The following is a 144,179-nucleotide window of genomic DNA, read 5'->3' as shown; positions in this document are numbered from 1 at the left end:
TCTAAAGGGGGAACACCCTAAACACGGATCCTGCCCTGGTCCTTGAGCAAGGTCACCTTTCAGAAGTCCTTCCACTAGACAGCATGGGAGTAAGCTGGCAAGGAATTTGTCATACCTACTTGGCTGATGGCTCCCAGCAGCCAATATTAAAGTGTTTCACAATTTTATATTTTCCATATTACATCATACTAGTATCAAAAATAGTACCTATCTTAGTGGGTCTGTATCTAAGAGATAAGTTTGTATGACTCATGGTTCTTGCATAAACAGATTATAGAATCTGTAACACATTAATTACAGAGTTCCTTTTTCTTAGATTTTGAGTGCATATAAAATATCATCCTATATTTAATAACATAAATACACACATAAACACACACAAATCTTTTTTGCACAGGATTATTCAAAAAGACACTATTTGCAGTTACATTAAACTTAAAAAGTCAACTACAACACATTGTAAACCATAGTAACAATTATGTTATATATTGTCCATTTGGGAAGGGAAGATTATGGCTTATACTGCTGTGTAATCTGCATAATGTAGTAGATGCTGGTTGCAGAGTTAACAATCAATAAATGCTAGCAAAAGGATGATCTCATAACTTTAGGTTTAAGTCTGTCAGAAACCTATTTACAGTCCACAAATCTTTGCCTTCTCAAACTATGCTTAGGTATAAATACAAACAAATGTAGATTTTAGGGGATAGACCTATATATGTTTGGCAAGATATGCAAATAAAACAGCCAAGTTTCCAATACAACTTATATACCCATATCAATTATTTATATCATTTATGACTATTTCCAAATCTTTTTCTGTTTTCACTATGCTTGAGCATAAAGGCCAACTTTGCAAACATGTGATTTCTGTTTATGTGATTGATAATCTCATTTCTTATTCATGTTCCAAATAGAACAAAAATGTCAACCCTCTGCTTTGAAAGTCATTTTTCAGGGAAATGGCCATTCAGTTTGAGTTTCTGACTTTATACAATCAAAAGTAAATCTTTAATGGCACATTTTCTATGTTATTTCAGATAAGAATTTAAATAGTATATTATGCCTACCTCCAAAGTGCTGCTTCAATTGCATAAGAGACTTTACTGCTTTGTATTATGTTCATTAATGTACTTCACTGACAACCCTTTCTTTCCCTAGACCAGTGCATTTTTCGCCAGCTTTTATCATTTTTATTTATGTTTTTAACTAAAACATGTAAATTTTGTATATTCATGGGGTGCCATGTGATGTTTCTGTACAAGTATACGTTATGCAAAGTTTAAATCAATTAAACATATCTACTTTCTCTGTTAATACTTCTTTATGGTGAAAACATTCAAATCCTCTCTTCTAGCTTTAAAAAATATATGTGTGTAAACAACACATTATTGTCATCTAGCGTCACTCTCCTATGCAGTAAAGCACCAGAAATTCTTTCCTCTAACTGTAACTTAGCACCCACTGATTAAGCTTAGCCTATCCTTCCCATCCTGTTAGTCACTACGGCTTAAGAAACAACCATTCTGCTCTCAACTTCTTTGAGATCACCTTTTTAAATTCCACTATGAATAATGTGGAATATTAATGTCTTTCTTTGCCTGGTATATTTAACTTAACATAATGACCACTACTACCATCCAAGTTGCTGCAAATGACCAGATTCCATTGTGCTCGGTACCCCATTTTCTTTATACACTCATCAGTTGACGGACAGCTGGTTGTTTCTATTTCTTGGGTACTTAGAACACTGCTACTAAGCATATAGGAGTGTAGATATCTCTTTGACAGACTTGTTTAATCTCCTGTGGGTATACTCCCAGGAGCAGGATTGTTGGATCATATAGTAGGTTCTTTTCTACTTTTTAGGGACTCCCTACACTCTTTTCCACAATCATTCTACTAACTCATATTCAAACCAACTGTGCATGGAGTTTTCTTTTTCTCTGCCGCAATCTGGCTAGGCACAAAATCACGAGCCACTCAAGCAGGAACAAACTTTATTTCTGAAACTCCCGCCAATGCCATGCACTCTCCTGGGAAATATGCGGAACCACACCCACGGCGTTCTCCCCAGACAGACTACCCCAACAGGCAAATCCCTCCTCCAGAAATCCCTCCTACCGCACTTCCCCAACCAATGGGAACTCTCTGGGAGTCCCGGTAGAGCTCCAAAGTAGCAGGCCCAGGCGGACAGCAGGGGTCTAATATCTATTTGAATGCAGATCTTAACATAATCATATCATCTCAATGGCTTGCTGGCGTCACCTTTCAACCAAAAATGCCATGCATCATTCCTACTTGGTTATGGCTCTCAGCATTTCTCCACATCGTTGCCAGTGCTTTCCATCTTTTATTTATTTATTTGGTAATAGTCATTTTTCCCAGGGTGAAGAAATTGTGGTTGTAATTTGCATTTTCCCGATGATTAGTGTTGTTAAGAATTTTTTAATGTATGAGTTGTCCAATTGTGTGTCTTTCTTTGAAAAATGTTTATTCTATCACTCAAATTCAATTTGGACTTTTTTTTCCCTATTGAGTTGTTTGATTCCCTTATATATTCTGGTTATTAGCCCTGTCTGATGAACAGTTTTCAAATATTTTCTACCATTCTTCTTTGTAGTGCAGGGGATTGAACCCAGGACTTTCTGCATGCTAGGCAAGCACTCTACCAACTGAACTATATGCCTATTACCTTTTTCTCTCTTTCTACAGGTTGTCTTTCCACTGTGACAATTGTTTCCTTTTCTGTGCAGAACTGTTTAGTTTGATGAAATCCCCTTTGTTTATTTTTGCCTTTGTTTCCTATGCTTTCGGGGTCTTGTTCAAAATATCTTTGTCTATGCTAATGCCCCAAAGAGTTCCCTTTAAGTTTTCTTTAAGTTTCAAGTCTTATATTTAGTCTTTAATCTATTTTGAGTGAATTTGTGTTATGTGGTGAGACAGAAGTTTAGTTTCATTGTTCTGCCTGCATTTACCCAATTTTCTCACCACTATTTATTGTTTCTCCAATGTGTGTTCCTAGCACCTTTGTCAAAGATCAGTTGGCTGTGAATGTTTTCTCTGGATTCTCTATTCTGGTCCATTGGTCCATGTGTCTGTTTATGTGCTCATCTCATGCGTTTTAATCAACATAGCTTTGTAGTATATCCTGAAATCAGCCAGTGAAATGCTTCTTACTCTTCTTCCTTTTACTCAAGATTGTTTTGGTTGTTCAGAGTTTCTTGGTGATTCCACACAAATTTTAGGAACTTTCTTTTTCTAAGTCTGTGAAGAATGTACCTGGTATTTTGATAGGAATTACACTGACTCTCTGGATTATTTTTGGGTGGTATGAACATTTTAACAATGTTGATTCTGCCAATGCCGTGAGCATTGGACATTTCCCATGTCCTCTTCAATTTCTTTCTTCAGCATTTTATAATTTTCATTATAGAGATTTTTCACCTTGGTTGAATTTATTGTTAGGCATTTTAACTTTTTTGTACCTATTGTAAATAGGATTGCTTTCTTGATTTCTATTTCAGATAGTTAAGTATTGATGTATAAAAATGCTATTGATGTTGGTATGTAATTTTACATAATAAAATTTTGCAGAATTCATTTATTAGTTCTAATAATTTGAGGTTTTTCTACATTTAAGATGTTGTCATCTGCAAACAGTGAAAATTTGACTTCTTCCTTTCCAATCTGGGTGTTCTTTATCTATTTTGCTTGCCTGGCTGAGATTTCCAATACATTGAGTGAAAGTGTGTAGCCATCTCTTGTTTAGTCTCCCCTAATTCAGTATGATTTTTGCTGTGGGCTTGTTGTACATGACCTTTATCATATTGAGGTATGTTTTTTCTATGTTTTATTTGCTTGGGGTTTTTATCATAAAGGAGAATTAAATTTTTATCATAAAGGGAATTTTTTATCATAAAGGGAAATTGAATAAATGACTTTTCTGCATTTATTACAATGATCATATGGTTTTTGTCCTTTATTCTGTTGACATGGTGCATCCACATTTATTAATTTGAGTATATAGAATCATCTTTGCACCAGTGGGATGAATCCCACTTGACCATGGTGAATAACCTTTTAAATAAGCTATATCTATATATTTGTATTTATACAGCTTATTTAAAAGGTTATTCACTGTGTGAGCAGTATTTTATTGAGAATTTTTGCATCTTTGTTCATCAAGGATATGGACCTGTAGCTTTCTCTCTCTCCGTGTGTGTGAGTGTGTGTGTGTGTGTGTGTGTGTGTGTGTGTGTGTGTGTCCTTGTCTGGTTTTGGCATCAGAGCAATGCTAGATTTTTAGAATGATTTTGGAAAAATTTCCTTCTCTTCAATTTTTTAAAATAACTTAAGAGGAATTGGTATTAGTTGTGACTCCATCTTGGATCTCAATAATTTTCTGGAAAATGCTTCACCAAGGAAATAGGGGACCCTCCAGAATACCAAGAGCCAGGTGGCAGCTTGAGGTCGTTCCAGACAGATACAGGAAAGAAGAAATTATTGGAAAGAGGAGGACCACTTTTCAGAGGTGGAGGGCATGGCCTGGTGTCAGGCTGGGATTTGTGAGGATATGGGTCTCCTTGTGGCAAGACTAGTCCCAGCCTCCTAGACAATAACTTAGTGACTACATCTCCTTTCTCCCCGCAACAGGTCAATTGTTTTCTCCATGTTATGCTGCTTGGGGTTGAGGAAAAATTGGTATGGGCTGTGGCCACCAACACCAGATCTTACCAGGAGCCCACAGCTTACAAAGACCAGTGGATGTGGTATTAGGACTGAGGCCTATTGTGCTGTGGGCTGTCTGCTGCTGGGGTAGAGTCAAGGAGGTAATGCTGGCTGGGATATGTCAGACCAACAGAGATGGATGGTATCTACCCAGCAGAGGGTCAGATCCAGAGGCTCCATCCTCAGGTACTGGACTAGGAATAAGGACTGTAAAGACTGGCCCAGTGTTAAGTTTGATTGACCTACCACTGAGTAGCAAGACACAGTCCTGTGCTCACTTTCTTGCTCCACTCCTCAGCAGCTAGAATCTTGCTCCTCATTTTGCTGCCTGAGGTCAGGGGTGGTGTTGGATGCAGTGCTTTGGCTGTCCAGGTTGATGTTAAACTGGATTACATGTGAGTCTCACAGCCACAGGAATTCTGCAGCTGAATTGATTAAATTGCATAATCGATGGGGGCACCCCAAGCACACAAAGAGCTGGTGATGATGCAGTCCAAAGCACAAGCCCATCCTATCAGGGCAGAGATCACTGCTTGATGCCAGAGTAGGTCCAGAGGCTCCATCTATGAGCACTGAGCTAGAGATTGGGGCCTTTGGGCTCTATCTGGTGCTGGGTTTTATCATGATGAGCCCACATTGATCTCAATCAAAGTCCTATGCTTTCTTTTCTGCATTATTCCCTATTGGAGTCTTATTCTTCACCTTTCTTCCCGAAGTTTAGGAAAGAGTGGCCCAGACACTCCCTTGGCCGCTTGACTAAGGAGGATCCAAATACTCAGGGGGCAGGAGACTTGGTGCTTTGTAATACACTGACTTTTGCTATGGTGGATCTGGTACTGGGCTTCAAGTCTAAGGTCTAGACTTAATCCCCTCTCCTTTCCCTCAGGTAGCATCTAGGAGTTGTGGGAAGGGTCATGCAGGCAACTCGCTCCTTCCAGCCTTCTTCCATATATTATTCTTTCTTTGCTGTGCTAAAACCGGACACTGTGTTCTCTTACCTGGCTTCCTTAGCTCTTGTGAAGGTGGATTGGTAAAAGAACAGCTGTCCATCTTAGCATCTTTTTGGAGAGACAAACACTGGAGCATCTTACTCACCATCTTGATCCCTCCATTGTTGGTTTTTGTTAGTCTGTATTGGGAGTAGTTTGGAACTCAATCATTTCTCCCCGCCCCCTCTCTCTCATTACAGGGGATTGAACCCAAGGACAATCAACCACTGACCTACATTTTCGTACCTTTATTTTTTATTTTGAGACAGGTCTTATTAAGTTGCTTAGGGCCTAACTAAGTTGCTGAGACTGGCTTTGAACTGGCGATCCTCCTGCTTCAGCCTCCTAAATCACTGATTCTAGGTATGCACCACTGTACCTGGCCTCATTATTGTCTCTTAATTGATCATTTATACTGATGGCTCTATCCTTCTTAAGACATCTGTCCTGGCTCCATTATTTGGATTTTTCATTATAATTGAATAATCTCCGTTTTCTGTCTTCCAGTTCTTCTCAAAACATAGTATAAATATAAGATGAGTTCCTTCATTGGAGTTTTAGGACTATGACCCCATCTTACCAAAATGTCTTAAAATGTATTAGGGTGAGTTAATTTTAAAATTTCAGATCCTCCAGTCAAATTTTATATGAAGAGTTCTTAATTTTAGCCAAAATTAATCAAGTTATACATACTTATAAGTAAGGGAATACTTAAGTTGTACTGTTATTTCAGAGTATTGTTTTACAATAATGTTTATTGCCATAGAGAATATTAATAATTCACAAGCATTAGATGTGTCATAGTGAAATGTAAACAAATGGAACACAGCACATTCTGTAGCAAAAATAATTATTCAACTGTTATGGCTCTTCTTCCTCAATTAGTATTGATAATAGAGTTTATTCCAAAATAAAATAATGTGTCTTCAATAGTACCTTGCAAGTTCATTTTCTGCACTACAAATTCTGTAAAAGGCTAATTGATGTTCTACTGTTAAATGATTCTTTGCTCAGTAAGTGTGAGAAACAAGTGAAACAGTACTAACCAGGAATTTTTTATGTCAGGACACTATAGAGTTTTCAATATATTGATATTAATTTTATAATTCAGAAAGAGAGGAAAAGGTATTATAATGAGGAAATCTAATTACATCCCTTTTCTTTCATGATTTATACTTTCTATGCCTTATCCAAGAAATATTTTTTTAAAGAGAGAGTGAGAGAGGGAGGGAGAGAGAGAGAGAGAGAGAATTTTTAATATTTATTTTTTAGTTATCGGCGGACACAACATCTTTGTTTGTATGTGGTGCTGAGGATCGAACCTGGGCCGCACGCATGCCAGGCAAGCACGCTGCCGGTTGAGCCACATCCCCAGCCCAACCAAGAAATCTTTGTGAAATTTTCTCCTATGCTTTTTTTTTTTTCAGGAACCTTACAATTTTCAGCTTTTACATTTAGGTCTATGAACCATTTTTTGTTAAATTTTATGTATATTAATGAGCTAAAGAATAGATAATACTTTTTCAAAATTCCCAGTTTTTCTATATAATTTGTTGAAAAGTTCAACTTTTCACTATCTTACCCAGACCCAATTGTCAAAATCAGTTGGCCATTAATTTGTGGATTTACACAGATTCTCTTCTCTGTTCCATTGTTTTACTAACCTCAGACCTCTAGCACATTGCTCTGATTATTATAGATTTATACTGTATCTTGAGATCTGGTAGTACAGATTCTCCATGTTTGATCTTTCTCCAAAGTATTTTGTCTCTTCTAGGACCTTTGCACCTGCATATCAATTTCTGAATCTTCTTATCAAGTTGTATAAGAAAATCTGCTGGGATTGCACTGAACCTATAGATAACTTTAGGTACATTTCAAATGTTACTAATGTTGAATTTCCAATTAGTGATATATCTCTCAGCATTTAGATGAAAGATTGGCAATCATTCTTTGTAAAGGGTAAGGCAGTAGTTTTGATGCTTTATTAAATTATATGGTCTCTATAGCAACACCTCAATGGCAAAAGCAGCTATATATATATATATATATATATATATATATATATATATATATATATATATATATATATATATATCTGTATTGCTTGGTGCAGTTGTGCATGCCTGTAATCTCAAAGGCTGGGGAAGATGAGGCAACTCTGAGAGGTGTTAAGAAAGTCAGCCAGACCCTGCCTCTAAATAAAAAATATATATGAAAGAGGGGGTAGGAAAGAGGCTTAGTGGCTAAGTGCCTCTGGATTCAATCATAAAAATTAAAAAATAAGCATAGCTACATTATAAAATCAAAAATAGACCACAGACTATAGACTGTAGTGTGCTAATTTCTGATATAGATCATCTTCAAATATTCCCAACAGTATTGTTAGTTAATTATTATTTTATGTTGGATCATTTTATAAATTATATTTTTAAAACATCATAATCATGAATAGCATACATATAAAATTATAATTTGTTTTTAAATATTTACTTTGTATCCCATGGCTCTGCTGAATTTTCTAGTAATTTTTTGGTAGATTTCTCAGTAACCTATTGCCTGCAAATAATGGCAGTTTACCTATCTATTTCCAATCTTTATGAGCTTTTTTCTTTTTACTCTTTTGTTGCATTCCTCAGGACTTCTGGTACCTGTTGAACAGGAGTGATAAGAGCAAACATCTGACAACATCAGCAAACATCAGCAAACAGCTGACTCCAGGGAAAAGACAGTCATCTTTCACTACAAAGTAACATATTAACTGGAGATTTTCTCATAGATTCCTATTATTAAGTGCAGGGAGGTTTTTTATTATTATTATTTGTTGTTGTTGTTGTTGTTTTTCTATTTCTAGTTTCCTAAGCGGTTTTATCATGACTCAATACTGAATTTTGTCAAATGTTTTTCTCCGCTCAATTAATATTGATAATCGATACAAAAAATTGTATCGATCAGCTTTTGAATGTTAAATCAGCCTTGCATTACATAGTTGTCCCTGTTTTTTTAAACTATATAAGTCAATTAGATTTGCTATTTGTCAGGAATTTTTATGCAATGTTCAAAAGAGGTATTCATATATGCACTTCTTTTTATGTAATATCTTTGTTTGGTTCTTGACAGGTAACTCAGACCTCTTAAGAAAAGTGGGAAAATATTTTCTATTCTACATTTCTTGAAGAATTTGTGTAAAATTGGCTGTATTTTCTCCTAATTATTTAGAGAATTTCCCAATTAAACCATCTGGACCTGGAGTTTTCTCTGTGGAAAGGATTTTAATTATGAATGTAATTTCTTTAAAAGATATTGATCAATGTAGACATTCTATTTCCTTTTGTGTCAGTTTTTGTAACTTGTGACTTTCAAGGAGTTTATCCCTTTCTTTGGAGATATCAAGCTTGTTGCCATGAAGTTGTTTTTTAATATCCCTCATTTCTTTGGATGTCTGTAATAATATTGCTTCATTGCTGTTATTGGTAATTTGTATTTCTTTCCTTTTTTAATCAATTCAACAAAAGATTTATTTTATCCAAGAATATTATTGATAATTTCCAATAAATAATTTGTTATCATTTTTTTCCCTTCCCATTTCAGTTCTCATTTTTATTGTTTATTTTTTGGTTTTCCTTTTTTCAGGTTCTTAAGATTAAATTTATTCCACTGACATTTATCACTTTTATTTCTAATATAAGTATTTATAGCTATAAATTCCTAAGCGCTCTGTTAACTGCATGACTCAAATTTGATATATTTTTCCATTATTATTCAGTGAAAAGTGTTTTATAATTCCTTTTGTGATTTCTTCTTTGATCCATGGTTTATTCAGAAACTTGTTTAATTCAGAAAATTGTCAGAACATGCCTTGGGAAATTGCAGAACACTCTTGTTATTTACACTTAGGATATAATGCAGTTTGGAATACAAAATATGGGGAGAAGATGGCCCCAGAGGTGATCCAAAGGAAAAAAGTATGTAAGCATCCTACCCATATAGGGATACAAGTTTACTCTAGGGAATTATCGAAGACTGAGGCTCATCTTAGGAAGGGGCACAGTGTGATCAAGATATTTTTAGAATCAGAGTAATCATGACACTAATTATCAGGAGACCTTTGTCTGGAGATATTTTGCTTGATGCGGAAAAAAAATAAATATTATAAACATTCTATTACAGAATACAAGTCTCAAATGAATAAAATTAATCATACAAAGAATAACTTTGCTGTATTATCAGACACCATTTAATTCTATAAAGGACAAGAAAAAAAGCAACTTGTATACAAGTATGAACCACAGTCATAGTAAGTAAGCTAGTGGCAAAATTCATAATGTATGTTAAATAGTAAGTTACTAACCTGGGAGACGTGCTAAAGGTAGATAAATGCAATAAATAAAATTTATGTGCATTAGTTATCTTTCCATCACTGTAATAATTGTCTGAGGCAATCAACTTGGCTTTGGCTCACAGTGGTGGAGGTTGTAGTTCATGGTCAGGTGAATCTATTGCTTTTAAGCTCTGGTGGAGGGTGCCAGGTGGCAGTGGCAGTATCATTTGGCAGAGGAAAAACCATTCACTTCATGCCTGGGAAGAGAAAGACAGGAATAGGAAGGGCCTGGGGTCCTGCTATCTCTTCAAGGGCATGCTCCCAGTGATTAGAAGACCTCCCACCTAGGCCCCACTCAAAATTTTCACCACCTTTCAATAGTTCCAAGATGGAAACTAAGACACTTGGATCTTTAAGATCTAAACTAGAGCAATCTGGCAAAACAAGTAAAAATACCACTTACAGAAACAGAGTCAGTTATGATAATCCTCTTCTCAGAATTTTTTTTCTGAGGAGAAATGGCTATTGCCTTCTTTTAATGGTTTTATTGGTGCATTAGAGTCACATATAATACTTGAATTCATTTCGAAATAATCATACAATTTGTCATTTTGAATTTGGTATTTAATTTGTTCCATTTCAGTCCTAGGTCTTTTCTTTCCCTCTCTTCCTCCTTCTCCTTACTCCTCTTCCTCTACTCTATTGTTATTTCTTCTATTTATTTACTTTAAATTGGTGTTTTATAGATATACATAAAGATAGATTTCACTGTTGTATATTTATACATGCACATAACATAAGCTTGTCAAATCCATTCTGTGTTTCCTCCCCTTTCCTACCCCTCCTCCCTCCACCTCGATCTCCTTCTACTCCACTGACCTTCCCTCTGTCCTTAGGTTATACGAAATCCTCTCCCTCCTTTCCCCTTTAATTTTCTGTAGCTTCTGCATATAAGAGAAAACGTTAACCCCTGTCTTTCTGATTCTGGCTTATTTCACTTCGCAAAATGTTCTCAAGTTCCTTCTATTTACCAGAAAATGCCGTGACTTCATTCTTCTCTATAACTAGTAAAACTCCAGTGTGTACATACACCACGTTTTCTTTATCCGTTCTTCTGTTGTCAGGCAAGCTGATTCCATACCTTGGTTACTGTGAATTGTATTTCTATAAACATTGTGGCTGCATTCCTATAGTGTGCTTATTTTAGATCTTTTGGAAATGAAGGAGAGGGATAGCTGGATCATGTGGTGGTTCCATTCCTAGTTTTTTGAGGGATCTCCATACTGCCTTCCAGGGTGATTGAACTATTTTGCAGTTCCACCAAAAATGTATGAGTATACCTTTTTCCCTATATCCTTACTAACATTTATTATTATTTGTATTCTTGATAATCACCATTATGCATGGAATGAGATGAAATATCAGTGTAGTTTTGATTTGCATTTTCATGATTGGCAGAGGTATTGAACACTTTTTTCATATCTGTTGTCCATTTGTGTCTTATTTTGAGAAATGTCTATTAACTTTTTTGCCCATTTATTAATTGGGTTATTTAGATTCTTCTTTTTCATTTTCTTTGTTGTTGTTGTTGTTGTTTTGGTGTTAAACTTTTTGAGTTCTTTATTTTTTTGCCCAGCCTGAGGAGCAGGTGACAAAGGTTTTCTCTCATTTTTAGGCTCTCTTTTTACACTCTTAATTATTTCCTTTATTGTGCAGAAACTGTTTAATATGATACCATCCAAATTGTTTGTTCTTGGCTTATTTCTTGAGCTTTAGGAGTCTTGTGAAGAAAGTCAATGTCTGTGCCAATATGTTGGAGTTTGAGCCTACCTTTTGTCCTGGCAGTTGCAGAGTTTCTGGTCTAATTCCTAGGTCTTTGATCCACTTTTAGTTTATTGTTGTGCAGAATGAAAGACAGGGATCATGTTTCATTCTTGCACATGTCAATATCCAGTTTTCCCAGAACAATTTGTTAAAAAGTTTGTCTTTACTCCATCATATCTTTTTGGCATGTTTTCTGAGAATCAGATGATTATATCTATGTGGGTTGTCTCTGTGTCTTCTACTCTATTCCGTTGGTCTTCACGGCTGTTTCAATGCCAGTACCTCAGTTTTTGTTACCTTAGCTCTGGGGTATAATTCAATGTTCAGTATTGTGATGCCTCTGGGATTGCTCTTCTTGATCAGGATAGAAGTGTCTATTCTTGGCCTCTTACTTTTTCATATGAATTTTAGGACTGTGTTTTAGTCAGCTTTTTCACTGCAGTGACTAAAAGATCTGACCCAAACAATTATAGAGTTTCATTAGGAGGCTCATGGATTCAGAAGTCTAGGTTCATGGATAGCAGGCTCCACTCCACTGGACTTGAGATAATGGCAGAAGAGTGTAGCAGAGGGAAGCAGCTCACATAATAATCAGTAAGGAGAGAGAGAGAGAGAGAGAGAGAGAGAGAGAGAGAGAGAGAGACTGACTCAACTTGCCAGATACAAAATATATACCCTCCAGGCATAGCCCTCATGACCCACCTCCTCCAGCCACACCCTACCTGCCTTCAGTTACCACTCCGTAAATCCGCATCAGGGGATTAATTCACTGATTGGGTTAAGGCTATAGTAGTCCAATCATTTCTCCTCTAAACCTTCTTTCATTGTCTCACACATGAGCTTTTGGGGGACACATCACATCAAAGCCATAATAATTTTTTTTCTAGTTCTCTGAGGAATGTCCTTGGCATTTTGATGAGTTTGCATTGGATCTGTACACTGCTTTTAAAGAAAGCATTTTGATATAGTGCTTGTCCAAGAACATGGGAGGTCTTTCCCTCTTTTAATTTCTTTGTTTGGTGTTCTATAGTTTTTATTGGAGAGAGCTTTCACCTTCTAGGTCATTTTATGCCTAAGTATGTTATTTTATTTTATTTTTTTGAGGCTATTGTAAATGGAATCCTTTTCATACTCTCTTTTTCAACAGATTCTTTATTGGAGTACAGACATCAATTGATTTATGAGTGCTGATCTTATATCTATATCTCCCTGGAAGTCTTCTAGTGGAGTTTTATTGGGTCTTCTAAATGTAGGATCATGTCATCAGCAGAGATAATTTGAACTTTTCTTTTCCTATTTGTATCCCTTTAATTTCCTTTTCTTGTCTGATTGATGTGCTAGAGTTTCAAGGATCATGTTGAGTAGGAGTGTTGAAAGCTGGCTTCCTATGCTGTTTCTGTTTTTAGAGGAAATGCTTTCCGTTTTTCTCCATTAAGTATGATGTTGGTCTTGGGTTGGTCTAGTATGACTTAAGTTCCTTCTATCACTAGTTTATCTAGCATTTTAAATATGAAGCTCTACTGGACTTTGCCATTTGCTTTTTCTACATTCATTTAGATGATCCCTTGAGTCTTGTCCTTAATTCTATGTATTATTGATTTGTGTATGTTGAACAAACCTTACATCCCTGGGATGAAACCCACTTAATCATGGTGTATTATCTTCTTAATATGTTTTTGAATAACATTTGCTAATATTTTGTTATGAATTTGGTATCTATGTTCACCAATGGTATTGGTCTGAAGTTTTCCTCCCTGCCATGTTTTTGTCTAATTTTAGTATCAGGGTAATACTAGTTGTATAGAATGAATTTGACAGCATTCTCTCTTTTCTGTTTCATGCGATAATTAAGAATGATTGACATTAGTTTTTCTTTAAAGATTTGGTAGAACTTGGCTGAGAATCTATCTGGGCCTGGAACTTTCTTTGTTGGAAGGTTTTCTAATACCTGTTTCATTTTCATTACTTGATTTTGGTTTATTGAAGTTTTCTATATCCTCTTGGTTCAATTTGGGATAGTCATATGTCTCCAGGAATCTGTCAATATCTTCAAATTTTTCTAGTTTATTGTAGTATCAATTTTCAAAATAGTTTCTAATGATCCTCTGGATTTCAGTAGAGTATGTGATGATATCTCCTTATTCATGTCTAATTTTATTAATTTGGGTCAGTCTTCTTCTTTTTTGGTTAGTTCAACTAAGGGTTTATCAATCTTGTTTATCTTTTAAGAGAACCAACTCTTTGTTCCATTCTTTGTATTTATTTTTAAATTTTCAATTTCATTAATTTTGACTCTAATTTTAATTATTTCCTGTTTTTTTCTCATTTACTAATTTTGGCTATTAGTTTTTCTACAGCTTTAAAGTATGAGATTAGAGTATTTATTTTTCACCTTTCAATTTTTTTAAAGATAGGAACTCAGTGCCATAAACTTTCCTCTTAGAGCTAGTTCATACTGTGCCAGAGATTTTGATGTGTTTTATCTACATTCTCATTTGCTTTTAAGATTTTTTTCTCCTCTGATTTCTTCTGTGATCAATTCCTTAAAAAATATATTATTTAGTCTCCAGGTATTATAATGTTTTCTGTTTTCTATCTTGTCACTGATTTCTAATTTTGTTCCATTATGATTTGATAGGCTGCAGGGAATTAACTCTATTTTTTTTTTTTTTTTGGTATTTCCTAAAATGTGCTTTGTGCTCTAGTATATGGTCTATTTTAGAGAATGTTCCACAAGCCATTGAGAAGAAAGTGAATTCTTAGTTGTTTGAGGATGAAATATTTTATAAATGTCAGTTAGTTCCATTTGATTAGTAGTATTTCTGAGTACTGAAGAGCCTTTACTTTGTTTATGTCTGAATGAAGCATCCAATGGTGAGAGAGGTATGTTGAAATCCCCCAGTTGTTGCTTTGGAGTCTATTTGATTCTTTATGATTGAGAAGGGTTTGTTTTATGAGGGTAGATTCACACAGTTTGGGGCGTAAATATTTACAATCCTCATATCTTTTTGTTAAGTATTCCCTTAACCAATACGAAGTGACCTTCTTTGTCTCTTTTGATCTGTTTTGGCTTGAAGTCTACTTTGTCTGATATGAGGGTAATTACCCTGCTTGATTTCAGTTTCCATTTGCGTGGTATATGTTTTCCATTTTTTTATCTTCGGTCTGGGACAATTTTTATCTGTAAGGTTAGTCTCTTTATAAACAACATGTTATGGGTCTTGTTTTTTAATCCCATATGCCAATATAAGCCTTTTTTAAAAAATTTCTTTTTGTTGTTGTTATTGATGGACCTTTATTTTTTATATTCAGTGCTGAGGATTAAACCTGGTGTCTCACACATATTAGGCCTGCGCTCTACCACTGAGCCACAACCCCAGCCCCAATATATGCCTTTTGATTGAAGAATTTAGACCATTTATATTCAGTGTTCTTATACAGAGATTATTTTAATTTTCTGCCATATTGATTAAATATCCTGATTAATTCAGAATTGATTCTTTTAATTGACTATTCTTGTGAGATTCACCCATATATTGGCTCAGATATTTATTTTTTGTTTCTTCTGCATGAAATATTTCATCATATATGTTTTGTGGTGCTGGGTTAGTGGTTATTAATTATTTTGATTTCTGCTCATATGGAAGGTTTTTATTTCATCTAAATTCTGAAAGTTAATTTTTCTACATACAACAATCTTGTTTGGCACCTGTTTTCTTTCAGTGTTTGGTATATATAATTCCAAGTTCTCCTGGGCTTGTAGGATCTGGGTTGAGAAATCAGTTGAAATTCAAATTGGCTTACCTTTAAATGTGACTTGCCTGGTTTATCTTGTGAATTCTAACCTTATTCTGTGTATTAAGATTTTCATTATAATGTGACTTGTAGAGGATCATTTTTATCTTGCTTTATTTGGAGGTTTATATGCCTCTTGTATTTCGATTTCCATCTCATTTCTAATACTTGGAAAGTTTGTTGTTGTTGTTGTTGTTATTGATTTTGGGTTTTTATGAGAAAAAGGAAAAAGAAGGTTTATTGCTTTGCTAGCAAAGAATAAAGACAGGGGATAACTTTCCCAGAGGCTGTGATTCTGCCCATCAGCAGGAACAGGGGGCTTTTAAAAAGGTGATTCAATGGCTACATTTCATGTGTTCTCTGTTGGAGTTGTAATTCACTTGTTAATTTAGGAGAGAGTCATTTCTGAGATATTCTGGTACCATCTCCAAAGTCTCCGATGACTTTGTTTCTATGGTGGGTGTGTGCTCAAGGACAGGAAAATATGCCTAAAATGGAGAAGATTTGTTTCCCCTGAGATTAGGGTAGAGGAGAGATTAAGGAGGAGCAGGGAGAGAGGAAGAGAAAGAAACATGTCCATTTTAAAAATAAGTTGCTGTGGAGGAGCAGCAAGGGCTATATTCAAAGCATAAAGTAGAGCACTGTTATATTTCCCCACTGTTAATTTCTACATTCCACTTCTATTTTTTAAAAAATGGGCAATGACATCTCCAAACTGCTTCTTGCTGAAAAGGGGTGAAGTTGGGGTAAGTAATCCGAAGTCCTTGTTCTCTATCAGGTGGGGTGTGGCATTCAACACTGGAGCAGTCCAGAGGTCTACAGTGGCTGATGGCAGGTGACTGGACAAGGCATACATAGGGCAGGGATCATGCTAAGCCAACAATAAACAATACAATAAAGCATTACTTTTTGTAAACAATTAGCACAAAGGCAAATAGTATTTCAGTCTCTGAAAACCATGAGGACAGTAACAAATCATCTTATCAGTGAAAACCAGGACTAGTTTATTGATGGAGGAGGTTAGGATGATTTGTAGGTCTATGAGATCATACTCCAATTAACTCAGGGCAAATTTTGCAACTGTAGAGTCCCTTGTGATCATTATTATTAGGCATGGAAAGTTTTATAATATTATTTCATTGAAGAGATTGTAGATTCCTTTAGTTTGTATTTTGGAGTTTTCTTCAATCCTGATGAGTCTAAATATGTCCTCTTGATGTTATTCCAGATTTATTGAATAGTCTGGTCATCCTAACATTTTTTCTTTATTTTCAAGATTATATACTTTATCTTTAATACTGGAAAAAAATGATCTTTGAAGTGGTCTAATTTATTGTGATGTGTTCGGATGTATTCTTAATTTGATTTATTGATTCTTTCATTTCCAGGATTTCCATTTGGTCTTTTTCAGAATCTATTTTTATTGAAATAATCTTTCACTTCCTATATTTTTAAGTTTATTTCTTATGTCATCTTTTAGATCATTGAACAATTTAATAAGAACTTTCTAAATTCTTTCTCCAATATTTTCTCTTCTGTGGTGACCATGGGGTCAGTTGTTGAAGTGTTGCAGGCTGTTTGGAATGGTTTGTACTTTTTGCTTTTTCATACTGCTTGTAGGTCTATTAGAATGATTATTCTTTCTTTTTTATGGAAGGGCCTATCTAGTGAACTTCTTTCTCTTAAGAGTCGCAGCCTGGTCAAATATCCAGGTAGTGATAACTCTTACTCAATGTGCATCCTATGTTGTTTCCAGTATCTGCACCACTTTGAAAGAAGACACTGAGTCTTATTCATTTATTATAATCATTTCAGAACAAAGTCATATAGTATTCAAACTTAGGAAAAAACCAAAACCTCATTAATAGTGTTGCCCAGAGTTCCTCTAATCAAGGTGTAAACTTGTAATAATGTTCATCTCCTGGTTTCAGGGTGTTCCTTTTCTCCCCGTGGATCTTCCTGCACCTGTACAGCAGAGAAAGCTGGGCCTCCTGGACATAAGAGATGGTGCCTAGAAAAATCTCAATGTAGTTTTCATTTGCATCTCTCTGATTTTAAATCAGGGAACAGTTTTTTCAAATTGTGTTGGACATTTTGAGAAATGTCTGTTCTTGTGCCTATTGATTGATTGATTGATATGTGTGTGTGTTTGTGTGTGTGTGTGTGTGTGTGTGTGTTAATCTTATTGAGTTCAGAAGACATTTTTATAAAACATTTTAAAATTGGCCTTTCATTGTTGATATCCATTATGGCCCTATTTTAACTTCACTTGTTGTGTGTCCATGAAATGAAGGTAACCCCATGACTGTTCAGGAGAATGATTGCTTGCAGCTATGTCTTTCTTACAGAGCAAGGACAGGTTTTGGCCACGGATAATCTCCATCTGTGCATTCCTTCCTTACTCAAACACCAACTTTAGTCTGAATCAACACAGAATCAGCAAAGAAGGTTGCCTTGGGACAGAGAAAGAGGAAGTATGAGGAAAGGAGAGGGAGAGAGGTAGAGTATCAACATTTTATAATCCAAAATTAGGGTAGTAAGATGCTTTCACATACTCATAACCTCACCTAATACCCCGTCTCTTTTATTTTGCCTCACATTATGAGCTTTTAATTGATTTAATAGACCATGTTATTTGAGAATCATCATTTGGTCTGTAAGCCGTTTTCTTCTGAGACTTCTAGGATAGAAATTGGAGGCTACTATTTCATCAAGATTATTTTCTACATAACCACTGCCATAATAACAAAACCAATGATATCTTAATCAGTGATGAGAGGCTTCTTTTGGTATTGTTGTTATATATCAGAGTATTTCAAAATCTGATTTTGATATTTTGAAGAAAGGTTAAAAACTCAATCAAGAGATCGTAGAATTAGATATAATATAATCCACAGAATAAAGCAATGTAAATTATCAAAATATCTCATGATATTTGCAAAGAGCTTATTTTCCATCACTGTGACCAAAAGAGCAGATAAGGACGATTTAGAAGAGGAAAAGTTTATTTTGGCTCACGGTTTCAGGGGTTCAGTTCTTGATCAGTCAACTCTGGAGTTCTGGGCCCAAGGTGAGTCAGAACACCCTGCAGAAGCTCCTGGCAGAGTAAAACAGCTCCACCAGGAAGCAGAGAGGAAGGTCTGCTCACCAGTGACCAAATTTAAACTCCAAAGGAATGCTCTCCGTGACCTACCTCTGAGATAGTGGACATGCCAGGCAGTTAGGCAGGGACCAGCTGGCCCAGGCAGGTCTCCCCTCTTCCTCCCTTATCCCAGGTTACCAACAGCCCTGATCTTAGGAATCCAGGACACAAACACCACCAACAAGTTGCCCAAGCAGCTTGGGGTTTCAAGGCTGGGCCAATCAACAAACCCCAGCAGCAGATTTCAATCACATGGCACCAAGACCCCCAGCCTCACATCCCAACAGGAATTTTAAAAACCAAGCAGCTCCCCTTTTCTGGCCATAAAAGCTAGATGGTCAGCCCTATCGGGGACACTCAAACAATGCACCAGAAGCTCTGAGCGTTCTCATTTTCTTTTCTTTTTGAATAAAATTCTTACTAGTTTGCTTACCTGTCATTTGTTGGTGGTGTTCATTCTTGGACTCTGTGGAATATAAATTCAACTTGGAACCGACCCCGACTTCAGCCACCCGCTACCTGCCTAAAGTTGCTACCCAGTGGATCCACTGTTTCACCTCTGAACATTCTTACATTGTGTCTCCTAGTTTTTACAGGACCCTTATGTGTAAACCTTCTCAGAGCCATTATATACACACACATATACCTATTTATCTATCTATATAAATGTATGCAAGATGTGTATAAATGTATGTATGTGCATACATACATACCTAGGTGCTCAGATTTTGCTTTTACCACACATTTAAAACTGTGAATTTAATTTTGACAAAATAAATTCAATAAACACTAATTGAGGGTCTACTATTTCCCAGTCACAGGGCCAAAATCAACATCATTTTAACTTCACCTGTTGACACAGACATATTATTGTCCTCGACTTTATCTTACATTCTTTGATTGTTAATGTTATGATACCTTGCCAAAAATACATAAATTTAGCTGGGTATGGTGACACATACCTGTTATCCAAGCCACTCGGTAGCTTGAGGCAGGAGGATCAAGAGTTTGCGACCACCCTTTACAACTTAGCCATACCTTAATAAGATAAAATGAAACGAAATAAAATAAACATGTTAATTTAAACCATAGAACTAATCCAAGATAAGTGTGGGCCATGTGTCCACAAGCATGTGATGAAAAGCAAAATTTATTTTTATAATTTGTCACTGAAATAAATGTCAACAAGATCATTCATATCATATACCTCTATGATATACTTCCTTATTATAAATCTAAATAGGGTAATTAATGTATTTTGAATTGGATTTTGACTGATAAGATAAATATTAAAGCACTGCTTAATGTTAGCACATTAACTCTTGACTCTAAACCTCTTCTCCATCCTCCAATGCATTTAATATTTAATGTATTTAAAATATAGAAAGAATTCAATGTATATTATTGGTTTTGAGGCATCTCCAGCTTGAGACCAATGTATTTTCCTTCTATGCCACTGGTGTATTTGGGCATATTAGGTTTTAAAAATTCACCCATGTTTATTAGGAACAGGCCAAAGTCTGTGAGTAACAAAACTCTGCCAACCTCGGTCAGTCACTTTGTTTAAATAGCCTATGTCTGTGGCAGGCCTGCAACCGCCAGGGCAGTTTCATTACAGAAACAGGAGATCAAGAGGAAACAATTCAAGGAAACTGATGAGTTTCCTTCCTGGTGGTGCCTAAAATTACCCTGTGCAAATAAATATCAGACAGAACAGCACTACCTGAGAGTCAGTGGGCTTCTTCCCTCATGTAGGCTCTGGTTTAGAAGCACTGGAGTATAGTTATCAATTCAGAAGCAGCAGAGGGAGGAGGTCTGTTATCAAGCCAGACTACCAGAGTGCAAGTCCTTGCTGGGGCAGTCACTTGCCCAGAGACTTGATACAAGTTGTCTAATTTCTCCAGGCCTTAGTTTCTCCATTTGTAAAGTAGAGATAATAATAGTTCATATTTCATTGTAGTGGTGTGAGGATTTAATTAATATATTGTACTTACGTTGCACACAGGTACTGAATGTGTCCCATAAATAATGTGCCCCATAAATAAGTACAATGAGATAAAAATAACAAAATTTTAGAAATTGTACTGAGCACAGTACTAGGTGCACACTTTAAGTACTGTAGAAGTAATTGCTAACATTGTTATACCTCTAAAAATGCAACAACTCTTGAAGTTCCTGAAAACTGAAGTCACCTTTAAAAGCATGAGTATTCCTTTAATGCTGAGACAATCAAAACAAAACAAAACAAAAAGAAGTGAGAGCTTCCCTGAGGTTTAATGCTGCATTTCAATCACACTTATGCAAGATGGAAACTTGAGGGATCTTGTGTAGCCCACACTTTCCAAAGACCAGATCAACTTGTTCTAGGCTTGTGATTTAATCTTAGGAGGACCATAAATAAAGAGTCTGTCATGGACTTTGAACACTAAATCTAAATGTTATGACCTAACATTTAGCTTAGTCCAAAAGCTACAGAAAACATATGTGATTGATTTATTTTAAACATAACTATTTAATTGGCAAATATTGTCTTTGGGGAAAAAAATCAGATATTGAAACATTATTTAAACTGTGGTTTTACTGTTCATTCTTTGAAGTCAGGAGATTACTATGGCCAATAGTGTAAGGTTTAGTAGATTCTTACTTCTTCCTACATTATGATTTTATCGTAAGGCAGCTTCAAATTATTTCATCAATCTTTGCCTTTGCTTTTAATTTATACAGGGGAATTTACTTGTTCATTGGCTTGAATAATTCTCAATATCTTGCCAAACAGCCTATGGCAACTGAACAGACAAGACACATACATTAGACTTTTCCATTTGAGTGCAATACAACAAAAACAAATTATGCAACAAACTCAACTTCATGAATTGTAGACACTCATAATTCAAAAATTTCCCTTTTGTGTCTGTAATTAAGAAAGCAAATTTGACACATATATTTGGGAGGCAAGTAGCAAAGCAAAGCATATCTTCGGCTATAATAACTTTTCATTCCATTTCTTTTTGTTATTTTATCTCCCTAATCTGACTGAATGCTTTGTATCATTCAGACCATCTTATTTCAGAACATGTATTAGTCATTGAATCAGTAACTCTAGAACTTCATTTTTCTTATATACTCAGATTGTTCTTTTAAGTATGAAGAAAGTTCCCATCCATTCATAGTGTCATAAAAACTCTCCAGTTGCTCAGAACATGTAACACATTGTGGTGGCTGCAATGGGTTAAAAATGTGCCATCAGACTGGACAGCCCCAAAAGACTAGTGATCCACAGCTGAAAGAAGCATCCTCTAGAGCACCTGGGCAGCCCAGTAGGGGCAGAATCTGGGATGCCATGTGTTCTCTGGCTCTGCTAGGTGGTGTTGGGTGTGGCCCATAAAGGGGATGGGAGAAGAATTCACTTGGCAGGAACACAAGAAGTTCAGCAGTGGTCCAAGTTGAGGCAGGGGTCACCTTGCATATTGTCCATCCCTGTTCCTTCTTCACACACATTCACATATCAGTTCTTTTGTAATTGCTATATAGTTCTGCAGTGGAAAACCAAGCCTTTCAGATGGGCATGCATTTTACAAATCAGAGCTTTCTGATATTGCTATGAGAAAGGCGGATTGGAGTTGAAATTCATGAGCATTATCACAAGAAAATTCAACATTACCTTGCTTGGACAGAGAAGAATGATTCTTTCACTTCCTTAAATATAATTTTCAACTATGAAAAAATTTAGAGAGGTTGTAAAAGAAGGTCTTACATATTTCCAGTAACTTGCTATTATTATAGCTATGTAAAGTTTGAAGTGATTATTACCAAAAAGTCTATCAGTTGTTTCAAACATAAAACTTTATATAGGAAAGGTAAGTTTATGGAAACAAACTCAAATTTTTTTCATAACAAGCAATAAATGATTTTATGTGGAATTTTATGCACAGTTAATAATCATTTTGAATATTTCCCCGCTTTTTTATCATATTAATTTAATACAAAAAAAAATAGTTAAAATTTTAACGGGGCTCCAAAGAGTCTTATCATTTTCTCGGTGCCTTGACTCTGAAAGGTTCTGGGAAGCACCTTCCAAAAGGGATTTTTAGTGATTCACGTGCATGCCAGATTCTCCCAAGAGCTGGGCATTCTGCCTTTGCTGCTAACTCAGATCCACATGCAGATCACTCATCCTGAAAAACATCGTTCCAATTTGAACATACAATAAAACATCTCAGGATTCCATCAAATGGGACCCCTGTGTAATGTTTTAAGCTCCACTACCTATTAGACTGAAAAAGGGATTCCAGAGAGGTACAGTTCCTGCAAAGTTCTCCGATCCTGACAACTGCCTGCAAGAAATGGGTCACTCAGGTGTCTTCAACAATTTCCTCTAATAATTCAGAAACTTTCTTCTTCCTACTTCTGCCACGGGGAAACTGGCTTGTCTGGAGTAACTATCCATCCCAATTCGAAATCCCTTTGCTTTCCTCGGAGCGCCCACCGCACCAGGGTCTTTAGGCTTTGCTGCATAAATTTCCCTAAGGCGTCAGTAGCTGTGACCTTGGCCTGTGGGCTCCACGCCACTGATTCAGACTTCTTTGTAGATGTCCCAGGAGGCAGATAAGGCCAGTGGCCAGGAGCGCAACAAGGCGGGTCCGGGCTCCTTCAGTATCCCGTTCCTGCTTCAGGTTCTGTGCCCCAGGACCTGCAGGTGATGGCGACTACACCTGTGGCTCCAGGAGCCGCCTGCCACCCGCCCCTCCCCCAACCTCCGCTGGTGGTGTTTATCTTTGCCTTTGCTTCTGGCTCTTTCTCTTTCACTTTTCTTTTTGCCAGAGTTGGGACTCCCCGATTGGAAGGCGGCGGGGGGAAATCACAGCTGACTCGCACGCTCGCTGCCGTCGAAGTCCCTAGCCCTGTCCTTGGTACGTGGCGCTGGCTGCAAGGAGACCACCCTGCATCCAGGTCTCCATGGAGGTATGAGCTCAGCTTCTCCGCTTTGGGAATGGAGATGGTGTTGCTTGAAAACGCGGTGGAATTTTCCCCGAAAGCCTACGCCCCGGGCCCCTCCCAGCTGCGGCTCAACTCACACTTCTCCTCCACCAGCCGCAGCCGGGCCGCCCCGCCCACTTGAGGGGGACTTCAGTTTTCGGTTGCACGACGTGCAGACGGTTTTTCCCCTCCTGACCCTTTATTTCTCCCGTGGGTTCGCCTGCCCGTAAGCCTGCTTCCGGAGGAGAGCATTTTCGCGTCCCTTTGCGCCTTGCGTGCGTCTCCCCGGTGCGCTCCACTCTTGCCATTCCCGGTGGCGGGCGAGCAGTGACAGCGCCAGCCCCCTGCGCGCCACCTACTCTGCGAAGGCTGGCGGAGGGTGTCTGGCTGTCCCAGCCACGCAGCGGGTTTCCAAGAAGACGCGCTCCCGCAGCACTGATTCTTCCTGAACCTACTCCACCACAGAAAGGTCAAGAAAGGTACCGCCGCTCTCCGCTTGCTCCCTGTCGCCCCAAGACCCTTGCTCTTCGTGCGTGCGCGCCTCTCTCACTACCTTTGCAAAATCAAATTACATTCGTCTTTGATCAGGATTTGTCTTCTAGGGAGAGAATTATGCAGGAATGATCATTGCTTGGCACTCAGGCCTGGCGCTGTGTTCGCGCCAAATCTGCACAAGCCGCTTGTCTCTCAGAAAAAGAGTATTTGGAATGAAGGGAAAAAAAGAAAAAGAAAGAAAGAAAAAGAAAAAAGAAAGGAAAAAGAAACTTTGCAAGAAATTTGGGAGAATGATATTGAAATAAAACCCTTATTCAAGAGGCTTTAAATGAATAGCTAATTAATTTTTTCAAGCTTTATTGAAGCTCCATTATTACAAGAATTTACAATTCACTTGAATTGAATTTTTGTGATTCTATGCATTTAAAATTTTCTAATTTCAAAGTATGTGTCAAGCAAAATAGTTCTTCATTGATGCTTATAAATGCAGCAGATTGTTAAACAGAATGAGTCACAAGTTAAAACTAGAAACAAAGTGGCTGTCACCAGCAATTTCCCATTAGGTATTTCTAAACTATTTTGTAATATTATGATACTGGATAATGGCCACTCTTGCAGTTGTGGTCACTCTCATCTTTCAGTGCATGGAATGAGACCCAACTGAGCTGGCTGAACTCTTGTGCTAGGATTATGGAATAAATAGATCAGGATGGTTATTACACATCTTACTATGCAGAGGCTGTAAGGTGGACCATTCTGTTGAAATCATCAACATAAAATACACATTAAAATTTAAACTTCTGTCATTTTCTTATAAAGTAGTGCATTGCACATGGTAGAGGGAGGAGGTGCAACAGAAGAAATATCAAGATATGTAAAGAACTGAACACAAAGCAATAGTCATTTTAGGGTTTTAAAGAAAAAGCTGAAGTTTTAGTGTCAGAAAATTCTTAGGGTTTATTAGGATTCTTTGTGTCATGTTCTTATATTTTTCTTTTTCTCCTTCTGAGGTTCATTCAGACTCATGATCTGCTTTGCAGCAGTGACTAAGAAGGGTTAGATTGGCCCTAGATACAGAATCTCAGATAGGTGGGGTGTTTCCATGATTTTGATGTCATTGCTCTCTGCTAATTTAAAGGAGCAACTCCAGTGTTTTATTTGATGTTCTCATTAGAATTTACCTGCAGATTACTGGTAAGCTTAAGAAAAATAATATGATACTTTTTGTTTAAATCCCTGAAATTAGTATAGCAGAAAGCCATCAACTAGTACTAGTAAGAATTAATATTGTCAATGAATGTATTTTTTTTAAAACTGCTTTGGAGGATGGAGAAAAATAATGGTTTTAAGTTTATTGGAAGTTTAACATCTAGAGCTTCCCCATCTCAGGTTTGCTGCCTCTGGTAGGTTACAGGAAGTCTGTAAAGAAGTGGCATGCTGTGTAGATGTAGATTTTCTTCAGGAGAATACCTCATAATTCTAATCAGCTTTTTAAATGGATCTTTGATACAAAAAGTTTACAAAACTTTTAGAACTTAGAAGATTGTCCTTCTACCCATTTCTCTGATTGTTTTCTTTCTTTCTTTTTCTTTTTTTGTTTATTGTGTAACTACTCTTCTGAAGGTTAGTTAGTGATAGATAATACAGAATACTGTCTTCAGATCCACAAGTTGCATTTTGGACAATAATAGGATTAACAGCCTACACCTGTTGAGCTCTTACTAATGTACCAAACATTGTTCTAAATAAGTATGTTTTGGTTTTTGTATTTTGGCAGTGCTGGAAAATTTAACCAGGGCATCCAGCATGGTAGGCAAGTCCTCTACCACTAAGCTACATGATCAGCCCCCTAAGTATGCATTTTAAATACCATCCTGATATATTTTCATGGTGCAAACTATATTTTGTAGCTTATGAAATTATAGAGTAAATAACTTTCCTAAGGGGATAGGCTTAGAAAGTGGAATTCTAATTCACATAGGTTTAACCCATTTTGTCTCATTATCCCACATGTGGAAAACCTATAAAAAACTTAAATATGATAATAATATGATTACAAAATGATAAAAATATAATTATAATAGTTATGATATAATAACATAAATTCATGTTAATTTATATATGAGCTCTAGGTTATGATTTCCAATTTATTTTAATATCTTGTTGAAATATTTGCAGGATTGAATACTTGAGACCTACTAGGTTAAGAAAGCATGTATTTACTCAAGGATACTATTATTTCCCACAATAATATTCCTCACTCAAATATTTCCTACAGTTTGACAGTGACAATCATATTTCATTTTGAGGAAATGTTATAGTGTTAGAATGTAGATTTTAAAGTAATGTTTGTATGACACTTATATAATTGACATCAATAAGTACATATTTAACAATTCTCTTTATCCAAGTAATATTCATATAAGTATCTGTATGTTTAGTTCCCTGGGGAAATATCTTTTATGTTCCCTGAATGAAAACACTTGTCCAATTCATATCAGTTTTAACTGATGAAAGAATAACAGTAGGCAAATTTGGATTGATCGATATATCTGTATCCACCTATTTACTTATCCATCGGTCCAGGAAGAAGGGCCAGGACTCATGAAGGGCTCAGGATGAAAGACCTTCCTATTGCATCACAGCTGGAAATAGTAACATTAACTATTTTGGAAACCCCCTTTTCAGAAGGCCTTATGATAGAAAAGCTGGGAAGAAGCCAACTTCTTTCTTTAGCTATACATTCATTTTTAGATTTACTTACCCAGTGATTACAGTAACTGCATGAGGCTTTAGAGATTGAACATTGCTTAAATGCTTGCTGCTATCCTTTTAAATTGATTGGATGGAAAAATTCTATAGGGCCTTTGAGAGAAAATGTGTGGTAGTAAGTACTGGAATATAATTAACTAAATAATTAATAACAATTTGATGGTGTATTTCACTAATGAACTATCATCAAGTGTACATACATATGTAAACATATGCATAACTGTGTATATTCTGTATGTGTGTGTGTGCATGTGTAAGTTTGTATGTATATATATATGCATGTACATATCACCTGTTAACATCTGGGGACAGATAAGGGCTATGTTTCACTCTGCTTCTGGAATGTATTGAACCAGGGATAGCCCAGAAATCTTGACAGAGAGTCTGAAGTACAAATTATTGTTATTAAGAGAATCATTCCAGTAGAAACCAATGTGAATCTGGAAGTAACACAAAGGGAGTTTCACGCACCACATTGATATTTCATCTGCGTGACCTCATGGACTTCTAATAATAACTGCATTTTTATCTTCATTGAACAAAAAAAATTGTACTGGTATGCAGAGTTTCACTTGGATTAGGACATAGCTAAGAAGACATTCTGCTAAGATTTTTTTTGGTTACAATATTAATACTTTTTTGTATATCACATGTTTTCTTTTCTGGGTTCCGGAAGTCAGTTGTTCAGTATAATGAAAATTAAAATGCTTGTATCCTTGCCATGAAATAGATGGTGATCATCACTGGGATAATCTAATGATATTTATTACTTAGCTTTATGTTAAAAGATGTTCTTTTTTAAAAAAAAAGTTATTCATTGCTGGGATTAGAAATAGTAAATAAGAGGTTCTTTGAGCTCAGTTCAGTTCAACAATATTATTTGGACACATTTTACATCTGAAGGCAAAGTATTTGTATACATCTATTTTATAGTGTTTTAGCCCATGGCAGAGATAGAGGGTTGCATATAGTCTGAATTAAAAAGGACCCAAAAGTTTGGATACAATATGTGGTTGTGTCCTCTCCAAATGTTAATGATTCTTTCAAGTCCTGAGAGGTATTGGGAAAGATCAGAGGGGAAAGAAATTATTTGTCAAATGAAGGAATCGCAACTGAAAATGGTCCTAGAAGAAGAAGAAATGATGATTATAAGATTGATGGGGGAGGAAGTTATCATAGTGACACATACAAAAATGCCCAGAGAAAGCCCAGATCTCTCATAGCACTGAATTATACTTCTCCTTAATGGGAATTTTACACACATGTTTTTTCATTGAAATTTGAGAGATGAAGTAGCCCTTGCACACTGTTAGTGATGATCTCTAAAATTTTCAAATAATTATTCTTAAATTGAACATTTTTTAAGTTATGGATTTTTAATATATTTTCCATTTTTTCTCCTTACTTCCCTACAACAAAAGTAAGTCTATAAGTCCAATCTTAATCCTTTTAACTAAGGGGTTCTATTGTTAAAATTTCTTCTTGGTTATGCTGTTTTACCTATTATGAACATACAATTAACCAAATAATCCTTTAACTTTTCGTAAGCAAAGATGAGGCATAAAATTAAAGCTATAGTGGAAATGTGAATGAAAGACATAGAGATGATTGATAACATTGGTTTGATTTAAGTTAAAAGCTCTCTCTTACGTCGTCAGTTTTTCAAGTTGCTCCTTTCTTTATGTGGCACCCTGGCAAGGCAAGCCAAAGGGTCAGATTCTGCATGGGGGAGGGATGTCTTTCATAAAGTGGGAAAAGAAGAAAGGGGAAGTAAGAAAGGAGAACTTGCTAGAAATCTGCTTGTCTCAGGTCCAGCAGGCATGGCATTGATAGTATGGGAGTCCCACTAAGCAGTGGGTATGGAATTTGGTTCCTTTAGTGCTCTGTACCCACACAGCCCTGGGAAAATGCAGGACACCCCAGGGGCATGTTTTGTTCAGTTGGGAGATCTCTGATCTAGTTCAGCCTTATCCCCTTGACATCTGGCTGGCCGTGGCTTACTGCACATAAAGCTAAGTACTCGGGGCCTGTGGGCAGAGGTAAAGGACCTAGTGGGACTGCTGTGGAGCCTCCTCCCTGGCTGGCAGTAGGAAATACTTTCAGCCAGGCTGTGATCACTTCTGCATCCCCCTCTCCTCTTCTAGCCTCAGCTCCAGGCACGCTGCTGCTGTCTTCTACACATACTTGCCCCTCAGTGCCAGTCTGCCGGGGTCCTGCACAAAGGGCTTATCATCTGTAGTGTTTGTGTCCTCATCCTCTGCCCGGGCAGAATTACTTTCTTCCTTTTATGTATTTATTTGGTGCTGTCTGTATTCCCTTATAATATTTTTTTATGTCTGTAAATTCATTTTGATATGAGTCTGACTCTGTACTTGCATTTTAAATAAAGAAAAGATCTGTGTGCCTTGCAGAGGATTGGTCACATACATGATTTGTGTTGATTTCAGTGAGAGTCAGTTGGATCATTCAAAAGTTGGACAGCTAAGCACATGAATGTGAAGGAGGGAAGAGGCATAGCAATGTAGCAAAGAACAGTGCTGGACCAATAAAATGCCGACAGTATTTTAGGAAAATTAGCTCAAGGCAGAATTTGTTGAAGAAAAAGGCAATTTAGAGATCAGAAACCCAGATAGAAATCCATCCAGTTAATTCAGGTGTGTGGTCTCATTCTCATTATCTAGTCAAGGGTTTAGAGCTCTAATAATTCTTTCTCTCCATCATTTTTTTTTCTCTGTCTAATGGGTCTTTCCCCTTACCATATCACCAAACTATAATTCCTCCTATTAAGCAAAAAATAGCCTTGTATTATTTTCCTCATCTCTTTCCCCTACCACCTGGGTGTTGTGCCCCCATTTTTCAGGAGAACTTTCAAGGTTCACCATATTCTTTACCTGAGATTTTTTTTTTTTTTTCTCACTCTGTCTTGAACCAGACAGATGACAGAGTGGTCATCCCATTGGTGCATTGAAATCCATTTGTCAAGGACACCAAGAACCTCTCTGTTTTTAAATCTCATGGTGAGTTCTTGGCTCTTTTCCCCCATGCTCTTTCAGCAGGTCCTGAGAGTTCTACGGTAGACCATCCCCTCTTCTTTCTTTATTTTCCTTTTTCCTCACCAGCAGCCATTTCAGTCTCTTTGACTGGTTTCTTATTTACCGAGTGTGGAAATATAGGAGAGTTTGAGGGCTCAGCCCTCAGGGCTTTCCTCTATGAATATACTCACTACTTTGGTGATTTCATCCGCCTTTAATGCCTTTATATACTGATGAGTCATAAATTTATGCCTCCAGCCATGACCTGTCCCTTGAACTCCAGACTCATATCCAAAGTCTCTCCAGAATCTCGATTAGATGTCGAATACTCATTGGATTCCTGAAGATCCTCCCTGTCTGCCTCTCCCACTGTCTTCTCCATCTTACTTGATGTTTCAGTCAGCTTTTTCACTACTGTGACTAAAAGATCTGATCAGAACAATTTTAGGGGAGGAAAAGTTTATGTTGAGCTCGTGGGTTTCAGAGGTCTCAATCCACAGACAGCAGGCTCCATTCCATTCCTTGGACTTGGGTGAGGCAGAACATCATGGCGGAAGAGTGTGGCAGAGGGAAGCAGCTCACAGGATGAACAGAAAGCAGAGAGAGAGACTCCCTTTGCAGCATACAAAATATATACCCCAAAGCCACACCCCGAGTGCCTACTTCCTCCAGCTACACCCTACTTGCCTTCAGCCACCACCCAGTCGATCCCATCAGGTACTAATTCACTTAAGTCTCTCACAACCCAATCATTTCTCCTCTGAACCTTGTTGCATTGTCTCACCCATGAGCTTTTGGGGAATACCTCCCATCCAAACCAAAAGGATTCATTCTTTAAAATGAATAGGCAATAAGTCAATCATCAATCAATGAATCAATCATGGAGTCATCTTGGACTTCTGTTTTTCTCATACCTACTTGAATCTGCCACCAAAGCATTTAGCTATGCTTTTGAAATATAGCCCACCCTTTGCCTCTTCTCACTACCGACATTGCTGCCACCTGGGCCCAAGCGAGTATCATTTCTCACAGTATAAATGCAAGAGTTGACCTCGCCACTGCCACACTTGCTTCCCTCTGCCAGACTCCAGCCTGTTCTCAATGCAGAAGCCATATTGTTTCAGTTAAATGGCAGTGCATTAAAAATGACTATCATAAGATAAAAATGGAATGTAATAACAATTGAGAACTCAGTGGCTTAAAAACCTCATTAATTTGTTATTTATCATGATTCAGCAGTCTGGGCTACCTTTAGCTAGTTGACTCTTCTTAGGTTGTTAGGGTCAAATATCCAAAAATGCTTCTTCATTCTCCTGTCACCTCAGCTACAACATCTGGAAAGCTAAAGACTGGCCAGCCATTAGCCTTCCTCTCTTTGGCCTCTCTAGATGCCTAATTTGCATTTGCATGAGTAGCCTGCTTTCTACCCTTAGAGAGTTAGAAATTTTTATACTTCTTTTAGTTTAGCTGTTGATGTATTGTTTCTTGTGTTTAAATTCGTATCTCTTTAAGACATGGGGGACTTCCTTTAAATTTGAGTTTAACTCCATTTGATTAAAAAATATATATTTTATGTATAATATATAATAAATATATATAATATATAATACATCAATAATATATAAAAATGTATATATACAATGAATACATATTATAAATAATAAAAAATATATAATGTATATATATATGTTTGGTTTTTTTTGTATCTGAAAAATGGAGTCTCTCTCTGCTTCTGATCATCATGTAAGCTGCTTCCACTCTTCCACCATGATGTTCTGCCTCACTTAAGCCCCAAGGAATGGAGCCTGCTATCTATGGATTAGACCTCTGAAACTGTGAGCCCCCAGATAAACTTTTCCTCCCCTAAAATTGTTCTGGTCAGATCTTTTAATCATAGCAGTGAAAAATCTGACTAAAACATTATATCTATATCTATCTCTATCCTGAAAACTCTAAACACTGGCTGCTGTTTACTTTCGCTGCAAGTGAGAATGCTATAGAAGAAGCCCTTAGGATTTTTAGCAGCCCAATCTGACAAGATCTAAGGCAGCACTTTAAAACTTTCTAAGGTCTTACTGAAGGATCTTTTTGCTACGTGCCTACGATATGATCTTCAACCTGGGAGCACATTGTTTTGGTAAACCTTGGATTTGACCTCTCTTCTATGACTACTTCTCTCTTTGAATATCTTTTGCTGCCTAGAAAAGCAAGAATTAGTTTTATTTTCTCAGCCAGCAAATCTTGGGTTGAGCTCTTTCCTCTAAATTTGGCTTGAACACCGAGTTATATTTCTCTTCCTGCACTTGCTCATGGTGCGCTGAATGAAACCTATTGTCACTTCAGAAGCACATTCTTTTCTTCTTCTCTATTATTATAGGCCACAGTGCTGCCAATGTCTTGTCACACCATGACATGAGTTGTTCTCTCTCCAGCCTCTAATGACAATTTCCCTGCTGACTTTCTAGCCCTTAGTGACAGTGTCCTTGATTCTCTTCAGATGTTCACCTGCCACCTAGTCTCATATCAGTTTCTGGTACAGTTATTAATTTTTAAGCTACCCCCCAAACCTACTGGTGTATGATAAGAACTATTTTATTTTCTCAAAGTAAAAATGTGGACAGGACGCAGTGGTGGTTTTGATGTACTCCACAATGTCTGTGGTCCCAGCAGTTAGGACTCAGTGGACCTTGGTTCACTTTTATGGGCTCCCAAGTCTGGTTGTTGACTGGGTTCCCTGGTTCTCCTCCATGGTTTTCCATGTGGCTGGCTTGAGCTTCCTCATAGCATGAACCTCTCATGACTGTCAGACTCCTTGCCTAACATTCATTTTCTATAAGAGAGAAAGTGGGAACTGCAGGCTCTTCAGGCCTGGGAGTTGAATTTCACAGACTCTCACGTTTATCTCATTCTTTTGGGAAAAACAAGTCAGAAGACCATCCTCTGTTCAAGAGGACAAAGACACAGATTCCACCTTTTAATGGGCAGCACGTCATGCAGGTTCATGATGGGAAGGCATTGACGTATGGTAGCTACTTTTGAGAGATAACCTGCCAAAAATGTGATCTTGTTAAAACATTAACCAGGTTTTACCGCCTCCCCTTTATTCAGAACTATCCATTGCCTTCTCATCTCATTCCAATAAAAGCCAAATTCTGTTATTTTTATATTTCTGTTATAAAAATAACTGATATGTGATCAATATGTCCCTAAGTGATTTGTAGCCACTGTTTTTCCCAGAGCACTAATTCAGTCACCCTGGTGGCTCTTCTATTCATCAGTCATAATGTTACGTTCTTGTGTACAAGTCTTTGAACTTGATCTTCCTTCTGCCTAGAATGTTCATTTCTCAGATATGACCCACTCTTCTTACCTCCTTAAAGGCCTGGCTTAAATATCTCCTTTGCAATGAAGCTTTTCCTGCTGGTGAACTTCAGATTGCCCTCCCTCAAGGCTCAGAGCTTCTGCAAACACCTGGCACTGTCTTGTTACCATGGTGAAAGGTCTTACCTCCTGGTGCTCTACAGAAATTTGGGAGAAAGGCTGGAAAGGAAGTAGCTTTATTTAAAACCAGGTTTGAAGAAGAGAGAGAACTTTCTGTCTCAAATTTCCACCTTTTGAGGGGAGATGAGGCTTTCAGAAGCTTTCAGAAGAGAAGGGGAGGCATCGTGGAACAAAAGTCAGGAAAAAGAGTTTAACTAGACTTGACTCAAAGTGAGTTACCTGTGATACGTGGCTGTTAGAAAATTCTCTCCAGCATATTCTGTATGGTCTGGACCTGGAAGGGAAATGAACTTTCCTGAGGGCCTAATTTGGCCCAGGCTATTGATAGAATCCTCACATTTATCATTAGGAGTAAGAGTTTTTAGCACTGAAACAAATATGCACAGAAAGCAATATCAGAGCTGTTTAATATTGCATGCCAGTTTTATTTAGAGTTGATAACTTTATTATCACAAAGTAAGTGCTTCAACAAATGAAAGGAAATTGAAACAAGGCACACCTATTTTCTCTAAATTCCTTCAAATGGAAGTCCTTTCGTTTTCTTAATTCCATTTACCAAGTATTTTGAAAAAAAAAACCACAATTATTTCAATAGTACAAAAATGATAAGGGAAATTTTATAAAGCTGGAAGTATTAATAGCACATAGATTAGTGTCTCTTCTCTTAAAAATGCAAGAAAAGGCTGGGGCTATAGTTCAGTGGTAGAGTACCTGCCTGCACATGTGAGGTACTGGATTCGATCCTCAGCACCACATAAAAGTAAATAAAGATATTGTGTCCAACTATAACTAAAAAAAAATTTAAAAAACGAATGCAAGATAACAAATATGTAGTCCTAACAGCATTATTATGTCACTTCAGAATTTACCATAACCCCGAATCAGAGTAAAAAAAATTCTGTATTTTGTATCTTTAGACTTTACTCCTGAAAAGCAAGATCCTAGTTTATTGTATGCCTAGGACCTCTAAACTTTGAGACACGATTTTGCTGGTGGCTTATTTGACTTAATAGTAAGGCATATATATCTTATAAAGCCTGAGCTCTCTTAATTCAAGCCATGCTATTCTCAGTCACTGTAGTTTATAAACACGGCTTCCAGGACATGTTTTTTTTTTTTTTTTTTTTTCAGTCCAGGAAGGCTGACAGTGGACAAAGTTCTACTATGTAATAGCAGACATACACTGATCATTTTCTCTGTACATGACTCTCTACTATGTGCTGGATGGGATACAAACAAGGAGCCATAATAATCTCCAGGAATTTATTATCTAGTAGAGCAATTCATATTTGTATGGAAAGAGATGCATAGTCCGTGTGTTGAAGGGCTGCCTGACCTTTAAGGACACCATGCTTGCTTGCATAGCTGGGTATCTGGGCATGCTGCCTTATAGGGAGTACACTATTTCATCCAATGCCTCTTCCTCCTGGCTCTTTTTAGCTGGTGCAAAGGTCTCCAGTAATACTTCCTCTGAAAATATTTCCCTAAACCTCTAAGCCTGGGTTAGGCATTTTCCATTCTTAACCTCATTGAGTAAATATTTGTGTAGTGAACATTTGTTGCCATCCAAAATGCTGAGCATTTTCACATGTTTAATCCTCCCAATTCTTGAGGCACTTTCTTCCTACTTTGCAGATGAGTAAACTGAAGCATCAAGAAGTGAGGTGACTTGCAGGGAGCTGATAGCTAGGAAGTAGTAGAACTGAATGTGCACTGGAATTTGTCTCTAGAGCCTGTGTTCTCCACAGGGAGGATACAACGAAAGATTAAATGAGAGGAGATCCAGTTACCATTATTTGTAGACTCAAGCCATATGAATAACCAAGGTTTTCAGACAGAGGATCGAGAAAATTAGTGACACTTTGCAATACTAGATGAAATATTAGGACTGGCAGTATAGTTCAGTGGTAGAGTGCTTACCTAGCCTATGTGAGAGGCCCTGGGTTTGATTCTCAGCACTGTCAGAAAAAATATTAGAATTCTAAATAAAATATTAGCTAGTATAACAACAGTAAAACAAATAAGCCATGTAACCTACCCCAGCAGGAACACACGCCCTACAGTAAAATACTTGAGGATTATATAGATAGCTCAATATCAGAAATTTATCAGTATAATCTTGTGATATGGAAAAAATAACATCAAACTGTTAGAAGAATAAGAATAGATGGGATCTTCCAAAAGTGGATACAGTATATCTATGAAAAGCCTATACTGAAAATCGAATGTAATTCAAAAACTTGAAAAACATTTCCTTTAATTTGAGAGAGAGGGAGGATACCAGTGTTGGTATGATATTCCCTTAGAGTACTGAAGACAGAAATAACCATAGCAGCACATTTTTATTGAGCACTTAACTATATGCCAAGCAGGACAGTAAACATGAATGTGGCTTAGCTATTGGTGAGAACAGCGTGAATGGTCCATCTTCCCACTCCTCCAGGGAAGAAGGATAGGAATTGAACCACAGTGAGTCAGGGTTGAAAAGAGTTGTTTGGAGCAATCGCAGGTGAAATGTTTGTTTTTCTGACCCAGAAAGCAGCTATTTGGAAATCAGTGGTGGGGAGCCACTTGAATTATAGACATGTTTTGCTGGTGGTAATGATGATGTTGATAGTTAGCTCTAAGATATGAAATGTAAAAAGCTCAAAATTCACTAATAACTGCCTTTTAAATATGGTCAATTTATGTGAATTTCAAGTACAAAACGTAATATGGGCTGTAGATTAGACTCAGATTATAATGTGTAGACTCTATCTATATATTAGACTCATCCTGAAATTGAAGTTAATATAGAGAAGTGGTATAATCCATATGTATTTTTGGTGTGTCTGTTAACTGAATGAATTCCTAGTGTAGAATTAAAATGGGAATCCAAAACACAAGTGGTGACCCGAAATGCATTGTTAAAATTTAACCCCTTTGTGTAAAAAATCCAGGCAAATAATTTATTTACTTTTTTTTTTCTTTCTTCTGAAAGTAAGATGATCAGAAAGGAGAAATTCCCCTTCTGGTGTTAAACCATCCTTGGTGGTTCTAAGGATTTGCATAACAATTCAATATCTTCTAAGATTATCAACTATACCTTTATAGGTGTTACTTAGGCACTGGATTGAACTTTAGTCACTTCCAATCTAATTTCATTTTAAAGATAAGATAACTGAGGTTTAGATATATGAGGTACTTCACTTATGGTGAATCTCTCTTTGGATGTGTTGTGGGAAAGTGATGTGCTTCATACAAGGGCCACCATTTTTTTCTATTCTGTTCATCTTTAAAATGTTACAGTTTCCAATACTGTAGTTCATGTAACCCTGAGACTGAAGAAGGCTCCCTGGCAGAATCTGAAATCTTGCTAATCTTAACCATGGAATAGACCTGGAGCTTAGAAGCTGCAAATGACAATCTCTTTAGAGCAATAGCTTGGAAACTATTAGTTAAATAATATTTAATTAAGGTCAGTGAGGAGGGATTAAAGTACTGTTTCCTATCATGGAAACAGGCATTCTTTGAGCTCTGTCTAGATGAGTATACATAGCCCTGGTGGAGAGGAAAGAACTACAGTGTGTGATCAGGGTGGACGAGTTCTCTGAACTAGCCATGTGAATCACACTAGAGGTCAGGAGTTCAAACTCTCTGCCAACTGTCAGATGAACTTTATTAACAGAGTCAGCCTATGCTGAGCAGTTTTGTGAGCACCACTGCTTTGCTAGGTAGACTTGGGAAGTTTGGTTTGCTTGTCAGGAAGGAGCCCGGGAAGCAGTGCTTTAGAAATAAGATACTTGGGACTACTGCAGCAAATGTGTGGCTGCTCTGTTGTTCCAGAGATCCCATGTTCAGTGTAAACGACTTGACAGATTTCATAAAAAGCCAAGTACTGGGAATGGGAAATGCCAGAGGTCTAATTGGCAAGAATAATTAAAGGTTAGAAGAATGGCTGCCAGTGTTAGTCAGACTGCCTGAGGACAGGGTAGGATTCTGTGGTCTCCGGTGCATCTGGGTTTAATACAAGATCAACCTTGCTCTAAATCATTTTACTTAATTGTAAATGTTATTCCTGACATTCGTGGTAATCGTGCTTCTTTGCTGCTGTAGGGAATTAGTGAGAAGCAATAGAAATGTTTGAATCCAGTTATTCGCCAGCAGGAGATGTGCTGTACCATTAAACTGTTGTTTTCATTGATAGGTTAGTATCAGCAGGTAATAGGAAATGTGCATCATTGCAAATTATCCTGTGGTATTTCCTGCTACAGCAGATGATGTACATCTTCCACTTCAGCAATGAGTGGTCCTGTAGAGATTGGTGTCATTAGGGTTGTTATAAATCACAGCGTGCATTTTAATAGTTAAACAATTATCTAGAGAGGCAGTACTGGAGTATTGTTCGGTAATGACTGGCTGATTTTAATGGTGAAGAAGAAGTTTTATATGGATCTTTTTATATAAGTGCCTAAAGAATCCAAAAGACATTTTAAATGCTTATCTGGGAACTTTTTTTTTCTTTTTTAGGCTCATTTATCTTTAACTGCAAATACATGAAGCTCAGAAGCCCATCAAAATAGCTTTCCATGTATATAGGTAGAGTTTAAGGTCATGATATATACGTATAATCATTTCTCTCATAAGCAGATAAGGTATAGAAGGAATAAGGAAGCCAAAACTGGCCACTTCTAAATTCAGGCATACCTAAGTAAACAAGGTCTGGCTTGGCCTTTGGAATGAGGGGAAGACACTTCTTTAGTCTTAAGGGGCTAAAGCTATAAGGCTTCTTTCCCCTCTCTTTCTCTTCTTTTCTTTTAGTCAGGGTTTTCTTTGCTGTGACAAAAAGACCCAATAAGAACAATTTTAGAGGAGGAAAAGTTCATTTGGGGACTCACAGTTTCAGAGGTCTCAGTCCATAGACAACCATCTCCATTCCTGGGGGCCCTAGGGGAGGCAGAAGATCATGGCAGAAGAGCGTGGAAGAGGGGAAACAGCTCAGGATATTACACCAGAAAGGAGAAAAAGAGAGAGAGAGAGAGAGAGGGAGAGAGAGAGAGAGAGAGAGAGAGAGAGAGAGAGAGAAGAGAAGAGAAGAGAAGAGAAGAGAAGAGAAGAGAAGAGAAAGGGGTGGGGAGAGGGAGGGAAAGAGATCCATTGAACAAGGACAAAATATAAATCCAAAAGGTATGTGCCAGGGACTCACCTTCTCCAGCCACAACCTACCTGCCTCCAGTGACCACCCCAATCAGTGGATTAATGTGCTGATTAGGTGAAGGGTCTCCTAACCCCATCATTTCACTTCTGGATGTCCTGGCATTGGCCCACACATGAGCTTTTGGAGAACACCCAATATCTAAACCATTCCATCTTGATATGATTCCTTTATCATAGTCCTCCTGCCATTGTGTGCTTGCACCATTATGGTCTTTATGTTCTTCAAAATCGAGCTCAAATTTACCAACTATAGACCCTTCATCTTGACTGCCTCAGGAAATCCATGCATTTCCCATTTTGCTGTATGAGTCTTGGCCTTTTTCATGGCACAATTGGACGCCCTTTATGTTTTAAAATCCTATCCAGTGGTGTGTTTTCCCAATGAGACTGAAACCATTGCAATTTTGAAAGTATAAAAATGTTCCTAGGCTTTCATTTGATAAAAAAAAATTTGCATCAGAATGTCAATCAACCACATCACTAACACACATTTAGTTTACTGATGTTTTCCTTATAGTGAGACTTTCCTGAGGAAGGAGTCAATGTGAGCTTTATTCATTACAAACTGATGCTTTAATAGCACTGAACTATGCAGATGTTAACAGCTACTTTTTCTCCTGGGTGGAATAGCCCAAGCTTGGGGGATGATGAGGCCGGTTTGTAGTGTGATGCTACGTTCACAATGGGGATAATTGCCCATAAAGAGTTGATTTTTTGAGTGCTCATGTGTATTAAGATTTGTTCTATGAAGTTTGCATGAATGAGCTCAGTTAAACTTCACAAAGATCCTGTGAGATGGGTAATGCCATGCTTCTCAATTAAAGATACAAGAACTGAGCTCCTGAAACAATAACTACCCTAAATGTTACTGGTAGTAAGTAGTTAAGTCAGATTTCAAACCCAGCTTTGTCTGAGACAAAGTTCTGTTCTACACCTCTCCAGAAGAACTTTCTGCAGGAATGAAAACGAAATATTCTATCCATCTCTGTCCCACATAGTGGGCACTAAGAGTATATGGCTTTTTACAACTTGAAGTGGCTGGACTGAGGACAGGATTTTCTACTTTTAGTTTACTTTAGTTAATGAGTTTCTACTTTTAGTTTATTTTAGTTAGTTCACTTTTAAATTTAAAAGCCACATGGGTTAGTAGCTACTGTACTTGTTAACACAGCTCTGGATACTTTTTAAATATTGACGAATATAAGCCAATAAAAGAGAAACCATATCAGAAAAATATGTTTATAGATATTATAAACATATAATATAAAATATGTTTATAGATATGTTTTATCCGTTTCTAGAATTTTCCTGTTTCAAAAAAAAAGAGTGTCTTAAATTTGTTGCTATATTAGAAGCACAGGATTTTATTTCTTTCAAAAATTACTTGCTGCCTCCTTTGGTTGAGACATTGCTAGACTTTGGGCATTCTAAATGAAATAAATTATGGTTTTGAATTTTATGGAACTCACCCATTTAGTAACTTCATAAATGATATAATTTCTTTCAGAGTCTTTTCATATGCAATTAATAAATTGTTTCACTCTCTAATGTCTAATATTTTGTCATGTTTTTCTGTTAATTTTTAATGTTGTATTTTGAATATATCAATTTATATAAATTCACATGTTCTAAACTTCAAAATGTATAAAGTGCTTTCCACTTCCCTTCTATAGATACAACCAGTGCTGTCATAATACTTTTGTATTTATTTCTTTCCTTTTCCAAAAGTATAAACTGTTGAAGAAACTTGCTATTTTCACTTAAAATATACCTTGGAGTTTTTCATATTAGTATTTAAATAACTTTTCATTCTTTTATATGACTGTATAATATTCCAATGCATCATAATTCACTTAGTAATGCCTTATTGATGAAAATTTAGAATGTTTCCATTATTTTTCTATTATAGGAAATATTGACATGAGTAACTTCAATGATTAGATTCAAAAGTCATGCCGAGTGGACTGCATTCATGTTTCCCAGAGCATATTTTAGAGACCATAAGTCTCATAAAATGTTGAATATAAAAAAAAATTCTATGATTAAGTAACTGTGTAACTTTAGCTATTTGTTGGTGGTTCATCATGCACATTGTCAAATTAAAAGAAGTTCTGTGATAATCTGTTTTGATTTGATACAGGTGCATTCCAATCTTACATTTTCTCAAAGACAGAATACACTATATTTGTAGGTTGGGATTTCTAGGGAGCAGATGCCGGGGTAGAGATGTGCATTTTATGTGCAGTCTGCATGCAGTGTGTGTTCTCAACTCCTAATGGAACTGGGGCAGATAGAAACAAGGTAGGCCGGGGGGACATTGTAATACAGTTGCAGTAGAGGATTCAGCAGATCCTGTGAGGAAGGCTGTGGAGCTGGGAAGCCCCATTGGAGGTGGTCCAACCCTGGGGAAGAAGGCCAGGCTCTTCCAGGGGAAGGTCATGACCTTGTGCTAGATACCTTCTTTGATGACAGCATTTCTGGGTAGGGACTCAGCTATGCGCTGTCAGCTGGCAAAATGAGTGCCTCCTTGTTTGCTACAACCCTGAATAGCATCTTCATATTTTTTAAGTAAATGTTTATTTGTTATTTACTACATGATCTTATTGATTAGAGCAAGTCACTAGGTCACTTTGGAAACCAGTTTCTTGCTCTCTGAAATATGGATGCTGAACTGAAAATTTTTTGAAACATCTAACATTCTCTTTTTCTGGTTCCATTGTATTGATTACATTCAAGGTCAGAGATAAATCTTCCTAAATACATGATTGGCCACATCAAGGTCAACTATGTGTGTGGGTCAACCTTAAGCTTTCATACGACTGCTGTGCAATTATGGAGAAAGTGCATTTTTATAGAGCTTTCAGGTGCATGCCACCTAACTTTGGGAAGTCTCTTAGGAGAAAAATATGGCCTAGGAGATGTGTATTAGTAATCTTTGGTCACTTGACACACACACACACACACAAAAAAAAACGTGGAGGAGGAAAGGTTTGTTTTAGTCATGGTTTCCAAAGTTTTTGTCTATGGTGTGCTGACTCCCAGGCAGAAACATCGTGGTGGAAAGAGGAAAGGTTCTCAGCTCATTGCAACAGAAAGGAGAGAGAGAGAGAGAGAGAGAGAGAGAGAGAGAGAGAGAGAGAGAGAGAGAGAGAGAGGAACACACAGGTGTGCACAAGGAAAGAGAATGAGAGAGTACACAGAAGGAAATGGGGAGAAGAAATACTAAAATGTCCACCACCTTTGATAATACCATCAAATTATTTCATCCTCACTGGATCAGTCCAACAATGAGGACGGGGTCCTCATGACTCAATCACTTTCCAAAAACCTCACCTGTGAGTATTGCAGCATTGGGGAAAAGGCCTTCAACACACAGGGAGACACTCCATATCCAAACCATACCAAGTTGAGTAGGAGGGGTGTTTTTGTTTTTTAAATCTGTTAGTCACAAGTTTTTAGGTATTCACTGAAGTAGCTGGCCCACGGTCTTCCTAGGAATATTACCTCATATTGGTAATAATTGAGTAATCAGATCACAGTCAGCAGAGAGATGACTGTGTGCCTGCCCCTTTGGTCTATATAAACAGTGCTTTAATATCACTGCATCAGTCTGGGAAATATTTATCCCATACACTGGTCTCCCTTATGTTGCAGCATGAACCCCACCCCCCAACCCTAAAAAAAATAAAACCCTGTTTGGGATGGTTTTGTTTTGCCTCTTCATTACTTCTATTTTGAACTGAACAGGCTGAGACGGTTGCGTTAAGAGCTGGCAACATGAAGGGCTGCTAGTGCTAAGAACACAGAGCAGCGGAGATCTGCTGAGTAGTTCCAAAGAATTGCCGAGAGCCTCTGACTTCTGAAGGCAAGTGAGAGAGCCGCTAACATGAGATGGAGAGCTGCAGCACTTAAAGCTCAGAGATACTAACACTAAGGTAGCTGCACTTCATCTTTTTGAATGAATTGAGCAAATGCAATCTCAGCTGGTTGGCAACAAGGCTAGCTGTGTTATCGTATGTCTGCTAATTGCAGACTTTCTGCACTGCTGTCCCTTGCATGGGTGCTCTTCAGATTGGAGTGGAGATAATGCATTTGACTACAGTGTGGGTAGAGGCGTCCAGAGAAGTACAGGGCAGAGGCATCTAGATCATTCCTGGCAAAAGTGAAGGTATTTGACAGCGATTGCGATAGCCATGGGCAGTTGTAATGGCAATCACAAAAGCAGTGGTGGCTAGAACAGGGCTTTTGGAACAGGCTCATGGAGACAGCCCAACTGGACTACTGAAGCAGTGGCAGTCTAATCAGCGACCTTTATGACAGCTGTAGGAGTAGTGATGGAATCAGTGATGTCTGTGGCAACTGCAGAAGTGTTGGCCCTGTAGCACCAGCCGAGGCTCCCAGTGGAGCTGCAGGAGTGGCAGCAAGAGTGATGGCTACTCAGCGGAACATGGGACTGCCAGGATGACAGCAGTGGTCCCCGTCCAGCCTGATGTCATCCTGGCTGTTGCTGTCACCCTGGCTAGACTGGCCATCTGGCTACAGTACCTGGGTATAGGGGAGGGGCATGATGGATATCAGTTGATCAACCAGACACAATGATGCCCAATTCCTACCACCCTCAAGCTGCTTTGGCTGTTTGAAATGAACAGAAAAGTAGAAAAGTATCCCTTTGAGAGAGTTGGGTCTTCCTATTGGTCTCGTCCTGAGCTGATGTGATGTCCAACTAGGAGATGAAATGCCAGTTTGTATTAGCTGGGGCTCCCGTAACAAATTACTACAGAATGGGTGGTTTATACAAGCAACCGGAATTTGTTTCTTAGCTCTGGATACTGGGAAGTCCAGCCATAAGATGCCAGCTGATTTGGTTTCTGGTGAGGGCTCTCTTTCCGGCTTTCAGATGGCTGCCTTCTTTCTATGTCTTCACATCAGAGACAGAGAAAGAGAGAGAAGAGAAGGAGGAGGAGGAGGGGAAGAGGGAGAAAGGAAGAGGAGAAGGAAGAGGGAGGGTAGGTGGAAGAGGAGGAGGAGAAGGGAGGAGGGAAAGAGAAGCAGTAGCAAACTAGCTCTTTGGTGTCTCTTCTCATAAGAGCACTAATCCCTAAGGGCCCACTTTTCTGACCTCATCTCAGCCTCATTATTTCCACAAGATTCCATCACAAATACTATCACGTTGGGGTTATCACTTCAGCATATGGATTTTGGTGGAGGCATGTAGTCACATTTCAGTCTATGACCGTTTTTTTTCTTTTTTTATAAACCTATAAAGAAAAAAACTGTCATAGACTGAGAAACAAATTCCTGTTGCTTGTATAAACCACCCATTCCCATCATGTCCTTGCATGGTGACTCCAGTCCTTACCTCGGCTACACTTTCCTGATATTAGAGTTTTCTCTACGTGGATCAGAGATAAAGTCTCGGGGTGGGTTGATGGTGGGGGTTAGTAGTAAGTAGGAGATGTTTTCCCACCTCTGAACTAGCCTTGGAGCAGATGTCTGGACCCAGAACTCTCTTTATAACTTTGTATAACTTGATGTTTATTTGTCCTTAACATTGAGTTCTAGCCACCAATTCTAGGACAAGAATAAAATCTCATGCCAAAGCTCGCTGAAATCCTGTTCCTCCTCCGGGAATTCTGAGCCAGTGCAGGCAGCATTCCTTTGCTACTAAAACTGCTCACTCAGGCCACCTCCAATGTCTCATGTTCACTGAAATCTTTCCGAGTCCCTCATCTTCCTCATCCCCACGGGATCGATGGCCTCACACATTGACTTTGCATGAGACTTTCTTCATTCCCCTTTCGAAACATTCAGAGCATTTTTTTCTGTTGTTTTATGGTTTTTCTCCATTAGTTGGTGAGCTTTTTAAGGATTAAAACCCATTATTAGAGCACTAAGCAAAGATCCTTAGATTTAGGAAGTTTTGCATAAATGTTTCTTTAAATGAATAGTTTGGAAGAATTCTGGCTTTCAGGTAGGCATAAAGAAGGGCTAAATTTGGATTTGCAATTATATTAAATGTTTGCTACCTCAGTAGTGATCAGAACTAAGATTATTTAAAATTAATTATTACTCTTATTGTAAATATTCTTTATACCATCAGCCATACTGAAATTTGGTTGTTTCTTAATTTACTTTATAAAATAGAAGTTATACTGCTTTGCTTTTTTAAAGTGGAATAAGTTGAAATACCATTTGTAAAAATAGGAGGCGTACTATTTTAAGGTTTTCTAATAGTACAATCCGTTAGCATATTTAAACCCCTTAAATCAAATGTTCTTTGAAAAATGATATCATACATAATAGTGTTTTAATATTAAATATATGAATGGAGATTTATATTTCATTGTTAGAATAGGTGTTCAAAACTATATTCAATATCTTCCTTAGACAGTAACATAACAGGAAGCCCACATATCTTTGACATTTTCTTTATGCCATTTTGTGGTAGAATGAAGAACATTTTGCTAGAAAACTCTGGGAAGCATTATACTTTCTAATCAACATTAACTTGAGTTAAATTAACTCTCAAGACTTCAGGAAAGATTCACCCAGAAAATTCAGGCTTAACTTTTAAAGTCTTCTCCATGCAAGACTTCATGTCTTTTATAGCATAATCAGGAACATAGTAAACCATTAACCTGAAGAGAAGAGGATTCAATACCTAATTTTTGATCTTTTAATTCCCACCTTTGACTTTTACAGAATCCATCCCGACGTGTGGCCATCTGGCTCTGTGAAGCAATGTCTCATTCTGTTCCATGTTAGTGATGTTCCACGGAGTACAGAAGTCCATGCCAGCAGACAGCCAGGCTACAGGAGGTCATGTAAGCAAAGTTTAAAAACCATATTATGCAATATAAACACTTTTATGTACTTAATAAAAAGTAGAGTGGGGGCAAACCTGGTAATGTCATACATAAATCAGAATTTTTGTAAACTGAGCACCTTGGATAAAAAAGAAAATGCCATTTTTTTTTTATAGATTGTTTAAAGCATTTCCTGTGGATGGAGAATATTGCACATAAGAAAAGTAGACATTTTTTTTTTCTTGCAATTACTCAGATAGGGAATGTTCTAAGCTTTCTAATCTAATGGTCAGTCACAACTAGTCCACTCTGCTCTATCGATGGAAAGCAGCCATAGACATGGAAATGTCTGTTCAGTCCCAACAGAACTTTATTTAAAAGCACAGGTAGTGGGTGCATCTTAGTAAGCTTCTCAACTAAAAAAAAATGATAAAAAAACAATTTAGAGAAGAAAAGTTCATTTGAGCTCATATTCAAGGGTTCAGTCTATGGTTGGCTGATTCCTTAGCTCTGGCTCTAAGGTGAGGCAGAACATCATGGTGGAAGTGTGTGGCAGAGTTAAGCAGCTCAGGACATAGCAGCCAGGAAGCAGAAAGAGCTCCACTGACCAAGGACAAAGAAATAATCCCCAAAGGCATGCTCTCAGTGATCTACTTCCTCTAGCTACAACCTACCTGCCCACAGTTACCACCCAGTTAATCCATATTAGTGGATTAATTCACTCATAACCTAATCATTTTACCTCTGAATTTTTTTCATCATCTCACACATGAGATTTTTTGGGGATACCTCATATTTGAACCATAACAGGATGAGATTTGAGCTATAGATTGCACTTTGCCAATCCTGGGAACATAAGATGATGAGATTGTGCAGCTTACATTCTGCTACTTTACTACTTTGCTTTTGAAGAAATGGGTGCTTCAAATTACATAATAATGTAATTTCATTTTCCAACTTCTTAGTTTACTACTTTAAGGAAATTAGAGACTATCTGATATTGATGAGATTGTTTAATGACTAATTGAAATTTTTGAAAAATATATAAAGATAATATAAGATCAAGTTCAGTCTCAAGAACTAAATAAAATAAAGCCACAGAAATGAAAATTCAAGCACCTGGATTCTTATTGGTAAACCCATACATTTCTCTTTTTAAATTTTTTTTATTGGTTCCTCTTAGTTATACATGATATTAGGCCTTCATTGTGACATAATTATAAAAGCATGGAACATACTTTGCTCTCATTCAGATCCCAGTAGTATCCCTTTCCCTTCCTTCCTCCCTGTTCCTCTTACATTTTGTTATAATTTCTGTGTAATTCCTCAAAATAAAATTTTGTATTGTGTACATAATGCAGAAGGAAAGGGGGTTTACATAAACTGAAACTCTTTACATAAATGCTAATAAGAAAAAGGTAGTTTCTCTTTTGCTTAGTCATTTTTTGGTGCCAGAAAATAAGAACATAAAAAGTGAAACAAAAAGTGTGAAAAACATATTCTTTGGCAGTAATTACCTATAAACTAACAATTTCCCCTTAACTTCATTAGGCTTCCTTGAAACTACTGTTTAGTAGGAATTTTGGTAAGAATTTCCCTGAACTCAAGGACCAATTTACTGGTGGTCTTTTGGATATACACTTATTAGGGTTTCTGCACTGAGGGTTCTAAGAAAGTACAGGACATTTTGATCATTGGGGTGTAAAACTTGGGACTTTTTAAGCACTAGCAATGTAGCTTTGAATTATCTTGTCACTAGAGATATTGATGAAAGCAACTAGTCATTAATTTAAAAAATTCCATTTTGATGAATTTGGGGACAGGAGAGTTTTTTAAAAAATGAGATCATGGTTGAAAATGCAAGAAATTCCAAGAGGAATCTCCTCCCTTATTATCTCAGTAATAAAAAAGTGTTTGAAGTTGTAAGAAAAAAGTCTCATATGCTTTCTGTTTTTTTTTTTTTCTTTCTTTTTGATGAATTCTGATTCCTCAGTTTTTCCTTCAGCTTCCTTTGTTGGTATCGTAACAGACAGAGGCCTTTTGATTGGTCACTTGTGGTGACTAGTGATTAGTATTCCTGTCTAAAATGAGTGAGGATTGAAAATTTAGGGTAGGTAGAGAGACTTCAAATATCTCAATTTGCATACTACAAAGCAGGCAATCAAGTGCCAAATGCCATTTATTCCTTAGTGATCCTTGATATTACTGTAACTAGGACCCAGTAAAGCACAATTGGTACAGGATTTCCTCTCCAAAGCAGTTCTTATTTTGGAAAATCAATTTAGCATAGTAGGCTTCATAATAAAGAAACCTTGGCTGAAGTGACATTTGTATAACTGAATTTCACCTGCAGTGTTTATCATGATCTTTACTTTTTTTTTTACATTCTGAGAATAAATGTACTTATGCATCAGAATTTGGGTATATGGTGAGTTAATTCTGAGAACAAATGTACTTATAAATAAGAATTTGGAATATATGGTAAGTTCATAAGGATCTCATATCTACATGCTTTCACCAAAGCCGTCTTTATTTATTTTACCTACAACTATAGCCTACAGGGTTGGGAAGCCATCAAACATGTCTTTAACTCAATTTGTTTAAAACTTAACAGTATTTCTTACTACTTTTTTGATTATCAAAGTAATACATGCTCATTATAGTAAAGTAAAAAACCACAGAAATGTATACAGTGGAAAAATTTCACCACTTATGTAATTACTAAGGAATAACTGATTACATTATTCTTTCCAGTGTTATTTTTCAACAATATAAAAAAGAAGATACAAAGATTGTGTCTTTGCTTGTTTAACAGAACATTGTAACATTTCTCCTTGGCATTACATAAGTAAATATTATTTCAATGCCTATATAATAATCCAAGTTAAAATGTATCAGAAACCATCATTAATTTCCCTAATTTTAATTATTAAAAGCAACACTGTCTAATGTATACTTGGATAGATCTTTGTCCATAATTCTGACAATTTTATCAGGAAAGTTTCTTAGCGGGGTGTATTAGAGTTCTCCAGAGAAACAAAACCAATAGAATTCATAATTATAAAAGGGAATTTATTAGAGTGTCTCATATGACAAGGGGATCCAAAATGTCCCTCAACTGTGGTCTTCAGTCTGGAGAGTCAAAGAAAGTGGGAGCTGCTCAGTCTAAGGAATCAGAAGCCTCAGAACAAAGGAAGAGGCCAAAGATGCAGCCCCAGTGCTAGTGCAAAGACCTGAAACTACCTAGAGAGCCCCTGGTGCAAGTGTGCATTCAAAGGCAGAAGGATGTGGAGTTCCATGTCCCTCAGTGGCAGCAGCAGAAGACTCCACCTGCTTGGGAAGGGAAAGCCAAGCATTTTCTAGTGGCCACTTCTGCCCTTTGCTCTGCCTGGACCTCCAGTCTATTGGATGGTGCTTTCCTGCATTCAGGGGGGGTCTTTCCCACGCAGTTCACTGATCCACATGCCAGTCTTCTCCAGAAACACCCTAATAGTCACACCCAGAAGTGTGCTTTACCTATTCCTACCATCTCCTCCATTCAGTCAAGCTGTGGACCAAAATTAACCTTGAAAGAAGGGAATTACGATGTCCAAATTTAGAAATAAGTTAAAGATGCTCAACATGTATTCCAGAAAGCCTGTGCAAATTTACACTTTTGTCATCTCTCTGTGAGTCTTGGTGGCCTGTTTCCTCATCCATCCTAACATTTAATGATCCTTTTTTGGTTCCATGAGGAATAGGATAATAGTTTATGCATCATGTAAGTATCTCAGGAATCCTACAGAAAACCAGGGAATTTGGATTGACGGGGAGACTCACAAACTAACCATACAGCAAAATCCAGAGACAGTGAAATACCATAAAATCCAAAATATGTCATTTATAGGCAAAACAACTGAAGCCAGCAGAATTTGTGCAGGCCAGGGAAGAATGGGAATTTGGAAGGAACCCATTGATATCAGTGCTCATCAACAGATAAATACTGCAAGAAAGAAAAGGACCTGCTCTGTGAGCACTAACCTTGAACAGAAATCATTGCTGGGAGAAAAAGAGAAAGATGTGTTTGCATCTGTAAGTGGGAGAGCTCACAAAGCACATTTTTGAAAAGGAGAGAAATGCATTGGTGGGAAGGGGCTGTGGCCCATGGTGGCAGCTTCCAGTGATGACTCTGGAGGAGCTCAGAATTGATACTTATGACACCCCTTTTGTAAGTGCCAATGAACTTCACAGTGTGCATCCTGACAGGCAGTCAGATACCTGCCTCCAGTGTGTGTATGTCTTGTCTGGGGTTTCTTTCTGTCATGGAAATGTGCCCAAGATGACAGCCTGTGTGTCTGGGCTCTGACCAAGGAAATGGAGACGTCAGCAGGACACCCTTCCCCTGTCCTCTGCCTGGGAGTGATTCCTTATGGTGCAGTCTGTGTCGTTCTGTGCTCTTAGAAATGGCCAGCTCTGCAGCACTTTCTGGTAGGGGCTTTTCTTCAGCATCCTGATATTTTCCCCATATTTACTTCCTCCCGCTTTCCTGGAATTGCACTCCTTACCGAAATGCTTCTGTGTCTAATGATGATGTCATACTTTTATTGTTTTTCTGATTTCCATTGGAATTTCTTTCAGGCCACAGATTATTTAAAAATCTGTTGCTTAATTTTTCCAGCTGTTTAACATTTCTTAGGTATCTTTTGTGTTTACTGATATCACAGCCAGAATTTAAGTCCTTTTAATTTTTAATAACCTGCTTTGTGGCCCAGCCTATGCTTAATTTTGGCAAATGTTCCAAGAGGACTTGAAAAAAGTGTGAATTTTGTCAATGTTGGGTGTCAAGAACTATACAACACCAGGTAGATCAAGTTTATTAATTCTTTTTCAGATCTGCTTTATCCTTATTAAACTCTTCTTTTACTGTTTGTTTTATGTGCATTTTTTAAAGATTTTTTTAAAAAACACCCACACTGATGGTGAAATTGCTTTAGTTCTATTAAATTTTAACTTAGTAAATGTAAAGCTATGATTTCAGGAAATTCGATTTTGGATTGTGATATCCCCCTGTGTGTCAGTCAGCTTTGCATCACTATGACACAACATCTGAGATAAACAACTCAAAGGAGGAAAGTTGTATTTTGACTCACAGTTTCAGAGGGTTCAGTCCCTGGTTGTTACCCATGGCTATGGGCTGCATCAAAGCACAATCTCATGGGAGTGTGGAGCCCAAGATGGAGCAAGATGCATCCTTCATGGTGGGTGGGAAGTGGAAAAGACAGAGAGAGGGAGGTAGGGGCAGGGAGTCCCAATATTCTCCTGAAGCGCATGCCACAGTGACTGACTTCCTGCAACTAGGCTGCACCCCTTGAAGTGTCCACCACCCCACATAGCACCATGAGCACATAAGATCCAAACCATAACACCCTGGGAGATTGGCCTCTTCCTGGCTTTGAAATGCCCCCCACCTGCACCTTTCTAATAAGCTATGACTTAAAGTCTACTTTGGTATAAATATAGCTACTTTGGTTTATTTGCCATTTACGTTCATCGTTTGTTTTTATGTGACAGGCCTGCCTCTTAAACAGCACATAGCTAGCTATAGATTGTGTTATTATCTTTAGTCCAACTTGGCAACCTTAATATTTTACAGAGTGTTTAGTTCATTTTCATTTGTATGATTACTGATATAGATGTGTTTATATGACCATTTCCTCAGTCCTTTATGGTGCTTTTTCCTTTTGTGCCTTTATTTAGATTAATCAGCTTTTTTATTTCTCCTTTATGTCTACTAATCTTTTAATAATTGCTATTATACTCTATTACCTCATATGTTATAACATGCATCTTGTTTAGTTTACATACCAGACATCAGTTTTTGTTGTTGTTGTTTCTTGTTTTGTTTTGTTTTTTTGAGGGGTGCAGGGGATTGAACTCAGGGGCAATCAACCACTGAGCCACATCACCAGCTCTATTTTGTATTTTATTTAGAGACAGGGTCTCACTGAGTTGCTTAGCACCTTGCTTTTGCTGAGGTTGGCTTTGAATTCGAGGTCCTCCAGACTCAGCCTCCCAAGCTGCTGAGATTACAGGCATGTGCCACCATGCCAGGCCAAACATTAGTTTTTACTGAGATATTACAACATACATTCTTCAAAATTGCATTCTATCTAGTGGTTATTTTAATAAGAAATAATTGCAGAGTGATTTAAAGCCTTCTCAAAAAATACAAACTTCAAATTATTTTCATGAAGTGGCATGCCTTTGATACTTAAGCTTAATCTCATCAGTAAATTATTAGCAGAAATAATTTAGGAGCTCATTGAAGGAGTAATATATAATGGCAAAGTAGGGTTCATTTTAGGGATGAAAGATTGTTAACTGTTAAATTAATTAATCATATTAATAGATCTAAGAAGGAAACACAAGTTAATCTCTATATTTGCTAAATATTCAGTTGAGCAAATTCAGCAATCATTGTGGGTTTATTTTGATGTTTAAACAAATAAGGGCAACTCAATAAAGTAAGAATTAAAGATTTTATGACCGTGACAAAATGCTTACACACACCTGCATGTAAACACTTGCTACCACACACACACACACACACACACACATACACACACACAATCTCAGTGCAAAGATAGGATCATAATTTATGGCAAATACTAGAGGTGTAGCTGCCATCCTTGCTAAAATGCCAAATGAGATAAAGATGTACAATCGTACTGGTGATGCTGTACCAGATTACCAACAAAGCATATAAGAAAAAAATTTTGAGTTTTAAACAGACAGGTGGAAGGAAAATGTTTTGATGACTAATATTTAGAAACTCCCAAAGAATCTACCCAAACACTTTTAACCATTACTCAATTTTAGGATCTAGGATAGGGACTGATCAATAAATGAATCTGACTCATTAAAAAAAGTCCTTTGGTTGGGAGTTGGAGAACCAGTCTGGAAAAATTCAAAATAAAAATGATTAACTGGAGAAAAATTCAAAATGACTAAATGGGGAGAAACATTACCAGGTGTTTTCTTTCTGGTGTAACAAAAACTTTTAGAAATAGTTGGGTGGGATTGTGGGGAGTGCATAGCAATAGAGCCATAGGGAAAGAACACCAAGGACGTTCTGTATAAAAAGAAATAAATTGCATTTCAACTCATAAAGATATATTTAAGCCAGGCATGGAGCACATCTGTAATCTCAGCAGCTCTGGAGGCGGAGGCAGGAAGATCATGAGTTCAAAGCCAGCCTCAGCAACTAATTGAGACCTTGTGTCTAAATGAAATATAAAACAGGTCTGGTTATGTGGCTCAGTGGTAAAGTGCCTCTGGAGTCAATCCCCGGTACCAAAAAAAAAAAAGAGAGAGATATTCAACTCTACATGAAATGCTAGCTGTTATTTAATTTTGCTTAGGAAGTGAAGGAATATAAATGTCTCATTCTAGATTTGCTTGCATTTTATAAAGTACTTCTGGAGGAAGCACAGGAAGTAACAGGAATGGTTACCTAGAGAGACCCAGGGAAGGGAGGATGGAGTCGACAGAACAGGAACTGAAATTTACATAAATACCTTCTCATATTGTTTCCTTCAGTCATGTGAATATACTACCTTTAAAGAAAAAATATAGCAAAATGCAAATTGGTAATTATTTTCACATATTTGTAAAGTGAGAGATGACACTGTTCCTAATACTATAAAAGTTTGATTCTATAAAGTGTTCATTTGCTGTTTCACACCTTGCAATTATCTATTAAAGTTATTTATGTTTAGAGGTATTTTCATTCTTCATATTAAATTTTATGATCCTTTAATGTATTAAGGAGCCCATATATTTAACATATTTTTTACTTTTTAAAATCAACTTATCTTATCTTCATTATATATTAACTTATCAACTTATTTTTATTTTGCCAAACCTATTGCTTTTCCTTTGTTGAGTTTAAAAAAAAAAACCACTACTTTATATTACTATTCAGATACCAAATAAAAATTTATTTGCTTTTTTCCTGGATATATTTTTTTTAAAAAGTCAGAATTTATTTGTCATAGACTATGGAAAAATAATATAAGTTTTCTCTTAGAGAGCTAATCTATTTTTTCTTGGGATCCTTGTTAAATAATAACTCACCTGTTTCAAGTTCAGAGTTATAATATTTCGCCGAGTCACTCATTAATACCTTTGTATTGATAAACCAAACTTTTTATTTTTGGTACATTTAACATCTATTCTTTCTAGCTCCTTCTTATTCTTTTTCTATTTAAAGATTACATTCAGCAGTAGATTTTTCCTTAAGGATCACAGTTTTAATTCCACTTTCTATGTCAACTCTTTTATGTCAATTTAGATTTCAATTACATTTCTTATGAAATAATTTTAAATAAATAGATTCGTAATATACACCATTTCTTTCAGGAATCAAGTTTGCTTCTCAAATTATTTAATTACCCTTTGTATTTTTAATCTTGTTTTATTGTTTTTTTATATAGTACCAGAACATTCCTTTTTATATTCATTCCTGAGCATTGTGTAGATTTTCCCCTGCATATTGCTGAGATAGGGAATGATGTATATGATATTTATTGATTATTTAATTTTAATTCATCATTTATTTTGTCTTCAAACTTCTCAGAACTTGATATTTTACTTCTTATGGTATCTTGGGGAATTTGCTTAACTTTCTTTATTGCATAATTGTGGAATTATGGTGCAATTACAAAGAATATGGGGAAATGGACTCAGGTAGAGGTTCTGTTATAGAAGATTCTTTGTTGTGATTGGAAAAAAGTTATTATGTTCTCCTTGACATGCTCATAGAATGTTTTTCCCTTTGGAGTAGTTATAATTGTCATCTCTTCTTTTTCTCTCCTATTTGCAAAGAATAGGTACCAGGGTATCTTATCTTTACTCTGAAGTCAGTAAGGATACTTGTGATTTGCTAGTAGGTTTGAAGTTGTTCAGAATTTTCAGTCTATTTATTTTATTGGTAATTATTTTTTTTAGGAATGTGTACTGAATTTTGTCAAATGCCATGTATAAAGATTAAGCTGAGTGGATTTGGAGCTCAGCTCCACCACCTACTAGGATAGTATAACAACAGTGGGTCATCTGTTCCTTCTCTCAGTTTCATTTGCAAAATGGGAGATGATCTTTGTATCTGCCTCACAGGGGTCCTATGAATGACATAGGACTTATAACTCTTAATGGGGTTTGCCTGCAGTTGGAATAGAGTAGAAATTCATTAAACAATAGCTACTGTCATCTAATAAGGTGATGGGATGATTTTTCCACAGGGCAACTTACATTGAAGAAGGTCCAACTGGCATCTCAGTCGTGGCTCATTTTAAAAAGAACACTTAACTCTCCACCTCATGTTTGAGTACTATGGTTTAATTCTCAGTAGATTGGAATTCACTCTCAATTGATACTCACCTTTAAAATAATAATGTGTTTGCTTTCTCTATCAGCAAGGTTAAGAAACATGTCTGTCTTCTGTTTTTGAGGGCTCTGTTTATTCAATTAGAGGAAGGAAGGGTGGAGTTGAGTCAAATACTAATTTTTGAAACACTTTGTTTTTTTAGTTCTTTTGTAATGATAGATATGTGGTTGTGCTTTTATCTTGGGATACTAATGAACATAATACTTAGAAAGTTTCAAAGCACTGGAAAGTTTAGTCATGTATGGATAGACCCGTCAGCATGAACCTCAACACCACCTACCATTAATGAGCCTCTTAAGTTATTTCCCTTATTTTAATTTTCTGTTAAAATAGGTTATTTTAGTATTTTGTGGAAACCTAACCTGATACTGTTAACATTTTTATGGGACATTAAGTTTTGTCCACTGTCACAGTTAATAAATCTCACTTACTTTGCTAGAAATATAATTTGGATACTGAAAATTGTGCAGCATATACAATTTCATTTTATTAGTATGTATTTTACAATTGTAGTTAAACCACCTTCTAATTTTGTTAGCATGTGTTAAATGATTGATTATGTAATAGAAATAACAGTTCCACTTATGCCAAAAATATATGCACACCTGTTGGAGGAGATATTTTCCTTAGAATGGAGGAACTTTTGAGAGAAAGATGCTGTGACTTCCCCATGCCTTCGTCTACCTACCCACGCCACACTAGTAGGCGGTCTCTGACATGGTAGGGGAACTTCCCTTATGCCTCCTTGCCATTGCTGTTCCAGGGCAAGTTTCTGATTCTCTCTTCATCCGTCTTCCATGTTCCTGTGAACTTTGGCATAAACTTCTGGATTCCTTCCACAGAGACTTAGATGATTCACTCTATCCTTCTCTGCCTACTGAAGCCTTCCCTCTGGTACCCTGTCACATCTGGCTGCTCCATGGGTGGAATTACCCTCCCATTTGGAGTCCAACAGGAATTCTGGGCTTGATCGGTACTCAGCTCGCCGTTGAATGTACTCTGACCCACGTTCTGTGGATTCTTGCTCTGGAAGGAGAAGTGGTCCACGCCTCTTCTTCTACTTCTGTTTTCCTTTGCCTTCTCACCCTCCTGGCTGAAGTGCCAGCTTGCATCACATCCTTCTGAGGGTAACCTTGTGTTCAGCTTCCGCTGACAGATGGTGTTTCCCCTCTCTACTACAGAATCCAGAGACCAGATCTAGGTCCAGTTTCATTTTCAAGACCAGAGGCTTGGGAACCCTAAGCAGTAGGAATTTTTCGAAACGGAGGTGGTACTGCTTGAATTCTCAAAGGAACATAGTTCAGTGAGTAGAGTGAGTGATGATAACAAGGACACAAGCCAAGATGCCTGGTTTCCTGTTCTGGGGCTGCCACATACTGGCTGTATAACTTGGGGTAAGTTATGCAATTACTTTGTTCCTTAAATTTGTCATCTTTAAAATGATGACAATAGCAGTACCTTCCTTACAAAGTTGTTATAAAACAAAAATTAGTTAATAACACATGAATAGCTGAGAACAGAAAATGAAGATAGCACTGGCTATTAGTTAACTAGCATGATTATTTTTTATTTATTTATTTTGGTACTGGGAATTGAACACAAGGCTACTTACCACCGAGCCACATTCCCAGACCTTTTAATTTTTTATTTAGAGACAAGGTCTCCCTGAGTTGCTTAGGTCTTCACTAAGTTGCTGAGGCTGAATTTGTGATCCTCCTGCTTCTGCCTCTTGAGCCCCTGGCATTACCGGAGTACATCACCACACCTGGCTACCTACTATTATTTTAATGTTATTATTTAAAGTAAAAATTTGTTTTTCTTTACTGTATTTGAAGAGGTAGAATGTGAGTAGAATATGGTAAGGTCGTTGGTAACTGAAGGGAAACAGGTGACTTCCTATTGGAGATTAAATTAAAAAAATAGATTAAAAAATGTGTGTCCCTTTAAGGAGGGCTTTGAAAGTGCCATAGAATTTAGACATACCATGATAAACAACAGGAACACTTGAAAATTGTAAACACTTGAGTGATTGAATTACAAAAGTAGCTCGATGATTTACATTAGTTCATCAGGAGCTAACCCAGGATAATCAAAGCACGAAACAGATGTAGTCACAAGAATTCAGCCTGGAGGTGATGCAGGCCTGGACTGTGCCATTGCAATTAGTAGTGGTGACAAAGGAAACCAGAGAGGGTTGTCGGCAATCCCAGAGGGCATCTGGACAAGGCTGCTTCTGAACATGGGATAGTGGTTGCCTGGTGCTGGATTTGGTAAACTGGAGAGTTGGAAGAACAGGGCGTTGTCTGGAGGAAACTTTTTAATTTTAGGTTTCTCAACTTTGAGATTGCAATGGGAAATTCAAAGAAAAATATCCCAAAATCCAGAATTAGCAAAATTTTTTTTTTTTTTTTTTTTTTTAATAAAGAGCCAGACAGTCTTTGTAGACCAGATAGGGTCTTTGTCACATATTATTTGTAATGCTTTTTCTTAATCTCTTTATATATATATATGTAAAAATGCAAAACAAAAACCAGCTGTAACCTGATTTGGCATCCCCTTCCATGGTCTGTTTCAAAAGAACAGAAGCTGGACTGAGATGTGGGATCTAGAGATGAAGATTAATCTTCAGTATGTGAGTAATTTAAACAATCATGAGTGAACATGAGTGGTATTATATATTTATGTATATTTGTTATTGTGTTGTTTTTCTCCATGGTGCCTGGCTTGTAACCCACACAGCCAGCCCTAGTAATTTTCTGTGTGACTAGATCAATGCGGCATCTTTTGTCAGAGTACCAGGGATGAAGGCTAAAGACACTCCCTGGTTGCAGTGCTGCAGTTCCTTAGGCTGCAGTGCCTTAGGCTCCAAGTAAAGTCTCTCTATGACTTTCTCCTGCCCTTCTTTCACTAGTTTCTTTTTCTCCCCCCAAAAAAAGCCACTTAAACTAGAATTTCTCCTCCCCAGTGCAGGCCATGGAAACTAAAAATATACTTATCTTTTATCTTTTTGTCTTGGAAATGGACATAAAGATACTTTGTGATGTACCTTATCTGATAGTAAATCATTAGACCCTATTTTGAAGGGGTTCTGCCCCATACCTGCAAGGAAGGACTGCTTCCCAGAGAGATGAGAAGAAACTGAATGGACAGGCCTACCTGGGTTTTCCCACTCGGTCTGTTGGCAGCAGACTATGCCTATGTGGTTCAGTCACATTTCCACGCAGTTGTCTGTGCTCCATTTATGCCTGTGCAATGACATCTTCATGAAAACATGCAGAAGGATAGGGATTCCAAGAGCCGAACATCTGGAGGCTCACAGGAAGGTGAATGGGCACTCAGCTTCATGCTGGAAGGTCGAAACCCACCTCCACGCATGTGTGCCCAGAAGCCTTCCAGGCTTTGCCTTATGTGTCTCATCACCTGGATGTTCATTTGCATCATTTAAAATATCAAAACTGATAAATGTGTTTCCTGAATTCTATGAACTGCTCTAGCAAATTGGTGGATCCTAAAGAGGGGTGCGTGGAAACCCAAACTTGGAGCTAGTCGATCAGAGATTCTGGAGGTCCAGATTGTGACAGGTGTCAGAAATGAGACAGTCTTGTAGGACTGAGCCATCACCTTGTGGGATCTGACACTATCTCTAGGTAAATAGAGCAGATTGAAATCAAATTAGCAAATGTTCAGCAGGTATCCACTGAAGACTTGATTGGTTTCCTGCTGTTGGGGAGAAATACCCATGCACTTTTGGGTTCTAGAAGTGATCTGTTGTGAGGGTACATACAGTAGGACAAACTGAATTTGAGTGTTATTTGTTTGTTTGTTTGATTCAGCATGGATATGCATTATTAAAATATTATTGTTAAATTACATAATTATTAAAACAAGAATATTTGTCCAGAATTAGATTTTATAAATCATGACTCACTTCTTGTGAGCCCAGGAATTCTAGCAAGTAGATATAAAAGTAGATTCAGTAAAATTAATGAGGATTTTTAAAAATGTTTTTTAGACTTGAACATAATATTGCAGGAAATTCCTGATTTTATAATCCTATGGAAATTAATGCAAAATAATGTTTACTTATCACAGAGAGAAAAAGTAATATTTCTGATTTATGAGATTATCATAAAATAGCCCATAAGAATTGTAGCAAACTCCACTTGGATCAAGGAATTAGAATACTTATACTTTATGGGATTGAAGAATGTTCTGTTCTTCTAAAATTGACCAAAGGATATGGTTTAGAATTTAAATAGAAAGTTTTGGTTCTGTAATTCAGCCCAAGTTGATAAAAATCAAGGATATGATTTGAAGAAACCTCTCAAACTAGCCATAATTAATGAGTCATTTATTCTTTTAACTCAAACAGATCACTAGAGATTAAATATGCTTTCCTAATAGAATTTATTGATTGCAAATTTAACCATCATATTTCCAGAAATATGTTGTATTTTACCCCAATATAACCAGAAATTATTTTGTTTCTTTTAAGATGATTCCTTAGTCCAAATAAACTGATGATCGCTGCAAAATGTTACTTTCATATAGATGCAGAAGTTCAGGTTATTGAAAGTAGTTTTTGCACTTAAGTACCTGAGTGTTGGAGAGAAACATCGACAAATCACATTTTTCTTAATTTTTTTTAAAGATAAATGGGAATATAACATATCTAAGAACTAATTCAAGTGAAAATAACTGAAACAAGAATCATGAAGGGCCTTGGTATAGGAGCGGGTTGTGTGTATATCACAGTTGTTTTAAATATTTAAAATATCAGATGAAGAAGTAGATTTATTCATTCATCTGTCTGTCTACCCATCCATTCATCCATCTATCCATCCATCCATTTATCCATCCATTCATGCATACATACATCCTTCCATTCAATTATAATTTCTTTAAAAAATAACCTTTTAGGGCTGGGATTGTAGTTCAGTGGTTGAATGCTTACCTTGCATGCATGAGGCATTGGGTTCAATCCTCAGCACCACATAAAAAATAGATAAAATAAATAAAATGAAGATATTTTGTCCATCTACAACTAAAAATAACTTAAAAATAACCTTCTATATCTAGTCATCATGCATATACTAGAGAACCAAAGTTGAGTAGTATAGGCTTCACTAGAGAAGCTCCTACTTTAGTGCCGAGGCTCCCAGGTTCAAGGATGTACTCACTAGCTAGGTAAACCAATCAGCTTTTGTTTTCTCCTCTGGAACTCTGGATAATGATATCTAACTCAAAAAGTATGCCCGTCAACAGAATGAGGTATTGTGAAAGTACTAAAAAATGCTGTAAAAGATACTTTATATCATAGGGATATTTTTCTGAGGAGAGATTGTGAACTCATATTTTCAGAATCTTTAGATTGAACATATATAATGAATTGGTTATCTGTTGTTTTGTGAAAAAGAAAAAATGATTTTAAAAAATTCAACATTTAGCAATTGAAAATCACAACATTTATTATTTCTCATGATTTTGTTGCTTGACTGATTTGGGGGTTCATTGGAAATCTGTTCACTGCCCTGCCTGGGGCCGTGGGTCTGGTGGTGGCCTGAGTTATGAGTCATGCAGTTAGGTCCTTCATTCAGTAGTCCAGCTGGATTTTCTCACATGCCACGGGAAACTTTCAAAAATGGAGCAAACAGAATGGCAAGGTCTCTGAGATCCCAGCCTTGGAGGTCACACACCCCTTTCACCATATCCTCCTGGTCAGAGCTAGTTATAGGGACAGAGCCTCGGAGATATAAAAGAAGGAGAAGCAGATAAAGGGGCAAAGTCAGAGTACCAAAGGACACAGGAGATGGGAGGGATTGTAGCCATTTCACTTATTAACCCACATTGTATATGTGGCAAGGATTAACTTCCCATGTGGTAAGAATGTAAATAATTTATTTTTCTATTCATGATGCCAACATTTTTTTTTTAAATTTGTAATCCCTACTAGCAAATAATAGCATAAAACAAGATAAACTTTAAGTCCTCCTACAGTTCATGCTAATGGTTTGTGATTAAAAGATTTGGCAACCACTGCTCACTGGTGTGTCATGAGGGAAGGTTCTGTGTGTGCCTGTGAGAAAATCTAGTAGTTTGAGAGCACTGAAGTCTTACTTGATAGGTACACTGTCTTCAGTGTTTAGTAATAAGAGGTAAATTCTGCTCTCTCAACTCTCGCTTTTATACATCCATGACAAGAAGATAAATATCTTAGTTCAGTTTTTTCTCTTATCTCCATGCATAACCAAAGATTAGAGATCCTAGAGTTGAGGATGGGGAATGGTTTAGGTTTTTTTTTTTTTTTTTTTCCTGTTAATTGAATAGTTTTGATGTTATTTCTAATTAGATAATCTTATTTAATCTACTTATTTATTTTTTTCTAATATTTTTTAGTTGTAGATGGACACAATACCTTTATTTTACTTATTTATTTTTATGTGGTGCTGAGGATTAAACCCAGTGCCTCATGCGTAGGAAGCAAGCGCTCTGCCTCTGAACCACAATCCCAACCCTCTTATTTATTTTTGTTGTTGTTGTTGTTGTACCCAGGATTGAACCTAGGGGCGCTTAACCACAGAGCCACATCCACAGCCTAGTTTGGTTTTTTTTGTTTGTTTGTTTGTTTGTTTGTTTGTTTGAGATAAGGTCTGGCTAAGTCGCTAAGTGGCACAGGGCTGGCTGACTTTGAACTTGAGATCCATCCTTCTGTGTCAACCTCCCAAACTACTAGGATTACAGGTGTTCACCTCACTACTGCGCCTCTGACATAATCTTACTTTTTAAGAACCTCACAACAGAATATTTTCAGTTTCATTGATCTATCGTTGCTGTTTTATAGTTTCAATGACTTTATAATTTATAGGCCACAATCTCTTGAGTGTGTATAAGACAGAAAACATAAATGTGTCCATTTTGCTTAAAACAGGGAATTTCAAACATTTTGGAAATAGCAAGAATTCTATATTGAAAAAACAAATCACTGTAGTGAGATTGAACTCTAGACTTTAAATGTAAAAGAGCCGTGATAATGAAGAAATAAGCCAGTTGATAGCCAATTATGTCTGTCAATCATAGTCTTTCAGGCCTTTTAGACACGCTGCCTGCTGAGCTGGGAACCCTCCCTTATCAATGAGTGTCTTCTTGTCCTAAAAGTTTGCTCGGCACTAGTGTCACTTGCTCCAGAGACTGACTTTTACAGTATGTCAGAAACTCTGGTGAAATGTCTTAAAATCAGATATTTAAAGGTACAGTAATCCCATCTTAGTCCATTATATCTGAGTGTCCTATATATACAATGTCTATAGAAGCTTCAGCAATTTTATAGGTGTCCTATAAAATTTTATAGGCTTGTACAGGTGTTCTACATATAGGACAATCAGACAATGGGTTAGATTCTTACCATATGCTAAAAGCTGTGCCAGGCACATTACATACCTAATCTCATTACTCCTTGTTACCATCATTTATTATTTGTATTATTATTTCTGTCTTTGAGTAGTTCTGCAAGTTTAATAAATTGCCCTACATTATTTTCTATTGCTGTGTAAGAAATTATCATCAACTTAGAGGCTTGAAATTAACACCATTAATTTTATTACACTTTTGTACTTCAGAAGTCCAGGCAGGTTTAACTAGATATTCTGTTTAGGGTCTCACAAGATGGAAATCAAGGTGTCAGCTGAACACTTAGGTGGAGAATAAATAGAATTCACTTCCAGGCTCATTCAAGTTGTTGGAAAAGTCAGTTCCTGGTAGCTGTAGGGTGAAGTCTGTTTCCTTGCTGAGTATTTAGCAACAAGAAATTCTCATCACTCCTAGAAGCTGTCCATGTTGTGTTTCACATGGTTCCCTGGATCTCCAAAGCATCAATGGCAAGTCTTATTTTTCTTATGATTTGAGTCTGTCTTCTCCTTCTCCCACCACCCAGAGGAAGTACTGTACTTTTAGGAACGCATGAGATTAGATTAGGTTTCCCTTTCTTCAACAACCTCCCTACTTAAGGCCAATTGCACTCTGTAACAGAATCACAGGTGTGAGAGCTCACCACTTGCACACCTAGGGGAGGAGATGCTTTGGGGAGAAGCAGAGTTCTGCTTACCATAAGTAATTAGCAGAGCTAGAAGACAAGCCTGCTTTGGGCCAAACCCCAGAACTTTGTCCCTATACCACACTCATCAGAGGGACTGATTTTATCTCTGGGCATTATGGAAACCAGCCAGATTGCTCTACAGCCAAACAGAGTTGGTCCCACATACTGCTATAAAAAGTACTACCTCAGAGGATTCCAGGACAAGTTTTACACAAGCTGGTCCCATAAAATAGGAGATCCAGATGGTCAAGAATCGCATAAATTGGGTTTTGTTATGCTCTACATATTTCTGTGATTAGCGCTGTGTTTGTTGGTCTGCCCTATTTTATTACAAGCTTTGATTGCTGCTTTGTAGTTTATCTCCTCTCTGTCTTGTGAACACACTTTTAAAACTTGGTTAATTAAAAGTCATGCTCAGATTTCTTTTGGAAATTGGAGCGCAATTATGGTTTTTCTACTTTAAATCCTTTTCAGAAGTAATTGAGTCAAGTGACCATAATTCCCATAGCAAGGTGCTTAAGGGAACAGCAGAGGATACAAAGTTAATCAAGAAAAATCACATCTTTGATCATCCAGAGCTACCATTTAACTAGAGACCTTATGAAATTTTATGGGAAAAAAAAAGATCTGATACACAAAGGGATAAAGAAAGGTGTGTATTTTGTTGATCTAAATAACATAAACAAATATATGGCACAGATTTCGTAGCCGTTGGGTATAATACTTTTTGAGAGAATCATTGATTTCTTTGCTGACAGCTTTCAAATCTCTTTAAGTTCATCCCCATTGTGACAATGATAGGGATTTGCTGTATTCCCAGACAGATTTCATAGACTATATCCTGGTCCAGGAAATAGGAGCCGCCTGGGTTTTCTGTGAAACAAAGTTCGATCCTAGTCTACTTGATAACAAAGTAATTGGAATAGTTATCTTTGAATGTCATTGTCCAAATTTATAAAAATGAAAATTCCCAAACTCTGTTGTTTTAAATTATATCTGCTATGATATACTTTGATGGCATCTGAGTTGCTAGAAAAATTTAATTAATTTTGTGTGACTACTAAGAAACTTGTTTTATGGATTTTATAAAGACATATGTAAAAGTTTTACAGTTAAGTGTGTGTAAATATTTTAGTAAAACGGATAGGCATGTACATGGGGCTTGGTGTGCTTGATCAAGATGTAGAATTGTTTTTCTCTCTTCAGGCGACTAAAGTCTTTTCTTCTCATAAAACTCTTGTCTCCTCAAATATGTGTTTCTTCTTTGTTGCTGTTTAATCAGAAACACATTTTAGTTTGAATACTGTCACAATTTATTCATAATTGCACTTACTTTAAATGACATACGAATATTTCTGCTAAGTTAAAGTAACAAAATATTAAAAAGCAGACATGGTGCAGTTTATGGTCAATATGCATACACATTGTCTTGGCAAAGTTGGTTTTGCCTTTTCCTGGGAAATATATTGTGTGAAGCCCTGGTGGTATCATTTTGATGAGTTCTTCCACAAATTGATGGCTCAGTTTTGACAAGCCAAAGCAGCCACATGATGTTTTAAAGTGTTGAAGAAAATTAAATGAACAGTAAAAATTAGAAATGGGGTTGAGCTATAACTTGTCTCCCTGGAAGGGAGGATAATATGGGCAACATGCACACAGGGAAAGATTTTCCTGGTAATAAAGTTTGGAAAAATAGCAACCAAAACAGAACAAAACTATTCATGTTGTCATTCGGTACGTGGAAAATAAAAGAATTTTCACTCTGCGAGGAACCTATGCTGCAATATATTTGCAATGATGCCTTTGTGCAAGGGGAAACAGCTGTTTATCTGTTTTTCTTTGGCTTTTATTTTCTTTTCCCACTGCCATTCTGTCACTACGTGGCTTCATAAAGCTGTAGGATTCTGTTAGGGAAACTACCGAGTCCATGTGCTTTGGAAGCCAATGTGTTGATTTTCTGGCTTGATAGCAATGTTTTATGATAGCTGGAGGGAACATGCGCCTGTGTGCGTTAGAGACAGGGAGGCAAGTGCCACCAATACCGTGTCCAGACGTGAGACATCCCCTGTGTTTTATGGGCTTCATTCTACTGAATGAATATTGTTTCTCCTTTTTTTTTTTTTTTTTTTTAATATCAGAGACTTGTCAGATGGTTTCATTTCTGTCAAACACTTGATAGAAAGTCTTGTTGTAAAGCTTCCTCCATGGAGATGGCTTTATGTCTTCACTATAAAGTTCCATAACATTTGATCAGAAATTGTCTTTATGAATTGCCATCCTGTGTGTGTTAAAAGCCCAGAACCTGAGTGTTGTTTTTAACGTGGAGCTGTGTTGGCCTCGAGTACTTGGATATGTCCTTTGTCTCCCTGCAGACCCGCTCTCCGCCAGCTTCCTTCCCATCACACCCTCCCTGGCACATTTGACCCTTGCTTGCTGTACTCTAAGCTTGGAGTGTCTTCTTTGGGTATTTGCAGTGCCAAAGACCAATGCCAATTAGGTTCAGTCATTCACTTCTTTTATCACCCCAGGGATAGCTGTTAAGCAGTGTTTCAATGAATATTTGCTGTTAATTTGGGAGATATTTCTATTGCAATAAGCATGTTTTATGCCCGTTCTTCCTTGTTAAAACCTTTTGTTCTCCCCTCCTGTTCTGTGGCCACGTTACCCTATCTTTGTATTCTCCCCAGCCAAAATCTATGATATTTAGTTGAGCCAATACACACCGGTATTCCTCCTGTAGTGACTTACTAGTGATTCTGCTTTACTCTAAGCTGAGTCTGAGAGAATGCCTGTCTTCCACTATGTAGATTGTCCCTTTTCCCCAGAACATCTTTGGATTCTTGCTCTGAATTTTTTTATTCGAGGCACTGTGAAACAGAATTCCTTTATTCTTCTCTGATGAGTTGATGGTTAGTCTTGACTTTTAGCTTGATTGTACCGAGAGGTGCCTTGGAGAAGCATGCCTCTGGGCATCTGTGAGGGTGCTTCCCAAGGTGATTCACATGTGGCCAGCACCTTAGGATAGGCTGAGACCTGGAAGGCAGAAAAGCAAGAGTGGGAGGAGTAAGCCCTTCTTTGCATGCAGGTTTGATTCTTCCTGAGCGGGTGCATCTCTCACTGCTTCCATTGCCTGCGTACATTAGACTCTGTCTTCTTCAGTTCTTCAACATGGTCAGCCTCGATTCTCCAGGGGCTTTCAGGCCTTCAGCCTCAGACTGGGGCTATATCATCATACCCTCTTGACCTAAGGGTCCAGCTTCTTCGACTGAGCAGCTACTGGTTTCTGTGGCTCTCTAGCCTGCAGACAGCCATGGTGTAGGACTTTCCAGGCTCTGATATTGTAAGCAAATCTAATAAATGAATAGATGGATCGATAGTATATAGATAATGATAGATAGATAGATAGATAGATAGATAGATAGATAGATGATAGAGAACCCTGACTAGTACAGATTCTGGTACCAGGAGTGGTTCTAGAGAAACCAAGTTGTAAGGATGAGTTTTGTTCCTTAACTGGTTTTGTGGTGTCTGGAGTTGGCTCTCTAAGTTGGTTTGATCTAAAGCTGCTAAACAATCTCTTTCTGAGGGTATAGAAGGTGCTGATAATGCATGGCATGAACTATTAGAAGCAATATGCAAAATGAATGCATTTAATACTCCTAATTCACCACTCATGAGAGGCAAGGAGTTCAGAGACTCCATACATGATACTTTGGAATATTTCCAGAAAACTAGAAATAGAATGATGTTGGCTGGTTACTCCTGGTGCCACTGGACAGATAAGAAAGCAAAAGAAGAAGCTCAGAGATTCAGTTTCCCACCTTCAGGTGCCCATAAACCACCTAAAGGCTTCTCAAAGTGCCCTGCAGGGGACTGTTCTCCCCGGTAGCCACAGGGCTGAAGTTGCAGAAAACCAAACACCAGCTCATATCCTGCAATTGGCTGAATGGCAATGCAAGTTTAACTCTCAGTCTCAAAGGGTTAAAAGCTGGAAAAGAATGGGATCCTGTCAATTCGGATGGAGATGTTTGGGAGGACCCTGAAGAGGCTGGGGACATTGAAATCCTACCTTCTGATGGGTTTATTTGGCCAGAGGAAGTGGCCTTACCACCCTTAGTGGCAGCGGCATTCCCAACCCCACTGTCTGTGAGAGTGGCCTCTCCATCTCTCTCAGGAGCCAATCCTGCATTGCCTATGGAAGCAGGAAGCACCTTCCATGAAGGAGTTGCCAAGCAAAAAAAAATACTCCTCAGGACCTGCCCTCACCACTCAACATTTTCCTCTAGACCTATAACTAGATACAAGTCTACACGGACCCCTAGAGGTGGGGCACACAGCACACAGTGTTTTCCACAAGGAGGTGCACTATGCCCCAAAGAAACTTCTTGATTTTTTCAGTTCATACCAGTAAAAGTCTGGAGTGACATGTATGTGAATGAATTTAATGGTGTGGGAGTATCATAGAAGGAACAGAAAATTATACCGTGCTGAATTTATTGATATGAGCCCAATGAGCAATGATTTTTTTATTTGATATTGCAGCTCATGGGGTTTAAAATAAAGGTGCTAATAGTTTATTTGGTTGGTTGGCTGTCTGAAACATGGATGAAAAGATGTCACACTGAATGAGGTGGAGATATACCCTGACAGCCCTTGGTTTACCTTTAATGACAGGATTCAACAGCTCAGAGAGATACTGGATTTTCCATGTACAACCTTCTCCTTCATACTGGTTGGATTCAGAAGTTGTGTTCTCCACCAGTACTTTAACAAACAGATTTGTGAGGGGAGCACCAGCAGCCTTGAAGAATTTTATCATTGCTTTTCTTTTCATGATGGAACTTGCCATGAGAGCAAGTTCCCACCAAGCCATAGAAGTGGATATGTGCAGCAGCAATCCATCTTCAAATGGAAATGGTACATATGTGATTGGACTGTGGTCAGATACTGAAGGCACAAGTAATTTGCATGAAGAAGTGACCTAATTGTCCATGGTTCTTACCCCTGCTACAATACCTCTGTCCCCCTTCCTGAACCTACAACCTCATGGGGTGTACCATATGAGTGGTTCATAGAGGAAGAGAAGACCAGGGTCTGGTTTAAGGATGTTTCTGCTTCATATGTATTGCTATCCAAAAGTGGACAGCTGCAGCACTATAGACCTTTTCTGGGACATCTCTGAAGGACAGTGATGAAGGAAAACCTTCATAGTGTGCAGAACTTCAGGCAGTGAACTTGGTTGTTCATTTCATTTGGAAGGAAGAATGATCAAATGTGCTACTATATATTGATGCCTAGACTAGCCAGGTATTTGGCTGGATATTCAGGGTTTTGAAGGAACATTATTAGAAAATTAGTGACCAAGAAATTTGGGGAAGAAGTATATGGCTGGACCTCTCCAGTAGGTGAAGTATGTGAAGACATCTGTGAGCCATCTAAATTCCCAGAAAAAAAAAAAATGACTTCAATAGAGAAGAACCCCCTAATAACTAAGTGGCTAAGACAGCCATGTCTGTGGATAGCAGTCAAAGTCTTTCCACAGCCACACCACACCTCCCCATTATTGACCAATGGGCTAATGAACACAGTGGCCATTATGGCAGGGATGGAGGCTATACATGGGTTCAGCAGCATGGACTTCTACTTACGCCCAGTAACATGGTTATGGCCACTGCTGAGTGCCCAGTTGGCCAGCAGCAGAGACCAGCACTAAGCTGCCAAGGTGATCAGCCAGCAATCAGGTTGCTGTTGATTACAGCGGACCACCTCCATCATGGAAGGGATAGGACTCTGTTCTTACAGGAATAGATTTGCTTCCCCTGCATGTAATGCTTCCAAACCACGCATGTTGCTTTTACAGCATACCTAATCCATCATCATCTTATTCCACACAACATTGCTTCTGGCCAAGGAAGTCTCTTGACAGCCAAAGAATTACACCCATGGGCTCATGCTCATGGGATTCACTGGTCTTACCGTGTTCCCTCCCATCCTAAAGCAGCTGATGTGATAGTATGTGGAATAGCCTTTTGAAAATGCAGTTTAAGTGCCAGTGAGGTGGCAGTACCTTGCAGGGCTGGGGCAAAGCTCTCCAGAGGCTACATGAGTTAGCATTCAGTGTATGGTTCTCTTTCTTCTATGGCTAGGATTCACAGGTCCAAGAATTAAGGGGTACAAAGGGGAATGGTATAGTTGACTCACCAGTATCCCTAGTGACCCACTAGCACAATTCCTTTTTTGTTTTTATTTATTTTTTTTTGTTTTATTTTATTTTTGCTTCTTGTCCCACAAACTGTGTTCTGCTGAACTACAAGTCTTAGTTACAGAAGAAGGATACTTATGCCAGGAGGTGCAACAATGTTTCCATTCAACTGGAAGAAATCACTTTCCCTGGCCACTTTGAGCTCCTCAGGCCTCTGAGTCAACAGGCTAATAAGGGAGAAAGTTAAGGTGATTGATCCAGATTACCAAGGGGAAATTGGACTATTACTCCACAATGGAGGTAAGAAAGAGTATGCCTGGGTGCAGGAAATCCATCTTTTAATAGTACCAAGTCCTGTCATCAAGGTCAATGGGAAAGTACAACAACCCAATCCAGTCAGGATGACACATGGACTAGACCTTTCAGGAATGAAGGTGTGGGTCACTCTTCTAGTGAAGAGAAAGTGTTGTAGAAGAAGGTAGCTGCAAAGCTGCTGTGGCCATGTGGCCAGTGACTGAACCAAGGACTGTAGTTGTCATGAGTATTTCTTTCCTATTTTATTAAGAATATGTTTGTGCACAGAAACGTTTAAGTGGATGTCTTTGTTTTCTTTCTCTTATTCCTTTGTTAGGTAACATAATATTAATAGATTTAATATCAATTCCTAAGTGTTTTTAAATATTTCTTATAGATTTAAGTTGTGAACTGTCCAGATAAGAGTAAATATCACTCAAAAACTTTGCCTCCCATACTGTGAAAGGAATTAGTGTATTTTCAGTGGTAGATACAGATATCATTACACAGAATAATGACATTGAGTTAGGTGGAATTATGACCTTGTTACTGTGTTTATTTGAAGATTAAGCATGGTTTATAGAGATATAGTTGGATGTCCATTTGACAAGCGTATACCTATGATTAACTTTGGTTCTCAACTTCACTCTATTAAGAGGACCTAAGAAATAGTAAACCATATTCCTGGGTGTGCCTGTGAGGATATTTCCAGAGATGATGGGCAGGTGGGTGGCATCATCCCATAGACTGGAGGCTCGGATGGAGCAGAAGGGGGAGAAGCCTGCCAGTGCTGGCAAGCTCCAGTCTTATTGAGCAGGAGAATCTATTGCTGTTGCCCTTACCTGTGGACATCAGACTCCATCTTCAGCCTTTCCACTGGACTCATACCAGTGACTCTCCAGGGGTTTTCACACCTTCAGTTTCAGACTGAGGCCACAGCATTGGTCTCTCTTGTTCTGAGGCTTCCAGCGTTTTATACTGAACAGCCACTGATTTCTCTGGCTCTCTCGGCTGCAGATGGCCACTGTGGGACTATCCAGCCTCTGGTCACATAAGCCAATGACCAATCTAATAAATTCCCTTGAATAATTATATATATATATGACCTACATATATCCTAACAATTCTGTTCCTCTAGAGAATGCTAATAGAATTCTCATGTTTAATTACCTCGAGTAAAAAGAAGGAAGAGAAAACATTTTTGTAAGGGTAAAAGAAGTCAATAGTAATCTTCTGCTTTGCATGGGAACAGGTTGCTCAGTGTCCAAAGGGGGTCTAAACGACACAAGAACTTTTTCATCTAAAAAGGCAAGTGGCAGCTCAGACAGGCTAGCTAGTTGTTCCTTCCTTATGGTAGCCCATATGTTGAAATGCTATAAGCAAGAAAAGAATTTCTTTCATCTTCTTTCCTGCTAATGTTTTTTACCTGATATAAACATTCCGTTCCAGCATGATAATAGGTGCCTAAGGGAATTAAAGTGAAATAACAAGATTCTTAGCATATTTTTTATTCCCATACAATTTATGTTTCACACATTTCTACTAGAAACTGAGAAAACACTTTTCCCCTCAAAGGTAATTACCCTGCATAGCCTTTCTATCCTATGGAAAGTCATCCTTTCTAGTTAGTAATGCACAGTATCTCGTTAGGTGCTCATGTTAAGTCGTTAATTGGTTTGACTAAGGGTACTTGACTGCAGAGAGCTTATTCTGTCCATTGGTTGTGTGTCACTCCCAGAATTAAGTGACCCTTTTAGTTGTTCCTGAGGCCAAGAATCATTATTCTCTTTTGGAGTTTACTGATTGCAAACTTCAGTTTAATTCACAAACTTTTGAAATGATGTCTGCTAAGAAGCAATTTTTTCCTAGAGAGTAGTTCAAATTTTTAAAGAGTCGACATTACAAAGAGCGTGTGAATTGGTGTACTGGAAGATGAAGACCCCTCAGGGAAGACTTCTGCTTGTAGTGCTCCTTTCTCTATCAGAAATGGGTTTTGCTGAGCTGCGTTTTCTCATAAACATTTATTAACAACAAAACCAAGGTAATTTATTATCCTCATGTAAATGATTAATGCACTTAACCACTAACATCCACCTTTGTTTTCTACCTATATACTTCTAGATACTTCCCTCTTCTTAATTTAACCATAAAAAATTAAATTTATCAAGAATAGTACAAACTACAAACTTTTTTTTTTTTTTTGGTGGTGGTGGTAACTAGGAACTCAGGGGTATAATACCACTGACTATATCCCCAACCCTTTATCTCTTTCTTTTTTTTTTTTTTTTTCACTTTGAGACAGGGTCTTGCTATGTTGTTGAAACTGTCCTTGAACTCAGCGTCCTCCTGAGTAACTGAATGTGTCACCACCCCCTCAATCTTTTGATCAAAACTATCTAAAATATTAAGTTTTGACTAAAATATAGCTATCAGAAAGTCACTTCTATTTTTCTCCATAGGTCCATGACATATATTCATAATATGTGAATTTACTTTGAGAAATAATTTACTTTGAGAAATAAATAATATGTATGAGTACATTTACTTTGAGAAAAAATAATATGTATGAAGAAAGGGATTTCATTCCTTTTGTTCTCTACAGTGGCACATAGTGAGTGGAAAGTCAAATTGTAAGGTTTCTTTGGACAACTTGGGAAAGCTGAGAGACAATGGGATTATAATAGGAACATTTGTTAGCGGTGAGTAAAGTAGAATCTGTGTCTTCCCTTGGTTGTTCTACTAACCTTACTGTGGGGACCTGGAACAAATTATCTAATAACTTCTGGCTGACTTTTATCTTGTCCATTTACAGTCATCCCTCCATATGAATGAGTTCCACATCTATGATTTAATCAACAATAGATGAAAAGTATTTGGAAAAAAATTGTGTCTTTACTGAACATGTAAAAACATTTTTTGGTTATTATTTTTTAAACAAATAGTATAGCTATTCATGTAGCATTTACACTGTATTATAAGTCATCTAGAGATGATAGCAGGTGTTTGGGAGGAATCGCATTGGTCATGTAAGTGATATGTCAGTCTGTATTAAAGACTTGAGCATCTACAGATGTTGGTATCCACGGTGGGCTCCAGGTACTAGAGTATGAATGTATAAGGGTAAGTTCCAAAATTTAGTTTCTCATCTAGTAGAATAATGGTTTAAAATGGAGAAGGTAAAGTTAAAGGACCAAAAGAGACATTTGGGTGGGAAAGAGAATGTTAAAAATTTTCTAGGGCAATTATTTTTTTTTAATTTTTATCTATGGTGAGAGTACAATTAATGGTTTATAGGGGTCTGAATAATGTCCAGCTTTAGGAGGCAGGCCAAAGTGCAAAAATAGTATAAATACTTGATAAAACAAATGTTTTCAAAACCACACAGTTACTGTTACAAATAGTATCTGTTTTGGTGAGCTTTATCACTGCTGTGACTAAAAGACCTGACCGGAACAATCATAGAGGAGAAAACATTTATTTGAGGGCTCCCAGTTTCAGAGGTCTCAGTCCATAGACAGCTGACTCCATTCCTCAGGGCTGGAGGTGAGGCAGCACACCATGGTGGAAGAGTGTGGCCAAGGGAAGTAGCTCCCAGGATGATCAGGAAGCAGAAAGAGAGACTTCATTTGCCAAATACAAAATAGATACTCCAAAGGCACAGCCCTCATGACCCACCTCCTCCAGCCACACCCCACCCACTGTCAGTACCACTCAGTTAATTCCCTGGGGATTAACTGATTGGGTTAAGGCTCTCATAACCCAATATTTTTCCTCTGGACCTTCTTGCATTGTCTCACAATGAGCTTTTGGGGGACACCTCATATTCAAAACATAACAGTGTCACCGTCCAAATAGAAGCCTCTGTTGGACATATATGTTGGGGAGGCTGAAAGATTTCAAGCCTAGTTAGATTTCAACTAATTATCACCCAATTCTTTACCTACAGAACTAATAATTAACATGTAATTTTACCATGCGGTCAACTATAAATTTTCATTCTTCAATAATTGATAATCTCTCCTTTCTTGTAAAAAGAATGATCACGGGTAGCCAAGAATCACAAAGTAATTCTTTCAAGTAGAAAGGCCACTGAGAAGATTAGAGTCATAGTTTTCTAAGATGTACGCATCTGGCCTGAGTTTTTATACTAGCTGAAACAAATTTTTTTTTTTGCTCTTTAATCATTCATTTAATTCACAACTAATTCATTTAATTCACACTAATTCCTCTCAATTATAATTATGAGGTAACATCACTAAGAATCTGAAGTAGTTTCGCATAGAATAGCAAATCAAATTAGATTCTTCAATTCGCCTTTGAAGGTCATGGGCAATCTGTCTCCAAGGTGCTATTCATGTATATTTCCTTTGGCTTCCTTCAGTGAGTGGCATCTTTTAGGTTTTCTCGTAATATAATATTATTTATGCATGTCTATATTAACCTCCTTTCTATTCAGGTTTTATCCACTCCTCAAAACTAATCTCAATTTCCACATAAACCAAAAACCTTCTCTATTTGCAACAGCATTTATTAAATATTATTTATTACCCATTTTTACATGTATTCCCAATCATACAACAAATATATACTGAATCCCTTCTGTTATAGGTACTGTCTTCTCCTAACCATAAACTTTTATTGCATGTATAGTCATAATCAATTAGTATGCTGAGTTTGTAGTTGAATGTTTATTTTATCTCCACTATAAAAATGTGCCCACAGTGGCAATGATTATGTCATTTAAAAAAAGATAATGAATTAGTATAAGACAAGTTCAGGCATGCACGGAGTTATGAGGCTGGTTCTTTATCTCTTCTTGGCTACTTGGAAGAGCCCTTGCACTTCATAAGCAAGGGATGATCCAGTTGGAGGGGCCTCCAGCACTTACTGTGTCCAGGCTCCTTAAGAAAAAGAAAGCCAGGCATGGTGACACTTGCCTGTATTCCCAGCTACTTTGGTGGCTGAGACAGGAGGATCCCACATTTGAGGCAGCCTGGGCACGTAGGGAGACACTGTCTCAAAAAAAGGAAATAAACAAAAGGGACTGGGGATGTAGCTCAATGATAGAGCACTCCTGAGTTCAGTCCTCAGTACTGCAAAAGATTCCCATATCAGAACTGCAGAATTAGTTAACTGGATCACTTTTAAGGTATCTCTTTAGAGTGGGAAAAGAAATCACAAATTGCAGATATCTGAAAATTGAAAAATACCACACATAACAAAAAATTATCACCAAGTTTCAGAATCATATTTATAATGATTTCTAGATACCTATACTCAAATTTTCTCTTTCATACATTTATAGATTTTAATATTTTCCATAAAATAATATAAAGAAAAATCATTCTTTACTCCAGCACAGTGAATTGAGGGTTTGGGGGGTTTGTTGTTTTGTTTTGTCATTAATAGTTTAGGAAGTATTCACTCACCTCCATAATGACCAGAAACATCACATACCTAACTTGCTCTGTGGCTTCTTGCTCAAGCAATGCCTGTTTAGGGGGAAGCCATGGAGAAATCCAGCTTCTGGGTCTCCCTGGGCATGGTCTCATACTGCAAGTCCAACTGGCTGGCTCCCAAGATCTTGACTCTCCATCCTCACCCTTCTGGGCAGGTCTTGCTGGGAGAGATGAGGAGAAGAAGAAGAAAATAGCCAAGGGGCCTGAGAAATGGTGATGTCAGAGCCTTTTCCCTGATACCCTTAAGATCACAAGTCAGGTCTTGATTCTCCCTGAGGTCTACTGGGGTCGGGCCGTCATTGGAGTGTAGACAGATTGAAGGAAATGCCGGCATCTCCTTGCCAGTACCACCTGCTGCAAGCCCAGGATGACTTCAGGAGGCAGAAGGTGAGCACCGGGCAGGGCTGCCCTCCATGCCTCCATCATAGTACCAGACTGTGGTCTCTCACCACAAGCACGCAGGAGAGTAGAGCTGAAATCTAAGCTCGGGTTTTGTGACAAATCTACCTTGTTTCTAGGAGTTCAGTAAGTTAACACCCTCCCTTATTATTCTTTCCTTGCCAAAGAGTTTTTCAGTCAGTCTCTAGGAATTTTGCAATAAATGCCTTTTTGATCTTGTGTATGATTTTATTTTGAGGAATAATTCTCTTTCTCTACTTTAACAGGGTAGGATTTCAGGTAACCCAGCCTTTTCCTAAAGTGCATTTTGAGATGAGTGAACAAATTTAGGTTCGTGCTTCGTGATCAAATTAAGATCGAATCATATTGAGATTTTAAAAGCCACATTCCCTTTATCTTTAAATATCACTTGTAGAACGCCATTCTGTGGCCATTATCCCCTTCAAGAATGAAGAATCTGTTAGGCCAGTTAGACTGCTGCTTGCTGGTTCCCAGCTGGCAACTCTAGCCGTCCTAGAGTTTCTGGAGGACAAACTCTTCTTGCCCAAGGTCACACCTCCCTGGAGGCAGCCTTTGCCCAGTGTTCCTTGGGTGGAAGTGGAGGGGTGGGGGGTGGTTCCTAAAGGCTTCCGTTCCCATTCTCCCACCTTGGTACAACTCTCAGGCTCCATCCCAGCCTCAGAGCCTCTTGCTAATGATTGAACAGGACTTCAGTTCTCTTCCTTCTGTCCAGTTGAACTATCTTCCTTCCTCCAAACAGATATCCTTAAGACATGTCCTCATATACTTCACATGCATAAAAACTGTCTCAGATTCCTGAAGAACCACTGTTAAGAAGCACAATCTTTTTAATGGTTGCTTTTCTGAGGATGAAAGCAAAGATCCTTTAGAATATGCAACCCAATTTCAGAAATATACAAATTGAAAACAACCTGTCAGTCAGGTGCAGTGGCACATGCCTGTAATCCCAGAGGCTTGGAGGCTAAGGCAGGAGGATCGAGAGTTTAAGGCGAGCCTCAACAACAAGTGAGGCACTAAGCAACTCAGTGAGACCCTGTCTCTAAATAAAATACAAAATAGGGCTGGGTATATGGCTTAGTGGTCAAGTGCTCCTGAGTTCAATCCCCAGTACCTCTCCCCCGGCCAAAAAAAAAAAAAAAAAAAAAAAAAAATATATATATATATCTTATCTTCAAGGAAAAAAGCTCTCTGAGACCTTGAGAATGCTATAATTGCTTGCTGCATGATCGTTTTAGCTGTGACCAACCACTTGAAGCAATTAGAAGCCTTCACTAGGTCATTATCTAAAGAAAGGTTAAAGACTGTTGATCTCTCCTCTCCTTGCTGCAGTTTTCTCTTTACATGGGCTCCTGGCTTGATCTCTTCTGAACTCATGGTTCTGGCCTGTTGCATTACATCTACAGCCCTGCCCTCTCCTAAGTTCTGGTTTACTTATTCATCTGTCTGCCAGAACCTTTTCTTTGGTATCCTTCTGATATCCCAGACTTAACATGTCCAACAGCAAGTGAGTCACCTTCCCCTCAAACCAGTCTTATTTCCAATGCCCATTAGTGGCACCACTATCCTGATATTCCAAGCCATAACATCTTAGTCACTCTTCCCCTCCCTCATGCTGCATAGCCACACAGCCAAGATCTTCCACTGGCTTATGAAGAATCACCCCAGCCAGGCCTCTCTTTTCAATTCTTTGTTTTGTTTTTAGTGCTGAGGATTGAACCCAGGGTCTCGTGCAGGCCAAGCACACGCCCCACAACTAGCTCCACCTCTACCCTGAAGTCTTTTTGTTTTGTTTTGTTTTTGTACTGAGGATTGAACTCAGGGGCACTCGACCACTGTGCCACATCCCCAGCCCTATTTTGTGTTTTATTTAGAGACAGGGTCTCACTGAGTTGCTAAGCACCTCACCATTGCTGAGGCTGGCTTTGAACTCGCCATCCTCCCGTCTCAGCCTCCTGAGCCACTGGGATTACATGTGTATGCCCCCAGGCCCAGCCACCCTCAACTCTTACTGCCACTCCTTGGTTGAGATTCTGCAATAATAAATGCTCATTTCCCTACCTTTGGTCTTACTTCCTTTAAGCATACCCTGTGTGTAGTGGTGGAGACAATCTATTTAAATGCAAACCTAGCCATGTCATTATATGCATGAGCGCAATGAAAAGGAACTTCAGTCAGGTTCAGCCAAGGCCTGCATGACTGACTCCCATTTCTCATTTACCACGCCACACCACTCCCTTTCTCCAACTTGATGTGCTAGGCAAGGTGGACTGCTCCGGTCTCCCCGTGGGCCTCCTGTTGTTCATGCCTCCGAACTTTGGCCCATTATCTTCCATGCCTTCTTGCCTGTGACCAGAGAGCCCTTTTCTCCTTTGTTGGCCTGATTTTGATCATCCTGTAAGGTAATTTATTTTTATCATCTCTGGAATGTTTCCTTTCAACCTATAAGACTACAATGAAAGCCTGTGCTATGTTTCCAAAGGACAGGAGCTATAATGATTTGCCTGTAGGCCTAGCACCTGGCACATACCAGATAGTGCTCTGCTGGGGAGCACTAAGACCGGTAGATTCTGGGATCCTTGTGCATTTCCTGATTTCATTTCTTCTTATATTTTCAATATCCCTGTGAAAATTGATGAGTTTAGAATTCATTCATTAATAAGTATTTTTTGAGCCACTTATATGAATGTTACCTCTAGAGAATAGTAAACAAAATAAATTAATGTTAATTAATTTCAGCACACACTATGTCTGTTAAACAAATAAGAAAATTTCATTAGTTACTCCAGAAAAAATAATGAGGACATCCTGTGTTCCAAGCACTATTCTGGAAGGAAGGAAATTCTGTGGGGAGGAGAGTTGGAGATAGCATACATGGACCATTTTAGAGTGTTTTTGTTATATAGATGGTGGACAACTTAGGGAGTCCTTAGAGGAAGTCATGAAGCCAAGAGTTTTCCAACAGGAGGTGAGAGAAATAATAGTATATGGGTATTTCTGAGATAGGTCACATTGCTATTTATCTATCATCTATCCAACTAACTGCATACCTACCTACCCACCTACTGTGCTTTTTTTTTTCTCTAAGAGTTATTTTTCTCCTTCTCTGATTGCCCCAACTCACCACTACCACCTTCTGTTAGATTGCTCAAGGTATCTTCACATTTTCTCCTATTTTTATGAGTTTGGAAATTGTTTGTTCTTTCCATAGTTAAATTTTCTCTTGATTTTTCCCATTAATCAGTATGAATATGTTTCAAATACCCATATAAAACAATAATCATTGCCTGACTTGTTGCTTCTTCCTTTTTCCACATCATTATCCGTGCTTTTCCTTCTACGTTGCTATTTGAAAATGCATGATTAAATCAGTAACTGACTTGGGGTTGAAGATGGAAAGACTGCACAGAGAATGTTTTGTGATTATCAATGTGGTCCATATCATGGTGGTGGTGCTGATTTCATGAAAACATGGATTGTTAGAACACTGCATACTATTTGCTTAAAGTGTGTTATATTTTATTATCTTGACATGGTACCCTGATAAACTTGACTTAAAGATGTAGGGATGGATGTTAGGGAGAGTAAGAAATAATTAACAGATTGCAGAGATTGGTGACTCAATATTTTTGAAATTACTGTAATTCAACAGTCAGTAGTTTGATATTATTATTGTTGATTTGTAATCATATAATGTAGCAGGTTTGATTTCAGATTTTTGTAATTTTTAGAGCTCATGAAATTATAAAGACATTACTTTTTTCACAAATACATAGCAGATTGGAATTTGAAATGGGCAAAATGAATGTTGGAGAAAGACCAAGTATATTGGGATGTTAGTATCTACTTGGGAAAGCATTGCAGTGCCCAAGGCACCTGTGGTATGGGGAAGCAAGCTCAGCTAAGAAGCTGGTGGTTGTGAGAATGGGCCCAATGTAGTTAAATCCAAAATTATGTAATATATGCTACTCTTAGCATGCTTTTAGGTATTTTATACACTTATGTATGAAATACTATTTTTTCAAAGAAGAAACGTTCTGACTTGTCATTTGTTTTTGTTGTTTTGTTAATACTGTGAGATTTATAGGCCTATAATAGTATGTTTCTGTTGCTAAAACAAAACAACTGAAGCTGGATGCTGCTAAAGAAAAGAGGTTTATTTCGCTCACTGTTTCAGAGGCTGGAAGCTTTAGATTGGGTAGTCCCATCAGTTTGACATTTGCCAAGGGCCTCATGGTAGGTGGCATCATAATTGCAGGGTGCCCTAAAGAAGAAGAGATCTCATGGTGAGACGAACTCAAACTAAACTCAAACTGAAAAGCTTCTTTTCAGCCCAAGGGATTCATGAGTCAAGCTTGTTCTTTTATAATAACTCACTCTCACAGAAACATCTGGAGGCCTTGAGAACATCAGCCCCTTCCACAAGCACAATTTCAGCAACTTAACCACATCCCACAGGCCCCACCTCTTAAACACTCAACCACTTGTTGGAACTGTCACACAGAGGGTCCTTCTAAATCTAAATTTTTGAAAATTTAGCAGTAGTCCCATGTAACATAGTTTATATGATTTATGTTTTAGTTTTAATATTGTACTTAGAATGTGTTTGAGGGAGTCTCTTATTTGAAAGAAGCAATTAGTGTGAAAAAAAAATGCCAGTACAATTCATGACACTTAAAAATATACTTTCTCAGCTATATTCAAATTAGGGCTGATGAAGGGATGCATAAGATTCAGGGATCATCAACAAATGAACTTTTTACTAACATAGGTGGTTGGTAGATCCAAGGCCCCAATCACCCATTGACACAGGAAGTTGTATTGGAAGACAGTCAAACCCATTCATTCTTGTGTTATCTATGGCTATTTTCACTGTAGTGGTCTTATTAAGTAATAATGAGAAAGACCACAATATTTGCAATGCCTAAGGTGTTTATTATTTGGCTCTTTATTGAAAATGATTACCATGTTCTGTTTTATAAAACAATGATAGTTTTGCCCAATGACATTCTTTGTAGAACTAGAAAAAACAATCATGGAATTCATTTGGAAAAATAAGAGACCCAGAATAGCCTATGCAATTCTTAGCAAGAAGAGTGAAGCAGGAGACATCACAGCACCAGACCTTAAACTATATTACTGAGCTATAGTAATAAAAACAGCATAGTATTGGCCCCAAAATAGACATGCACACCAATAGAAGACACAGAGACAAACCCACATAAATACGGTTATCTCATACTAGACAAAGGTGCTAAAAACATATGTTGGAGAAAAGATAGCCTCTTCACTAAATGGTGCTGGGAAACTAGAAATCCATATGAAGCAAAATGAAATTAAACCTCTATCTCTCACCTTGCACAAAAAATTAACTCAAAGTAGATCAAAGATTTAAGCACTAGAACAGAGACTCTGCACCTAACAAAGGAAGAAGTACAACCAAATCCCCACCATTTTGGCTTAGGACCTGACTTCCTTAACGAGACTCCTAAAGCCCAAGAAGTAAAATCAAGAATCAATTAACGGGATGAACTCAAACTAAAAAGCTTCTTTTCAGCAAAGGAAACAATTACATGAAGAGAGAGCCTACAGAATGGGAGAAAATCTTTACCACATGCACCTCAGATAGAGCACTAATCTCCAGGATATATGAAGAACTCAAAAAACAATACAAAAAAAAAAAAAAACCCCAATCAATAAATGGGCCAAGGAACTGAACAGACACTTCACAGAAGATATACAATTGATCAACAAACATGAAAAAAATGTTCATTATCTATAGCAATTATCGAAGTTTTGATTTGCATTTCTCTAAGATTTCATCTCACTCTGGTCAGAATGGCAATTACTAAGAATACAAGCAACAATAAGTGTTGACAATGATGCGGGGGGTGGGGGCGGGGGGGCGGGGAGGGTACACTCATACATTTCTGGTGGAACTGCAAATTGGGGCAACCACTATGGAAAGCAGTATGGAAATTTCTCAGAAAACTTGGTATGGAACCAACACTTGACCTAGTTATTCCACTCCTCAGTTTATAAACAAAGGACTTAAAATCAGCATACTACAGTGATGCAGCCACATCAATGTTTATAGCAGCTCAGTTCACAAAAACTATGGAACTAACCTACATGCCCTTCAACAGATGAATGGATAAAGAAACTGTGATACATATACACAATGGAATATTAATCAGCCTTAAACAAAAATGAAATTATGGCATTTGCAGGTAAATGAATGGAGCTGGAGAAAAATCATGCTAAGCAAATTAAGCCAATCCCCTAAACACCAAAGGCCAAATGTTTTCTCTGGTAACCAGATGCTAATCCATAATGGAGATGGAGTAGGAAAGAATGAAGTAACTCTGGATTGTGCAGAGGGGAGGGGAGGGAGTGTGGGGATGGGAAGGACGGTAGAATGGATCGGACATTATTACCCTAGATACACGTATGATCCCACTGCCTGTATGACTCTACAACATGTTCAGACAGAGGAAGGAGAAGTTGTGCTCCCTTTGTGTACAATGTGTCAAAATGCATTCTACTGTCATATGTAGCTAGTTAGAACAAAATTAAAATATAAATAAATAAAAATTTTAGTAAAAGAAAAAAAAATTGTTTTTGTTTGTTTTTTTAACCCCCAAGGATTATATCCACTCACAAACACATATGTTCTTAGGAGAATTGGTGCTCCATAGAATGATAGTATGTGGCAAGTTGAATACCTTGAAAGCTGCTGGTGAAAGACAGGTTTGCAGTTTCAAACCACAAAGATACTTACATCCTTTTGCCAGATGCCAGACAAAGCCATAACATGTTTTCCTTTTTCAGCTACATGGTTTTCTGTTATGGTTATGTTGTTAGAAGCTTCTGAGGACATTTCCTGCTGCATTCTGTCATCATGCTTGAGAACCCCTTGCAACTGTGGAACATTCTGGCTAAAGCACTTAGTCTTCTTTTCCTCATGCCAGCAGGAGGTAGCCAGACAGGGCAGAGGGGGTCACTATCCTGAAGATTAATGCTCTATCTGCTACAGAAACCCAGGAGGGAAAGAAAGCCTCATTGTCTATTAAAGTAGCTTCCCAAGGCCTTACTAAACATTACATTACTCTTAGCATTCATTTTTCAATCCCAAGACAATGAATAGTATTTTTTTTAAATGTAGAATTTGGGATACTATAAAAAAATGTAGAGAGTTTAAGATGATTGGGATGAAATTACAAAAATAATTGTGAAATGATGTAAGGAATGTTGAACACTGAAATAATGTAGACAGAGTATGGTTATGAAATGAGAACAGTAAGAACAGCAATTTTATTGTTTTAAATAAATCAATCAATGGGCCGGTTAGGTCAGATGTACAGGAAAATTAGGTTTAATACATTCTTGAGGAAAAATATTCCTCAAACATCCTTGTAGTATCTTGTTTAATACCTTGATAAATGGTAGTTTTTCCTTTTAAACTAGTACATTATTGATTTTAAAGCAATCATTTTATGTTTTGGAAATATCTTAAAAGTGTAAGAATTTAACTGACCTTATGAAATAGTTGTAGTGAATACTTATCTCAGGGGATATGGCAGATTTTGTTATTTTTGTGGATGAGGCCAATAAATTTGTATTATTTTTATATATTATTTCTCTAGGACAAAATGAATTATTTTTTAATTTTAAATATTTTAATAAAATGGAGGTGAATATATTTTGATTCTTGCATTCTTCCCATACCTTAAATTAGAAAAAGTAGAACTTTATACTTAAGAAATTCTCAAATGATGTTCCAATTAGCAATGATTTATTTCAAAGACTGAACACATCTGTTCAATGTCTGTAGGAGTAGCTACTGCTATTGGAAATTGGATTGTCAAAGAGTAGTCATACAAATCTAAGAATTTACATGCATCTACTTTTCACTAATGTTATTTCAGAAATTTTCAGTTCAGGGACACAACATAATAAAAATGTTTCACTCTTTATGATCAGACAAACCAGGTCTTATATCCTGGCTGTCACGTACAGGATGTGGGGCTGGGGCAGCTTACCCAAACTGCTTACCTTACCCCACAGGACTTTCATGAGGATTAAATGTGATGCATATAGCAGGGAATTTTATTTTAAAAAGTAGGTGCTCAGTACACATCAATTCCTTCCCTTTCTTTCCAAAACGTTTCCTCGTGACTTTAATGGATTGTCCTTCACCTGGAATTGTATTACAGGAGGTATTCTGGATGGATGGCTGCTGGAAACCCATTACCATAGCAGGCTCTTCTTCAATACCTGAGGACTTACTCTGGCATTGAGTAATGAGAATTTCGGTAAGAAAAAAAAAAGGAGGAAAATAGCATATGCACTTTTCTTTCAAAGGTCATTTGAATCTCAGACACTTCGTAACAAGCTATACGATTAGTTGCTAAAGACCTTGGGGTGTCACAGATATCTGTTCACCTAGGATTGTCTTTATTTTGAAAATAAATTAAATGGAGTTTTCAAAACAAGATTAACAATTTTGTGAGGCCCTTCGTGTCACTGTAAATGCATTATTTCACTCATTCCACTCTATTTTGTTCTTAAAATGTCTGTCTATGCAGTAAATTGTGCAGTCTTTGAGGGCAAGGTCTGAGAATAATTCATCTCTTCTGTGGAGACCAAATGAAGCACAGAACTAAAAAAGCTTTGAAAACACAAAGAGTAGGCAAAAGTATTGAAACTTTGGGAATGTCTGAGATAAATGATTTTCCTAAATCACCAAGAAAAATTATTATACTGAGGCTCTTAGAATAGAATAAAACATCTTTATTTGATTCCATTCATATGTGTTTTTTCCAAGTGATCACATGTTAATACGTTATTAATTTTCAAATTGTGGCATGAAACTAATATATAACTGGTGTACCTGTTATCAGTGCATGTTATTAATCTGTGCTGCATAAAATATGTTGTCTGTTAAAAAGAAGTTTGGCAGGATTTGAAAGATAATAGAAAAAATTAAGTGACATTAGTGTATAAGTATAGTACTAAATATGTAAACTTTGTTAAATGATTATCAGAAATGTGCATCCAGAGAAATACTTATTAAAGAATTTTGAGGGGCTGGGATTGTGGCGGAGAGCAAGAGCACTCACCCACATAAAAATAAAATAAAGATATTGTGTCTACCTGTAACTAAAAAAATAAATGTTTAGAAAAAAAGAATTTTGAGCATACAGATAGATTCGGAGGTGGGGGATAAAGAAAAAAAATAAATTCTAGTTTCATGATTTGATACAAAATATTAATTGTGAAATGATGATTTTACATTTTTGAACCTAGAAATATAAAATTTTATTTTGAAATTTAACGTTTCAATTAAAAATATCTTAATATCTGTCTATGATCATATTTTTCAGAAACCACATTTGAGAATCACTTCCATCCAGTGCTATGTGTGTTTACTTCTGAACACTCATTTTTTAACTGAGGCTGGCATTCCTGTCTTCATTTTGGGGTAATTTGACCTTTAGATATCATGATCCGCATTTCAAAGGCTATGATTTTGTCCTTGAATGCCTTCCCCATGAAACTTGTCCCCAGAAAAATGGTCAGTTTGCTCTTATCTCCAGGAACGAAGAATTAGGAGTATGATGGGCTAGATTATAGCAATTCAGAGGAGGCTGGGTGATCAGCCAACTGTCCATTTCTCCATTCTCTTAATATTCCAAATAAGTATTCGCCCCTCATCTTTGATTTCCAACTGCACCCAGTTGGCCCCCAGCACCAAATTTATTATTCTCTAATCTGATCCCAGTTTACTTTTCCTCCACTAATGCCTTCATAGTATGGGGAACCATAGATTTGTTCAGGTAAATGTTCCTCATAAGCTAGTTTAGCCTTGATTATCACGCTTCTGTACAAGATCCATTAAAAAGGACTGTTTTCCCAAAACTCTAGCAATTATTCCACAGTTACATGGTCAGTATCTTTCATCTGGATATTAAATTTCAAATTTTACCAAAGTTACTAAGAATATAATCATTTAGCCCAGATCAGGCTAAAGTTTGCAAAGCATAGGAAGGAAACTGCTACAAGCATAAGAATAGTGTGAGCACCATGGAACTGAACATACTGGAAAGAACATTTACTGATACAGCTGTTACATGAAAATGATTGTTGCCTGTTTTAAGATCTGCATAGTAGGCTCCTGGAGCCTCTACCTAAAGAAAACTAGTAACTCATTTAAGAACAGTTATTGAGCACGGCCATACATCTTGCATTGTTTCTTCTTCATTAATTTGACTTTTCGGTAATCCTTGAGGTTGGCCAGTCCTGCAATTGACCTAAAGTGTCAAGGTGCACTCTGTATTCAGTGCTTAAGTTCATCTACAAGACTATTGAATGCACAGAGACTGGGATAACACTGACCTTCACACTGGTCAGAAGAAAAACATTTCAATTGCTCTGTTGCTTATAGTAAGACAGTAATATATCATTCGAATGCTTTGCTCTGTTTTTTTTTCCCCCCAGCTGTATTAGTGCAGGTATTCCTAAAACAGAGGCTAACTGGGAAGATGTAAGAAAGGATTTGCAAAAAATTGAAAATCTTATTCAAGTGAGTATTCATTTATTTTCCATAAATAGTTGGTATAATTGCTATGGTGCATTTTTTTCTCCTTATATTTTTCTATCAACCTTAATAAAATGTCAAATTAAAGAATAATATTTTTGTGGAAATTTATTAGCATTTTATAGTCTGATAATACATCTTTTTCCATAGTATTTTTAGGTTCTGGTTATCTTTAAAATTTAATTAAAAGTGGCCTACCTGAAAAGTTCCACTTTTCACAGGTCAGACTGCCAGGTATCTTGGTAGCCATCTGCAGGGGAACACAGGGTGGACCTGACTCCAAGGAAGGCTGTCTTGTCTCTAGACTAAAGACCCCCTTCTTCCACCAAGAAATACCACCAGAATCAGTTCGGTTATGATGAGCAGGGGCCCCACACAAAACAACAGTCTGAAGTGGTACACTTTATCCCAGGGGGCTGTGGGTATCCCATCCCCTGCCTAAGAAACCAGGCAGCCTGGCCCAGAGAAATTCCTCCTACTGCAGGAGGTGATACCAAAAAGATCCTGAAAACTTAGCTGCCATTGGAATCACTTATACAGAAATAGGTCAGAACTTGCCAAATCAGAAGAAGCTGACTGCATGTTAAAATAGATTTAAACAGGACCAGGGTCTCTTAACATAATAGTCACAATGCCACAATACCAATGAAAATCACTGTACCAAGAAGAGGAACATCACAATCAAGTTGGACCAGATGTTGGAATTATCTAACATGGATTCAAAGCAGCCATTATAAACGTGCTTCAAAAAGCAGCTACAAATATCCTTGAAACAAATAAAAATAATAGAAAGCCTTAGCAAATAACTAGAAGATATAAAAGGAATCAGTTGTAAATTATAAAACTAAAAACTGTGATAGCTGAACCACAGAACAAACTGGAAAGGCTCATTAGCAGAATGGTTATGACAAAAGAAAGACAGTTAACCTGAAGATAGAATACGAGAGAGAAAAGGAGGCAGGGAGGCTCAGGAACCCTGGGGACAATAACAACAACAACAACAAAAATCCAGCATTCCTGATATTGGCTTCATAGAAGAGGAGAGGTTCTACCAAGTAAAGGCAGAGTTGATATGAAAACACAGGCTAGCTATGCTATCTATAAGAAGCTTCTTCAAGTATAATGACATAGGAAGCCTATTTATTACAGAATAGAAGAAAACTAGTGGGTTGAATAATGATATGTGGGAAGGATAGCAGGAAGATCTTTGGGTTAATGGTGATAGTTTTGTATCTTAACTGTGGTATGGTTATGTGAACCTATGAGACAAAATCACATAGAACTTCACTCACACGTATGCACAGACATTATTGCTCATAAAACTGGTAAAGTTGAAAAACAAAGGTAGACTATGTCATTATCAATTATCTGGTTGTAATATTGTACTATGGTTCTGCAAGATATTGCCATTGGGGAAAGCTTGGTGAAGGGTACACAGGATCCCTCTGTTTTCTCTCAAAATTACATAGGAATCTAAAATTATGCCAAAGTTATAAAAATGATTTAAATGGCTTAATTTACTGTTTTCAGTAAATTGCTCTCATGATATCTGAATCAGGGCAAAGTTTTACATGTTATATAATTTTGTTTCTTTTCAGTCTTTACATATGGATGCTACTTTATATACAGAGAGTGATGTCCATGTAAGTAGTTCTTTTCTTTTTCAAAATTGCTTTTCTTTTCAGTTTTCAAATATCTAAGAAGCATATTTTCAAAATTGAAGTTTGTATAGCTTTTAAGTATAACTTTGATGTGTGTTTATAACATATGCTATGTCCTTAACATTTGCAAATTTTACAAGTGATTGTTGAGGTTGTGGGGCTTGGGGACAAAGAACTACATAAATACTGTTTTATAATGGTGCCAAATCAAAATACATACACACATACACAAAAGCCTTTTCCATCAGTGTCAAACAAAATATATTGTATGCTTTTGTGATGTGGTCAAATCATGATGCTAGAGTCAGGTTAACTGATTCAATTTAAAAGTATCCCCACATCAGTTATTTCTAGGCTGTCATGTATTGTCATCTCAAATCGCTTTTTGTACAAACTGCTTAGGAGCATTCGTGTTCCATATTTTGCATGGATTCTTTATATATGTCAGAAAAGCATTCTGATTAAGTTCTCTGTATGAGGGAATATACACATAGTTCATAAAACTTACCAGAGTTCAAAAATGATGAATTGGTTTCATTAATATACCGACATTGCCTGGGGCTTGTAGGTTTTTGGTTTTGCTGTTCGTCTTTCTCCCCGGATTATCACTAAAACCAAGAAATGAGTTCTCAATTTCACTTTGTGAAAAAACACACTCTGTGCTGTATGTGTTCAAAACAGTGTCCTCTCTATTATTCTTCAATTAGAAATTCGCTGAAATTGGCTTTCCCCGCCCCCCACTAACATTTCATGTGCATTGAAAAGAATCTGTAGCTAAAAACCAGGAAAAGCAGATGCCCATCAAACACTTGGATAGTGCTGCTGAACATGGAAATAGTTTCCTGTCTCCCTCCCCTGGCTTCAGCACATTTTCTGTTTTTCTTTGCATTTTTTTTTTTTCTAACCAGAAATCAGTCAGAGAACCACCAACACTCAGCATCCTGGGGTTACTTTTTTGCAAGAAGAAAATCTTACAACTCGTGGGCTGTGGGGAAATTGAAATTTAGATTTAAACTGACTCAACCACTTCTTACCTGTGTCACTTCAGAAGTCACTTAACATTTCTGGACCTCAGTTTTATTATTGTTTATATGGTAATAGGGTCTACCTTTCAATCATGAGCAGCTGCAATGGGAGGTAAGGATACTGTAGGGGCGGGCACATGGGGTGTCCATTTATTCATGCATTTAGTGAGCATTTAATAAGTGCTTGCAGGGATATAGATATTGTACCAGGCATTGGGTACCTTTAAGAACCTTAAAAGTTCTTTTAAGTTTAGATTTTTGTCGTGGAAAGTATACTTTGAGATCCCTTTATGATTTGGCCAACTTTTGAATCAACACTATTCCTGCTTTATATTTATATTTCTTAGAGTCCCTTCTGCCTCTAGAACTTGGGAAATTTTAGGAATAGTGTGATTAGCAGCTACCACTATTTAAAATGTTAACAAGCGTCTGTTTCCAAAATTCTCGCTGACTATCTGTACTGAGGTTTAGAAAGTCTAAGACCAGTGTTATCACGCTTTCCACAAGGGAAATGTGCTGAGTGCATTCATGTTTTCTGGTATTAAGTTCTTTCTCCTGCATAATAGCACCATCTTTCTTATTTGTGATTGGTTGGTTTGGTTTTGATTTCAAAGCCAAAAAGAAAAAAAAATAAGCTGCTCCCTATGTAAAATCTTTAATGAGTATCATATGTCTTTATAAAATATTTGGCTTGATTTTTATATAATCAAAATGACATCAATGTAAAAATGAATAATGGAATTTTTTTTTTCAAAATGTCTCTTTGTAACTCTTATTTCTAGCCCCGTTGCAAAGTAACAGCGATGAACTGCTTTCTCTTGGAGCTAGAAGTCATTTCACATGAGTCTAGAGATGGGAACATAGAGGAAACAGTAAAAAACCTGATCCTCCTAGCAAACAGTAGTTTATCTTCTAATGGGGTGAGTTATCCAATAGTTTTACAGCGCTACATCTGATGTTTTTGGCTTGATTGCAAGAAGTTATTAGTAGACAAGCAGGTCTTTCTCAGCAGTGCTCAGGAGAAAGAATTCATTTCTAGTGGAGTGGCATCCAAAAGTGGTACCATAGCTGGCATATACACACAGTCCTCAACTGTTCATTGACTGATTTGATAAATAGACATTTGCTAAATAATGCCAGGCAGTGTGTTTCAGTGCTGCAGTCACAGTGGTGAACCAAACAGGTGCTTTAAATAAACATTAATCTAATTACACAATCACATGTTCAACATCAGTAACAGTAACTCACATTGGGGTTTTACTGGGTACTCAGTCCCACTTCCTGACACTGTTCTTAAAGCTTTAAACTGATATTCATTTAGTTCTCAAAATAAATCTGTGAGATTATTATCCTCATATCTTTTTTTAAAATCCAGTGAACCTCATTTCTAGTTGAAAGGTGAAGAAATTGGAGTATTGGGAGCTTAAATCATTTGCTCCAATTCATGTAGCTAGTGAAATGGGAAGCCAGAATTCTAATCAAGCAGAGTCTCCTTATGCTGGAAAAGGATAATCATAATTAATGATTAATGACTGGAGTGTAGTTTAGGACATGCCAGGCAACGTGAGCAATAGAGGGTTCTAAGAGAACTGATGCTATGGAGCCATGGTAGGTGGGGAACCAGCTGTGCAGAGTCCTAAAGCACAAAGAATCATGGCTTTCATGGCAGAACACTTGTGGCAAAGGCAAAGTGACAGAAACAGAGAGGGTGTCGTCAAATTAGGCCATTTAATAAATTCCTTTTGGCCTTCAGGATACAGTCTGAAAAAATACCCATGACCCCTGCTTTTAAGGAGGGAGGAAATAGAAGTCAACCAATCAGTAAGCAAATAAGTAAAAAGTCAGTTATTCATTAAGTCCAGTGACAATAAAGAAGGCAGGTAAAGGGAACAGGTAAAGGCTGTAGGCTTAGATAAGTTTTCCCTAAGATGACCTGTGACAACGATGGGAAGGAATGAGCCTTCAGCTTGTCTGGGGAAGTATGTTCAGGCAGAGGCAATTGAAAGAATAGTGATTCAGAGGGAGCGTGGCTGGAGACCTTGACTTTTCCCTAAAAATGCCAGGCTACTTTAGGTCTTTGGCTTAAATGTCACCTATTTTCAATGCAAGCTCTTCCCCCTTTTAAGCAGTCTCCTTCCCCTCCTGTGTACGTCCCACTTCCTGACATATCATGCACTTTACTTAATGAATAGTGTCCATTTCTTTCCCCTCAGAATGTCAGCTTCAAAGGGTAAGGCATTTTTCTCAGTGTTCTGTGCCAATTTTCAGAATAATGGCTCACATGTACTCAATAGCCAATACGTTTGCAAACACAGTTATGGCTGCTTAACACTTAAGATGTTACCTGCATCTTATCAGTGGAGAGAGTGAATCATACAACAGATAACCCATGACAGTATCAATGTGGAACCATTTAAAGTGTTTGTGGACAGTCAGCTCCCTTAGGACATAGTGTGGAATGTGTGTAGTGGTTCAAGGGGGCAGGTCTGCATAATCGAAAGACCTGGATGTGGAGAATTTCAATTGAATATGTCAACAGAGCTGGATCACTTAATATCTTTGCCTTCCTCTCTGATGATTATTTTCAAGATCAAATAGGACAGTAGTATATACAATCTGATGGTACTTAGTGTATGGTATGTGCTTGACAAATATTAGTGAATCTGAATTCCAAGTGCCTAATTATAAAATCTAGTTCTAATTTTTGCTGGCACAGCCTTCATGGTTGGTTCAGATGACCTCTGAAATGTTTGTTCGGGATTGCTACATTTGGAATATTCTGGTTATTCATGATAGTGTTGTGGAATTACAACAGTTTGTAGTATTTTCCTATGTGGATTAATGCCACCAATAAGGATTGAGTGATTTTTGTGTGCCAGGCCCTATGCTTAATGCTGGAGAAGCAGAAATGAATGACCTTGCCCTCCTGGGAGAGCTTAGAGTCTAGTAGTGTAAAAGGAGTAAATCTTCATCAAGTGAATGTAAAATGGGAAGTGGATATGAGAGAGGTCTACACGAGGAGTTCTGAGAGACAGGACATGGAGCAGAACCCTAAGGAGCTCAGGGAGTCAGAAAAACCTTCCTAAAGGAGACAACAGTTGAATATTCTTAGATGTACATGGCAGTAAGCTAAAATAGGAAGAAATTAACAGAAAAACAGAAGCAGAGAGGCCTTCAATAGCGTGCTGTGTGCCTGGGGAGGAGTAATGGAGCTCACTTGATGTTCTCAGAGCATAACATTTGAAGCAGTGTGGAAAGGTGTCAGGAATAGGAACAGCTCTTGGAGGGCTCATGCAGGATGCAGGGAGGCAAAGGGCCCTATAACATGCTAAGAGGAGATGATAAGAAACCATGGAAGCACTCTAAGCAGGAAGTCTGATAGCCATGGCTTACTTTTTTCGATGACCTTAATCCATTATAGGAAAAATAAGCTATATCATAAAAGTCCCAATTCTCTTTTCTCATAGTTCTTCTTTCTATGATATTAATTTGTCAAAGCTCTCATGTCTCAAGACTTCACCATATAGTTTAGATAATGTGATATTCCAAGAAAGAAGTATATTAGACTCACCAGTGTAATTCTTCCTTATTATTTGGCAGAATATAACAGAATCTGGATGCAAAGTATGTGAAGAACTGGAGGAAAAAAATATCACAGAATTTTTGGAGAGTTTTAAACATATTGTGCAAATGTTCATCAACCCTCCTTGATTGCAATTGATCCTCTTCAGTGTTTCTGTTATTAACAAACATCTTCCCTGATGCTTAGAAGCAACAAAACACTCTGCATTTCAAATGTGCTGCCAAAACAAGATGTTCCAGCAAGAAGATAATCAGGATCTTGGATCATGTGAACTCCTAGAAATGAAGGCAGAAAAATGTCAGTGACAAAGTTAACTATGCACTTTTATTAGACTTATTTTCCTCATTTATTTTAATTTATTATTGAAATTGTACATATTTGTAACATAATGTAAAATTGTGAATAAAATTGTGTACTTTTCATCAATTGAAATTGCACTGATATTTTACCTCCTATAGGAAAACAGGGTTGGGGGGCAGCATTTGTTTAAAGGGTATAGTCTAATTATATAGCATGGTGGGGCCTGACCAATGCCATAGCTGGGCTGGTGTGCATGTATGGAACCACTGACTACTGGCTGTCATTTACTTCTCCAGTCACTGTAGCACCCAGAGAAGGAACTGGCTGCCAACAAAAGAGGAACTGTATGGGCACCCTGTGCTTTATGCTGTAATTTAGTTATATACAGCACTTGTTATTAAAGAAAGACATTGCAATGCCTGGTGTACAGTGTGTACCAGTAAATCTTAGGTGGTAGTGGTAATAAACATACCTTTACTGAAAGGCAGAACAGTGAACAGAAAACTGGTGGTTTCAACAACATTTATATTCATGCTTTCTCAAGTAGAGGCATTTTATGTTGTAAAATAAAAACTGCTGATTTGTAAGAGTCAAAGTTATTAAACAGAAAATAATGATTTGTAATTTTCTGTTGACACTTTATTATAATTTCTTTGCATTTTACTATGTAAAATTAGCAAGTTCTCTAGCTTTTCTATTGGTGCAAAGTATTAAAAATTTAAAAAATACCATTTTTAATTCTAAGTTTCCAATCTAATCCTTAGATAAAGGTTAGTCCCCCACCTGAAGTTCATTGGGATGGGGGAAGGAAAAACTGTAATACCAGTTGTATTCCCATAATATTTTATAGTGGCCATTAGCCCATTTTGGACATATATACATACAATGGATATAAAATTTGGAATTTTCCAGTGCTCAAAATTAGAATTATTCTCAAATTAGCTACTTAGTCTGGATCAATTCCATTGATCTTAGGAAACTCAGGGCATACATTTGCAATTTATTAAAAACACTCTTAGCATAAGAAACAAAGCAATCATCTACAACAGTCTAAATTTTATGTTTCATGCTTTGTGCTCTTAAAAAATCAGTCTTATTTAAAAACTTCCCTTTTTGGCCCTCCACCCTGGTTTACCTGCCCAGTGTCATTTGCCTAGAGGATCTTGTATTTACTGGCCCACTGCCCTAAATGCTGAAAATATTTGCCACACGCTGTATATAATAAAGAAAGTACAAAATCATATATCGAACCTCAAATAGTAAAGGTAAGCCTAATAAAAATTAGATTTACAGTTCTAAGTCACATTGATGAATTATGTTCTTGCATTTTCTTAATTGCAGGCAAAGAAAAGATATATGAGGAAAAGTCATCTCTACACTCTCCCTGGCAATAAACAGAAAGGACTAGAAGGCAGGGGACGTGGAAATGTAGCAGAACCAGTACATAATTAGGGAGTCAGGAGAATCTGTAAAACCCAATTACTTGTATATAATCTTATTCTTTGTCTTAAAAAGTGAATCAAGGGGATTGTTTTGCTGCTGCTGATGATGATGACGATGATGATGATGTAGTTGAAAAAATGAGCTTGTATGTTTTCATGTGTTACTGTTATTATTTTTATGTGTTACTGTTTATGGTCATCAGATTCAATAATTCATAATATCAAACCAAAATATACAATATAAAATCAAATAATATTGTTCCCTCCTCTCTGCCCCCACCCAACACAGAAATATTAGAGAATGCATTATTTATTATTCCCATTATATCAGGCTTAGCATAGCTCTCTGCACACACAGGTGAGTTATGATTAACAATGCATGCCATATGTAAATCTTTGGCCCAAAGGAAACCCCATTTCCATAGAGATTTGGTTCAATGTTTCTGAATGTGTCTCTTGACAACTGGGTCCTCACTAGGGAATTTATTATGCAAGATACACTTTACTGCCTAAAGAAGTCCCCTAATCATAACTGCATTCTCTGGTGCAACAGAGGAGAAAAATTAACCAATCATTAATAAAGAGCCATGCTTATATCTTACATTTTACTCCTTCAGCACTGAATTTTAAAATAAGCTTCATAGGTACTGAAGAAGAAATGGCTACACAGAAGCAGAAATGAAAATTGTACATTTGGTTTTTGTAAACAGTGTCAATCCTATCAGAATATTATCATCAGGGAATCTGGGGTCAGCCTGCAAGTTGCTCTGTCTTCATCATCGTTGTTTTATCACTGTTCTTCCTTAGTTAAGGAATTCACTCTCAATCACTTTGGAACCTTGTATATTGGAAGCGTACTACATGGAAAGTTTTTGCTAGGGACTATAGTTATAGCTGTGAAAAAGCCCCCATGGCGTCTCCATTTCATCAGGAGAGTCACATTATCAACCTAACCAGCTGGGTGCTTGCTGGGTTGCTGCCTGTTCTGTTGCTTCTATGAAAGGAAGTCTAGAATGTCCAGGGCAGGAGAAAGGATTGAAAGGGACAGCTGGAAAGCTCAATATCAACTGGTGTCACAGGCTCTGCTACACATCCCCAAACAAACAGGACTCTTATTCTGACATGCATAGAAAAAAATATATATATTGGAAGCAGAATTTTCTACTGTCAAGTGAAGAGTTGAAGAGTGAAAAAATCTCACCACTTAATCTCAGCTTCATTAAATTATGTCTAAGAGCGTCATCTCACACGAGCCCCATCACTGCAGCCATTTAATAAATTTCTTAATGGAAAGCAACCTCACAAGTAATGACTCCTCCATCCACACTAGTGTTCACGGGACTTGGGACGTGAGAGTCCTCAGGGTTAATTTGTGAGGTTCTGGGGACCTTCAGAATTGGTCTATGCTCCACATTTTGCCACACAGGGAAGACTTCTTGAAAGAAGGACTTTCTACATCACTCTTCACCGAGAACGGTTTGCTGTAAGGGAAGGCAATTCTTCTCATCAGGAGAAAGGGTAGAGGAGAAGGCTCAGGAGCATGAGGACAGTGTTCTGCTAAGTAAAAGAGGGAGCTGGACAGAGCCAAGATGTGGCCAGGCCGAGAAAGTTCTAGAAGCACAATGACACTGCATATAATCAGAGTTTGGCCTTGCGGAGGCTCAGAAGGGACAAAGCGGGTGGGTTTATGGAGAGCATAAGCAGGAAGCTGAGTTCTGAAGAAGAGACAGCTGGCCTTCTGAGGGTGAAGTGAGAGTGTCAGCCTGGTGATGGTCCTGCAGGACAAGCACCAGAAAAAAATGACCTGAAATTGTGCCCAAGTTCAGCTGTGTATTTTTCTACACCATCCTGCCTTTTATATTTCTTTTTAAATAAGCATAAGTATAATACTCAGGAGGAGAAATTATTTGTTATTCCAGAAATCAAAATAAAGTTTAAGTATATATTTTTGTTCCCTATTTTGATATTTTTCCTTCGCACAATTCTATTCTAGTGTTTTGTTTGCTCTGCCCAGATGGCAAATGCACCATTAAGTGTATCCAGCCTGAATTAATTATCTTTTTATAGTAAGAGAAAATCCTTTCCTTTTGACAAGTAAGATGTTTGTGCAGTGTTTATGAATAAATGAAAGCAGCTGTTATACACAGCATTATTAATAGCATCGCTTCAAACATTTCATCTGAAAAGAAATCTGTTCTTTCTAATATATTGTAAACTCTTGGTGTCTCAGAGATTGTTAAAGAGTGAAAACCACAGACCTGTTATCCACACGGTGGCATCAAAAAAAATGTCACACTGTCTCTGAAGTACTCAATTCAAAACAGCAAACCAGAGACAGTACACTTTTAAATCGTTGTTGTCTTTGCTGATCCCTTGGCCCCGATTCTTCAGTGCCTTGCATGTTCGGAACCTAGACAGCAAAGCATCTCTCCCTACGAACAGACAGTGAGCGGGCACCCACAGCCTTCCTCTAAAGGGCCACAAGATGCCATTCTCAGCTTTTCAGTTGGATGGCTTTTTGAGAGGGTATATGCCATTCCAGAAGAGACGGTTTGTTTGCTAAGAGAGAGTGGTTTGCTAAGCAGAAGAGCTCTTTACCCCCACAAAGAGGCCTTCTAGTGTCTGAGCCAGGAAAGGTGAGAGGAAGGAGAGCCCTTGTCCCCGGGATGAAATCAAGTCTCCTGGGCTTCCAACTTCCCGTGTGAAATAACTTAGTTTTCCGAGAGGACACCATTTCTCAGCAGAACCCAATCACCCCTAAGAATTCACTTCACTTCTTAATCACCTTTATTTTATTTCTAACAACAAACATAACGTAGGCTCAAAGGATTGAATATTTGAAAGCAGTGACACCTAGAACGAGGGATGAAAGTTCCCAGTGAAGACTTCAAGGAAGCTCACTCTCTGAGGAGAATGCAGAGATAATAAAACCATGAACCTTTCTGCCTTTCTTTCTTTTTTAAAAAATACTTTTTTAGTTGTAGTTGGACACAATATCTTTATTTTTATTTGTTTTTATTTTTATATGGTGCTGAGGATCAAACCCAGTGCCTTGCATGTGCTAGGCTAATGCACTCTACCGCTGAGCCACAGCCTCAGCCCTCTCTCTGCCTTTCTGCAGCTGGTTCATCCTCTGCCCCAGGATTCCCATGTGTGGACACTGACTGGGTAAGGACACCTCCCTAAAGGAATTTTTTTTTGCTCTGAATTTTAAGCAATTGCTCAGATTGTCATTTTTTAAAATGATACCCATGTAAAATCCCATTTAGGATATTTTGTATGTATTCTTAAATGAGTGCTCTACAGAGAAGTTCATTCGGAGACCTTGGTTAGGTGGTTAACTCTCATTTCTACAGAGCTCAGATTTATTCATACCAGCTTGGGACATGGTTGGCACTGTTTTTACGGGTCTAGTCCTGCAGAGTTTTGCATTTAAATAGATTGGAATAAACAGTTACATAGCACTCTGACTGTGAAGATGAGGAAACTGATCTTGCCTCAATTCTTGCTTCGATTTATTTTTCTTTGTGTTTGCTAGAAATTTCAATTTGTATTTAACTTTCAAAATAGTGGGGGAAAAAAACAGTAAATTTGGTGGTGTAATAGTTTAGTCCATTCAAATGTTGGCTCATTCCTCAAATGATAATTTATTAAATACAATTAGTATCTTTGACTTTGAAATGAGTTGTTTGGATTTAAAACTAAAGGAAACACAAAGAAAATAAAAGTTTATATAAGTGGTATAATTTTGTAGTTGCCTGATATGCATCTTTTGCAGATGTTTCCGTTTTGCTAAAATTTACTTACTAGTTTCTAGTTATTCGCATAATTTATTTATTTTATCAAATTTGTTATTAAACAAAGTCTAAATTGTTATGTAGATGTAAACAAAATAAATAGCTGTGGTTTTAGTTCTCCACAAACTTAGAAGGACTCATTTTTTTGTAGTACTTTTGTTAAACTGCAACTGTTTCATGATTATTCTGAATTTTGTAAATAAATTTGCATGGTGAACTCAAAGCAACATGAAACTACACTGATAATGAGTCCTGTCCTAAGGGTACAGACATTGAAGAAGAGAGGAAATGTTAGCAAAATTCCAAACAACAAGATTTGCGTTTTTAATAATGGAGAAGAAAAAGTACTACTAAATACCAAGTAACACTAAAGGCTCTAGTAAAGACTCCAGCAAGATCAAGACTGTATTGAAGAGGGAGAATGAATGATAACCTATTTTGATGTCATCATCTAGACAAAACTACTTCCAGGTGACTTGAGAGGTAATCTGGTTAGCAAAGAAATGAATCTTTTCACAATAAGCATAGGACTACCTTCTAAATCTAAGGACAGGAAGAAAAGCATAAATTAGATACTCAATCCATAGTGAATTTGTGCTTTTTGAAATTTCCCTAAGTGATCTTGAAGCATCTAGTTGATTAAAAAAAAAAAAAACTTTTTTAAAATTTTGCTTCAGAATCCATAGTTAATAAAAGACAAAATTTTGGAATATTCAAGTTTATAGCTATCTAAATAGTTATGAAGTTATTGAAATGAAGTTTTTGAAAACATATTTGAAACTGTACTTTAGCATCCCAAGGAATGAGGTATCCCTATGTTCTCTTAGAAAAACATGTTGATCAAGATCAAAGATCAAATATCTTTTTCTTTGGCTTGGTGTTACTCTGTTTCCAGAGTGAAAGAAAAAGTATAATTAACTTCTGAAAGAGAAAAAGGTTAATTTTGTCTCAGTTTGGGAGGTTTCAGTTGAACATCAGGCAGACTCACAGTTTTTAACCTCATACCAAGATACCACATCATGGTGATTGCATGTGGCAGAGCAGAACAGCTCATTTCCTGGTCAAGAATCAAGAGACAAAAGAAGAGACCATGGTCCCACAGTCCCCTTCAAGGGAACACTTCTAATGACCCACAGGATGCTGCTCTCCACAGCTGAACCACCTCCCAACAATACCAGACTCATGACCTTGGCTTGGACACATGGACCTTTAGAGAACATGTAACATCCAAAGTTTAGTAGGACTAAAACTTCAATTAACTACTAATAAGTCTATTGTGAGAAATGAATTCAGAGAAATAATTAAAGAGGACTCCCTCATGTCTATATAGGTTACTTAAATAAAATTTCCTGCCAGCTTCTAGGAATGCATATGTAACTCAACTTTGATAGTATTGGTGCTGCTAATGGAAAAAGTGTATTTTTTGCTTTTGCTATTGTATTTTTACTTTTCCAAACTTTTAATACTGGTTTTGATATCTCCACTCTCTTAGTCATGTCTCAAAAGCATTTTTAACCTGGTATCTACACCTAATTAGGCTGCCCATACATGGAATTTAGGCTTCAGCTCTCAGAAAATAAATGTAAATTTGTTATCACTTTGCATAATTCATTTTCAAGAATGGGTCCAAAGTTTTTTGTCAGATTCTTAGAGTATTCCATACATCAAAAGGGCTTAAGAATGCATCTCTAGGAATTCCCATTCCTTCCTACTAAGCCAAAAGTTCAGGCAGCATTATAGGTTGTAAAACTTGAATATATACTTTCATATTCATCTAGGGATGTTGTTAAAATGAAGATTCTGACTCAGTAACTCCCTGGAGACATGAGGCTGTGGTTCAGGCAGGTCACACTTTGAGCAGTAAGGGTGTAAAACTTCTAAGTTTGACATCAGAGAGCTTTTACCTCTGAGCTATTCAGGCAAGCCACAGTCATGACTGGATGGACACTACTCAGAGAGACCCAAGATTGGGTGTGGTCTTAGTCATCTAATACTGGGCAAGTCATTGAACCCCTCAGAGCCTGCTTTCTATTGGTTAAAAAGGCATTAGTGATATTGACTCCAGGACGGATGCGAGTTATTCTACTAACTTGAAACTAGTTATTTGGCCTAACTCACTACAATAGAATTGCAATACTACCTCTGCTGAGTATAGCTGCTTGCCTCATTTATATTGATTATTGATTTGATATATGACCTTGTGTACTCATCTTCTCATTTCATCCTTCTCCCGTTAGTCAAGAATGGAGCCTGTGTAGATGGCATTGCATTACAACTCTTAGGTGTCAGGTGAGCCGGAACCTTAAAAGCTTTGGAATATATCATGGTTGTTTCTTCACACAGTTTACTTGGCTGTCCTTGCTTGCTAACAAATGATATTATGTTCTCATCATTAAGCTACAAAGGCAAGGCGATTTGGTCACTACTTTCTTATTAGCAAAGTGTGAAGGTCATGGTTAACATGGAACTTTCATTAATTTGACCTACTACCAAATTCTCATCATTAACAAAGTCTCTGAACAGATGGTAGTAAATAAATGTGGTGGGAAACATTGGTACTGATTTATAATTTTTCAACTCTTAAAAAGTTGCTTGTGGGAATAGATCACACTATGAAAAAAAAAAAAAAAGAAGAAGAAAGACTGTTGTGTTATTCTTAAAGACTATTAGGCTCAAGGTTACCAGCCAAGCATAATTCTTGTTTAATTCTCCCATTACCACGGAATCCTGTTTATGTCAGGAACACCTTTAATAGAATGTCACTTCAAATCATGAAAAGACAAAGACAGGCAGTGTAATTTACTTTAGCTAAAAAAAGACACCCTTTCCACAGGTCGCCCTGAGCTAGCAAGTACATCAGGGACAATACAAGTTTTGCTTCTGACCTCCCCGCTGTATATCAGACCCCCCACCTCCCAATAAATGAATTCCTTTTTATAGCTACATCAATCAGTGCTTTTCTCCCTATTCCTGAAGGAAATTCTGGGTGATGATCCCAGGATAAAAAGCATTTTTGGTCCCTGATACTATGGTTTAATTTTAGCTTCTCTATATAAAATGCACTTGACTTATCGTTCCAACTCCTGAATGTCAGACTCAGCTCCTGCAGCCCAGGGGATGTGCTGATGTTCCTTAGGGTCCATGACTGCCTTTAGTGAATTGTGTAACTCCATGAGATGAACTCTCCACAAGCTTGACTGCTTAGATTTCATTGAAGAAATCTGTACTAGTATCTGAAACACAACATTGGACCTGATAGGTACCTCTGGTTGGCCATGGGGCAGCTAGAAGCCTTGAAGTACAACAGAGGAAAGGCCACTGACTGGACCTTAAAGAGATAGTTTGAAGAACAAATCTGTAGGAAAGCAATATTTTAAAGAAAATTTGTATGATTTTTTTCAGTACAGTAGCTCAAGTATTAAATCAATAAAGCAAGGATATAAGTGTTCACTGTGCCATTAGATAACAAAAATGAACTTGATGATTGCTTATTTGCCCTAAATTGGGGCAGCAGAATAATCTTTGATTCCAGAAATGATTAAAGTCTCTGGAAATGATTGCTAGGATGGCTAACAGAATCTGTTGCCTGGCCAACAAATTCCCACAAGTTGACCACCTTAGGGGTTCCTTCCATTGGCCATGCTTTGCAAATGCAAAAGTACAACGTCAGAGGAAACCCTTTGGGCCTATAATGTGTACTGTAGAACCTTGGATGTCACAAGTTTTCCACGTTGCAGAGCTAAGTTGGCAAGAGCTCAAAAAAAAAAAAAAAAATAGGGTAGGGAGTGAGAGAGTGGGCTTGAAGGGCCTACCTGTTAAGGGGACTGAAGGACTCCTGCAGGACATGGGCAAGAGATGGGCTCTGCCCATTTTTCTTCACTTCCTTCAGGTATCATACCACGTTTTTGACTACCTTTATTTATTTATTTATTTATTCATTCATTCCTTCATTTTGGTACTAGCGACTGAACCTAGGAGTGCTTAACAACTGAACCATATCCCCAGCTCTTTTTATGCTTTATTTTGAGACAGGGTCTCACTTAATTGCTTAGTGTTTCACCTAATTTGCTGAGGCTAGCTTTGAACTCACAATCCTCCTGCCTTACCTTCAGAGCTGCTGGGATTATAGGCATCTACTGCTACACCCAGCTTGACTACCACTTTTATAAAGTTATCTTTGTCTACTGTGGTGGCTCACAAACTTTACCATATACTAAATTTATCTGGAGGACTTAGAAACTAACGCACACTGCTCATTCTCACTCCCAGAATTCTGCTTCAGACGGAATAAAGAGGGAGAAGGAACAATTATTTACATTTACAACAACATGACGTATTGGTCTATTATATATGTTTTGGAGTACTTAGTTGATTACATCTTTCCTGTTTAATATTTCTCTTCCTTTTCAAACTAGAACTCCCTCTCCAAGAAAGCCAATCGATGCAAGTTCATATGTAATTAAATACTAGAGGAAGAATTTGAACCAGTGTCTCTCTCTAACACTGACAGGTATATATTCTTAGGAAGGTTAGGCTTGAAAAGAGTCTGATGGAGATGTCTCCTAAAGGAGGTGACATAATTGAGTTAGTAGAAGTTTATCCCCAAAAGCGAGTGAAGAAGGATATCCCAGTTCTTTTCACTCTGAGCTCTGGACTTTGTCCATTGTCCTCTGACCTCCCACGTTTTCCTCCTGGGCGCTGTCTTCCTGTGTTGTGACCATCCCCGTCATTCTCCCTCACTCGTATGGGAGAAGGCAAGTGCCCTATTCGGTGCATAATCTCTCATTTGGGGCTCATACTGGGGAAAGTTTTTATGTTCTTCTGACCTTAAGTGCTGCACAGATTGTTCTCCATTACAAAATTACTTCTCATTTTCTTCCCACCATCACTTTCCTCAAGGCCTAATAATTTGATCTTTTCGGTACAGCTGTTTCCCCATATAACTTAAAAACAAAATTGTTACTCTGGTTGATTTTGTTTTAATGTCTTAGCAATCACACATGGTAAATTCAATCAAACAGAAATGATGATTGGTGTTTGAAAAGGAAACCAAGATTCACAGAGAGACTGGTCGTAAGCAATCTGCAGGGGAATTCTAGCATCTCACTCTCAATGTGAAGGCAGCTATATTCTGGGAAGAATTATCAAGTAAGCATGACCCCAGACATTACTCATATTCTTTGAGAGTGCCTGAGTTCTTTGTGACATTTCAAATTTTGATGAGTTTTGGAGGTCATTTTGGGATTCCATGAAATACTCTGCTTAGCCTAGGGCTTCTTATGTCAATCATCTAGAGTCACAGGTGTCATCACACCTGCCTGGTGTTCACATTTGTATGACCCCCTGGTCCTTGAAACCACTTTACTGTACAACCTCTTAAAGGCAATGCCACCTACACTTCAAATGGGATTCAGAACAGAAATTCTGGCCACCAGTGCCACCTCTTCCAGCGAGGTTACTGAGAAAGATATGCAAAAACAGAACAAAGTAGACACAAGGATTTGTATAAACAGTTATCACCAGCTTGGTTTTGAGCCCCTTCAAACTGCAGTATGGAATCTTTGTGAACTATGGTCCCCTTACCTTTGACACACAGTAAGCCTAGGGGCGAATCTCAGCACCCAGCACCAATGTAAGAAAATCCTGCAATTAAAAAAAAAAAAAAGGAATAATTTTTAAAAAAGGGTGGAATATTTCCTGAAAACTGAAATGAAGAGGTTAGATTAGAGGAGCATTAGCCTGGCTCTCATCTGTGTCCCGCACAAGCTGTGGAAATGAGGTTCCCCTTGGTGGAATGGACTGGCTACAAAAAAAAAAAAAAAAAAAAAAAAAAATCTAAGAAAAATAGAACGGCCAAAGAACCACAGGACACAGAAAATATTTCAAAGGCAGGGGTGGGACAGGCAAACTGGAGCCCAGGCTTGCTTTATTTATATCAAGGACATCAAAGGCAGGGATACGGTTTCAAGGGCAGAGTCTGGCTTTGTGTTGTCTTGCAGTCAGCAGGTTGATTGACATCTTGGCAGGTCATACCAAGGTCTTGGCAGGTCTCAGGTGCTGTGTGGGATCTCTGGCATAGCTTGAGGGGGAAATTCACCTGCATCAGGTGATCAATCCCTGTGGGGCTGCCACAGGTGGTTTCCCATGCCAGACTTATCCCCTCATTAGGCTACTATGTGCAATGTAGTCTACACACAGCCCACAGACAGCTCGTGATACCTGGCTACCCAGTCCAGGAATTCTTAGGGTTGCTTCTATTAACAGCTTTGTGAAAACAATTGAGTCCCAAGAGAAGAGTTCCCTGTTTCCTGAACATACACACACACACACACACACACACACAGAGAGAGAGAGAGAGAGAGAGAGAGAGAGAGAGACTCAGATGTCTAATCCTTTCCCCATCACATAAACCTACAAGTCCTTTTGAGCACAGTGGTCTAACAAAACATCTTTGAGTCTAATGGTGCTGAGTCTTAGTGCTTAAGGGTATTTCTGCAGGGCTGGGAAGATATGTTTGAGTCCAATTTGCATAATTATAATTATCAAAGTTCAACAAAGAAAAACAATTAAAGCAATACATAGTAATATCATTTGCTTAATCACTGCAGATTTTTTTTTAATTTTCCATTTTTTGGCATGTGCATTTCTAAAATACAAAACGAGTTTACATTGTAGATAATATTTTATGTCATTTTTACCCGATGTATTGTAAATCTCACTTTAATAGCCATATAGCAGTATATCATTTTTTTAAAAATTAATTTTTATTGTAGGTTGTTCAAAACATTACATAGTTCTTGATACATCATATTTCACACTTTGATTCAAGTGGGATATGAGCTCCCATTTTTACCCCATATACAGATTAGTATATCATTTTAATATATGATATTTTCTAAGTCTTTTTCCTATCATTGCACCTTAGTTATTTTATACCTTGTTATAAACTATCTCTTCAATAAGTATCCCTGAGATAAATCTTTTTGCCTACTTTCAGTTACTCTTTTAAGATACAAGTCTTTTAATCAAATAATACACATATTTTAAGGACACCTTATTGTTGAATAGGAATTTTATTCTCATATTTTGTTTCTGCCCATAGGAAAGACTGATCATGCCTCAGCTTATACATTTAAGTATCATCTGACCATTTTCTGTCCTTCTCCATCTTCTCATCCTCTACTATAATGGCAAGTTGAATTGATCAGAGGGCACGTTAAGAGGCCTCTGTCCACTAATAGTTAAGACTTTTAAATTAGAAATCAGATTGGAGTACATCAGGGCTTCCTGCCTTGTCTCAAACTGCCAGCATCCTGTATTTCTGTCTGAGACTGACTAGCCTTCTGTCTAGCTGCTTCTAGACTAGGTGCAATCAGGCTTCTTGATGTGATTACGACTGGGTGAGAGGGTGAGTTGACAACCCAATTCTCTCCTTTACCTCCAAGTTTTTAGTTGGGTAGGTAAGTGAACCTGAGTTCAGAGGTGAGTAGGAGATGAGCAGTTCTACCTAAGACGCCTCTCTGGGTTTTAGCCACATCTTCAGCTTTTCCAGGGGGTCCATGTTCATGTGAGCAGATAGAGGCCGGAGCAGTGTTAACTAATAGCCTACTACCTTCAAAAAGAAATATGGGTACTCAAAGACCCAGGGTACATTATCAAGTACACTTGTGACATTTTTTTACAAAAGTTTTTAATGTCCATATAATGGCAGTCAAATCTATATAGTATTTTATTATGATTCTTAGCCATTGGCATCTCACTTAGAAAGACTTTCCCTGATCCAAATGCAAGTCTATGTAGCTTTCCTCCAGGTAGGTTTTGGTTTCATTTTTATTTTGAAATAATTTGATACTTACATTGGTTCAAGGTATGAAGCAGGCATCTCAATCATTTCCCCAAAAGACCAACTGCATTTTATAAAGTTATTATTCCCACACGTATATTCTTAGCCCCCTTCCTGGAATCCAACTTTTTCTTGATCTGCCTGTTATTCTTGTTATTTGAGCAGACCAAGAGCCCTCTGCTGGTATTAGCAATATTCTAATAAGCACATGAATTGAAAAATGACATTAAAGAGACAGTGGAATGAACCACACATGACTTTCCTATGTTCATATATGAATACACCAGAATGAAACTCCACATCGTATAAGCACAAGAATGGGATCCTAATAAGATATATATATATACAAAATACACTCTACTGTGATGTATATCTAAAAGAATAAATTAAAGATGAATAGGCTGTGAATAAGACTTGAAGGGGAAGTTTCACTGTTCACAGAATGAGAAATGTAAGTTTTTTAAAAAATGTTTTTATTAGTGCATTATTCATTTTGACATAATCATACATACATGGAATATAATTTGCTCTATTTCAAGTACCCTTTACCCTTTTCAGTATCCTTTTTCCCTCTACCTATCTCTCTTCTATTGGTCTTCCTTCTAGTTGTTAACTGCTTTTTAATTCATGCCTTACACATAGACATAAAGATGAAATTTACTGGAGTATACTCATGAATGCACATATCATAATTTGGTTCACTTCTGACCACAGTTCCTGCCTGTCCCATTGTCCCCTCCCCTTCCATCACCTTCTCTACTTCATGATCCTCTCTTCTATTTTCATGGCATTCCCTTCTTTTTTCCCTCTTATTTTGCGTAAGTTTCCCCCTGAAAACATGTCTTCCTTGACTTTGAGAGTCTGATTTATTTCACTTCGCATGATATTCTCTGGATTCATCTATTTACCAGCAAATGCTATAATTTCATTTCTTCTTTATGGCAGAGTAAAACTCCATTGTTTATGTAACATACCACATTTTCTTTATCTAGTCATCTTTTGATGGACACCTGAGCCTCTTCTGTAACTTGGCTCTTGTGAATTGCACTGCTATAAACATTGTATCACTATAGTATGCTGATTTTAGTTCTTTGGGATAAATACTGAGGAGTGAAATAGCCAGGTCATATGATGGTTCCATTCCTGGTATTTTGAGAAATTTCCATTCTGCTTTCTAAAGTGGTTGTGCTAATTTGTGGTTCCACCAACAATGTACAGCTATACATTTTATTTGTATTCTTGATGTGCAGTTGGAGTAAAATGAAATCTCAAAGTAGTTTTGATTTCCATTTTCCTGTTTGTGAGAAATGTTGACTATACTTTCATTTATTTGTTGGCCACTTGTATTTCTTCTATCAAGAAATGTCTCTTTAGTTCTTTTGCCCATTTATTGATTGGATTTTTTTAAGGTATTGAATGTTTTGAGCTATTTATATACTCTGGATATTAATTCCCTATTTTAGGAATAGTTGGCAAAATTTTTTCCTCCGTTATTTAGTCTCTTTCTTCATTTTCTTAGACATTTCTTTTGCTCTGCAGAAGTTTTTCAACTGGATGCTGTCCAATTTATTCATTCTTGGTTATAATTTCTTAGCTTTAGGGGTCTTATTAAGGAGTTGGTACCTGTGCCAATACGTTGAAATGTTGATCCCATGTTTTCTTCTAGAAGTTGTAAAGGTTTTGGTCTAATTCTTAGATTTTTGATCCATTTTGAGTTGACTTTTGTGCAGGGTGAAAGATATAGATCTAGTGTTATTATTCTGCATATGGATATCCAATTTCCCCAGCATCATTTTTTAAAGGCTATGTTTTCTCTAATAATTGGCACTTTTGTCAAGTATGAAATGATTATAAGTATATGGCTTTATCTGTGTGTCTCCTGTTCTTTTTTCCTGGTCTTCTTGTCTGTTTTGATGCTGATGCCAATTCAATGCTATAGTTATTTTACTATAGCACTGCAAAATAATTTGAGACCAGGTTTTGTGACACCACTATTCTTTGTTCCTTTTGCTCAGTATTGTTTGGCTATTCTGGGTCTTTGTTCTTCCAAGTGAATTTTAGGACAGTTATGTGTAATCTAGTTCTGTGAAGAATGTCGTAGGTATTTTGATGGAGATTGTATCAAATCTGGATAATGCTTTTGGTAGTACAGCCATTTTGATAATATTAGTTCTGTCTATCTAAGTACATGGGAGGCCTCAGGTCTTCTTAAATTTATTTCTTCAGTGTTCTGTAGTTTTTATTGTAGAGGTATTTCAAGCTCTTAGATTATTTACAATTTTTTTTTTTGAGGATTTTTGGGAAAGTGATAGTTTTCTTGATTTCTTTCTCAGCAGGTTCAATACTAGAGAACAGAAAAGTTATTGAATTTTATATTCTGATCTTGTGTTCTGCTACTTAACTGAATTTATGAGATTTCAATGTCTTCTGGTGAGGTTTTTTTTTTTTGGGGGGGGGGTCTTCTAGATACCGGGTCATATATCAGAAAACAGAGATAATTTGCCTTCCTTTTCTTTTTTCTATTTTTATCCTTTAATTTTGTTCTCTTGCATGATTGCTCTTCCTTTTCTTGTTCCTGATTTGAGAGGAAATGCTTTCAGACTCTTTTCCATTCATATGTTATTGGCTTTGGATTTTTATATATAGCTTTATAATGTTGCGATGAGTTCCTTCTATCCTTAGCTTATCAACAATTTTAACATGAATGGGTGCTGAGAATTTTGTAGAAGGCTTTTTCTACATCTATTGAGATGATCGTGTAATTGTGTAATTCAATCTATGTGATTGGTAAATTACATTTATTAATTTGCATATATTGAACCAACCTTGCATCCCTGGGATGAAATCTACTTGATTATGATGTACTATCTTCTTACTGTGCTTTTGAATGCAATTTTCATAAAGAAGGAATTTTGCAGTTACTTTCTTCAGGAATACTGGTCTGTAGTTTTTTTTTTTTTTCCCTTGATGTATCTTTGTCTGACTTTGGAATCAGAGTGATATTGACTTCTTAAAATAAATTTGGGAGTTTTCCTTCTCTTTATTTTCATAGAATAATTTGAGGATGATTGACATTTGTTCTTCTCTAAAATTCTGGTAGAAGATGACAGAGAATACTTGTGGTCCTGAGCTTATCTTTGTTGGAAGGCTTTTAATTTTTGCTTCAATCACATTACTTGATTTTGGTTTGATTAGGTTTTCTATGTCCTCATGGTTCAATTTGGGTAGATCATATGTGTGCAGAAATTTGTCAATGTCTTCTAGACTTTCCAGTGTATTGGAATATAAATTTTCAAAATAGTTTCTCGTGATCCTCTAGATTTTAGAAGTTTCTGTGGTGATATCGCCTTTTCCTCTCCAATTTTGTTGATTTGAGTCTCTCTCTCTCTCTTTCCTTTGCTTAATTTGATAAGAGTTTATCAATCTTATTTATCCTGTTAAAGAACCAACTATTTTGTTTCATTAATCCTTTGTATTTTTAACTCAATTTTATTAATTTTGGCTCTGATCTTAATTACTTCCTATCTTCTACTGAATTTGATTTAGTTTGTTCTTCCATTTATAGTGTATAACATTAGATTATTTATCTGGAATCTTTCTTTTTTTTAATGTAGGCATTAAGTGCTACAAACTTTCCTCTAAAATGACCTGTGGCACTATCCCAGAGATTTTGATATGTTGTATCTTTCTGTTCTCATTTGCTTCTAAGAATTTTTTGATTTCTCCTATGACTCATTCCTCATTTAAAAGTGTATTATTTAATCTTATGTTTATTAATCTTCTCATTGATTTTTAATTTATTCTATTATAGTTTATAGGATCCAATGAATGCTAATTTTTGTATTTGCTAAGACTTGTTTTGTGTCCTGAAATATATTCTATTTTAGAGAGGGTTTGTTGTGTAGCTGAGAAGAAAGTTAATCTGTTTGTTGATCAATGAAACTTTCTATAGATGTCTTTTAGGTCCTTCTGGATTAATTGTATTTTTTAGTTCTGAAGAGTCTTTATTTAGGTTATGTCTGGATGACCTATCTATTGGTAAAAGAGGAGGGTTACAATCACTCATTAATATTGTATTGGGTCTAAACATTCTACATACACAGGACGTTTATTCTCAGCTCTGACCCAAAGTGGAAAAACTTGTTAGGGGAGTCTGTATGAGAGTTTCATTGTAGGGTTTCACTCCCTTTTTGGCTAGCCAGCTCTGACATGTCCCTCTTTCGGTGAGTATCACACCATGTGCTGAGGTGAGAGAGAGTCAAATGCCTCATATCTTCCAGTCCTTTCTCGTCTTGGACAGGATGACTCGAGGATCACCAGATTTGGTCTGAATTTAATTGGTCTCAGTTCACTACTCCTCATGTGGCCTGGTTCCTTATCCCAGAGCTCAGATCACCTGTCTCAAGTGAAAGAGTTATTTTCTCTTTTCAGCTTTGAAATGCCATTCGCTAGTGCTGAATGCTGTTTTGATTCACACGTGGGGAGCTGCTATGATAGAGCAGCTTCCTCAGAGCTACCTTACTGCATTCCTCAAAGGGCTCCACTCCACCAATCATTTTAACATTTCAGCATGGATGTTAAAAATATAGTTCATTAAGAATAAAGAAGTTGGGGTATGAAGGCAGAGGGAAGGTTGGATTGTTCAAAAGGTGAGGGGAAGAAAATTTGAAGCAAGATAGTGAACGAAGGCCCTAAAGAGGAAGGAACTGAAGAAGAGGAGAAAATAAGGTATTCTGCTAGGAGAGGGTGAGGTGAAAAAAAAAGAGTAATAAAACAAGCAAATACAAGCAGAACAAAGGAACACCACTATCCCAACATTAAAAACAAAAAAAAACCAGGGCCGGGGTTGTGGCTCCGTGGCAGAACGCTTGCCTAGCACATGTGAGGAACTGGGTTCAATCCTCAGCACCACATAAAAATAAATAAAATAAAGATATGGCGTCCAATTACAATTAAAAATATATTTAAAAAAAAAACTAAAAACAAACAACACCAGAAAAAAAATTCAGTACCTCTTAGAAAAAGAAAATGAAATAGAAAAAAAAAGATAATAAAAGGAAAAGAAATAATAAAATAAAAAAGAAACACTCGTGTATCTGTATACACATGAATCAGCTGCAAACAGAGCTAGAATAATAACTAAAAACTGTTGATTACAACAAAAGAAAAGAAAAAAAAATTTAATTAAAAATGCTTGAATTTTTCCATTGATGTAGCTGAAGTTGAGTGTTTATTTCCTATTCTGTCCCTACTTCTTGGACTATGCATTCACCTCTTAGAGAAAGGACTGCGTGATAATAAACCCAGATTCCTTTTGTGGTTTTCACCACTTTGCCTGCTGGAGTGGATTAGAAGTGTAGCTGGTTGAGATGCTTTCAGTTTCTCTGCTGGACAGTACGGAGGGGGAGGGGGGGATGGTACTAGAATTATTTTCTTTTTCTTTTTTTTTTTTTTTGGTTGTTCAAAACATTACAAAGCTCTTGACATATCATATTTCATATATTCAATTCAAGTGGGTTATGAACTCCCATTTTTACCCCAAATACAGATTGCAGAATCACTTCGATTACACATCCACACTTTTACATGATGCCATACTAGTGACTGTTGTATTCTGCTACCTTTCCTATCCTCTACTATCCCCCCTCCCCTCCCCTCCCCTCCCCTCTTCTCTCTCTACCCCATCTGTTGTAATTTAATTCTTTCCCTTGGTTTTTTTCCCCTTCCCCCTCCCAACCTCTTATATGTAATTTTGTAAAACAATGAGGGTCTCCTTCCATTTCCATGCGATTTCCTTTTTCTCTCCCTTTCCCTCCCACCTCATTTCTCTATTTAAGGTTGATCTTTTCTTCCTGCTCTTCCTCCCTGCTCTGTTCTTAGTTGTTCTCATTATATCAAAGAAGACATTTGGCATTTGTTTTTTAGGGATTGGCTAGCTTCACTTAGCATAATCTGCTCTAATGCCATACATTTCCCTGCAAATTCCATGATTTTGTCATTTTCTAGTGCTACGTAATACTCCATTGTGTATAAATGCCACATTTTTTTTTATCCATTCATCTATTGAAGGGCATCTGGATCTAGCTATTGTGAATTGTGCTGCTATGAACATCGATGTGGCAGTATCCCTGTAGTGCGCTCTTTTAAGGTCTTCAAGGAATAGTCCGAGAAGGGCAATAGCTGGGTCAAATGGTGGTTCCATTCCCAGCTTTCCCAGGAATCTCCATACTGCTTTCCAAATTGGCTGCACCAATTTGCAGTCCCACCAGCAATGTACAAGAGTACCCTTTCCCCCACATCCTCTCCAGCACTTGTTGTTGTTTGCCTTCATAGTGGCTGCTAATCTTACTTGAGTGAGATGGTATCTTAGGGTGGTTTTGATTTGCATTTCTCTGACTGCTAGAGATGGTGAGCATTTTTTCATGTACTTGTTGATTGACTGTATGTCATCCTCTGAGAAGTGTCTGTTCAGGTCTTTGGCCCATTTGTTGATTGGGTTATTTGTTAACTTATTGTTTAATTTTTTGAGTTCTTTGTATACTCTGAATATTAGGGCTCTATCTGAACTGTGAGGAGTAAAAATTTGTTCCCAGGATATAGGCTCCCTATTTACCTCTCTTATTGTTTCTCTTGCTGAGAAAAAACTTTTTAGTTTGAGTAAGTCCCATTTGTTGATTCTAGTTATTAACTCTTGTACTATGGGTGTCCTATTAAGGAATTTGGAGCCCGACCCCACAATATGTAGATTGGAGCCAACTTTTTCTTCTATCAGACGCAGAGTCTCTGATTTGATATAAAGCTCCTTGATCCATTTTGAGTTAATTTTTGTGCATGGTGAGAGAAAGGGATTCAGCTTCATTTTGTTGCATGTGGATTTCCAATTTTCCCAGCACCATTTGTTGAAGATGCTATCTTTCCTCCATTGCATGCTTTAAGCCCCTTTATCAAATATAAGAAAGTTGTAATTTTGTGGATTGGTCTCTGTGTCCTCTATTCTATACCATTGGTCCACCCGCCTGTTTTGGTACCAGTACCATGCTGTTTTTGTTACTATTGCTCTGTAGCACAGTTTGAAATCTGGTATGGCTATACCTCCTGATTCACACTTCCTGCTTAGAATTGCTTTTGCTATTCTGGGTCTTTTGTTTTTCCATATGAATTTCATGATTGCTTTATCTATTTCTACAAGAAATGCCTTTGGGATTTTGATTGGCATTGCATTAAACCTATAGAGAACTTTGGGTAATATTGCCATTTTGACGATGTTAGTTCTTCCTATCCATGAACAGGGTATATTTTTCCATCTTCTAAGGTCTTCTTCTATTTCTCTCTTTAGGGTTCTGTAGTTTTCATTGTATAAATCTTTCACCTCTTTTGTTAGGTTGATTCCCAAGTATTTTTTTTTTTTTTTGAGGATATTGTGAATGGGGTGGTTGTCCTCATTTCCATTTCAGAAGATTTGTGGCTGATATACAGGAATGCCTTTGATTTATGTGTGTTGATTTTATATCCTGCCACTTTGCTGAATTCACTTATTAGCTCTAGTAGAATTATTTTCTATTGGAGTTTTGTCCAGATGTCTCAGATGGCAGTCCTTCTTGGTTGGAAGCAGTGCAAAGATTTTTTTAGTAACTTGCAGCTGCTGGGTTGAGCTGTAAATGGAACTCTGTACCTTTGTTTGGGGTATCTACCTCGGAGCAGTTAAATCCTTACACCCTTAGGGCTGAGTCCATCTCAGCTGGGCACCTGAGTTTCTAGCATCTTCCTATAGTTCTACATATAGGCCAGACCACTCTCAGTGTGCGGTGCTTGGAAGGGTTCCTGTAGCTCACCCACCACTAAACATGAATTTCCAAGTCTCTGTGTCCAAGGTCAAACCTGCCCACTAGATCAATTTCTCTTGATCCTTTTTGGCTGGTCAGTCCTGCTGCAGAGTTCAAAAGGATCCTGGGTTCCCTCTCCTGTCTCAATGTAATCCTGCCTCACTGGTCAATTTCTCTTCCTTTTCAGCTGGTTGTTCACATCACCAGGCTCAAAGGGAAAGCGACTTGCACTCCCCTCTATACCTCTGTCTTCAGTCCCCTGGATCCACATTCTCTGTAACCATTTAGGGATCACAATTTACCAAGTGTGCTTTAGGTCACAAATAGAGCACTGGCTGAGACAGAGCAGAAGTATTTGCCAAGGACTTGGGTTCCCATAGGAACAAGCCACTCGCGCTGGATCTCCACCTCAGGTCTTAGAAGCTGAGAAACACTGAGCACATTTAAACAGCATCTCACTGTGCAGTCCCTGTATCAGCCAAGGACAGACTGCCCTCCACAGGTGTTTATGGGACAAATCTATCTACTTGTTTCTCTCCCCCTTTGATTGACACACCTCAGCTGCTGCCAAGATCAGGTGTGTTTCCTTATATTCTCCGTTCACTGCACCAGAATCTCTGGGTTTCTTTGAATTTCTGACAGATACTGATTTGTAGTGGTTTTCTTCAGACATCCACCTCATTATGAATTTCAAACAGCAGAGCAAGTGCCTCCTCCCTCTATTCCATCATCTTGCAGTCTCCGGTGAATCCATTTTGCAAAGCCTTTGGAAAAGAGTCACCGAGGGGAAGATAACTATATTGGTAGCACTCATACAACTGAGAAAAGAATGTATCAGAGATAAGGAGATGTAGTCTTAGCGGCAGCAAGGATAAAGGAGATCACAAGCAAATACAACTAGGAAAGCTCATCTGTTGCTCCCTGGAAAAGGGTTCCTTGTCTGAAGATTGGACTTGGACACTTCCAGGCTTGTACTGGCCTACTGAATAAGAATAGTCAATGGTCAGCAATCAGAAGTGTTGGGCTCCCAATTGAGGTCTTGTTCAAATGCAGAAATCATACCTGCAGGCCACTCTGTAGAAATATTAATGGGTGCTATCAAAGCCTATTTCAAATGTGAAAGACCTTGAAGCTCACCTGTGAGAACTCCTCCTTTGCTCCCTCCTGTGTCCCAGAGGTGAGAAAATGAAAGTGGGGGAATGGGAGGTGGAAAGGAACTCAGATGGAAGTCCATAGTAAGAATTAAACTCAAAAGCGATTGGCCTTGGTGCTGTTCTCAATGCCTGTTTTACAGAGATTTTGATCAATGGTTTTGGTGCCAGTTTTCAACCGCTGTTTAACATAGATTTTGCTCCGTGCTCTACCAAGAACCATATATAAGCTCCTAAACTGGCACACAAAAATGGGATTTTTCTGCTATCAGGTTCCCTCCCACAGGGTAGGAACTTTCTTCTTGCTCAAATAAATCCTGCTCCATTTACATTTCTTCCCTTCTGTTGTTGTTTGTGGGTTTCATTCTTCAAATTTTATGAGCCAAGAACCCAGAAGGAAATTGGCCAAACAGGGATAGTCTCATCTCAAAACTCCAGTTTCACTGCCGCAGCCTCAGCTGCCCTGAGCACTTGAGTTCTTGCTCCCTGTTGGGAGTCACTGCTGCATGAGTGACCTCTGCAGAAAGACTCTCTGGCTTCTTGTTTGGCTTGTCCTGAGGGTGCATGCTTGTAGTTCCTTGGCAATTATAAATCTTGTATGTTTGTACACAGTCTCCTCTTGTGAGCTTGATATCAGTGTCACTGAAATTTGAGTCTGCACATGCAGTAGCAGCTCAATGACGCAAATAGTTTTTCTCTGAGCAGAGCTAACATTTTTTATGTGAGAATCAGACATTCAACCTTGGACTCAAGTGAACAGAACAATCTACATATTAAAAAAAAGAAAAAAAACCCCACATTCTCTACATCCATAGATTAGGGTCTGTTTTTACTTTTTTATATCTTTTAAGTGGGAAAGGGACAGGGATATCTGGGACTCCCATTTAATTATGCCAAATGACTTGAAGGATGATTTAAAATAAGAACTTCCAGATATTATCTGCCCCTGAGAAAGTAGACTCAAGTTAACCATGTATTAATTCCTCTTAGAAAGTTTGAGAAAATTCCACATCACCAGGACCACTTCTATTGTACCAACTCTAGAAGATGTCCATGTTTAAGTAAAAAATCTGTGGACTACTTGGAAGAAAAAAAAAAAAAAAGGTGGAGCCAGTAGGTACAAAAATACTACTTAATTTGCTTTTTAAAATCGTGAAAAACAAACATGTGGATCTAACCGGTGGCAGTTTTCATGCCTCATGCAGTAAGAGGTGAGAAAAAATAAAGGGAATTTTATTTCAAATCCTTTCTTATTTCTTGAAATGATTTAGTTCAAAGTAATGGCTCAAAAAGTATTACTCTTCTCTCAAAGACATTTCTCTGTAATCCAATAAAAGTCAAAATAATTTTAAAAGAGGTATGGTACCATGCTTTGGTCAAAAACTTTGAGGTGGGGGAGGCATGGGGCTTCATCACAGCTGGCAGTACCCCCAAGACACTAGAAAGGTCTCCAACTTACCACTCCACCTTTTCCTTTCTTTTCTCATTTTCTCCAAGCATCTTATGCCATTCCTCTGCGCATGCCTTCTCAGCCAGCTTTATGACTTATATCCCCCTCCAATGTTGCCCTTAATGGTATTTTCACCTGTGCTGGGCATTAGAAAGAGAAGGCCATTTATTTGGAGCAATCTGTTGCTGTGATTATCTAAACTTGGGAGCTGGTATTATAAAAAAAAAAAAAAAAAAAAAAAAAAAAAAAAGCATGTTTCAGCCTAATTGTGAGACTTTTTTCTTCCTGCAGATGGTTTTCCTCCTCCTACTTAAAATGAAAGCACTCACATCTCACTAATATTCAAAATTGAGAAATTATGTTTGGGCATAACATGCATCAGGGAGAAAAGATAACCATAGGACCCACAAATAGAGATTATTCTGCTCTATTAAATAATGTGTCTCTTATTTTTTTATGAAAATAATCTGTGTACATAATTTTTCATGAGGCAAATAATACATAACATCTTATGGCTGGAACAAAAGTGGTCCCCTGCCCCTTGCCTGAGTCCTGCTGTCAGATGACAATCACTACCAAAAATTCTAACACATTCAACTGTTTCCTCATGTTTTAAATACTGAGCATATACTCATTTCTTTTTTTTAAAAAATGATCTCTTTTAAAAAATGATTATTTTAAATCCATAAAAAATCCAAATTCTCAAAGTAACATAATGAAACAAAATTGTCCATTGACTCCTCGGGCAAATGAGAGTGTTGTCCCCTTGTTCAACTCTGACCCCGCCATTCACTTTGCCCCATGTCAGTATATCAACACTACAATTTTTGATAAAACCAATTCTCAGAGTTTGATTATTGGGACTATGTAAATACTGTGAGTCCTGAGCCAGTAGATGCTGAGATATAAAATCATGTCTGTAACAAGGAGTGGTGTTAATGCAACTCAGAAGTCAAGCTGTCTTGCTGGACATTTCTCATTCTACACTGATGTTTTGAGGATATGAGAGATCAGTGATCTCATGATTAAAAGAAAGCTTTATCGGTATACAAGTACTTCAACACACTGCTGAAAATCCTGTAAAATGCTTTCTATTTGGTGCGCAGAGCTGCTGGCTTAGTGGCATCAAACTCTACTACATGCTTACTGTGTCAATTTTGGAAAACTAAGTGCAGGAACATTTTCTTTGGTTTGGAAACACTTGCTGATGGAGAAGACTATTCCATATCATATTTTTAATTTCAATGAAGTGGATCATCCACAAAACGAGAAAAAGACAGTCTTTAAAAAAATCATGATTATTTTAAACCCACTAAAGGCTTAAAGTCTCAAAGTAACATAATGAATTGAAATATGAACAATGCAGAGCCCTCTTCTGGGAGGTGGAACCAATGGACCTTTCTTTTTATATTCCGGAGAATAGCAGGGGAAGAAGAAGCTGTCACAGAGTAAGAAAAAAATACAGTGGACTTGCAAGGATTTTTAAAGGGTGAATAGCTCAGTCTAAAAATTTAGAAACTCTGAGAGTTCCAGACACAGGGGGAATCTATACTCCCTGCCAACCCTCTAATAGAACCCGGGACTTCAGTGAGTACTCTTTAGAAATATTGCTGGAAAGGCCTGAGAAGTAGAAGAATTTTCTTAGGTGCAACTGCCCCCAGCCTGCTATAGACTGAAGGAAGACCAAAGGAATTGAAAGGAACCCTCCCACACTCCAGGCTTATGCCAAATAGGAGACAGCAGCTGCCCATCATTTAGAATGGAGCCTAGCTAAAAAAGGCACATGCATAGGAGCCTGATGAGATAGAATGGCAAGAAGGAACCCTGAGACACCCTCTGCAGAAACTCTAAGCCTCACCCTAACTTTGAGTGATGACAGACATTCACAGGAGGAAGACCAAGAGAGCCCAGAGAAACAGCCCACATAGCTCCAGAGGCATAGGGGTTAAGAGGAAATCTGAGTGAAATCCTATAAGACATCCCAGGCCTTACATGGATTCTGGGCAGTAGCTTTCCGTCATCTGAAGAGTGTGGAGATAGACCTGCATATGTAAGAGCAAAGGGTTTTAAGCAAGAAAACCAAAGCAATTCAATGGAGAAGTCAAAAATCTTTTCAACAAATAGTGCTTAAAGAATCGTATGTTCTTATTTACAAAGAAAGGAACATCTCACATTATAAATGAAAAGCAATTTGAGATGGATTATAGACTTAAATCTAAAGTTAACACCGTAAGACTTCTAGAAGATAACACAGGAGAATGAATCTTCACTACTTTGGTTGAAAAAAGATTTTTCAACCAACTCAGAAAGCATTAACCATAAAAGAAAAAATTGATAAACTGACCTTCATCAAAACTAAAGCTTGTGCTCATGAAAATTCACCATTAAATCAGCTAGCCTGAGACTGGAGAAAATATTCTGAACCCAAATGATTGGCAAAAGATTTTTCCCCAGGAATGAATGTATGTATGTATGTGTGTGTGTGTGTGTGTGTGTGTGTGTGTGTGTATATATATATATTTTTTTTTTTACACACACATGTATGTATATGTGTGTGTGTGTGTGTGTGTGTGTGTGTGTATATATATATATATTTTTTTTTTACACACACATGTATGTATATGTGTGTGTGTGTGTGTGTGTGTGTGTGTGTGTGTGTATATATATATATATATATATATATCTTCTTATAAAACCAAAAATAAAAAGATAACCAAATGGACAGAAGACTTGATGGCTCTTTTACCAGTGAACATACACACAAATGACCAATAAGCACAGGAAAAGTACTGAATATCATTTATTATTTAGGAAATGCAAATCAAAACCACAATGGGAATCTACTGCACACCAGCACAAATGGTTACAATGACAAAACTTTATAACACCAATTGTTAGAGAAGTTGTAGAGCAACTAGAATTCTCACTGGTTCCTTCTGGGTAGGTCAAATAGCAAAACAATTTTGGATAATAGTCCATTAATTTCTTGGGGAGTTCAGCATATGCTTTCCCTACCACTTAACAACTGAGTATAGTTGGACTCAAGGGTACAATCATTTTTATAGCAGATTTATTCACTATAGCTCCATCCAAGAAACACCCCTTTCAAAAAACTGGGACCAGATAAACAAAATGTGATGTAATCATACAATTAAATACTACTAAAAAATAAAAATCAAAAAACTAATAATACAGGCAGCAACATATGTCCATCTTGATATTAACATTGGGAAATTTCCCAAAACCATTTGGCCGAAAGAAGGGAGATTTAACAAGGGACTTATTGTAAAATGTCACTCACATGACGTTTTAACACAGGCAAAGTGAATCTAGAAGGTTTTCCTTGGTTGGGTTTTAACTGGTATGAAAGAATTTCTTGTAATGAAAACATTCTGGACCTGGTAGAGGTACAAATTATACTAATGCATGCATTTGCCAAAACCTTGGACGTGTACTCTTAAGATTTTGGTATTTCATGCTATATAAATTATACTCAACAAAAATGTAAATTCTTCAGTTTTCCAATTTTATTTTTTATAAAATAGTCATGACCCAATATATTTCTCCCTCTGTGGAGTTAACTTGTAAGCCAGATTTCAGTTATCTTTGGAAGAATTTTTAAAGAATGTCTTTTTTCTGCCAAAGACTTTGGGGATTTAAATAATTCATGTTCACAGGTATGAATGCAACTTTAAATTGAACTAAGCACACTCAATGAATGAGGTTCATTCATTGGCAGGTGTACAGCAGCTGTTTAGTGGAAAAGGGCCTGAACATTTACAAGTCTGACTAATGGATTCATTATCACAGTGGAGCAGGATTTCACCTTGCTGTGTGTCTGAAACTAAGTGAACCAGGGGACCTAATCCCTATTTTTCCATGGTGCCTTAAACAATGGGAGCATTGCAAAATATTTAGTCAACATATATTTTCTAAGAAATCATAGTGAACATAGTCCTAACCAGATGTGCTATGTAAACTTCAGGGGAGTATTAACACTAACTAGTTAGTAAACGCATCAATCTCATTTACCTAAGTCAGTGTTGTCCTTAAAACTAGGTCTTCATTTCAATGACATGTTTTTTTGCTTTATATTTTGAGAGCTCATTTTTAAAATTCCAGGAGAAAATACTTCTTACAGGTTTTATAAAATTGGCTTTATCATGTTCTTTATTTAAATATAGTTCAAAATGACACTTGATTATTATTTTTAAAAATTACTCTCAAAAGATGGTGATTTACTCCCATTGAGGGAATTTAAGAGCTCCATTTGTAAAAAAATTAAACAAAACAAACCTGTACCTTGTCAACCTAAAAGCAAGTTGACACTGATTATACAAAATGGTACCCTAGGGTCTGATTTTATAGATCAGAAAGAATGAGAAGGGGGCTGCAGCAGGTTGGTTGTTGCAAACACAATGTTAGCCCTGGTTGTTGACTGTCCCTTGCTCACTTGAGCTATAGATTCCAGGGGGAGGATTTTGATAAGCAGGGACAGACTTACTGGGGCTCTTTCCTGTCTCTTTTGCATCAGAGAGTTGGCAAAACCTGGCAACTGCCATGCTCCGCTTCATGTTTTCCCTGGGCTAGGGAGTTTCATGACTTCATTCTTGTGACATTTTAAATCCTTTCTCAATCCTTAATTTAGATGAAAAATATTAAAGGAGTCTTTTAAAAGGTAACTGACCCTAATATGGCTGCCAGGAAAATAATATGAAATATATACAATGTCTTACCATTCCTGCCTAGCCCTGAGAGAAACATCCATGAATAATACAATCTGATCAGTTCAAGCTGGGACTATATAACAGGTAGCATGTGGTCAACGAAAGAGTGAATATGTTCATTTGGAATGAGCTTCATACAAGTGGTATCAAAGAAGGAATATGAGCTCAGTAGGTAAAAAGGCAGGAAAAGTATCCCCAATAGAAAGAACAGCATGTGTGGGGGCATAAAGGTGGAGACCCATATAGTAGGATCAAAGCCGCTCCTCTTCCTCTTTCTTTTTCATTTCCTGACCACGAGGGAGCAGTTTACTCCACAATATGGCCCCATATGGTAGTGTTGGCTCACCACAGGCCCAGAAGCAACTGGACCAACTGACTGTGTGGACTAAACCTCTAAAACCATGAGCCAAAATAAACCTTATTTCTTTATAAAGTTCCTCATCTCAGGTGTGTGTCACAGTGACAGAAAGCTAACTCAGCTACAGACTCTAGGCCTCAGATCTTCTCTTAGAGCCTTTACTTTAACAATGTAGTAATTGTAAATTCCTTTTTTTTTTTTTTGCCACTTTAGAATGTGTATAAATCTCCTTAAGAGCCTGTGCCAGTTTTACAACCCTGAGAATGTCTTTTTCAAGGACCCAAACACTATCTCTTTGAAATGTAATTGTGGAGAATACAGTGCCTCCATCTCTCACTTTCCACGGGAGGGTAGGAGCCTAACTAACCTCAGAGGCTCTTTGCTCCAAGTTGTAAAACTATCTTCTGTCATTATGATGGAGGAAAGTCTACTTTTGTTTTGTGTAAAAACAATCAGAAAACATACAGATGGGATCAAATTGCAAGACAGAACGACTCAGTCATTCTATATTTAATGCACCCCTTGGATAAAACTAAAAACTCTCAAGATTAGAGTTCACTCTCTTTTCCTTATTGCGATAATCTTTTGGGGGGGAATGGGGGGGAGGACAGGTACTGGGGATTGAACTCAGGGGCACTCGACTACTGAGCCACATCCCCAGCCCTATTTTGTATTTTTTATTTAGAGACAGGGTCTGAGTTGCTTAATGCAACTTTTGCTGAGGCAGGCTTCGAACTTGCAATCCTCCTGCCTTAACCTTGACTAAACAAATAGTAGTCTTAAATATGGTTAAAAATCCATGTAACTGTGTTTGGTGCAAGGTCTGACCGTGATACTGTCATGGGAGAAAAGATGTCTCTGGGGAAGGGTCTGAGGAGTTCCCACAGGAGAAGGGGAACTCAAATCAGGACCAGACAGGTCCTTGGCGATTGTGATAGAAAAGAGTTTCAGCTCCAGGCAGACAAGGGCATAGTCAGAGGTTGATTTAGGAAGAAAATACAGAGTCAAGGGAGAATGTGGGCTATCTCCAGAGTGAGAAGCAGCCCTGACTTGGGCTGAGGGCCCAATGTCTATAGAAGGGCTATATCAGGGGCCAGACTGGAAGTGGAGCCAGGGTGGAGCTGTACAATTTCATGCAGTTTTCCTTGGATATGTGTATTTCCCTCATTTTATAAGGACATGGACCAAGGGCATGGGCCAAGGGCATGTTGTTCAAGATTTACAACTGTACTTTCTGAATCTCAATGGCTTGTGGACATTTCCTTTAAGATTCCTTATTTTCTCTCTCTCTAGTCTAAATCCCTATCTCAATACCAGTTTGCACAGGCATTTAGCAGGATAAGAAGAAGGAGACCCTAGGTGTTGATGATTAATTATGAACCTATTACCATAATGCAAGCAGAACTATGGGACTAAATTAAAGAATTCATATAGAAAGAGACAGAAATAAGAAATATTTGGAGGGTTAAATCTATAGGACTTAGTGACTATGGATTAATGATAAAAATAATGATTCTATTGAGGTATGTAGAACTAGACAGAGGAGAGTGAAAAGAAAGGAAAGGACAAGGGAGTAGGAGTGATAGTAGAATAAATCAGACATTATTACCCTGTGTGCTTATATGATTACATGACCTGTGTAACTCTACGTCATGCACAACCAGATGAATGAGAATTAAACTCATGTAAGTATGATGTGTCAAAATGCATTCTATGGTCATGTACAACTAACTAGAACAAATAGAAAAAATAGCGACTCCAAGGTTTAGGGCAAGAATCAAAACTTCTGACTGGATAAATGGTGCTAAAACCTATCAATAAAGAACATACACATTCAAGTATCCAAATGGAAAGAGGTAAGTGCATTTTTTCTCATTTCAACTACATACCATGTACCCCAGGGTAAGTTTCCCTACATGTATTGAAGGTACAGTCCATAGAGGAAAGAATATGGTAGTAGGTAATGTTGACAGGCCTCATCTTGAGGAAATATAATTCTGCCTTTCAGTGCTCACCATGAATTCTCATCAGTTTGTCACTGGTTGCTGCGGAGTATTAGAGGATGAACACCTTGCATCTGACCTCAGTATCAATCCAGACAATCTCAACACTTTTATCATTTGATTGGGGTTAATGCTGGAGCCAGGAGTCCATTTGAAAGATATTGGCAAATAAGAGGATTGGACGGGTTCAGGTTTTCTTACGTATTTCAACCAGAACATAAAACTTGCTGTCTCCAGGGCCATTCTCTTCATTTCATCAACAGACGGTGTCACAGTTGATTGCTGTGTTCTTGTACCAGCACATAAAACCTAAAGCAGCTATCCAAGGGGTGCATTAAATATAGAATGACTGAGTCATTCTGTCTTACAAGGAAACATATGGGAATCTTTGCTTCCTAATAGAGAAAACAGTGGGGGTGTAGGAAGCCACCAAGGGATTAATCTGCATCACAAAGCTTCCAGATTCAGCAAACAGCTTGAGATGTGCAACAGTTTTAGGCTGTTAACTTCCAAGTATAATGGTATTTTGGAGAGGATGCATTTCCTGAAACTTTCCAATAAACTCAGTTCCTCATTGGACCAAAAGCCCAGATCAGTACCTCAGGTTAATATGAAGCTTTCTTTGAACACACTTATAAATCATCATTCAGCACAAACTTCATTACCCTAAACACTGGTCCTCTTTACTGATGAATTTTCGTCAGTCTGTCTCCCCTAAAAGGAAATTCGGAATGAATGTGCTTGATTTTTTTTCTTCTCATCTGACTCTTTCAAAAGCCGACCTAATGTGGATGAGGCCATTTTGGCTGTGTCACTGAATCAAGTGGCATTTGGAAAGAGGGCAGATGTGCAAGTAAGAAGATCAAGTGCTTGGGAGGAAAAATGATGTTGAATCTAGAGGTTCTGTCTTTGCCTTAGGGATAACTGAACCGGTGTCTTCTTATTCCATGGAGCAGGATATGAGCAGCTGCCTACTTGGAAAGTGAAGAGGTGAGGGAAAAATGTTTTGCTCTTATAGGTTTTGCCCTTCCAAGCTTATGGAACCTTATCCTCTGAGAATGCATTCAAGCTCAATGTTAAACTCACAGATGAGAAAATGGAGCTGCTTTGGGGCTGGAGTTGTGCCTCAGCAGTAGAGCACTCACCTACCATGGGCCAGACCCTGTCTGGATCCTCAGCACCTCATAAAAATAAATAAATGGAATAAAGGTATTGTGTCCAACTACAACTAAAAAATGAATATTTAAAAAAGGAAATGGAGCAGCTTCGTCCATGTTTAACCTCCCTCCTTTCCCATTTCCTACTTGCCCACCCTTCCTTCCTTCCTGTTTTCTTTGCTGTCTTCCAGCCTGCATCTTCCTGACTCCCTTCCCTTCTTCTTTTCCCTGTCCATCACCCCATCTCTCTGTTGCCCTTACAGAATGGCCAGAGATCTCTACGGTGTCCTACTGCTGCTTGATGATGCTTGGCAAATCATTGAGACCTTTAAAACAGTTCCAACCTAATGATCTAAAAATTCCATTTCTCACTAAAACTAAGATAAACCTTAAATCTTTAAAGCCTCTAGTAGAAACCCCCATCTTTGAAGGTCTAGACATAAATAAATCACACTGATAGTATTATTTACTGTGTTCTAGTTTTAAAGCACTGAGAAGTAGTTTATTTTCATGTCAGTAGTCATATAACCAGTGCCCTATAATGAAATAGAAAATTCTTATTCCTTCCTTCACTGTTCTGTATCATAATTCAAAATAACAGGACCCCAAGCAATTGGGACCCAGGAACATATTTGGGCACAAAAATGTGAAACTCTAAATTGGAATGTAGAAAATATTTATTAAGACTGAAATGATCACAAAACACCATTTTAATTATCAAAAACACTTAGGGATCAACTGATAGCAGTCTTATTTGACCAGAGGGCATATGCCACCCATCCATCCTACACACCCATCAACCACCTACATTCTCCAGGTCATTCCCTCTTGTCCTTGATGACAATGATAATGTGATTCAATTCCATTTATAGAAATATGGGTGGCAGCACAAGAAGTTCAAACCATAAAAAATGGAAGAAGACAGTAAAAGAGAATGGATTTCCATGGCCGGAGTCTGATGCATAGTGCTGATCTAACAAGTAGTTTTCTTTTATGCTTGTGAGATTTACTATTAAGTTACCAAAAGTCAGCTTCTCTCCACCTAGGTACCCTTTTGAAATAGGACATAAAAATAGCCAGCCTCTTATGAATGACTTTAAAGGAGTGGAATGAATATTTCAAAGCCTTCTTGGGAAGGCTGAGCATCAGAAGAGCAATTGATTGACTTAATAGTTATTGAATCCAGCAAAGTGCTAGGCCCATCTGTTTGATGGTCAGCAATGCCTGTTCTAAAATGTAGAGGAAAATGACTATAACTAAATAAATATCACAATAAAATAATTTAATGTTATCTATTAATCACAAATCAACTATTAAGGGTGACATTTGCATCTCTGTTACTACAAGAAGCTTAAAATTTCAATAGAATCTTCTCTCAGAGTTTTTGGTCTTAAAAAAGAATAGAAAATTCCAATGAATTAAAGACCTTAACAACAAGAATAATACGGTTACTAACTTTCATCCACATTTAATACCATGCATGTGGGATAAGCCATGTTTTTCCAGAAGGAGAATTTTTTTAAAAAAGAGAAAATTAAGCTAATTTCAAGGTTGTATTTATATATTTGAATTCCTACTAGACAGTGACAGTTTCACTTGTATGAATATGAGATATTTTGAAAAATTAACTTCCAACTGGAGATAGCCCAAATATCTCTGAGTTTCAAGGGAATACTACCTGAATACTAATACCCAAAATGCTACCAGTGTAGATTTTACAATTTGTACTATAGGAAATCCAGTGTTTTCTTTTTAAAAATGTATAATTTACTTAAATGTATAAAGACATACTTTAACATTACTAATATATTATAATTTCAACCTCATTAAACTAGTATTCTTGTTGAAAGTCAAAAAGGAGATTTTGACAATTTCAAAATATAAGAATGTTGTTAAGGAAGAATTCAGCGTGTAAACAACCAGGATATGCAAACCATAGCAAAAATTTTAAGGAGAAGACAGCAAAGAGAATACTTCAGAAACAAAACAAAGATGTGGTTTGCTTATAGGAAAGATAGAATAGAAAATTATGCTGCTGTGAACCAATCATGGTTTTTTCATGCTGTAAAAATGTAGATATGTTACATGATAAGGATATTTTTCTTGTTGCTATGGATCAAAAAAAGGAAGGTAGAGGTGAAAATGTGTATGGAATAGGAGGCATGTTGTTTTTCATGTTATGGTTTAGAAACAAGGTGTCCCCCCCAATGCTCATGGGTGAAACAATGCAAGAGAGTTCAGAGGTGAGATGATTAGGTCTTAACTAATGGGAACATTGATCCCTTGACAGATTGACTGGGAGGTAACTGCAGGCAGGTGGGGCAAGGCTGGAGGAGGTTGGTCATGGGAGCATGCTTTTGTGATATGCATTTTATCCCCTGTGAGACAAGCTTGGTCCCTCTCTCTCCTTTCTAATTGCCCGGTCCTGAGCTGCTTTCCTCTTCCACATGACATTCTGCCTCAACTTGGGCCCAGAGCAATGGAATTGGTGTTGTATGAACAGGAACCTCGAAACCGAGAGACCCAAACAAACTTTCCTCTTCTAAAATTTTTCCTTTCAGGTTTTTTTAAGTCACAGGAGAGAAAAAGCTGACTAAAACACTATAATGTCTAAAAGGACTAAGATATACATGATAAAAAGTCCCTAAATTTTCCTTGTCTCCTTCCCTTTTCTTTTATTTCATCTTTTTTTTTTTTTAGAATTGAATCTTATTTATTATTCAGTCTGATAATTTCTAGCTTTGGATCCATTGTTGATCAATTCACATTTAATGTTGTTATTAATATAGTTGGATTTATGGCTGCCATATTGCTTTTGTTTTCTATTTTCCTATCTATTTGGTATTCCACTATATTTCCCTGTTGTTTTTTTCCCCATCAATAATATTTCCTTACATTACATTTAAATTTATATTTAAGTATCATTTTTATTTTTTATTTGTCAAAATTTTCCTAATTTTATTAATCTATAATGTACATGTACAGATATTTCATATATATTTGGTAACTTGCAGTTATTTATTTATTTTACCTTTGACTTTTCTGTACTTAATCATACATTATATCTGTTTCTATGTTCTCTTTTTTTATTTAATTGACTTTATTTTTTTAAAATACATGACATGACAGCAGAATGCATTACAATTCTTATTATACATATAGAGCACAATTTTTCATATCTTTGTATATAAAGTATGTTCATGCCAATTCATGTCTTTATACATGTACTTTGGGGTTTTTTTGTTGCATTATAATTCTTATCACATATATATACCATAATTTTTCATGTCTCTGTTTATATATAAAGTATGTTGACACCCAATTCATGTCTTCATACATGTACTTTGGATAATGATGTCCATCACATTCCACCATCCTTGCTAATCCCCTGCCCCCTCCCTTGCCCTCCCACCCCTGTGCCCTATCTAGAATTCATCTATTCCTCCCATGCTCCCACTTCCTACCCCACTATGAGTCAGCCTCCTTATATCAGAGAAAACATTAGGCATGTGTTTTTTTGGGATTGGCTAACTTCGCTTAGCATTATCTTCTCCAATGTCATCCATTTACCTGCAAATGCCATGATTTTATTCTCTTTTGTTGCTGAGTAAAATTCCATTGTGTATATATGCCACATTTTTTTATCCATTCATCCACTGAAGGACATCTAGGTTGGCTCCACAGTCTAGATATTGTGAATTGTGCTGCTATAAACATTCATTTGGCTGTGTCCATGTAGTATGCTATTTTTAAGTCCTTTGGGTATAGTCTGAGGAGAGGGATAGCTGGATCAAATGGTGGTTCCATTCCCAGATTTCCAAGAAATCTCCATACTGCTTTCTTATCATTTTTAATATGATTGCAGCCTAACAGATCCCTTTTTCCTTGTCTTGTTTTTTGCTACCTTCATACACCCTCTTCACACTTTGCTTAACCAACAAAACACAGAGATGCAAAAAATGAGCTTAGAAGTACTTCTTAAGACAGGTATGAGGATAGAATAGCACTAACAATGCTGAGCAGGTGGCAGAAAACTTGAGAAAATCCCCAACTGCAAGTTTCACAGCAGTTAAAACTAAAAACTGCAACCCAGTCACAAAGCTTCTCACCTAAAATTTCAGTCTTCAGTTGCTTCCTGATACTTATCAACTGAAGAATGCCTTTAAACTTCTCTATTTAGCCATCTTTTTACTACAGTGAAATACCTGAGGCAATAAAAAGAGAAAATGTGTACTTAGGTTCAAATCCAAGGTTGGGCCACCTGTGGTTTTGACCTCAATGGGAGTAGCAGATGACAATGGCAAAGCATGTGTCAGAGCAACTGGTCAAGTTACAAGTCACAAAGCAGAGAAAGACTGAGGGACTGAAGGACACACCCCCAATGGGTGTGTGCTTAAAGGCCTCCCAGGCGGCCCCACCATTTAAAGATTCATAGTACCTATCAAAACTGCCCCCCCCCAAAGCCAGAGCCTTTAACACAGGGACCTTTGGAGAGACACGGTCTGCATTCAAACCACAGCACCTTCATGTGATTCAACTATGCTATTTTTTTTTTTTTTTTTGGTTTGGTTTTAGATAATTATCTGCAGAGTAATCTTACTTGCATCAACAAGAACTGGAATTTTTAGTGAAAAATACAAAGATGCTGAAATTAGATTCTGGGGTTGCCCTGAAGTGTCTAACTTAAAGTGTAAGTTGATACATATGTTTTAAAAAGGTTTTGACTACGAATTAAAAGCTTTAGGAAATGTGTTTTTTCTCAAGCCCAGTGACATAGTGAAATAAAGGATTTCCCTAGTTTTAAATGAGTGTGTCCTAACAATTGTGTTTGATCTAATTTATTCCAGCAAGAGGTGTTATTTTTATAAAGGAAAACATGACTGAATGAGAAAACATAGTATTCTTGTTTTACTCTGGTAGACAAGGGAAGGGAAACCTCACCCAGCTAAAACAGCCCTGTTCAATACCTTACCAGTTAACTGTATAGAAACAACAAAACCAAAGAGATAGAGAGATCATTAGAAAACTACACAAAAGTGTCTTCTGGCGTCACTTGGATATAAAATCCAGATCCTTTCATTATAAAACTAAAGTTTTTAAAAATGATATATTAACCTCTAGTATATTATTTGCCCAGAATGATGATAGCAGGAAAGGAATTATAATTGCCATTTTAAAACTCAGTGTGATGGTCTTTTATCAGATTAGTGGCAAGTACAAAAATACATTTTGTGAAAGAAGTGCACCTAAAATATTTGCCACTACAAGATGCATTTTAAAAATTTGTAATTGTTTTATAAATAAAATAGTAAACCATCTTAAGATCAGATGTAGTCAAGCACTGCCACATTTAGCCCTCACTTTGTGGGTGGTATAAGGTTCTTAAGAGACTATAAGGAATTTGGACTTATCCAGGGTAAATATTTTGTAAGAAATAAATTCTTTACTTACAATAAAATGTGTTTAAGGTGCTTAGACCTATTTTTAATCCATTTTATTGGCATTATCTGGAGAAATCAAAAAGAAAATTACATGATACACTTAAGAATTCATTTAGAAAGTGCTGTGATAATGAAGTTTGTGCATTTGCTTGAAAGTCACCATTGATTAAGCAATTTCAAATGGCTACTTACAATTAAGAATTCCAATTTGGCTGTATTCTAAGAGGCCCTTGGAGAGTAAATAGGAAAGGAAAGTATATCCAAATAAAATATAGTTTATTAAGGTATGGATTTTTTTCAATTTATAGATTTACACTTCATTTGTTTTAGAAAATTAAAGTTTTAACCTAATTTAGGCAAGATACTGAGCTACAGTGAACAAACAGATGCCTTTGTGATTCACTTCAGGTTTTGGAAAACACTGGAGGTGTTGAGCCATAAGAAACCAGGACATCGTGAATGTAGATGTATTTTTCTTCCTTTCTTACTGTGGCATTTTTGGTCTTGGGCTACTTTATGTAGCAACATGCAGAGCTGTAAAAGAGAAAAAGTATACTGAGGACCAACTTTGTGCCAGGCACAACTGTGAGAGAGGTTGTTAAAAACTTGAATAGTATTATTATTTTATCTTACAAAGATTATGAATTAAGCATTGTATTCCTGAAGGGTTGATGCTCAGAAAGACTAAGTAACTCATTCTAGGAAACAACAATCAAAGACATAAAAGTCATTTGTAAACCAAATCCTTTTTGCTTTGGGCTCTTTTTTTGATAATGAAAAGATGAAACATGTTGATATATGGATTCCAAATTTCCTGTTGCTTTAGTTAGCTGCTGCTTATACACCTGTGTGTGTAGGTGCCATTCTACACATTAGGCTATATATAGGTATTCATATATAATATATATATATATATATATATATTCATATATAATATGAATAGCTATAATTACTATACAAAATCATACTATTACTTATAACTTCCCCCAAGTGATGGAAAGTGATTTCTTGTGTCAAATTCCTAGGAGAGAGTCCGGATCTTCATGTAGCTCTCCTCCTAGTGATAATCAAGTCAGACTCCTTCCATCTCAACCCTTATCCATCTTTAGCACTTGGCTTCTGAAGTGCTCCCTCTGTGGCTGATCAAGATGGCCTAAGAGGAATGAGCGTGAGGTTTTAGGTGCCAGGATTGGAAAAGGCATAAAACAGCTTCCTCTCAGAATCCATTTGCTAGAAATTAGTTCATAGCAACATCTAAAGATGAGGAGTCTGGAAAATGTCATCTACCAGTTTCCAAAACTAAGAGAAAACTAGTTTATTGACATGTCTTTAGATTTACCAAAGATAAATTTTCCATATGAGTTACATACTAAGCATTGTTGCAAAAAAGGTGCCACATCCATGTGAAATGTCACCAAAGCACAAAGAAAAATAGAGAGGAAAGGGAAAGCAATATTGGAATCCCAAAACCTGAACTTCAGTCTCAGATCTGTTATGTAAGAGCTAAAGCACTACTTTGAATCAAAACTATCAAATGTGAATAATAACATTCTTGGCCCACCCATATAAGTGTTATAGAAAAAACTTAGAATATGATTGGATTTTGTAAAAGTTAAACTCCTAAAACACCTTTAATTTTTTCTTATCTATAATCCATTGTTAATAGGAAATAGTTACCTAAAAGAAATATCAATTACATTCCTCGGGTGTTTAAAAGCATTCATTGGTTCTCATAATAAACAGACAGATACAGACAGACGGTAGATGGCAGATAGCTAGACACAGAGATCAATCAATAAATATAAATAGTATCGAACTCTGTAGACTATAGTCTCCAGTGTCCACACTAGAGAATTCCAAATAGAATGTAATGAATTTCAAATTCTTCAGCACAGCATGCAAGCCCCTATAATATTGCTCAGTATGTATCTAGCTAAGGAAATTTTCTTCTGTTTTTGTTAAATAAACTTGTTTCCTCTGTTTTTTTTTCTTTCTATAATGCTTATTAGTTGGGCATTGGTACAACAATGAATGTCCTGTGTCAGTAATGTTATTCTCATATGTTGTATATTCTTTTCTATCTAATTCTCCAGAATGTCTTTGATTTTTATCTGCTAGTGTTTTCCAGCTGTTTCAAATATTCTGCTGACATGAATCCTATCAATTTTTTAACTTGTATGATCCACAATTCACAGCGTCTCCATAGATTTCTCTGAGGATAATAACTGGGACATTTAAGTCCTAATTCCTTTCCTCTACTGTTGGAGGCTCAGATCTTCTCTTTATATATCTTGGCCTTCTCTTTCATGACACTGTTTTCCTTACAGGTTCTCTTTGGTTCGACTTTTATATTTGAGATTTATTATTCCCTGGTAGCTGTTGGGGGCTTTCTCCACTGCTTGCCTGAGTAACGTGGTTTCCCAGTTTTTCTCTTTAACGAGAAGAAGAATTCTTTCTCTTAAACGAGAAGAATCCTTGGAAGACTGTGTTCCCTGGCTTTGTCAACTGGTTGACTTCACTTTGGGGTAGCCAGACAAGGATCTAACTGTTAGCTCTAACCCGAAGAGATTAATGCTGAAGGGACTTGCATCAACACCAGAAGCAGGTCCCCAGGCCATCTATATAACACTCTGAGGACTAGGGGAATATTAGCACAGATATTTTATAGCTGAGGCAGGAGATTGGAGATAGAAATGGAGATCTCAGAGGATAGGATCCCACCACTCCAGATTAAAACCCTAGGCCAGAACTTGTTTTCTTGGTTTGTTTTTCTCTGCCTGACTGAAGGCGCCACTCAGGCTTGGACACCCGTACGTTCTGTTGTTGCCCCAGGTTCCCTTGACAACCTCAGCATTAGTCTACCACAAAGAGTTGTTTTGAATCCTGGTGATTCTTTTGTTTGAAGGAACAAGTACAAGACAAACTCAGGTTAACAAACATATTAAGTCATCCTATTGTGGGAAGAAATTTAAACTGTACACCTTCAACTGGGTCAGAGGAAAAGAACGATCAAGGGGGACTCCCCAGTGAAAGGTTAATTCCTCAACAAAGCAGTATTAAAAACCTCCAGACAGACAGCCACGGATGGACGACAGACTCACTGGGACCCCTCCATGCTGTGGGGAGTTTCCTTTCTTGCTTCTGATAAATCTGCTACTGAGTCCTCACCCTGTGTTGTCTTTGGACTTCATTCTGCAGGTGCCTAAGACAAGAACCCTACAGCCCACACATGACCCTGTGTTTCAGAGCTACAGCAACTTATTCCTGTTTTGAAATATAGGCAAATTTTACAAAGTCTGATCATGATAGAAATCTTAAAAACATCTTCAAAATGTCTTTCTGGGAAATTGAGAGTAGCCGAAACAATAATACCAATAACAACAATATTAAAGAATAGAGAATTTGAATGACATAGCTTGCGAACTGTATCTAATAATGTGCTATTTCTTTTTTCTGGAATGTTCTCTGAGACCTCCAAGGGTCCTGTCTTTTCTGTGTTTTGAGGGGAACTTGCCCTGATTACTCTATTTATAGCCACACCTCTGTCACTCTCCATCCCTTCACACCCTTTTGCTTTTGTCCATAGACATTATCACTAAAAATGCAGTTACTTGCAGAGTTAGTTGTCTCTTCTGCTTGAGTGCCAATTCCACAGAGGACAGTGATGTTGTCAGTTTTGTTGATTTCCCTTCTCTTGAAGCCCAGGATGGAGCACAGCATATAATAGCCCTCAACCCACGACTGTATGATAAATTAAAGAAACCAGCTTAGAAAAAAGAAACTTTTGAACATATATAATCTTTTTATGTAATAGTTTTTACAATAACTATTTAAATATCGAGCAAAAAAGTAAATATGTGTACTTCCCCAAAGCATGAATCATATGGCTCACAATCAGTAATCCAAAATAATATAAATAGAGAATTAATAAATTAGAGGTGGCCATAAAGATGTAACCGTAAGCACAAGTAATGGAGATGGGAGCGGACCTCAGACAGATCTGCAAACTTTCCTTTGTTCAGCAGCAGAGTCAATCAGTAAGGCATCAGAGAGGCTCATTTTCAGGGTGCAGAATGGCTGCTGGTTACAGAAGGGCTCTGAGGTTTACAGGTCACGACGAGGGTGAATTAATCACTGGAGACTGAAGCAGAATGTGTCGGTTTTGGGCAGTCAGCTAAATAATTGAAAAAAGTCCGAACCTAGCTGAACACGGTAGTACACCCTTATCATCCCAACTGCTTGGGAGGCTGAGACAGGAGGATCACATGTTCAAAGCCAGCCTTAGCAATGGTGGGAGAGGCGCTAAGCAACTCAGTGACACCCTGACGCTAAATAAAAAATATATAAAACAAAAGTAGGGCTGGGGATGTGGCTCAGTGGTCCAGTACCCCTGAGGTCAATTCCTGGGGCCTGCTCCTCCTCCAAAAAAAAAAAAAAAAAAAAAAAAAAAAAAAAAAAAAATATATATATATATATATATATATATATATATATATATATATATATATATAAAATAATTCCAAAACTTATTGTTACTGGGAAGGGATGAAAGAGCAGACCTGAGTTCATTGTTTATCTTCTTCCTCTGGGATCCATTGTTACCTAGAGTTTTACTAGTTGCTTTTCTCCTTCCAGGACTCCTAAGCAATGGGAAAGGGTGAAAGTTTAGGGCACAGCAGTCAATTCCTTCAGGACCCATTGTTAGTAGGAAGGATTAATGTTTGCATTATATATATATATATATATATTTTTTTTGGCACCAGGATTGAACTCAGATGCATTCGATCACTGAGCCACATCCCAGCCCTCTTCTGTATTTTATTTAGAGACAGGGGCTCACTGAGTTGCTTAGCACCTCACTTTTTGCTGAGGCTGGCTTTGAACTGAGAGTCCCTTTTAACCACTCAGGTTAAAAAATAAATTACTCTTACTAATGTATTCTTTTAAATTAACTACATATTGAAACCAGTGGCCATAGCCAAAATAGTAACAAAGAGACAAACACCTAAATCAGATAACCAGAAAGAAAACAAAACAAAGTAAGTCAACTTTAATCTCACAAAACTGGAAAAAGAGCAGAAAATCACTACCCCCCCCCCCCTCAGTGCAAAGGTGGGCGTCATAAAGATAGGAGCTTTCAATGAGGGTAATAGAAAACCAAGGAGTCAAACAACCTCCTACAGCCTACAAGTAAAAATGCCGAATGAATTACTTCTAGAACCCCTTGGGAAAATATCAAATAATTGACAATGAAGCAGAGATTACCCAAAGAAAGCAGAAGAGAGAACAAAGCCAGATCCTGGAAGGATGAGCAGCGCTCAGAGGTCACTTTTTCATGAGGAGTATTTGCCATCCCTGAAAATTTTTAAATTTGTTTTCAGATCCGTTGCAGACATGGGAGGAAAAGCAGACATTAAGACCCAGGGTCCATACCAGGTGGGGAGTGGGAATGTACGCTGTATTTTAATGGAGACATTCTCCATAACCAATTGTTATTCTGAAAGAAAATAAATCTCTCAGCGATATGCCAGTGGTCATATCCTGTGGGAAAAAGGAGGCTTGTCTGAGTTTGGTTTCAGATTGTTCTTGGCTAACAAATAACACCCTTAGGGCACCTTGCAACGCACTTGTAAGACCTCTTTAGATAAAGCCTCCTTTTATTTTTTTTTAAGACCTTAAATCACTTTTCCAAATTAGTTTTTAAAAGCAATGAACAGCACAAAACCAAGGATATTTTAGCACCTGCAGAGCTTGAGACATCATCCAGCCAGCTGACCAAACCAGAATGGGAAATAAACACCACCTACTAGGTCCAGTATATCAGATGCACAAAAGGAAGAAATGTTTAAGAAGAAGTAAAACAAAACAAAATAAAAAAACCCAAACATAACAACAACAACAACAAAAAGACAAAAAAAAAAAAAAAAAAAAGAATACAAAGGAGTTGCTATGGTTTAGCTCTGGAAGGTCCCCCAAGGCTCAAAGCTTGGTCCCAATGCAGCCAGGTTCAGAGGTAGGGCTTTGGGGAAGTGGTTAGATCATGAGGGCTCTGACCTCATCAATGTGTTAATCCACTGGTGGAACCGTAGCTGAATGGGCTATGGGCCGTTGAAAGAAACTGTGAGACCTAGTTGATAAAGTTGTTCCTGGGCAGCCTGCCCTTGATGACTCTATCCAGCCTGCCTCTGTCTGTCTGTCTGTCTGTCTCTTTCTCTCTCCTCCTGGCTGTCATGCCTCTGCCTTGCCCATCCACTGTGATGTTCTGCCTCTTCACAGGCCCAGAAACAATGGACTATTAAATGTTAACTGAAACTTCTGAAACCATAGGCCAAAAGAAATCTTTCTTTCTTTAAGTTGATTTTTCTCAGTTATTTTGTCACAGCAACAAAAAAGCTGGCCAACATATGAGCCGTTCACAAAAAAGGATTGAAACTGTCAAGGTCAATGTGGAAAATAATCAAATTCCAAAATAATAAAAATACAAAATAAAACATAATACTTTATCTTATTAGCTTGGGAAGAGTTTTAAAATGTCAGTACTACATTGCTAAAAGTGTTGAGGAATTTAGCCTCCAAGACACTGTTATTGGTGATGAATGTTGTCATATTTTAAAGTGCATTTGCTAATGATTTAAAATTCAAATGCATCTATCATCTGACTCACGAGTGTCATTTCTAAAAATTTGTTCTCCCTCTATTTACACAAAAGTATGCCAACATAGTTGCATGAATGTTCTTTACATTATTGAGTACAAAGGACCAAACTAGAAAAACTTAGATATTCATTATATGAGAATCTTAAAAATATATCTATTCAGTAGTATTAAGCAGCCATAAGAAATAATGAGGTAGGGCTGAATGTCTTGATATTCAAGGAAATGGAAGCTATTATAATAACAAAAGCAGGAGCAAAAATAGAGACTGGTTATGACATGATATAAAAAATCATGTAAAATCCTAAGTTAAAGTACATTTTTTTTTTCCTGAATGAATACATGAAGGATGTTAACTGTGGTCTACTTTGGGAAGAAGAATCAGGAATCTGAGTGGAAAGAAAAACTTTCACTCATATCTTATACTGTTTTGTTTGGTTTTCTTCCTTTAAAAAATAATTTTCTTAGTTGTTTAAACAATTTATATATATATTGAGATTCTGTATATATTCTACATATATACATTGTGCATATGCTGTTGACTCTCTCTCTCTCTCTCTCTCTCTCTCTCTCTATATATATATATATATATATATATATATTGTTTAAACAACTAAGAAAATTTATTTTTAACTATTTATTGGTTTTGTTTAATTTTAATGCATAATTCAATAATACATAATTTTAAAGTTAAATGAATTTAGTTTATTTAAGAAATTTAAACATTTAAAACATTAATAACATAATGATTAAGGGTTGCTTTTTCTTTTGTACCATCTCCCAACCTTTTCACTTCATTTCTGAACTGCCCCTGAGTTTCCTACGGATCTCTTCCCTTCCAGTAACTCCCAACAAACGAGGCCCTGTACTCACCAGGCTGTGGGGGTGAAGTCAAGCAAGTGAGTGTCCTTCCATTGTTGAGTGTCTTTGAGCTCCTTGAGATCAGGGATGGAAACACTTGGAGTCTGTTACAGTTCTTGAACTTTCTTTTTTCACAGCAAACCTATCAGCTTTAAATTTATAGAAGTCTCAGGTTTACCAAATTCTTAATGCTTTTCCTTAGAAAACAAAAGGGGAGATTTTAATTTTCAGCTTATTCTGTTATTTAAAAATTTTATATTCTCTTCAGTGTCTGTTTTCATAGATATTTAATTAACATTCTTAGTTAATTATTAATGGCTCCTAATTTGAATTTCTTCTCAACTTTTTAAAGGTCATATCTTTATTTTCTTTAATTAAGAAAACCATGTGGTTTATGAAAAATTACTAAGATTATTGTCTCCTCCTATAATTTTTTTTTAATATGAGTTTTCTTTTTTTAAAATAGAGTTTTTGAAAGTCTAGAATTTATCTTGGTCCTGCCTGTGTGAAATTATGTGATGATTATACTTTGAATGAATTCCAATAACTAAGAAAAATATTACCAAATACTCAAATTAGCAATTCTGGTCCTCTCCCTAAAACCCTCCCTTTTTAGCCTCATACCTCTGGGTATGGTGCCCTGATGCTCTGACTGCAGGCACCACTTACAGAATCGCACTCTGGGGATGCAAAAGAGAGAGAGAGAAAGAAAGAAAAGAAAAAGAAAAAGAAATTCCCAAATGATTTCCAAACTCAATCCATCCTTTGGTAATTACATTTGTAGATAATGGAAAAGAAACCATTAACACAGAGTGCTTTTAAATCATAATTAATTGCACATGCAAATGCACTGCTAAATTTGGATGCTCAATTAGACAGCTAATTGCATTGAAAATGGAAGTGCACCCTTAAATTGAGGACTGTGGGCCCTGGCCCACCTGTGTGCATCTTCTCACTTAAGCAAGCAACAGTTTTTTTTTTTTTTTTTCTCTTGATGCAATGGTAGGTAAGGAAGGAAAAATATCTACAACCTGCAAAATGTGGAAGATGTAGCCAATCATACTGACATATAATTTATATCTGTATTACAGATAGTCTATTTTAAACCAGATCCTTTGAAGACCAGACACCCTGGGGATTGCAGGAATTTTAGCATCCTTTTAAATGCATTTTGCTCATGAAAGAAATGCTATACTTACACAAGAGTTCACCCTTTGAAACCGTGGGAGGCATTTTTCCTATGACCCTTTAACTCCTACAATATTTAATATCTTGAAGCTCTGATTTTTAAAAAAATTAGGTAAATTGGAACATTGTAATTGTTATTGACATTACTACTAATAGATATATTGTCTTATATTTACTTAGCAGGGTAATGTGATAGTTTAACACATATTTGCTCCTCTTATCACCCCCACAAGATAACTCGAGATCAGTAGGAAATGTGCAGTTACCCGTATGTTAGCAGCAGGCAACTGTGATTCAGAGAGGTTATATTATTTGCCCCAGAATGACGATAGCAGGAAAGGAATTATAATTGCCATTTTAAAACTCAGTGTGATGGTCTTTTATCAGATTAGTGGCAAGTACAAAAATACATTTTGTGAAAGAAGTACACCTAAAATATTTGCCACTCCAAGATAAATTTGAAAAATTTGCAATTATTTTATAAATAAAATAGTAAACCATCTTGAGATCAGATGTAGTCAAGCAGAATAATGCCCATCCCTCTCCCTCCACTGAAAGATGCCTATATTTTAATTCCTGTAACTGGAAATATATATATAGGTTACAAAGTCAAGTGAATTAAAGTTGCAAATGCAATAAAATTTACAAATCAGCTGAACTTAAAATAGGTCTGAATTGTATGAGTGGGCCCAGGGAAATCGCAAATGTCCTTAAAGGGGAAGAGAGGCAGAAGAGGAGATGAGAGGGAGATACTATTATAGAAGACATAGCATACTCTGCACAGGTGGAGGTAAAATGCATGCAACTGAATCACAAATTGTAAATAAATGGAAGATGTCTACTAAATGTTGTGTCTCTGTAGGGGTATATAATCCCATGTGGTGTTTGCCTCTCATCCTGTCTCACTCTATCAGTTCTCAGAAAACATTCCTGGTCTTTATCTGAGAGTTTACTCAAAATTAATGCAAGTGCTGGTCTGAGGAGAGTCACTTGTTTTGCAAAGACAATTTTTTTTCCCCACCTTACCTAAATGAGACTGGCTGGACTGTCTGTGAAAGTTCACCACATACTGGTATAAGCTGCATTGATGAATAGCTTTCTTTTAGGCTCAGGCTTAGTTTGTATGCTCCTTGATTATGATAGGGTTACATCCTGATAAACCCACAATAAATTCAAAGTAAGTCAGACTGCATTTAAGCCAGGCACAGGGGCACATACCTGTAATTCCGTCTACTCAAGAGGCTGATGCATGAGGGTTGCAAGATTTAGGCCAGCCTGGGCAATGTAATGAGACCCCATCTCAAGTTGAAAAGAAAGGACTGATGTTGTACCTCAGTGGCACCGTACTTGCCTAGCACACATGAGGCCCTGGGTTCAATCTCCAGAACTGGAAAGAAAACTAACAAAAGATCTCCCACCCTGTATTTAATACACCAAGCCTAGCAACAGCTCAGCAACACAGTTCAGTGGAAAGTGATTGTTTACCCTGGCAATTGCTTGGCCAGCTGGGCCCTGGGCCTCCATGTCACTAACCAGTATTACAAGAGTATCTTACTACATATTACTAGCATGGAAAAAGGTTCATATTCAAAATTGGAAGTAGGGTTTCTATTGAATTTGTATTGCTTGCTCACCATCATAAAGTTAAAAATGCTAAATTGGGGAACCCTCTATATTTTGAATTGATTTCTCACTTGTTCTTGGGAGATTCTAAGCATAATTTAACAGCAATTTTGCTTGACAGTTTGATAAGTGAGGTGAAAGAGGTTTGACTTGGATTTAGATTTTTCTAGATGGACTTTCACCTTGACATTCAGGAGGCTTGGTGTGTACAGCTGTTGCTGCAGTCTGGCTGGGCACAAATCACGAGCCACTTGAAGATTCAAGCAGGAGCCAACTTTATTTTTAGAACCCATGCTGCATGCCCCCCACGTGAACTCTCCAGGAACTCCCCCAGAGCTCCACCGGAACTTCCGGAACCTCACCAGCACTCAACCGGAACTCAACCCGCGGAACTCTCTAGGAAATCCGCAAGAGCTCAAAAGCAGCGGGCACCCAAGGCAGGAGGAACCACTCCTTCTGGCAAAATGCCAGGCACCCTCTTGACCTGGCCGTGGCTTTCAACAAGCTGTCTTGCATGTCATGACTTCTGATAAATGGCTGATGAGTGCTGCCGCTGGTTAGGTCTAACTGGTGTTGGATGAAAAGTTGGTGCATGAGCACAAACACAGAAACATTACAATAGGGTACACATTTTTCCCTTAGAGAAGCAAATAGTCATTGCTGGAAGAATGGATATAATTATTACTGTTATTGTTGTAATTGGAGAAGCACCGACCAAGATTTAAGAAATACAATTACTGACAAGGAACTAGGGAGGCTGCCCTGTGCTTTGTTACTGGGGCCCGTGAAAAGGATTCCCTGAGCATAGGAAGTGGAGACAGCAGGGCTGGCAGGTTCCTCAGAGGAGAGGAAAGACACTTCCAGGTAAGGAGAGGCTCGTGCCACTGACGCATCCACTCCTTCTGTCTCCCTCACCCTGGGCAAGCCAGCTGCCGTGACGCGAGGACACTCGGGCCAGGACTGTAGGGCCACAAACAGAGACTTCCACACAACGGCCATGAAGACACCGAGGGCGCGACCAGCAGCCGTTGGAAGGAGTCTCCCCACAGGCAGAGCCTCCAACTCCAGTCAAGGCTTAAAACCAGGAGGCAACCCCCAGAGACTGACCCTCGCGAGAGACCCTAGGCCAAAGTCAAACTGCTAAGACACTCTGACATTCCTGATTTGGTAATCAGAAGTACAGTCTAGTAAGTCATATAGCCTCATCTAAAACCTGAGGATACAGTTTACTTCATAAAGTTTTGGAAGGTTCAAAAGAGCAAAAGAGAGTTTGGAATGGAACCACCAGTTGACCCAGTTATCCCCCTCCTCAGTATTTACCCAAAGGACTTAAAAATCAGCATACTCAGTGATACACCATTGTTTATAGCAGCTCAATTCACAATAGCTAAGCTATGGAACCAGCCTTAGTGCCCTTCAGCAGATGAATGGATAAAGAAAATGTGGTATGTATGCACAATTGAATATTACACAGCCATAAAGAAGAATGAAATGGCATTTGTCAGTAAATGGAGGGAACTGGAGACTATCATACTAAATGAAATAAGCCAATCCCCATCACCCAAAACCAAAGGCCGAATGTTCTCTCTGATATGTGAATGCTAACATAATAAGGGGTTGGATAGGAGTTTGTTGAATTAAAGTGGGATAAAGGGAAGGGAGGAGTGATTGGAATAGGAAAGACAGTGGAATGAACTGGATATAACTTCCCTATGTTCATATATGAGAACATGACAGTGTAACCCAACATTATGTACAGCCACGAGAATGGGAAGTTATGCTCTACATATGTATATTATTCAAAAATATATACTCCCAAAGAACAAATTTTAAAAAGAGAGTGAAAAAGAAAGGAGAGTCCAAGTTGTAAACTCTGAATTATCAATGCAAATGCTAAGTACAGTAATTATCTCACATGTCCATATAGTACACTTCAAGTAATCTAAATGCTTTTCAACTTCCCCTGATTCTAAATAAGGCAGGTGGAGGTACTGTGTTGGGGACTCCTCAAGAACACACTCAGGTTCAGGAATTTGCCAGAAGAAATCATAAAATCCATAACTTGTGGTTATGTTTTATTGCATTGAAAGGCTATAGATTGAACTCAGCAAAGGTAGAATGTGCAGAAGGCAGAGTCCAGAAAAGACCTGCACAAGCTTCCAGTACTGCTCTGCAGTGGAATAGCCCAGACAGCACTTCATTATCACAGTAATGATGTGAGATTATAAAACAGAGGATGCTCACCTGAGCCCTGGAGTCCAGGGGTTTAAGGGAGCCAATCACATATACCTGAAAGCACCCCAAGAGACTGACCTCAGTTACTCAGTCTCCAGTTTCTCCAGAGGTCAAACTGACATAGTATGGCCCTGTGATGTGGCTGAAGTCCCAGGTAGAAAAGGACACTGAGCAGGCAAGATCTTCTATGGGATTTGAGTTGTCTCCCATGAGCCAGGAAAGGACAGTGCTTTCTTTGGAATGTACAGAGATTGAACTCGCTAAGCTTGCTGAGTTAAGTGTTCACTGCATGGATACAGATCAACAGATTTATAGCTTTGCATTCAGTCCTTCATCCTTCATATGGACATCCCCACCATGCAGACAGACCTGTCTCTTGTTTCCCATTTGGACTTGGATATTTGGGGATTATGTCGGTGCCTGGAGGGTCCTGTGATGCAATGGGATTATCTTGCAAACAATTGCATCTTCTTCCAAAGAATCAATGAGGAAAGCCCCAGATGACATACATGTGACCACGTCTTACTAATTCTAACCCAGCTGGACTTGCTCAGTGGTCTAACAGACAAAATGAGAGCATGCTCAAATGGAAAAGCGGTTAGCAGTCAGGTCAGAGTTTGGTATTCTTGCCCTTTTTCTCCCCTAAGAAGTTGTGCAATTTTTTCTGTGTAATTTAAGGGTCATCAAATACAATAAAATATAAATAAATAGGTAATAATGTTTTCATGCATCTATTGGCTCTGTTAGAAAATGACACAGAGTTGAAAATTTAATAAACATATGCTGAAAATAAATTGAGTTCAATGTGTCTAGGTTTGGAGAAAAGAGGAATGCTTTAAATGATATTCTTACAAAGTGGAGAAATCATTGCAGATTTTTTAGCTGCATATTGTTAGGATTAAGGCTGACCATTGAGTGGCATGCTATATAGAATGGATTGGATTTCAGAGAAAGAAGGGGACCAGTCGGCTTGGTGCTTAGTGAGGTGAGCCAACCAGTAGGGAGCAGATCTGGGTAAGGATGCCGCAGGGGGCTAGGTCACTGTGAAATCATTAAGTTAGATTTTTTTTAAGAGCCTGGTTTGGAGAACCCTAAACAGAAATCAGAAATTACAACCATATTCAGTCCCTTGTGGCAAATTTAAACTATCAGAAACTTTTTAGAAAATGTGCATTAGTCTCCAACTAAAATAGAACATCTCACTTTTCTGCCTTTTAGCCTTAATCTCTTCATCAGGTTTTGTTTTGCTTCTCATCTGCCTCACTGCCTTTCAACCCCACTGTGTCCTCTGTCCAATTGTATCTCACCTTCCTATTTGGGCTTCACACTCATCATTTATTTTTTTTCCTGCCTGGCCGTTTTCGACAAACATTCCGTTCTTTCACACCATGTATGTCTACTGCAAGCCTCTTACAATGAACTCCCTCCCAGATCTCTCATTTCCAGACCCTCCCCTGGTCTGCTAACGAATTCATATATCCAATGCATGGAGCATTCTCACTACATTCGAGTGAATAAGAATGAACGATTTATAACAAACAACAGGAATGTAGTTTTACATGTTGCAGTAGTCAACAATTGGAAGTCATTTCCCTGTCCCTGTTGGGTGACTTTTCCTGACTTCACATGGGTCTCTATGGAGGGTTTTTTTTAAATTTTTTTTTTTTTAATTTTTAGTTGTCAATAGATGTTTTATTTATTTATATGTAGTGCTAAGGATCAAACCCAGGACCTCACACATGCCAGGTAAGTGCTCTACCACTGAGCCACAACTCCAGCCCTCTATGGT

General features: G+C 37.5%; 1 protein-coding gene across 4 annotated transcripts; it reads left to right on the top strand.

Annotated features, from left to right (window-relative positions):
• The first annotated feature begins 23,627 nt into the window (after nt 1-23,627).
• On the top strand, nt 23,628-92,764 carry Il15 (interleukin 15). Of its 4 annotated transcripts, none has more exons than XM_076864756.2 (8): nt 23,628-23,764; nt 45,478-45,599; nt 83,686-83,784; nt 84,856-84,953; nt 85,970-86,054; nt 87,668-87,712; nt 89,538-89,675; nt 92,356-92,764. In XM_076864756.2, exons 3-8 carry the CDS (start codon nt 83,773-83,775, stop codon nt 92,464-92,466), a joined length of 489 nt encoding a protein of 162 aa, XP_076720871.1. In that variant the 5' UTR covers nt 23,628-23,764; nt 45,478-45,599; nt 83,686-83,772; the 3' UTR covers nt 92,467-92,764. The 4 variants fall into 4 exon arrangements, with proteins under 4 accessions (XP_076720871.1, XP_076720874.1, XP_076720870.1 ...); XM_076864755.2 differs by lacking the exon at nt 23,628-23,764 and adding an exon at nt 23,907-24,258; XM_076864759.2 differs by lacking the exon at nt 45,478-45,599.
• The last annotated feature ends 51,415 nt before the right edge of the window (nt 92,765-144,179 follow it).

This window comes from Callospermophilus lateralis, chromosome 8 (assembly GCF_048772815.1).
Source record: "Callospermophilus lateralis isolate mCalLat2 chromosome 8, mCalLat2.hap1, whole genome shotgun sequence".
Taxonomy (NCBI): Eukaryota; Metazoa; Chordata; class Mammalia; order Rodentia; family Sciuridae; genus Callospermophilus; species Callospermophilus lateralis.
This window is presented reverse-complemented; position numbering and strand designations above follow the sequence as displayed.

What these genes read in the sequence shown, in the direction of transcription:
- Il15 (XM_076864759.2), top strand. An exon ending in ATACAGAGAGTGATGTCCAT is followed by an intron (nt 87,713 to 89,537) that starts GTAAGTAGTTCT and finishes TCTTATTTCTAG; the next exon opens with CCCCGTTGCAAAGTAACAGC. An exon ending in GTAGTTTATCTTCTAATGGG is followed by an intron (nt 89,676 to 92,355) that starts GTGAGTTATCCA and finishes ATTATTTGGCAG; the next exon opens with AATATAACAGAATCTGGATG.